Source organism: Haemaphysalis longicornis, unplaced genomic scaffold (genome assembly GCF_048455015.1).
Source record: "Haemaphysalis longicornis isolate Haplotype H1 unplaced genomic scaffold, Haemaphysalis longicornis Haplotype H1 scaffold_47, whole genome shotgun sequence".
NCBI lineage: Eukaryota > Metazoa > Arthropoda > Arachnida > Ixodida > Ixodidae > Haemaphysalis > Haemaphysalis longicornis.
The window spans coordinates 1549064-1685640 of NW_027526379.1; the positions used below are offsets into that span (position 1 = coordinate 1549064).

Genomic DNA, 136577 nt, shown 5'->3' on the forward strand with positions numbered 1-136577 from the left:
TGACACCGTCTTTTTCGACAGGTAGCGTGTTATTATGACTTTGGCAGTTCTAAACTCTCTTTTTTAAGTGTATCGCCGCCTACTGCAATTGTGATTGTTTTATCTGCCGCTTTGTACAATGTCGGACGACGACGTTTGTATTGCGTGCCATTTGCAGCTGCCCACTGATGGCGTGTTCATGACTTGTGCATGCTGCAACCACGGTTATCACCTCGGTCAAGCGTGCTCCGGTATCGCCCAAACTACGTTCACCGCAATGGGTCTTGCTAAGCGAGAAGCTTGGATCTGCAAAACGTGTAGATCCGCTAAAGGGCGTACCGGTACTGCTTCGCAATCTGTTTTGCATCCCGAGGCCTCAGAAACAGCGGAGGCTGTGGTTGCAAACACCTCATTAGCAGCCGACCTCAAGGAAATCAAAGATAGTCTTCGTTGCTTGCCTGTGTTGACGCAAAAAGTAGACACACTACTTAGCCTTAGAGATGAATTCTCTAATCTTACCGAGTCTGTCGACCAGCTTGAGAGGTCAGTGAAATTTATGTCTGATCAATACGACTCGGTTGCTGCACAACTAAAGGAGTGTAAAAGTGAAAACGCTAAGCTGAAGTCTGAAGTCGACGTGCTGACAACCACAGTCCAGAGACAGGCACAGCAGGGGCCAAATTCTCTAAAACGACGGGGCGTCGCTTTGAAGCGACGGGTTAGCGCCATTGAAATGCATGTGTTGTGGGGTTGGGGCCGTCGCTTCGCGGTGCTCCTCGTGAGGAGTGACCCTGAGAAAAGCAGTGTGGCAAGGGCGCGAAGCGACACCCACTGCCCCCCGCCGTTTCGTTTGTCACTTCGCACCCTTGCTACAGTGCTTTTCTCAGGGTCACTCCTCACGAGGAGCACCGCGAAGCGACGGCCCCAACACCACAACACATGCATTTCAATGGCGCTAACCCGTCGCTTCAAAGCGACGCCCCGTCGTTTTAGAGAATTTGGCCCCAGCTGGAAGTTTTGCGTAATGCTCAGAATGACAGTGAGCAGTACAGCCGCAATGCAAATTTAGAAATACATGGCCTCCCCCTTGACAAAAAAGAGGATTTGAAGCAAACGCTGTGTCGGCTGGCTGTGAAACTGGAAATAGCAGACTTTTCTTTGGAAGAGGTAGTTGCGGTGCATCGCTTGCAAGGTAAAGGTGGCTCAACCCCGACAGTCTTGGTGCGCTTCGTGTCTGTTGCCTGCAAGGAAAAATGGTTCGACGCCCGTGATAAGCTCCGGGAGCTTCATCACGCGGATAGGCTCCCGAAGTTGTTCTTCAACGAAAATCTAACTAAGCAAAACCGAGACTTGTTCTGGCAAGCGCGTACAGCAGCCAGGGCTAAGGGGTACGAGTTTACCTGGGCTAAAACAGGAAAGATCTTCGTGAATAAAAACGAATCCTCGTCCCGAATTCGAATCGGCACACTAGCGGACCTTGACAAGATTATCTAACTCAATGTCGAGCACCTGCCAAGAGCTACCTGATTTTCACTCTTTCAAAAATAGCTGTCGTCACAATTCCAAGGATGACTTTACGATACTCAGTCTGAACATCAGAAGCCTGCGAAAATACTGGGAGGAATTTAAAATGCTTGCGATCTCATCTATGAGTTTTGTGGACGTGTTCGTCCTTACGGAAATTAACGTCCCACAATCTGGCGTCGACACGTTTTTCTTGCCTGGCTATCAGTCGCACTTCGCGACTCGCCCATTTCGACGCGGGGGAGGGATCGTTATTTTCGTCAAAGATGAGTATGACGTATCACGCATTGATACGTCATTCACTTTTGCTGAGTGCCTTGCTATTAAAGTGGCTCAGGGGCAGTGCCGCTTATCAGTATTTGCTTTTTACCGCCCTCCAGCAAACAGCAGTACTCGTTTTCTGATAGAATTAGAGGCCCTGTTGCAGCACTGTAACCCTGTCGATGACTTATGTCTAGTAGGGGACTTCAACCTCAACACATTATGCCTGACAAAGGGTGTTGTAGCGGATTACTTATCTCTTCTAGCTTCGCATGGGATAGAAAATACAATAACTACTCCAACCAGAGAAGAGCCCGTTAATGGCCAATTAGTTAGATCATGCTTAGATCACATCTCGATTCGTGCATCAAATTACTCTTTAGCAGCTTATGTGATCGCACAGCGATTAGCCGATCATTATTTTGTAGCCTGTCACATGATCGCGACCTTGCCCCCATCTGCCCAAGTTTCGTGTAGTAACTTGTCAGAAAGTGGGCTTAGAATTCTAGTCACAGACCAGCGGAAGCTAGATGATCTCATTAGGGCGTTCGAGTGGTCTACATTAATCGAGTCAAAGACTGCATTAGAAGCTTACGATTGCTTCTGTGCGCAAATAAAAACGTTTGAGAACATGTCCAAAAAATTACTGATAAAGAAGCGCAGAAAAAATTACGTCTGGATAAATGCCACAGTAATGCACGCAATTGCAGAAAGAGATATATTATGGAAACGCTCCAAGCGTTCCCCTCGAAATCAAATCTTGCGCGCAGAATATAGGACGGCAAGAAACAAGGTAGTTGCCCTTATCAGAGCAGCGAAGCGACAGTATTTTTTGAAGCAGTTTAACCAATCGGCGGGAAACCCGGCGAAAACATGGTCGCTAATAAATGACCTCAGAGGAAAAAGGGATCTCAGTTCTGTTACCGATTGTTTTTCGATAAGCCCAACATCACTTGCTGAAAACTTCAAATGTCATTTCGCACGCTCCTCTGATAAAGCTTCCCAGGAATTCGAGCCCCCGTGCACGCTAAAAAAAACTGTCTCGGCATCGGCCTTCTTGCCGAGGCTATCGGAACACGACTTGCGTAGGATTGTATTCAGTTTCCGACGAAACAAACCACCCGGCCTTGACGGACTGTCGGCTCACATGCTACAACGCAACTTTGATGTGCTTGCAGGCATTCTTGTTTTTATGCTGAATGGGTTTTTGGATAGTAGTTCCATTCCTGAACAATTAAAAATTGCGATTGTTAAGCCGTTTCATAAAGGAGGCCGAAGAGATGTCATTGAAAATTACAGGCCTATATCGATTTTGCCAATACTGTCACAAGTATTAGAGAAATTTCTTCTTGAAGTCATGGTTTCATTCATTGACAAGTTGTCGATTTTGTCCCCCAACCAATTTGGTTTTGTCGCGGGCAAAGGTACTACATTACTTTTGGAATCTTTTCCGGATGAAATATTTTCGACTTTCGAGCAGAATTCATTTAGTATTGCTTTATTCCTGGATATCAGCAAAGCCTTCGATACGGTTAATCACGGCATTTTGTTGGGCAAATTACATTTGCTTGGTTTTCGGGGTCCCTTTCATGACATTCTTAAAAGTTATCTCTGTAATCGTTTCCAAATAGTAGCAGTAGACAGTCACGTTAGCTCTAAGTCGCCTATTAGAGCTGGAGTTCCCCAGGGTTCAATTTTGTCTCCCTTACTTTTTAACATCTTTATCAATGACTTTTCCTCTGCGATCTCAAGGTGCACAGTCTACCAATATGCCGATGATACCGTATTGTTGGCTAAACATGTATGCTATCAATCGGCGATCAAAATGCTCCAAAATGATGTCCATAACGCAGTTGACTGGTTTTCTAAAAATCTTCTTGCTGTCAACGTCTCAAAAACCAAGCTTGTTTGCTTTAGAAATCCGTTGAAGATGACAGTAATAGACCAACAAATTTATCTGCATTCTAAATCCTGTGCACCATGCATTTGTGTTCCAGTAGAGTATGTGCAATCGATAAAGTACATGGGAATATTTTTCGATTCTAACATGTCGTGGGATACTCATTTGGCACACCTATGCGGCAAGCTTAGGAGTGTTGCATGGCTATTGTATCATATCAAAAGCATTGTCCCATTTCCGGTCAAAAAAACTATTGTACATGCTCTCGCTTACGGGGTATTGAGGTATGGCATAACGGTTTTTGCTTTCTGTTCCGCACGCTGGGAGGCCCGTATTGATGCTTTGTTAAAAAATATACTTAAAAGCGTGGGCTACAACTTCCTTCGACTTTCGTCTGAAAATGTGTTCGCCGCACTAGGCTTTCCTTCTTTCCGCTCGTTGTTTGCTCGAACAGTGGTGTTGAAGTACTTTTGGAGCACCGAATTTAAACTTGAAAATAAACCTTCACGCATGCTCCGTTCTCGCGCGCGCTTCGTTGTGCCTCGTTCCTCAACGAGATACGGCGAAGCACGGCGCTCAGTGTACATTCCGAGATTGTTTAACAAATTACCTGAAGATGTGCTGTTATCTTCATCGAAGAAAATGCTGAAGAATAGGCTTACTGCAATTGAGTGCGATCAGTGGAGTTATTAGTTCAATGTCTCCCTTTTCACAGCTTCTGATGTGACGTTAGTATGCATTGGTTTCTGTTTGCAGTTTCTTTTCTTTATTTCTCCTCTTCTATTGTGTTTGTTCTATTTGCGGATGGTATTACGTTTTGCCGTTAAGTGTAACGTGCGTGTGCTTTCTTTAAACAGCAATGCTGAAATTCTTTTATCGTTACCTCAACTTGTTGTATTGCCGTACCAATTGCCGGGCCATGTCCCACAAGCCTCGTAGGCTTTGACAGCCCTGTTAATCATTGTATTTCTCCTTTTGTGGCAATAAAGATTATTATTATTATTATTATTATTATTATTATTATTAATAATAATATTATTATTATTTTTTTTCAAGATGGCGCCTAGCAAGGATTGTTGTGTTCTTTGCTCTTGCGTTTTTTATGGCAAACAAAAGTTTTTCCGCTGCATTGCCTGTAAAAAACGCGTGCACGCGAAGTGTGTTGTGTGGCCGGACGCTGAGCTTCAACTCCTGAGATCTGGCGCTCGGCCGTTCAAATGCAACATCTGTCAAACGGTTGAGGTGGCGGCTAGGCCTAGTGGAGCCAGCGACGACTTCGGCGCGCCCGCAAGCAGGGCTTCTTCCCCCTGCTCCCTTCGTCAAGGCTCACCGACAGTCGTCAAGAAGGCCCCGGCGCCCCCGCTCCAGCCGGGTGACCTTGGTGCCGAACCTGCCGGTCTTCGCGCGCTCCTCGTTGACGCGCTGAAGGGAATTTCCTTTCTCAGCGACCAAGTGGCCGGACTGCGCGAGGACAACGACCTTCTGCGCCGGGAAAACGCGCGGGCTTTTGCCTGCCTCCGTCAGGAGAGGGAGGGAGACCGCGCCCATTATGCGAAGTTGGTCAGTTCCCTGCGTGAAGAGGTTTGCTCCTTGCGCGCTGAATTGCTTCGCCGTCCCGCTGCTTTGCAGAATGGAATGCGCGGCAGCCCGGGGAAGCCTTCCTTCATCCAAGCTGTTAACAATGAAGTGCCATCCTCGTCGGCTACGTCGGCTCCGCTGCAGGCGGTGTCTCCGGCGTCTCCTACACTGCACCCAACTCCGTCCACCCCTTTCCCAGTGCTTTCCGTGTCTGTGCCTGACTGTCACCCGCCCAGTTTTGAGAAGAAGCGCCGAAGCCGGGCATGTGTGGGTGCGTCAAACACATCTGGACTGGTCGTCGTTTCGCAGCCGAAGCGCCCCAAAGCTTTGTTTGTTTCCAAGCTTTCTCCGACCACCACCCCTGCCAGTCTCAATGCTCATCTGTCCACTTTAGGTGTCTCGCCCTTGAGCTGCCGACGACTGAAGACTAAATTCGACACCTATGCATCCTTTTATATTTCCTTGAATGAAGAGTGTTTCGAGCGCCTAAATGACCCCGCTGTTTGGCCGAAAGACTGCCTCTTTAAGGAGTTTCGAGGCATGTTTCGCGAAGGCATGCTTCACAGCTCTGAGCGCATCACGTAAGAAAAACAACCATGACTAGTTTAGATGTTTTTTATCAGAATGTGCGAGGTCTTCGAACTAAGGCGACTGAATTTTTTGGTAACGTTCTGGCTTCTTGCTTTCCTTTAATAGCTATATCTGAAACTTGGTTGTGCCCTGATATCTTATCCAGTGATTATTTTCCTCAAAATTACCATGTATATCGTAATGATCGTGCTTTAACGGGATGCAAACAAAAAGGGGGCGGGGTCCTTCTCGCCGTTGACAAATCTCTCCCGTGTGTGCTACGTAGCGATATTGATAACGCCGATGAGTCTTTATGGGTCGAAATTCATTTCTCTAAAACTGAAAAACTTCTAGTTGGTGTTTTTTACATTCCTCCTGATGTAGCTCCTGAGGCGTTCAATAAGTTAATCTCCTCCATTGAGCAGGTGCTTATCACTCATGGCAACCGCAAAGTCCTCCTGCTTGGAGATTTTAATGCTCCTGGCGTGGAGTGGAGCCAGCTAACTTGTTTCCACTACAGACCACCACATTGAACAGAAGGGTAATAGGCTGCTAGATTTTTTGGCTTTCACTTCTATGGCACAGTGTAATCGCATAAAAAATTGCAGTGGAAATATTCTGGACCTGTGCTTTTCGAACTTTGATGGCGTTAGTGTGTTGCACTCTGATTGTTCTTTAGTAATACCGGACAGATTTCATCCTCCTCTTTCTATTTCCTGTTGCCTCCCTTCATTGCTCCACCGTTCCGTAAATTCCAACAACACGCAACCTCATTACGCTTTCGCCAGGGGAGATTATGCTGGGCTGTATGGCTACTTTTCCGCTGCCCCTTGGTCGACCGTCATTGACCACACTGATGTCAATGAACAAGTCGACCGTTTCACAGAGATTGTGCTTTCGGGTATGAAGGAATACATCCCGCAATATTTACCGAGGAGGTTCAGGTTTCCACACTGGTTTTCTTCTGAATTGCGGGATGCCCTGAAACTCAAGGAACGTGCGCACAGAAAGATGAAGCGCTCTGGTGCCAACCAGTTTGCTCAGGAATTCCGGCGCGTACGTGCCCTATGTAAAATATTGCACAAACGTGATCATACTTCGTACCTGGCGTCGGTAGAAACTAAAGCAACTCACCAACCGGGAGCCTTCTGGAAATACATTAATTCTAGATCTAGTACAACTAAAGATTCTATTCGTCTTCTAGACTCCAACGGAGATGAGGTTGTCAAGGTGGCCGACTGCTTTGCTCGTCAATTTTCTTCTTTTTTTGGGATTAGCGGTGGTAGTGACAACAGCAGCGCCCCTTGTCCCCAGGGCAAGAACTCCGGTTGTTTACAACTGGACGAGAACATCATTCGGACCAGCATCAAGCGGCTCAAGCCCTCGCTTTCTTGTGGGCCAGATGGTATTCCTGCTGCAATCCTAAAAACATATGCAAATATATTCGTTCCTGTGTTCACTTCAATATTTAATAACTGTCTCCGGTCGGGAACGTTTCCTCGCTCATGGAAAATCTCTCGCGTATTCCCTGTTTTCAAGTCAGGCCTAAAAACTGATGCTATAAACTATAGGCCTGTCTCGCTGCTTTGTTCTGCCTCTAAAATTTTCGAGTTATCTCTTCATACGGTCTTGTCTTTCTCATTTAAACATGTCCTCATTCCTAATCAACATGGATTTATGCGTGGTCGTTCAACTTCCACGAACCTTGTATGCTTCATGGAGCAGGCTGTCCCAGCAATCGTTGGTAGAAGCCAACTGGATGTGGTCTACTGTGACATGAGCAAAGCCTTTGATGTTGTCAACCACTCGTTATTGCTTGCAAAGCTCACTCTGTTAGATGTACACGCTTCTTTGGTGGGTCTTATACGTTGTTATCTCAAGGAGCGATATTGCTATGCAAGTGTTAACGGTCAAACATCATTTAGGTACAAAGCAACCAGTGGTGTACCCCAAGGCTCTGTTCTGGGTCCCCTTCTTTTTTCCATTTTCATTAACGATGTTGCTTCTGCCATTCAAAATTCTTCTTTTTTGTTGTACGCTGATGATATAAAAATCTTTAGAGAAGTGCGTAGTGTTCAGGACTGTAATTCTCTTCAGGTTGATATAGCGTCATTGCATCGTTGGTGCACCAAAAACGACCTTATCTTGAACCCTTCAAAAACTAAAGTTGTCTCCTATAGTAGAAAAACTCAACAGCTGCAATACTCTTATAAAATTGCAAGCACTGCATTGCCGAGGGTGACTGAAATTCGAGACTTGGGAGTACTATTTGATACTTCTCTGACTTTCTCTTCCCACATTGCACAAATTACCCGTCGGTCTCTTCGTTGTCTGGGTGCTATTTGCAGGTATTCTAGAGAGTTTAAAGGTCCGCTACCTTTCTTAAAGTTGTATTCGGCTCTCTGCTTACCTCTTCTTGAATACGGGTCTGTTGTCTGGAATGGAACTTGCAAATCCAATAGTGACCGTATCGAAAGGGTTCAAAATAAGTTCCTTTCTATCTTTAAGCACTGCTTCCGTCATGTGCAAGACGACGCAAACGGCATCATGTCTCTTCTGAAAAGCATTCCTTCCCTTCGGTGTCGACGAATGCGAGCTGATATTATCTTTCTCTATAAACTTCTTCATGGTAATATTTTGTGTGACGATTTGGTTACACTTATCAATGTCAATTTGCCAAATAAACTTTTAAGAAAATTTCCAGCTTTCAGACCAGTTGCTTTAAATAGTGGACGCTCGTCCATCTACCGAATACAATGTGCATATAATGAATATTCCGTTCGGCTTGATATATTCCAGAGCTCCTTTACTTTGTTCTCTAATGAGTTGAAAACTGTTGTAGCTTAAGTCCTTTATGTCATTCCAAATTTATGTACCCTATGTATTATGTGCAAACTGTTCTTGCTTGCTTTTCACTTTTTATTGTTTTGTGTTGCTTGAATATTTGTACGTTTTAGTGTCAGTGTTGGTAATGCTGAAGCTTTCCCCCCTTTTTTTTTTTTTTTTTTGGAACTTCTTAATATGTTGTTAGAAAACCTTGGTTACATACGTATACTCTATGTCATGTTGATTCAATATTTGCTTGTATAGTTCCTATTTTTCACATCTACTGAACGTTTCGCTGGCCGAGTGGCATGGCTTGCAACACTAAGCCTGCCTTTTCTTTTTTGACTTTCTGTTCTTTTTTTTTTCCTTTTTTGCTTTCTAAGATTTCTGTAACTATTTTTACTTTATTGTTTATGTCATACATATAGTTTTTGTGTGTTGTTTTGTCTTAATTGTAGTGTTTTTTTTTTTTGTATGGTGTACCAGTACCAAGACCCTAGGGTTGTTCCTGGGCACCGAAAATAAAGGTTGATTGATTGATTGATTGATTGATTGATTGATTATTATTATTATTATTATTATTATTATTATTATTATTGCTATTGGTTTCCCCTTTGTAGAGGGGTGAGGACATGTTATCTTACCAAAAAGGACTAATATACCTGTGTTTTATACTCTTGGTTTAATACTAGCGCTGCTCAGGGCAGGCAAAAAAAAGCTTTTTAGGCACAAAATACTTTTTTTTCTTTCTCAGGTGGTAACTGTCCTAGGACATATTCCCATCTCTGCTTTTCGTCCACCAGCATTATAATCTTCTTTTCGTCGCCACGACAAAAAGAAGCTTCGACAGCCTTGAAGTTAACTTCCTCTGTGCTACACTTAAATCGTAGGGCTTCTGGAAGCCGAATATTTCCCTCATGTAGATTTGGTTGGATGCCCTCGCATTTTAACACTATGTGCCGCGTCGTTTCTGTTTCTTTCCCGCAGACCACGCATAACCCATCATTTTGTGAATACTTGCCGACAAAACTCTTAGTTCGCAAGAAACCTGCTCTAGCCTCAAAAAGCAAAGCACTGCCCTGGGAATTATCGTAGAAATTTTCCTTTCTGATGTTCATTTTCTCAGCCCTGTACATCTCTAACGACGTTTTAGCTTCCATTTTTTCCCTCCATTTATTCGTTTCAATCTGCCTTGCCTCTTTTTTGGTTACCTTGGCTGTTTTGGATTCTCCACTGTTCGCTCCATATTTCATCGTTAGCCTTCTAGTCTTCCTTAACCACTGCGTGTCCACGCTTTTCAAGTATAGGTACCTAAAGACCTTAGCTGCCCACCTTCGTTGATCCATTGCCCTCAACCTCATCTCAAAGCATATTTTACTCTGAGCTTCTCTAATTTCAAACGAATCCCAGCCCATATCTCCCTGTACTGCTTCGTTAGTTGTTTTTGCGTGCGCGCCTAAGGCCAAACGACCGTTCCCTGGTTCACTTCAAGGCCTGATTGAACGTCTGATTTTAAGCATAGTACAGCATTCGCAAATGTGAGACCCGGAACCATTGCTCTTTTCGACATTCCTCTCACTACTTCATATTCATCATATTTATGTCAAACCCCCCCCCCCTACTCCCCCCCCCCCCTACTCCGAAATTTTCTACTTTTCTACTTTATGTCTGGGAAGCTTTTATTTTCTTACCGGGGAGAACAACAGCCCCAAACCAATATTTCTGGCTACGCCACTGGTTAGGAGGTCCCAGTGCGCTTGTCGGTGAACGCCAACTCCTACGCACTACGGAAACAGCGTACGCAGAATGGCTATACTCAGGTACAACTTAAGAACGGCTACTGAAGTTACGGCTCTGCCTCGTCACAGCAGCCAGGTGTTACTCCGCGCAGCGCAAGCAGTGGGTTACAGGAACTATTTTGAACATGGCACGGGCAGTTTTCGTAATTTAGTGGACTTAATATGCTTATAAACTATTCAGCGACGACAAACAAACTACGTGAGAAACGGCAGACGACATCGCGCATTCATAGCAGTTTCCTTTCAAAACGCGCGCGCTCCCGTTGGCATCAGGGTCAGAGACCTAGGCGGAGCTATATCGTACATGAGCTATTGCCGTTCTTAACTTGTTCCCGAGTATGGAACGCAATCACGCGCTCGCCCGTAAACGTTTGAGTCGTTCCGGACGTTCACACTAAGAAAACAGCAGCGAACACTGGGCACAGATGGATCGAGACTTCTGCGGGACTGAAATGAAAAATGGGAAAGGAAAGTGACGTTGTGCGGTGCTCGTGTACCCTCGTCCGCGCTTTAATTTTCAGAAATAGGACAAAGCATCTCCGCTGTTTCCTGAGATTTCGCAAGTCTGGAAGCGGCTTTATTTTTTTAGCTCCCTTTAAAAATTTCTATTTCAATTACCCACTTTAGCCGTTTTTCGTCGCTTCAGCCACCGACCCTTTCTGCGCCGTTCGTGCGCCAGGGTCACGGTATATCTGATCTACCGAGTTAGTAATGCTTCGGCAATAAAGTGATATCAGTGTGTGCAGCAAACATGTACAGAGAAACACGAAGCTTTATCGCAAATAGCACTTAATGCCAACACACACCACTGGCATTTTTTCAGCTTCCTTTTTTTTTTATAGTGATGAGTATATTCGCAAAAGCTTTTTGCTCAGTTTTCCACAGAAACTGTAGTCCAAAATTACCCACATGATGGTTTTCCGACAAACTGTTGTCACAGATCTGCGTTGGATTGCGTCATTCCTGGCATCGGCGAAGCAGCAGGGATTGCCAAGGGCGGCCACATAAAACGAACGCCGCATAAAACCGAAACCAGGTAGAAAATGAGGAAAAGAACGAAAAAATTGATCGCCATCCCGCCATGAAAAAGTGGGTGTCCAAAAAAGCTGTTGTAAACCACTACAAATGCAGATAAAGGAGTGCATCTCGTCGTCTCGGCGGACTTGTCGCTTGCGCTCGGCTAGTGTCACTAGATAAGGGTACAGAGTATCGGAACTCCATTCTTGTATTGTTCGGTGCCGCCGCCATGATCATTGGTCATTTCGCCTTAGGCGACATTACTGCGACGGTTCATGGGCGCCGCCATTTTGTTGTTTATGCGCTTTAGTCGGTCAATTATGTTAGGCTTAGCTTGTCCATCCTGCTCTGCGGCTGCGCGCGACTGACGTTGTTCTGAATTCGAATTAACTATAACGCCTGCAACAGCACTTCAGCCGCAGATGTGTGTCCCAAGATGGGGCAAAATCTGGGTCCGGCCTAGGCTGACGCATGCGCTCAGCGTCCAGGGAAAGCACTCCTCTATTTATTGGCACTAGCCCTGCCTATCCTTCAAAAATAATCTGCAAACATGATCTTTACGAGAAACATATGGTGGGGTTGTCCCATTGTTCACAGGAGCCTTATCATCCGTAATGCGGTTTCGATTCGTGTTTTGTGGTTTCCTTAAACGCATTCTGAGCCTTATGCTGTATGCCTTTTTAGCCTGACAAATGCGCTCGGTGGCCTTGGCGCCTTGGCGTTTTTGCCCACGGAGATGAAACCATTGGGGATAGAGGTATACAGCTTTGCTGTAAAAACAAGCAAAGGAGTGAATGACCGTCATACAGTCTGTCATAAACTGTCAAATCTGTCATAAACGTCCAGCCAGGGCGCTCGATTTATTCGAGGGCGGGTCCGCCATTACCGGGCTTGGTGGCGGCCATTTTCGTCACTTCTTCCTTGTCTTGGACACATGGTTCACCCCGTCTTTTTTGTCTTTATTAGCTTTTCTTCGTCGTATGCAGGGCGAAGGGGTGTCTAGCAGGCTCCGCACCCCGCCGTCGCAGCGCACCACTGGCGTATTTAGGGGTATGACGTCAGCGAGTGAGGGGAGTAGGCCGAATTCACCTTGCTCCAGTACCATTCCGCCTAGCAGCCGTTTAGCCGAACTATCGTGTCAGGGCACGGCCGGGCTGGAGGAGCGGCGGGCGCGCACTTTCATGAAAGTGCGCGCTCGCCGCTTCTCTGGTCCGGCCGTGGTCAGGGCAATGCCAACGCTCTCCGCTGCCATGACGCCCGGGCGTTTGTTCGGAACCCGCGTCGTGTATTCATGTGATTTGTCCTATTTGGTTGTAGAAATTTTCATGTCTCGTCTGCATGAAAGCGCTGTAACGTATTCTGCCTACTGTGACGAGAATCGAAAGGAGGCCACGTTGCTTTCTTTCAAACGGCGGTTTCTGCCTCCGACGACAGCATACGTATCCGGCATTACGAAGCGGTTATCGCTGGCGATGGCAGCCTGCTTGGACGACATGCCGCTCCGCTAACGCTGCGTTTGATGACAGACAACGCGCAGCGATGCGAGAAAAGAAACACGTTGGTCCTCTGTAGCAGTGTATAAACCAAACTGCCCAAACCACCCGAGCGGCAGTCGCTGGTCGGTTTACTTTGCCCTGAGAGAATGGCGGGTTGGTAGAGTTGAGTGCTGTTGCGAACCGGGGTAGCGTGGTCGAAACGGACCGTGGCTGGTGTCGTGCCGGGGCAGTCATGATGACGAAGTTGGTGAAGAAAACTTTAGGCACAAGTATTTACATCTCGATCTCAGTGAATAGGCAGTGCGGCCCTGCGCGAGAGAGATTAAATAGGCACGTTGGGTTCGTTCCCTTTCACCGTTTTTCTCGGCTGACGTCAGGATGCACCAATCGCAAAATTCATGAAGCTGATAGTAGCGCCCCCAGGCACTCACACACAAACACACCGAGGGACACGCTCCTCTCCTGCGCAGGTGAGCGTTAGGTTTCCTCCGCCGTGGCAATCCGCCTGGGGTCGGAGCCCCGTTGTCCTTTCGGTGTTGGACCGCCGGGAAGACGTTTTGCGTTCCTATGTCGTAACATTCGTCGGGTGGCTCAATGAAGGCATCTCCAGCGTCGTCAGACACGCCACAAAAGGGCATGACAATCGAGAGTTTTAGCATAGCGGGCTCCGTCCGCTAACGCTACGGCGGCGGGTAGCGGGGCCCAACTGGGCAGGCGCAAATTCGTTCCGGTAGGGGGGATTAGTTCCGCGAGCCAGCCTTCGCCATGCCCGCGTATTCCTCCTGATCCTCCTCACCCTCCCCGCGCGCGCATGCGCAGTAGGGTCCCTCTTTCCCGCCGCTATAGCGTGAGCCTCCGCTAGCCGCTATGCTAAAACTCTCGAATGATGCGCAGGCACGCCACTGCAGTTGCCATGCAGGGCGCCAAGCGATGCCATTGTGAGCACCGCCGCTGGCCGGTTGGTGCTCGAGGAGCCACGAGGTCACTGAAAAGGGTACTGTCCAGAAGCAGCATAGTTCACCATTGTGGACACGATGGGTCATCGAGCGTCGACTAAGGAAGACCGACGGTAGGTTTTTGGTGGTTGACCCGAGCGCAGAAGACGGGTTGCGCAACAGCATCGCAACAATGAGCTGGGGGAGAGGGTGGAGCATGCGCGGATTGCTCCTGGAAAAATGTGTATTGAGGTCAGCTTAGCCGGTCCGCTACGCTCGCCGGGAATTTAAGCAAGCAGGCAGGGCAGAACAGAAGCAGCCTTTTGGTCTTCGCATGATGTGCAAGGCGCTGGGGCAAATAGGGGTGAATATCCTTTAGCGGAAGTCCGGTCGCTAGGTACTCGGGGGCACGACCACATTCATAGATCCGAGACCTTGTCGATCGTTGTCGCGAACCGTAAGGCCACCCTGGTTCCGCACCCCGGCTCCTAAATTTAGCGCAAGTGAGCTGCCCGGCGAAGCTGTCGCGTCTTCGTCGAGATTTGTTGTTGTTGGACTGCACTCTCAAGCCCATGCCTAAAGTTATACTGTAGTGTATAGGCCATTCCTAAGCCCCAGATACATGACCTCGACGAGAAAGGGTCGAGTCGACTGGCGGGTCCAGCTACCTCGACCGCTCTCGCGTTTATATGAACTCCGTTCGAAGAATCGAGGTGAGGGGGGCGGAGGGGTTCCCGGAAAAAGAGTTACCGTATTTTCACGATTCTAATGCGCACCTTCTTTTGCTAGAAGGGTAGCCTAAATATTTGTGTGCGTGTTATAATCGGGCTCAAAACCGGAATAGGCTTCAAAGTAGCCAGCAATATTGCCATGCGGCGGGCAAGAAGTCCCCCCAAAATTCAACTCAATCCTAAAAACAATCCGTCAACACCACGTGAGTCAATTTCCGCGCACTAATTCCTCAATGGCATGCCGCGTGCCTTGGTCAGCTGTTGCAAATTTTTTGTGCTTCTGAAATTGCCCGTACCACCTATAATTATGAAGATCAAAACTTAAAATCACAAACACCTTCAATGCTCCCCGGTATAACTTTATTTCCGCTAGGAGCTCGATGAGCAATCTTATGAAGCCCATTAATCATTTTTGGCTTCCACAGATGCATACGCCAAATAAAAGCTCTCTTCCAAGTACGTCCTGAGATGTATTTTACATCTGCCCAGTACCGTCAGTGTCAAATTATTTTTTTTTCGAATTTTCCTTCGCGAACTTACCGGGGAGTTACGATGGGGGGCGCGTTAGAACCTCGCAAATACGGCATTCTGCTTCCCGTGGCTCGTCGACTAAGCCTGACGAAGGAGCCAACCCGCCCCCTGCCTTCGGTTCGACTGGACTTGCCGCTAAGGCTCTCCGACCCAACCCGTCCGCCTATACATGGGGTTGTGGAGTTCAAAAAACCTGTTTATTTCGACTCAATGCGCCCTCGTCTGGTCAATGTAGGAAGGGCTTATGTTTGACGTGTTGAGTTAAGGCCTCGGTAGGTCTGGCGTTCCAAGCGTTTGCTGTGAATGCGGTCCATGCCCGGGAGGCGATAAGCCTTATTGTTTGGTTGTATTTCATCGTAAAGCGTTTTGTTGTCCCTTTGTGTGTTTGTGGTTGGGTTTTTTTTGCGTGTGCGTGCGACAGTGCGGCAGTCGCCTCGCGCTCCGGTGTGAAAACACCAGAGTGAGTGACTGCTGAAAGAACTCCAATGAGCGAGGAAGCCCCATCCGGGGCCGACGTCTAATTGCAGCTGTTTATTCAACATTTCTTCAACATTACTTTGTATACGCCTTCCTAGTTGGCGGAGAAAATAAAGGCAATTTCTTTCAAATTGTACAAACTTAAGTAACGGCACTTTTGAATTTTACATCGTAAGCAAGTGTTTTAAATTTAAAGTGTTTAAACTAAAGTGTTTTCCTAAGGGGCATACTATTTCTAGACCCACGGGCTTAACAACCGTCGTGCACGAATACAAACAGTTTTACAAATACACACAAATCTTCACAATGGCCTAGTTTGCTTATTTTAGAAATACGTTACTGCTGTACCGCAATAAATACACAAAACTCTTGCTCGCTAAACAGGGAGCGTCATCTAGTGACAACGAGATAAACCAAGACGTATTTCTTGTTTATGTTTTTATTTCATTAAAGAAATGATATATTTCTACAAAAAGCGAACTAAGCCAAAAGGAACATTTCTACGGATTTGTAAACGTTTTTGCATTGGTACAGGATGCGTTTTAAGCCTGCGGGTCGTGAAATAATATGTCCCATCCGAATGTCTTCAGGTGAGCCCCTTAAGCTCCTATAATTTCCAACCAGGAGCACAAACTGGCAAAGAAAACAAAGTTTGTTGACTCTCAACAATTTTGTTTCTGAACGCGTTAATGCTTCACGCCATTTACGTAGATGCGCCTCCGTAAGCCACAACCTGTCTTGACAAACTGCCGCCGTGCTTATACCTGCATTTTAGTCCCTCAGTTTTTTTTCTTACGCAGCTCTTTTAAAGCTGCACCCAAGACGAGATAATAGCGCCAGCCATCTTTTGAGGCGACCCGCGAAGTCCCCAAGGCGAGGAATAAATCAATGCATCGAATTCCAGCCGTCGCCTCATTATTTTCTTAAAACAATGTCTTTCGTGGCTCTAGGCAGCGGCGGCCTGGAAAGACGTACGCTTCAACCGGCACGAAGCACAAAATTGATGGCTTCCTCCGAGGTGCGAACGATCGCCCAAGGCGACGGAGAAGGAGGTCTCATGGCGTTACGTCTGTTTGCGGCAGCGCAGCTAACGATCCAGCCGGTCTTAATAAATGACCTCGGGAACTAAGCGGTTCTCGCACGCCTTTGAAGCCAGCGGGAAACGGAAACGCACGTCTCCAGGGGCGCTATAGTGTGAGTTCTGACAGAAAAAAAAAAATTGCGCGCATGAAATGAGAGTCTTCGTAGGCACACACAAAAAAAAAGATTTTTTTTAGCTTTCTAACTTTTGCTTTACGGAGTCGTTTTTGCGATGAGAACGAACTTTTTGAGCATAGAAGCAGAAGTGACAAGTAACTTCTGCTCTGTCGTTATTCACCGGCGGCCTTTTTAATTTCCCCATTCTTCCACGAAGTCTTTCCTGTTATCTTTGATGTACATACTTTTCTTCCGCCTGACTTGTTTGCATCATGTGGTTTGGGCGGTGGTGCAGTTTTTACTTTAATTTTTTATTTTGCGCAGAGTTCAGCTGGGGTGGCTCGATTTGCCCTTTTTTTTCTTTGTTCTAAATATTCCTTTCGCTGTTAAGTAAATATGTTCGCCGCTGCTCTTTCTGCAAAGCGCCAGCTTCTATTCTACTGATGAATGGGTCTAAAATGACGGCCATCAGAGCGATGAATTTTTAAGAGGAAACCGGGTGGGTGGGTGTGCGCAGCTTAACCAGACAAAGCTTTTCCCCAACTGCACAGAGCAATTACGTCAGGCCTCGAAGTCGGTGCGGGGGTGAATGGAAAGTCGATATCAAAACACTCAACGCGCCGGATGGTGTCAATAGGGGCTGCCATGGTGTCCAGACCAGCCGTGCGTCGCCCCTTTTGGCCAGAATTCTGCTCGTTGGAACATTTTCTTGTATATAATTTTTGATATTCTTCACTTAAAGCGAGGTGAAGTTAAAATTCAGCCACTTCATTCACCTTAAATCGACGCATTTAATACTTACCAGGACACAAATGCGTGTTAGTTGGTTCATGATCTTGAAACAAATTTGGACGGCTCTTAAAAACAAGAAACACTGGAATTCGAAGACAGACAAATGTCCACTGACTTAGAAATGTTTATTTTCTGGCGGCCGAAAAAAAATGTTCACGTGGTCGTCCATAAATAGTCTTCACTGAGTTGAATTGCGTTGAACTGAATTTATTTCGCCTTTTTATACAGCATATTTTGTTCGCCTTCCCAAAGAAGCACTCCAGCGAACTTGTACGTCTACAGGGCAGCCGAGTAATCACACAAACATCAAATACCCAATCAGCTTACAACAATAGACAAAAAAAATCGACAGTGCAATTAGCTAACAAAACTATGCTGAGACAAAGCACGCGCAAATAAGAACAGTAAAAATACTTAAGTCAAAATCACGAAACATATGGGAGAAGTGGATAACATTAGTAACATCACTTTCTTGATTGTCACCCGAGGAGGGAGGGCACACAAAAGAATAGACAATTATAGCACAACAGTCGAAATACCATTACAGGGGGACTATATATGCTACACTATGTTTGATAGCACCCAATCCTTTGCAAGTTTCTTTACTTTATTTAATGAAGCTAATAGTGGATCTGTCAAAAATTTATTAGTATAGAAAGGTACAGGCTCGGCCCCTGTTACAGATAGCACGGCAGCGCGTGGAGTGCTCCGCAGTTCGCCACCACCGGCTAAGCAGTCGACAGTCGACAGTCGACAGGCAACTAACTCCACCTCTGGCGACGATTGCACACTGCCGCAGCATTTCCGCGGCGCTACTTTTGGCCCTGCTCGGGGCACAAGTCGTGGCACTACTCGGCACTGTTTCCTCTATACCGTGGCCGTGCCTGTACATAATGATTTCGTGCTCTCTCAGTCCCGTGTAAGCTCCAGCCGGGATAAAAGGTTCTAGAAGAGGGAGGTCTCGGTTTTCATGTCTTTATTCTGAATTAATTTGAAAAGAGTGTTTTTTGAGCACTGCGGCCACCAGGAGACTCTGCAGCGTCATTTTAGAGGGACTACTCGGTATATCTCCCATGGCCGCTGTTCTGCATGTGGAGCCATCACGCTTCGTGCTTTTTTTATAAATTATGTTATAAACTCGGCATGAAATAAGACATGGGAAACACAAATAACCCCCTCTGCGATTGTGAGCTGTCACGCAGGTTAAAAAGAACGATCCAAAAATTTGCTCTTCATCAAACAATGAGAATAAGATTGAGCTGATGAGTTTTATTCTTATTTTAATAAGGTAGTAGGCTTCTATGATCTCTCCCTCTGCTTTATGGAAGCTGGCCGCGAGAACTGTGTTTTTAAAGCGAAGATTTCGTTGCCTCACTGATGGCGACCCCGCAGGAAAGTCACCATTCTCTGACGACGATGCTGACCGCTGGTAAAGTGAAAGATGGTTTAAGCGCGAAGCTTTCTCTGTTCCAAAGCCAATGGCTTCAAAGTCGAAATTCAAGGTCCATAATCCCCATCGTTAAGCCTAAAACGTACTGTTGGAAAGCCGAATTACCCAATGGGTTTCCTCAAAGGCTGAGCATGAGCACTCGCCAATCCCCCCTGAATGGGTACGTTCCAAACAACTCCAAGGGCATCATCACCATCATGTTTAAACTCACACTACAACGTATCCATCAATTTATTTGACTTTGATTCAACCCGATTTTCGGCGAAAGAAGGCTTCGCGTTTCAAACATATTTGTCGTTAGAGGAGGAAGCTTTTGAATGTATTGCCGTTGTGGAGTACACCCGCCTCTTTTAAAATTATCCTCGGTGTGCCAGCTTAAATTTCTGCGGTGCATGCATGCGCGTTTGTTAAAGCACCAGTCCGCCACACACTGCCATCTCGCAAACAACGTTGTGTGCCCAGCGGGTAAAATGGGTCACACGCTTCTTTGAGCAAACCACCAATGTTTATTTTTCTTTTTCAGCATACACAGCATAGATTCGCCGCACTGTGCGGAGCTTGAAACAGCAACCTTGGTAAATGCGGTGGAAGTACGAAGCAACGTTTGTTTTTATATTGTGAAACTGAGTTTGCGCCGGTTTTTAATTCCCTTTTAGCTTTACCTTTTATTGTTTTTTTTTTTAACTTTCCATCTTATCCCTCACGTTTACTGTGGCAGATGTTGAAGAAACACCAACAATACTTAGATGCGTGGGCTGGTTTTTAGCTGACTTCTTTTTAATGGTGACGCGACATACGAGTTCAGCTTGAAGACACGTTGTAGTAACTCCCGTTGAAATATCTTGTAATGGGCACTTTCAAGAGGAAGAAGACGTTTTCTCGTTTTCGGATGGTCCATGTAACCTACTTGCTAGGCTGTGGGGTCAAGCTCCAAGTCTAAAAATTCAATGAAGGTTGCCAGTGGCATTTGGAAAGTGACTGTTAACCTCTTCGAGGGAAGAGTGAACTTTCTGTCTGGTGTTGCTGACTACTTCTGGTGTGACTGACCTAAACGAACACGTTTCCGACGTCATTGGTAAGTTGGGCTCTTTAGAGGTGATGGCTGAGTTCATCGCTCACTTAGTTCACTCTACGGCCCTTGAGCCGTTACTTCTTTCAAGAACTGCAATTTCAAATATGGTTTGTTCTCAGAGTGTATTAACTTCGTGCTGAGATCGGTATTGGGTGGTAGAAGGGTTCTGTGTATCGAGAATGTTTACGTACTTGTCATAGGACATGATGCATATTGGGAGCTGTGGATCGCCTGCAGTGTGTAAATGTAGGGTTTGCTCCAGATTGAAGATATTGTCGGAAAGCTTACCAGGCATAACATCATTGGTGGTGATTTGTTAAGCGGCCACTTCGTGTGACAAATCCTCATCAGGTATCAGTTTGACTTTTCATGAGGCTTTATAAAGCTGTTGAAGTCTACGATTTCTAACCAAACTATGAAGTTCGACTGTGTTAACTTCTTACTCAACTATGAAGTTCGACTGTGTTAACTTCTTACTCCGCTGATTTCTAATTGTGTCCAAACGTACTTAATTTTTTATGCGGTAGTTACAAAATACAGACCACGAATTCGAAGATTTCCGTCCCTAAAATTTACTTCGATATTTTAGGTGGCCATGCGGCCTCGCTGTATTCTGCAGGATACGGATCATCGTTATGATCAGCGCTATGAGATGTTGCGCTGCCGTTTACCCCCCCCCCCTCTTTCCACCGCGTTCCATGTGGTTAGTGCTTCGCACTCAGCAGCCAGTAGTTGCGGACGCCGTTCAAAGGCAAAGCCAAAGGGAACGGATTATCGTGTAGTTTCCCAGCAGCTGCGCCATCAGGTAGTTGTTTGCTGGATGTCATGTGTTGGCATCAAGTTTCGGCATCATGCGTTGAGAAACAAAACGATTCCTATTTGTCTGCTGTGAAAACCCTTTAAAGGGTTTTTCCGCGGTTAAAGCCTTTTCCAGAGCGGAATCTCGGTTTTCGCGCCCAGAGCGCGCATTGAGCAAGCACGCAATTGCAACGCCAGGCAAAGTTTAGACGTAGCCCGGTGCAGTCGCCGCTGCAGGCGTGAACCCTCAGTAAACTTGGATGCAACCGCGCCTCCTTGTATCATTTTCTGATGGCGCGCCCGTACTATTTCCCCTATTCTGTTCTCCACACGCCTCCTTTAAGAAGAACGAGCCACTAGGCGCTTTCACTCTGCAGAAACGCACGAGGCACTGGCTTGACCTTGGCTGAACCGAAAGGTCAGATTGGCGGAATGAGCCATTTTTTTGTACTTCGATCTTTAATACTTTGATCTTTGATCTTTAATTGTACTTTGATCTTTGATCCTTAGGTAACTGATCTCTGGCTAAAGAAACATATTAATGTTACAAACAATACATGGTGATGGCTCGGCGCCACCGGACGGTTTCTATTCATTAAAGTCTTTTCTTTCTCTCTCTCTCTGTCAATCTGCTCGTCTTGGCCTTTCCCGTAGTCGCGCAACCGTTTACATAAAGCCTTCCTGTTTATTTGCCGTGACGAAGACCGCACTGTCCCAGACAACGCATTTTCAAAGTACGGCAGATTTTTTTCTTCTTCCACGGCAGAGCGAAGTTGTAATCTAGTCCTTTCATGCACGTTTCATGACTCTAGACTATTTCCTTGCGTCTATAAGAAAGACACAAATTGTGAGGCATCTATCACCTTGATCCACGGGTTTCGGTCAAACTCGTTAGGATGCCTTTTCTTGTGCCCACACTAGGAAAAGTGAAGCTTTCAAAGGGCTATCTGCACTATCGTACAGTGACACGACTCAAAAAGCTAAGCAGCTACTCAAGGTGCTTCATAATCGCACTTTGGCGCCAATCTAGGGCTTATATCAGTCTCTCCTAACAGGTGCGCTGTAATCTAGCTAGAATGTAAGGGATCCGCTTGGGCGGTCAGCTCCTCCTTCGAAGGGGTGCCAAGCAGGATGTCCTTTGTGCCAAGCACTGCCAACAGGACATTTCTGACAAGATCTGTAAAGAAATAACGTATAAGTATAGATTTAAACTGTGTCCATTAAAAATCTGGGTAAATTTTCATTCCGTTCAGGATGGAGTACACCATGAGCTGTAACACCATCGTACTGCGTACGAACGAGACTTCTTGTGGTAAACGATGAAGAAAATGGTAGTCATGAGTATCGCTTGCGGGAGTGTAAAATATCACTTCTTGCTATGTCAATTTCATAGACGTGTATGACGGAGATATTGCAAGAGCATGACTAGTTGCACAAGATCTCTAATAGCATTCTTTCAGATGAGAACGCGAACGTTTTCTTTGGCTGGCTTCGTCTATAAGCCTTCTCCCGAGGTTGACGCAAAGCCTACAACTGCCGCATTGGACTTAAAGCAGCTGCTTGATGCAAAATCGCATTCATAATGCTGCGGCACAGCTTCATAGAAGCTAACAAAAAAATAAGACCGCCGAGAACGGCGCGTTACGTCGGTGGCTGGGTGTTGGGTTTTATTTATTTATTTGCTTCTGGAGCATGGGCAAGGAGTTTTGAACCAACAGACTTTGAGCGAGGACCGATTTTGCTGCCTCAAATATTGATGCAAATCTCCCTTATGGTGGGAGTGGTCAAGGGCTTTCCACACGCGGCATTTCAGGGCACCTGTTGTGGGAAACAGCTGAGTGTGGGCTCTCGCCAATGCTCCCAGCAAAAGCTTTCGCCTTAAACTACCTATGGGCAACTCGCCTACCCGAAGAACCAACATCAGCACATGAACATCAGGCACACCCAAATAACTGTCGTAACAGTTCGGGTTTGTAAGTAGAAGGAAAGTGTTGCTTAGAGCTTGGCGCAGATGACATTTCATAATAAAATCTTAAAGGACGATGTTACAGCCTTAACCTCGATCTCGTTGCCTCTGGTTTGGGTCTAAAACCTCTTTTCAGTCGGTCTCTCCGTTAGAGCCTTCACCTTAACTTCACCTCACGTGGTGAAGTTGAAGTCTATTTGATGTTGACGTCGACATCATGAGGCTTCGGCCTGATGAGGTTTCCAATGTTCCTAGAAGTGTCCTCGCTCCCTAATAGTGAGTAACATGTTGATATTGTACGTAATCATCTCCTGTTTATTCCTAACATCAAGAAGGGTGAAGGGTAATTTTTTTTTATTTTGTCTTCAACAACAACAAATTGTGACCCTATCGTTACGTTTCTTCCGTTGCTGTGATCATATTCCAGAATATTTTCATTTTAACGATGTATCACTTGGCTCAGCTATATTTTTTTTCGTTGCAAAGATACCACGGGAGACTCCTGCAGAACCTGTAAAATTTTTCACTTACTTTTTGATATTGTGTCGCTTTTTCACTAAGGAATTTTTTGCTGTTTGTATAACACATATCACACTTTTCCCATGGTTAGACCTATGATTTGTGTTTAAATTAGGAGTTACGTGTATGCAATAGAGAACTGAATTTTCTATGTTGGGAACGTTGCTGTACAATGTCCCAAAGCTTTCTCCTGTTCATGTGACTCTACAAGTGCAACGACGTAGGCGTATTCATCTGAAATTAGTAACGGGATCCCAAACCGGCCCTGCATTGCTTGTCACACTAATGGTTTACACAAAAACACACGGCTGCTCCCTGCGAGGCACTAAACCGTGATCACGAAATAAGCACAAAATAGCTGCAACAGGCGCTCGCTGGTTATTTTTCATCCGCAATTCACGTCATCAAGAATGAAAGACAGAGGGAAGGAAGATTAGGATCTCGCTCCTTATGATTGTCACAGTACTACAGAGGGGGACAAAGCTCAAAGCTTTAATGTCACTCAAAAGGTGGCCATGGTACTGGCCAGCGAAATTAAGTTATACCTATTTTCATGAGCAGCGCAATCGTAGTTGTTCCTCGTTCCACTTCCCGCTTTAGTGGTAGGTTGGATTGAATACAACAGCCACGGTCACCAAAAGGACGTAATTCATTACTACAACCCTTGTGAAGCTTTCAGGCTTCAGCAGTCGTAATGCCGAGGGTTCCAAGACCTGCCAGTATTGTTATTATTACGCCCTTTTAACAGAATTCTAGCGTAGATTAGTTCTTTTCCGTAGACGCAGAAATATAAAATGTCGGTTTGGGCCAAGTGGGAGACATGAGAGAAAGAGCGAGAGAGAGAGAACTCTTTAATATGGGCTGGAGAGTCCGACACATACTTCTAGGGACGGGAGTCCTTGAGCCATACCGGCCTCAATCGCCACAGGAGGGCAGCTGCGTCGCATGCAAATCACTGGATTCGCATGCCGTTTTAGCTGGTTATCGCACGGCGCGGCCGGGGTCAAGCCTTTCGCGAGGTGAGATTAGGAAGAGGAGCATTCGAACCGGTTGCAACCCATTACGTTATCGGGTCGTATTTTTGTCCACCGCTAACTTAGTGCGCACGCAGTCGAATGCTCAACGCAGTTCTACGTGCTTCGTCAGCAGCGCATGCCATGCAATGCACATAGCCACTTTTCTGAGTTCTTGTCGGGATAAGTGGGGGAAGCTTTGCTGCAGGGTCCGAATGTGTGTAAGCGCTGTGCATGTAGAGGGTACAAAGAATTTAAACTTTGCTAAGGTGGAGTTATTGTATGAACCAGGCATCTGCTCCCAGTCTTTAAGTTGCCCAAACTTTCGCGTTATTTTTCTAAACTTTTTATTCATTCTTGGCGAACTACTATTATGCTTGTGCTGAGCCCTTATATGTGTCCTAAGTCGCTATTGAAATTGGCACCAAATGTGCTGTTTTAAATCGAACACAATACAGAATTACGGCCTTGATCCTCACAGCTTCTCTCCTTGCCGCCAGTCTTACGTAAAAGGCGAAGCAGAAAGGTGTTCTGGCGCACAGCGTAGCATATATTGAAGAGTACATAGCCTGGACTTCGCTATTTTCCCACACTATAGTTTAAGTGTACGCTTTCTATGAGCATTGTGCAAACGGCACCTGTACAACAGGTTCATTTGCGTTCACAGCAAAGATATTTAAAATGAGTGTAGCCATGGTTATGCATAAGCCGGTAAAGGCCCTGCGAAGTTGGGTATGGACGTGGCTTTGACAGCCGCACATACAAGCTACTCTTCTGTCGCCGCTGGGAAGCTCTGCTTAGCTAATATCCGAAATCCTGAACCATAGCTGAGAAGCCCGACTTACCCAAACCGACGCTGACGCCAGTGAAGAGGGAGCCAAGCAGACTCAGGAGGCCGCCATCGCCTTCGCCGACCACTTCTTTTCCCAGGCGGCCAACCGACTGCAGAAGGCCTACGCCAGCCTCTTTACGGGGGAAACAATAGCACAAAAAGGTACCGTAAGTATCAAACATTTAGTGTGCCCTCTTCAATTTCCTGCCAAAAAACGACGTTTTCTTAGCATCTCCCGGCCATAACTACCATTTTAATGAGCTTGTAACGGGGCAGCATGGCTTAAAACTGACGCGCAGGAGGAAGCTGGACAAACAGAGTTTGCAGCTGCATTATCTTTAGAACAGAACGAATTCAGTGCTGCATTCTTTTATCTACTTCTGACTGTTCAAATCAATGTTCCAATCAAAGAACTCCCTGCTTTTGGGAAAGCCTACATTTTAATTGTAACAACGGCTAATGGTGACCTGTAAGCAAGTACTCCCTGCCTCTCGTAGGGCAGCTTAATCCATTGTCCGTGGTTTGAATGCTTATTCGTAGATGTTTACTGTTTCTCGGTTGGGTACCATGCAGTTTACGGCGAGGAATCCGTGGAATGCGGAGTAGCTTTCGAACTTCGGTAAACGGTCTTGTATACTCCTGCTTGCTTTCACCCTAAGCTAATGTGACATTATTGAGGACCTCTAGAGCGTAGTCCCCGAGGACGGTCAGGGATGTGGAAGATTTAGCAGCTTCGGTAAGAGGCTTCGCTGGTGCTGTGGCCTGCAGGTAAAGCTCAAACATTTGTTTGAATAGCCCTTAGTTCTGCTCAACATTTCCTTTTAGGCGAAAGGGGTGCGGGGGCTTGAGCGGTTGCGTAGCTGCGTCCTTGATGAGGCGGTACAAACGACGACGCGGCTGCGTGACGGCACCACTTCTGACCCCGTGCAGCCGCCGCAACTGGCAATAAGAATTTCAGGCCGACTTGCACGTCAACTCCAGGAATGGGAACGACGTGTCATTTATTCGCGACCACAATGCTCATACCGCCCTGCGTACTCAAGAATGTTTGAATCGCGCTGTTTAACTGTATATCCTACAGTTCTCGTTGTCTTTATGGCAACCCTACTCAGTAGTATTCAGCGGCCTGGTTGAAAACAACTTGTCTCCTCTATTTGTTCGAAAATGATGATCCCCTGACACTGACGGGCGGATGATCAATGAGGTCCAGCATTCTAGGCCAAACCTTTACCGCAAGCTCCCCCACTAACGGTCGACGGTTTGTGATACTACGCGAATAAAGCGTTTGTTAAGCTCTCCGCTGCGGTCGAGCGACAAGAATCAGGAACAAGACGATTGCTACAGCACTCGGCGCTGGGCCAGTGGGGTCAACCAGTAGTTGCAACCAAGTGTGCCGGAATGCAAAATGCTTCCTCCCGCTTCGGCCCTGAAATTCGTGAGCGCCATGGGGTGGCTTAAACTCAAGCAATGTTCCTTAGCGCCGTGTGCAGTGCCAAATGGCGCGGCTGAAGCCTGTCAGTGTCATCGCGGTGCTTCCACTGGAAAGTGCACAGGCGCGAGCTTACACTGCAAGAGCAGCCCAATGTAGAATCGAGTACTGGCTCGAGACTGGCTCGAGCGCTGCCAGTTTTGCGAGACCAGTGTAAAAGTTTATCGTAAATACGCATTATTCGCGACATTTGGCTATACTTGTCACTTATAGCAGTCTCTCAGTTATACACATCTGGGCAGGCCTACATAGATAACTGTATAATGTTATTACCACCCTGCAGAATTTCTAGCTCTATTGCGGTATGGTTACTGAACCTGCAATTAGAAACACCCTGGCCCAATTTTCTTATTTGATGCCATTTGTAGCGAAACAGTGTTTTATACATCAGGTTTTGAAACGAAAAAGTAAAGTTATGCATGTGGTTAGTAAATAACATTTGTTCGTTGTCCACTAACCCGAACAGTCTTGCGAGGAAACTTACTGGTAGCTCCATCGACGCTGTTGTCAAATCACAACTTCGTACCTTCATTAATTTTGGGAAGAACAAGGAGCCGAAAAGAAGTGGCATCTGCCGGCCTGCACTTAAAAATATCACTAGTAACAATCTCCGGACCATACCATCGGTTCGATTAAATATAGTATTACTTCCATAATACTTGGTTATTTAGAGAAGATGAACCAACAACCCAGTCAAAGCTTGCATAATTTTTAAGTACAGGAGTTTTGATCAATCAATTTCACAACCGCATTATGACTGCAAAGTTGTGTGAACTAGTAGAATTACTTCGTTACGTTAGGGTCAATGTCAATGTTCCGTAAAATATGCAGGCTATACCACGCATTCATCTTGCTTGAGAGTAAGGACTAGCTGTAGTTTGATACCTTACCTTCGCTTGGTGTAACGGTAACTGCCACGAGATCCGACACCCGTGATGTTTTGGCAAAAAATAGGTTTTCGGCAAAAAATAGGTTTTCTCGTACAATATGGTATTTCTTCTTGGCGGAAACGAGCATGCACTCCCTCTTCTCGGGCAGCAACTTATAAGTAAACTATCGATACATCTCTTACCGGGTTCCCGCTGCTATTTATTTTATTTTATTTTATTTTTCTCAAATTTATTTATCTAAAATTTATTTTTTTCTATCAATTGTGTGAATATTTGCATTGTCTGCTGTCATAAACAAAGGCTCCTGGCCACTGTCAAGATGCTTAATGCAGCTTGTAACCCAGGAAACCATCCACAGCTACACTTCTGTCTAGCGGGTAAATAAAGTTGACTTGACTTGACTTGACTTGATTTAACAAAACTTCTTGCTGAGCTAGTTGGTACATAGTTAAAGAAAGAAGGAAACGTGGTGCCAACTAGACGCGGGCGAACTAGGGAAGATACGTATCTGTCGTATCTTCTCTCGTTCGTCCACGTCTATTTTTCGCCACGTTTTCTTCTTTCTTGACTTGATACCCAACACAAAAGCACTTCAACGTGGTTAGGCTCCTGTAAAGCGCTATCAACACAGGCGCAGCTGCTGAGTTGAGCAAGAGCCCAATGTGATGCTCTGCCATCCTAATTGAATATCTATAGCACGAGTACCACTTTCATGTGACATCAAAGAAAGGTTTATTTCAGCCTTGGCAAGCATTCTCCTCAACATGAAAGCTTGATGACTTCGGTATTTCAGTGCATAAATGCAGGTGCACGAAGACCGCTACTGCAGGTCGCTGCTGACCTTTTTACACGAGACCGGACTCCATGCCTACGTTTAGACTTGTACATGGTCATGAACTTCCTGATTACCTGTGCTTTTGTACCCCTTCTCGTTCTTCTACCTAATGTATTATCTTTTCTTCATATGCCTGCATGGCCAAAATTCGAATTAAAAAAATGCCGGGCTGGTGGTGAAGTTTCACGTAAACTTATGTCAGCTTGCTAAATGAAGTCACTGCTACTGTATATCACTATGTTAGACCATGGAGTTATGTATGATAGAGAACGAGCTCCGGAAACGGTCAAAGGCCGCTAACAGCGAAATCATTTGCGTAACGATGTAGTCCCAAGTTTGCGGGTGCTTTACAATCTCACACAAAGGGTTTGCATTATAAAACGAGCAGCTCGCTCTGAACGCAGTCCTTGAATGCGGAAAAACAGGTATTTCTGGAGTTTTAATGCGCACTGGAGTATGAAAGGCTTCGAAAATTATCTTGACGTGAAGTTGAACGCTGGCAAAAAAGGTTTCGTTCAAAATTCTTGTTAATAATAACGATTCGCCGGCATTTCGTATAAACAAAGCATTTTTGAAACAACGTTTGGATTACTTTGCGTACTGGAACACGTGTACTTCAGAATAACAGACATTAGGCGAAACTGTATACTGACGGCAATGGACATCAAAGGACGCCGCTCTTATGTCGGCGAGCTACTAGATCGCCTACGGCAATCGTAATGCGCTCGGTGTATCAGATTACAACCCTCCGCTTTCGAGGGTAGGCTGCCAGCGCCAAGTTCAGAAAGGTTTTCAAATGCAAGAACTCCAATTTCACCGAAGGGTAAAAAGCAAGAGAACAAGATAGGATGCATTACCAAAATTGTGAAGAAAATAAAGAATGTCGTGATTGTATATTGGGAACCCAACAGGAGTGCGGAGCAGCGCACAAGGCTCACATAGACGCCCGCACTAATGACTGGCGCCAATGCTACAGCACTGGGCCACTGAACAGCACGGTCTTGCTGGGTGGGCCAGATTGTTACGAGAAAAATGCAGAAAATGCTTGAAATTTTAAGATATTTTTCTCGGCCACAGTCGCCGACGAAGGGGAGAAATTATCTAGAAACATTTTTTTTCTCTGCAACACAGCAAAAAACTGATGGAACTTTCTATCTTGAAGCGGAGTCTTTGTACCAAGTTTAGTGCACCTTCGACTGTCAGAAGACTTCTTTGGGTCGCACATCGACCGTCTCTCATCGAATCGACACTGGCTCCCATCGTCCTTTGCGCCAGCAACCGTATCGTGTCTCGACCAAAGAACGTTCTGTCATCGAAAGCCATGTTGATGAGATGCTTCAGCGTGGCGCCATTATGCCATACATTAGCCCCTGGGCTTCTTCAGTCGTACTTGTTACGAAGAAGGATGGATCTATCCGATTTTGTGTGGATTACAGGCGACTTAACAAGATCACTCGGAAAGACGTTTACCCTCTGCCCAGGATCGATGATGCCTTAGACTATCTGCGAGAAGCTGAGTTCTCATCGCGGGACCTGCGCTCCGGTTAATGGCAGGTGCCGATGGCAGACGATGACCGTGCAAAAAGCGCGTTTGAAACTCCCGCCGGATTATACGAATTTAACGTACTGCCGTTCTGGTTATGTAATGCGCCCGCCACTTTTGAGTGCATGATGGACGACATTCCACGTGGCCTAAAGTGGTAAACTTGTCTATGTTGCTTTGACAATATCGCTATATTTTCCCGGATTTTGACACCCATCTGACTCGTCTAGAGCAAGTTTTGCAGTGGCTAACAGATGCTGGTCTACATATCAACTTAAAGAAGTGCCATTTTGCGGCCCGAAAGCTGACGATTCTAGGTCATGTGGTTTCATAGGACGATGTTCTCCCTGACCCTGCCAAGCTACAAGCTGTGGCCGACTTCCCGAAACCGACCAATCTTTAATGTCCTGCGCAGTTTCATTGGCCTTTGTTCATATTTCCGGCGATTCGTTTCAAATTTTGCATCTGTTATTGCACCTCTGACCAAGCTCCTCGGCGGAAGCCACGACTTGTCCACCTGGTCTCCTGCATGCGATGAAGCCTTTTTGACTTTACGTCGGTTGCCTACCTCACCCCCTATACTGCGCCACTTCAATCCTCGTGCGCCCACCGTGATCCATACTGACGCCAGTGGCGTCGGGTTGGGAGCTGTACTTGCCCAAAGGAAGCCAGGATTTGACGAGTACGTTGTTGCCTATGCGAGCCGTACGCTTAGAAAAGCCGAATTCAATTACTCCGTCACGAAGAAAGTGTTTGGCCATCGTGTGGGCTATTGCCAAATTCCGACACAACCTTTACGGCCGTGCCTTCGATGTCGTGACAGACCATCACGCCCTTTGCTGGCTGACATCACTGAAGGATCCCTCTGGTCGCCTTCCCCGTTGGGATCTACGCCTCCGAGAATATGACATCCGCGTGATATATCGGTCTGGACGAAAGCACAATGTGTGGACGCACTGTCCCGTTCACCTCTGGGCACGGATACGGCAGAGCTCACGGGCATTGACTATACCCCGAAATTCGACCTATTTGAGGACATGGCGGGGCAACAGCGGAAGGATCCCTGGATATCCTAACTCTGCGACCTCCTTTCAAATCCTACGCTGTGTACTGCTCCTCGTGCGCTGCGACGTCAGGCTGCGCACTTCGCCATCGGTGATGGACTGCTCTATCGCCGCAATTATCGTCCAGAATGACGCAAGTGGTTGCTCGTATTTCCTCGTCACTTTCGGGCTGACATTTGTGCTAGCTTCCACGCGGATGTGCATTGTGCCCATGCAGGCGTGCTGAAGACGTACGAACGACTGCGACAGCGCTAGTTTTGGACAGGAATGTACACCTTCGTAATGAAGTTTATCTGGGATTGCGAAGACTGTCAGCGGCGGTAGTCCCCACCTCAGCAACAAACCGGCCCATTGCAACCTTTACCCTGCCCAGCGCGTCTTTCACCGCATACTTCAGCGCGCAACCGTTGGGCCGTTGTTGCTATCGACCATCTTACGCGCTATGCTGAGACAGCTGCGCTACCGGCTGCCACGGCGAACGAAGTTGCTTCTTTCCTTCTACATCGTTTAATTCTCCGTCACGGAGCACCACGTGATAAAGTGATAAAGTGATAAAGTGATAAAGGGCGCGTCTTTTTGTTGGAAGTGATAGAAGCTCTCTTGAAGAAATGCAAAGTCACGCACCGCACCACTACCGCTTATCACCCGCAGACGAATGGGTGGACGGAGAGGTTTAACCAAACTCTTGGCGATATGCTCGCCAAGTACATCGCTTCCGACCACTCCAACTGGGACACGATTCTTCCCTTTGTGACGTATGCCTATAACACCGCGATGCAGTCTACCGCGGGATTCTCTCCTTTTTTCCTTCTTTACGGTCGTGAACCATCCTGCACTCTCGACACAATTCTCCCCTATCGACATGATGTTTCTGAGCACACGACCGTTTCCCGACTCTGCAGCCACGCCTAAGAATGCCGCCAGATTGTCCGCGCTTTAACTCTGAAGACCAGTCTCACCAAAGAGATCGTCGTGATGGTGACCTCCCACAAGCGACTTTTTCTCCCGGCTCCATAGTATGGCTTTGGATACCGACTACTACTCCCGGTCTCTCCAGCAAGCAGCTATCCAAGTACCACGGCCCCTACCGCGTCGTCGAACGCGCGTCACCTGTCAATTACGTTGTGGAGCCGCTCACCCCGTCCTCAGACCTCCGTTGCCAAGGCCGCGAGACAGTCCACGTGCAACGCCTCAAGTATTATTATGACCCTCTTATCGTGGCGTGCCCCTAAGAGATACAAGTATCTCCCACCCTTTCAAGGAGATTGGTCATCGTAAAATAACGGCAAGGAAGATGAAGAAGCAGTGAACCGGACAAGGAACATCATCAGCGTGGACCGCGAGTTTAGCGCAAGAGAGCCAGCCGTGTGCCCCGCTTGCTTCGGACTGCCTTCGCTGAGCATCCTGCTGCATTTACTTCGGAAATAAATCCATCTTACACAAACAAACGATTTGTTACACCGTGAACCCTGAAAATAGACCTGTTTCTTAACGGGGGGGGCTTTCTGCCGTAGCCTTATTTAATACGGACCTGGGACGCGAGGCAATTTTCACAGGGAAATGTAGGCGACCAGTTCCGAACAATCCCCGGAGCAGCCACGCTCGGCCTGTAGACTGGAGCCCTGCACTAGGTTCTGCCACCACGTCGTAACACTCAACGAATATAATAAAGTTATTGCTCTCTCTCGCTCTTTCTCTCCCTCTCTCCCCACTCTCTAGAAAATTTGACGGCGAAAATTTGCCTTTAAACCTTTAGTAACGTTCAGTTTTTGCGTCCTTATTTTTTCTTCCAAACATCTTGCCCTTCCCTTTGCAGCAAAGGGCTACAATGCGAATGTATTGCCGCAAGTATTGAACAACAACAAAAAACAGTGTGCTCAGCGACGTGCGCACCAAATATCTAGCAGCTGCTTAAAAGATGTTGCAAGCATTTTTATTTGCCACTCGCCGTGGTGGGTGGACGGCTGAGGTGTTTTGCTGCTGGTCCGAAGGACGCACGTTGGATCCCGGCTGTTCTGGCCTCTTTCCAGGTGGAGGCGCAAAGCGGAAACGCCCGCGGATCGAGATTTCGGCGCATGTTAAAAATCCTCAGGTGGCTAAACCTTACCTGGGCCAACCTTACAGCGCAGCTGTAGCTTCGGTGCGTTAAACACCCAAACAGAAAAGCATCAGTCACCCAATGCCCATAAAATTTGGCTATAGTGTTGCATTCTTATTTTGTTATATCGAGAGCGAGAAAGTGCATGCTTAAACAAAGACATTTATTTTTAAACTGTTACTTGAACAGAGTTTAAATACTAACCTTATTAGAAAACGTGCAGGTGGGGAAACAAGCAAGCGAACAGGGTGGCATTCTCAGCACGGCACAAGCAACTTTTATTTATTCTTCATCGATATCCCGTCTGCCAAGAACGCAGTGCCGTTAGGAAGGGCTAGGGACTCTTTACGTCTTGACACTGCATTTCCCCCAATGTCTGCCTTTAATACAAACATTACCCTGCAACCTTCCCGGTTTACTATTTAACGTTTCAATGAGTTGATCTTAAAAATGCCCCCGTAGTTTTTTTTTACCGAAGAGAAATATGAGCCCTGAACCAATATACTAGAATTCCACAGCCGAAAGAGGAGAATTGCGTACACACCAATTTCGAAATCGTTCGTTCGTAAGATACAACTGAGAAGCAAAAAGCAAAAGAGTAAACAATGAAACAAACTTTTTTCGCGTAATAAAAACAGAAAATGAGCACGGCTGTGCGCAATGTTTCTGAAACGGCGAAACAGAAGTGCTGGACCACCTCAGTATAGCATTGTGTACATTTAGCGAGGTTGTTTTGCCTGTAAAGACATTTGTGGGGACAGTTCTTACTCTGAAGGAAAAAAGGGGGTTTTTACAGCCCCCTGTAAAGATGTTCGCTACTAACCACAGTGTCATTCGGTTTCAGGAAAGCAATTTTTACTTAGCACTGAAGATTTGCTCGTCCATTCTGACGGTAATGTGTTTTCCTTTCGCAAAAAAATGGGGCAAAGCGAAGACTTGAAACGGGAACATGGGCTCACGCCGGGGGCTGATTCCCTAAGGCTGTTTATCCTTCAGGTCTTTTTCCCACCAATAAATGTGGACGAGGACCAAGTGGCACAAGTTTACGCAGACGCTTGTTACAGCGAAAGCAAAGGAAGACAGAACCCGTTGGAGCGTAGCACCCGTTGGAGCGTAGCACCTCCACCGTGCTTCGTATGCATGCATGCCTTTTCATTCTCATAAAGAACGTTGCATAACATGATCGTTTGAACTGTTTTTTTAAAAAGCACATCTCCGTTATTGATCTCTCTTGGTAATAGCACTTCACAGCTCTTTTGCTCACACTGAAGCTTTTCATGCTTTGTAAGCCTTTTCTTGTCAATATTCCATACATTTTGTAAGCAACCGATTCTTCTTCAAATCTTTGTCTTTGACGCGTCGTGGATACCATTTTTTTCCGCAAAATATGGCTTCCTGACTGAAGCCAGACAAGAGAAGCCCGAAAACAGCTTTTCCGCTTTTCTGAAACAATTAAATCGCGATTATAGCTGTTCTGGTCGCATCACTCTCCCCAACCTGCGAATGCACGGTTTAATCTTGGTTAATTCAACATCGTTCAGATGTCGAATAAATCGAATTGAAAAAAACATTCAACTGAAATAACAGGGAATGACACTTTCTCGTCTGCTTAAACACATGGCAGTCGAAAATCAAGCAATATGCAAGACCTCTGCAGAAATACCAACGCACCAATTAAAAGCCTTGCTCCGGAACTGATGGTGGATATCACTTCGGAGAGCTGCCTCTTCTCACGATGGTTGCCGTCTCGGCATGCGGGCCCGTCGGTGGGCTTTCCAGCACCTACAAAGACACATTTGTTGACAAGCTTAGGTTCGTTGATACCATATTAGAACTATTCCATAGAAGATAGAGTCAGGCTCCAGTACCCATGGATAGCGCTGCTTGGTCGATACCAGCTGTAATGTTTTGGTTTGCATGGTACTGTGTGTTATGCAGATTTAAAGACTTCTAAGGGTACTATCTTCTACAAGTTCAACATTGTAGTTCTTTCGCCCAAACAGCCGAAAATAATTTCAGCCCTGGATGACAATGCTCACTGAGTGACCTAATTCGTTAGCCACCAAGAATGGTGATAGTCAGCCTTCGGGCTGACGAATTCTGCCATCCGTTGCCGATGAAACGGAAACTATTCTCAGCCCGCAGACACTGTTCATTACATTTTAAAATTAAGAGCCTCAGTTTAATGAAGTAAAACAAAAAGCAAGGTTGCGGTAAAATAGTGTGCTTCGTGTTCTGATTTGCCAATGATTATAAAAAGTGATGTTGAGGAAAGAAATAAATTGCATCTCTTGGTCGCAGAATCTTGTTCTTAACATGCATACTGGTGGTTCTAAGACAAACTTCTTACATCATTCGCATTACACTGCTTCAGCGATAACGTTAGGCTATGTTGGCAGTGATGAGTGGTTTTCGTCGTCTCAGGGCCCTCGGTTGCTCGCGCTTTACACTGCAACCCACCAAGTCTGCGAACCCGTGAGTACAATGACTGATGGCATGCGTGGGCTGTCCCATTGACGTCCAAACGCTCCTGTCCTGCGCTCATGATGTCCACTTTTTGCCCACGAATTTCTTTATTTTATCCCTCCATCGGGTTAATGGCCCTCTCCTCCTTCTAAACCCATCTCTTGATATCCACTCTGTTATCATAATTGAACACCGGTTGTCAGTTCGTCTCTTTACCCGAACAGCCCAGTCCAACGCCTTAGTAGCCCGATTCCAATTATATTTCTTTATTTGAACTCTTAAATCACCGACTCTAGTTTGTTCCCTGATCCAGAAACCTCGTTTATTGTCCGTAAGCATTGCTCCAATCAGTAGTCGCTTCATGGCCTGTTGAGCGGACCCAAGTTTGCTTTCGAGTTTTTTAGTAAAGCGCCAAGTCTCAGTTCCGTATATCATCGCCGGCATTATGCACTGGTTGTATTTTTTTTTGGAGGGAAAGAAGCAGCTTACTTTTTATTATGGCCGTGTCTAGAGTGCCGTCCGACGGTATTATAAGCACTCCACCATATAGACGTCCACCGGCGTTTTGTAACAAAATTGCCGCGTTTGGCACTACATCGCTCTAGATAACGTAAAGGTAGGCAACCTAACCTAAAGATACCATAACATGACCTAGCGCGCAGAAATAAATTATTTAAAACACCAAAACTAACGTAAAACATAAAAATTATAGTTCCATTTAAAGATGACAAAAAGTACCCGAGGCAAGAGCCGGTCTCAAACCACCGCCCTTTGGATCAAGAAGCTAAGAAGGAACCTCCACACTAAAACGACTTTTTTTCTCTTTATCGCATAGAAAACTAGCCCGAATAGCCTAAAGTCCCTCCCTACCTACAATAACGGTACATTCAGTAACACATTTTAAAAGTCAGGCAGGCACACACACGCCTCAAGAAGATTCAACCAGTCCGGCGGCTGCGATTGGGCCGCATAGACACTGTACACAATCGCATATTGTTCGCGAAAATTGACTTAGTTCCACGAGGTTCCTCGGCATGGCGGTCAATCATGCGACATTTCCATAGGCTAAACAATCCTATAAGCACGAAAAGGTCATATGGCACGGAACAGTTCTTCATCACTGGCACGAATCGTATGCTGTAGGGGGTGGTGTCTATGTCCTTTTTAAGAGTCCACTGCAGAACATCCGAAAAAACACAGCATCCCGACATAAAACAAAGCTGTGATCAATTGTCTCCGGCTGGTTACACAAACGACAGTCAACAGACCAAGGCACATATACACCTTTACTATTGAGCCATGTTTTAACAGGCAACGTTGATGTGCGCAACTTAAAAAAGAAATTTTTGCAGCCGCTTGGATGCACATTGTTTTGACGCGCTTCAACACACTGCCATCTAAAATTACCAGATATGGTTGACGGTAAATGGGCATTGGAAATGAACTTTCAATTAAAATGCCCATCAATTATTTCCTGGAGAGTCCGTACAAATACTCGAGAGAAAAACGCACAATAAGAAACTTGAAAGTGTCAGCAACCTCTTTCAGAAAGCCCCAAAGCGGCTTAGGATTCGTGGGGTTGGTTGGAGCAAATAAAAAAATGCAAATGAGCACTCAATTTATGCTGATTAAAAACCTTTAAAAACAGATGATCAGCTGTTTTGAAAAACAAGAACCACGAAACGACCTGGTGTACAAACAAATTCACCAATCCAACACCCCCAGACCTTAATGGGAGGGAGAGGTTATCGCGGCGCATGGGCACCCCCTTGGACCGCCATACGAACGTAGCCAACACTATGAAATGCTTGAACCTTATTTCGTGAACAACTAAGGGCCTGCACAACATAAACAAGTTTGGAAACAAGAAATACCTTACACAGTTCTGCACGCGCAAATATAGACAGCTCCTGCCCCATCCATGCCTGCGTTTTACGTTTCACTACAGTAAGCGCAGAGATCAATGAGGTCCACTGTTCCGTATCTGATGTAGAGGAACCCCAAGGTACTGTATTGTTTCAGAGTCCCATGCTATGTCTCCATATTGTCGCGGCTGCGTACCCCACCAGCCCTTCCAAAATCCTCTTGATTTTTCAAGGTTCACCTTAGCACCACTTACATCACAAAACCGCTGTGTCAGCATCATTCCCTCCAAAACACTTTTCTTGTCCGTACAAAAAAGACAAAGTCATCTGCATGGGCTAAAACTTTGACTTCATAGTTCTCCAGTGAGAAACCATGAATGACACTGCTTTGGAGAATACTAATGCACAGGGGCTCAAGGTACAAACCGAATAAAAGGGGTGACAACGGGCAACCTTGCCGTACGGAAGATCTAATGGGAATAGGTCTAGAGATATAACTTAACAACGTGAGGGTTCGAGCTAGTTGGTCTGGAGAGTTCGCGATTTATATACAACTGGGTCGTACAGCTTTTGTAACAGAGAGATATGCTTTTATAAAAGGCTTCCCCAAGCCCAGCTGACACCAGAACCGCAAAAAGGAAAGGATACCTAACCCTGTCAAATGCTTTAGCAAGATTAATCTGAAGCAGCGCAACCTGCCCAACAGCATCGGATACGCACTCCAGTAATGAACGAGCAACATGGATGTTGGTCTGAATACCGCAAGTCTGGTGCGAACCTATCTCACTTGTGATTACAATCTTTAACCTGCGTGCCAGCACCTTCGCGAATATCTTGTAATCCACGTTACACAGAGATAGGCCTGTAGCCATCCACGCTTTTCAACTTTTCTTCGTTGTTACTTTTCGGGATTAGTACAGTATAACCTTGGTAAAATGCAGGAGGCAAATTCATGGGCCTTTGTAAAAACCTCATGTCAGGCAGGTGACAGAACAGTCGAGAATTTTCTGTAGAACTCAGCAGTGAGGCCATCAGGTCCAGGTGACTTAGGGGTTTGAAGGTTTGAAATCGCAATTTTCACTTCTTCAAGCGTAGTTGGTCTTTCTACAAGAGCCCGCTCATCGTCCCTGAGCATAGGAAAAGGATGGAGGAATACATTAACATCAGGCGTACTACAGGTACCCGTGTTGTCAATAAACAGTTTTTCATAATAGGCACAAAATGCCGCAAATATACTGCGGCTATTAGAGTAGCTTTGGCCCCCATACTCAATTTCGACTGTAACGTTTTCTAGTGCTGACTGCTTTTAATCTCCAAATGCGCGTCGTGTTGGCGGCTCCAGCAAAAACCTACGCGTTCTTGATCGAATAGGGGCTCCCCGATATTTTTATGTCATATGCTGCTGAGTTTGAGCTTTAACATTGCATATTTCATCAAAAAATGTCCCGGCCTGAACTCTTTCAGCCTCATGTAATTGCATCAAGGAACTGCGGAGTTCACGCATGTGAAGCCGCTTCAAAAAGGATGACCGAGCCAACGCCTCTATAGCTACATTTATGATTTCTTGTTCAAAAAGGTCCCATTTTTGGAAAATGCCAAGGCTTGAAAGTTCGAATGTATCGTTCAGGCAAGCTGCTACTGCATGTTGAAAAAGTCCGTCCCAGAGTATGCTATTGGTCAGTCTCCACAGTTCCCAAGGGATGGGAGGAGCGCGCCAGCCCCGTGGACCGATCCGTGCAGATACCATGCACTTATCACTGAAAAATATTGGCCTAACAACATAATCACGCACAATTGAGCACTTTCCGGTGGAAACAAAAATTCGGTCCACACGGGCACTAGAAAAACGATGAAAATGCGTAAAGTGTACAGTGCTCCCTATAACGCTTCCTATGTCAACTAGGCCGTATTCACTAACCAGGTCACTGAGAACCACGGCACTGGAAGCATAGCTCCAGTTACCTGCCGAATGATCCTCCTGAGTACAAACAAAATTAAAATCCCCTAGGAGTAGCACACTTCTCTCGGTGCACAAAAACTCTGCCGCCAAACCCGATTTAACGAAGCATTCTGGGAACAAAGATGCATAAAACAGGTTTTTCCAAATTTATGGCGTCTAGAGTGTCTGACAGTGTGCTTCCAGGGTTGGAGCTGTAGCACACTGCCTCCACACTTTCAAAGGAGCTTCCACACTTCTGCTTCCGAGCCTGCGTCGGGCTCCACAATAAGCCCGCAACACGAGCAGGAAGAGGCATCGTCCACTTGTTGGGAACAGCTTCGCCGGCGTGACGAGGTGGCCGCAGTTCAGAACTTCGACGACTTCGTGAACGCTGACGCAGACGCGTACACCGACACGACAGTAGTCTCGACTACGAGGAGATAGTGCAGCTTGTTTCCGGCGCACACAAGGATTCTGAAGATGCGAACGATCCGGATACTGTCGAAGCTCCAAGTCCTGCATCAAGCCAGGTGATGGACGTCGTCGACCTTCTGAGGCGGTTTGCTGGGGCGCACGAGGGTGCCGAGGACGCTTCGACTTCACTGGGAAGCTAGGAGAAGTGTGTGCTCTGTTTGCGAAGCGCGGCAGCCGAAAATCACTAGGCAATGAATTTTTCGTTCTCTAGAACGAAATTTGTCGTTCTCTCGATTTGAAGAAGTTGCGTATTGAACGAAATAATTTGCGGGTCCTGGTGACTTCGTTAAATCGAGGTTCAACTCTATATTTATTTGTATTATTAGGATGCTCCTGTATTTATTTTTATATTTATTTATATATTATAGGATGAGGTGCATATTATAGGAAGGTGGATATATTATATGCACCTTTCATGCTACGCCTCTAGAGCGTTTTACCAGGTCCGAAATGCTGCCTCGTCCGGTATATAACGTCGCGAGATACCACGGGAGGCTGTACTAGATAGGCTCCACCATGCTGGGTGAGGCTCCCTTGGACACGCACAGCATTTCCTCACCAGACAAGGATTCAGGAGCCGTGGCTGAGTGCATTTGCTAAAAACCTCCCAATGATTATACAATCACACGATCGGCCTTCAAGCACTCCGTAGGCGTGGCTGCAGATCTTTGGGAGAGGCCTTCGTCCTGCAGTCGACATAACCGGGCTTTAGATGACGATGCAGGTGGAGGAGGGAAAATGAGGCTGGTGATTACGATACTCTTTAATGAAAATCTGTGCGCAGCCAAACTGATTCTTAGGAAGCAAACGCACATCATCGCTGAGCCAGCACTCGCTCGTGTGTTCTCCCGACAGCAGCGATGGTGGGCCTCTGCGTAGCGGCGCGGAGGGACTCTACGCAGTCTACGCAGTTCACTCTACTCTACTGTATTCTACTGTACTCTACTCTACTCTACTCTACTCTACTCTAAGGGACTGCGAAGGACAGCGAACTGCATTTCAGGAAGTGAACGCACATCATCGTCACGCGCACCCCTCCCCCTCAGCCTTTCTCCAATTGTCGCACAGACAAGCGTCTCGTGCGGGCGCAGCCTACTGCCCTCTCCCGAACCCTTTCGCTACACTTTCCTCCGCACTTTTCTTTCTGGCGTCGCTCGCTCGGTTACAATTCCGTTCCGTGCCCGTGGCCGCCGCCGCCGCCAAACTGCAGTAGCGGCGGCCCAAGTGCTGCGCACTATAAAAAAGGTGTGGTTGCTTTTCCGTGAATGGAACGGCGCTTCCCAATGCGAAGGAACGTCCTCGACCGACGAGACGCTCGAGCCCGACTGAAAACACTGCCGTCCGCTTTGTGATGATTGCCCACTACGCCACTTCTTGCGTCGAAGCTGATAACCACCGAGCATAGACATCGTCATATGGAAGGTATACGGATGATTAGGCATGTATTTTAGCGAAGCTGGCAGACGCTGGACGTCGGGCGATGCTGAGAGCATAGAAAGTGGCTCATCGGGATCATAGTCACACGGCTTGAAAGGGCACACAATCGCTCTAAGCGGGCACTAGGGTATGCCCTTGATACTACTGGCAGTTTCCTTTTATGCTTTCGTTAAGAAAAAATTACGAGCTAAAGCATTATTTAGGCTCATTTAAACAATACAATGACATTTACAAAATATTTCAAGCTTAGCCAATCGTAGGGTGCGTAGGGTCGCCGTGTTGCGCCGTCATATGTGGAGGATCCGGGCATGACGTAGGCAGTGCCGCATTTGCGTGTATTTGTCGACGTAAATATCGAATATCTTTCTTATTTGCGCACCGATCCTGATGATTCATTTTGCGTCTGTATCTGAACGACACGAAGAACCGACGCAGGGCCGGAAAAATACCTGTAAAAAAAGCATTGGATGGGTCTTTCAAGGTATTTATGTCAAGAATTGGTAGGACATGATCTCTTTATTTACGACCCATTTGATGCATTTTTATGTGAATAAAACCTCCAAACTGCTATTTCTTTTCAACCATGCTTTTCGATTTGCGCACGTTGGCAGTGGCATGACAATTATCAATTCACAGATTCAAATTAATGTATTGCAAGCATGCTTACACAGTGCAGCATGAAGGGCATGAATAATTGATTTCCTTGTGAACAAAGGCCTTTAAAACACAATATGGAGGGGCATTTCACAGAGAAGAAAAGCGAAAATTTGATTGGGCGTTTTAAAAGCTCACTAATGACGAGATCAAGCTGCGCTAACGGTACAACTATTGAGTGAGCCACGGACCTTGGAGCAACGAACTGAACGAAACAAGAATATGACATTGGGCCACCACGCGGCATGCTTATCTATTAATGTATCAGAATAACAGGCACCTTTCGCTGAAACCTGCACTTCCAGACACAATACGCTGGTCTGGAAGCAACGTATTGTAAAAGACGGTTGAATCAGCGTGGCGTTATTTTTTACGCTGCCAAAAGTGAACCGCAGACAAGCGCAATGCAAGTATTGCGCCACGACCTCGCTACGCCGCAAGCTGAAGCTTTATGAAATCATCTCTGTCATTCACCTAAGTATAACCGATAGTTCTGTAGTAACAAAGGTGCACTGAATATAAGATGCAGTTACCAACATCGACCAACGTGTCTGGGCCTCTCATGGCCCAGAAATCTTTTTTCTTTACGAACACCGCTTGCTTACAACTAAATTTATTCAACCGACGTCGGTTTCCCGTGCGTGGTTAGTACGACCAGTTAACATGTCCGGTATCATTGTCAGGTTCAAATACACATAGCCGATGCAACACTTTTTGGCACTTCACACGTTACAGCTCGTGGTGCTAAAAATTTCTGAAACATTCCGAGCACCTCAATGAATACTCCCTGAAGTGCTACTTTGTCAGTATCAGGCTTCACAGCTAACCCAGGTTACGCTGGTTGCTCTATTTGTCAGAAAGCTCCAGTCCTGTTCGTTCTGCTTTTCTTCATGCCGGTGTCTGTGTTTGCAACAGTGTTTTAATATGTAAGAAAACTTGCGGGTCATGCTACCGATTTGGGCCTTATCGTTGACTGATAAACCGCACAGCTGAAGTATACGCATGAAAGAGCTCGTGCAAGCCAGATATAATCCCCCCTCCGCACTGCGCTCACTACGCTGGCGAGGAGTGAGATAAAATAAAATTGGTATCAATCATGAGCGCGATGGTAATATCACCCTTTATTATGTTGCTCACATTTGTGAAAGACAAACTGAACCGCGAATGACTCCAACACCAATACACGTCGTTTGCCCTGTTCTTGTAAACTTTCCTTGTATTTCCTCCGGCGTTGCGTTGCGATGTTGCTGATATCCACGCAAAGAAATGTTGTTTCAACAGCGCATATAATTCGCTTCCGTTACTGTTGGCGTTACTTCCCATGTTACTTCCCACGTTACTTCCGTTACTTCCCACGGAGCAGTAGAATTCGGGAGGGGGGGGGTAGTAAATCGTAATTTTCCGGTTGGCATATAACGTCATATGCGCCAGCATCTGGAAAATGACGACCATATCTGTTATATTGAAAGAAATCCCGACGTCTAGGTTGCCAGAGAAGCCAGATGCGCGCTGGCGACCTTTTCTTACTCGGTGCTGACGGTTTTCGGCTGCGCCCCGCAGCGGTTCACCTGCGCCCTGTATGCACTGGTTGAACGTAGTGCGAAAATGCCGAGATTTGAGCCGCGAGAGCCGTTTCTCGTGGTAGGCTCAGGCAAGAAAAATACACCCGCTTGAGACGAGCCTACTATGATTCTGAGTGCCAGCACTCAGCTGTCGTATTATCCCCCGGAACAGAGGTGTTCGGAAAAAGGTGACTGCATCAAGAAGATCTCGCAGCTCATCGCTTGAAGATGAAAATATTTCACATTGTCGGCAGTCAAAAGGTATGCCATCGATTTGAGAAAAGGCGTCGTTTTGTCTGCTAAACCGTGCGAAGCAAGCGACTGAAGCCAGCACACGTGTCGTCTTAGGAATTTGCAGACGAAGCCAGAGCTCGGGGGAAATTTTCTTGTCTGGTCTTCTGTAAGGCGCATTTGAATCGTTCGCCTTACGCGCCGGCACCCGCCGCCACTTCGTCCGCTGCCATCCGTGTACGTCTTTTAAAGACGATAGTCTTTCTTGGGCTACTTTAACCCAGAAATTTTAAATGCAGAGCATTTCAGTAACTCACGATGTCACCCGCGTTGACGTCCGTAGTCCGCATCGCTCCCCCTACACTGTATAAAAAAATAATACATACCGGCGCCAGGTTTCGATCCCACGACTCTGCGGGCGGAACGCAAGGTGCATGGTGCTCTACCCACTGCGCCACAAAGCCGACACAGAAATGAAGGTTACGAACGCGCCTTATATCCTTGACTCATTCAACCGTTGGCCACAGGTGCGCCCTCTCCCCCGCGTCCTCCTCCCCTTCTCTCCGCTCGCAACACCCTCTCTCGCCGCGTTCGGTTCGGGTGCACAACAGGTGGGGACGTGCGCAACACCTCTCTCGCCGCGTTTTCGCGCTGAGCAACAGCCGGTGCGCGCGCAAGAACAGGGGGCGCTCGCATCGCGCTCTCTCGCCGCGGTCGGTTCGCGCTTAAACCACATATGTTGTTCGCGCGCGCTCCGGTCGCTAACATCTGTGGCGTGATCGTGACGTGAACATCACGCGTTCGTGTGGTGGCGCGATTTCGGCGCTATAACACTCTCTCGCGAGGGGCATTGAACTGGATTCGATTGGATTGGCTTGGATTGGCTTGGCTTCGATTGGTTTGGATTAGGATTGGATTGGATTAAAGTGGATTGTGTTGGATTGTGTTGCGTCATAGCCGCGCCACGTTGCGTCATAGCCGCTCCACGTAGCGTCATAGCCGTGGCAGGGGGTTCACGGCACGTTTCACGTTTCACCATCGACTTCATCGACAATGTCTACGCTGGAAGACAACAATTACAACAACAACAACCAATACGTAATTCATACGACTTGCAGAAATGCTCTGCATTTGATCATGCCCCTCGCGAGGGGGATGTTTACTTTTTTTTGCCGTCCCAGCTGCTGAATACCATAGCATCAGAAGACGTAGCAAAAGTAGTCAAGCAGATTGCCCAGCGGTATGGATCGCTCGTAAGGCACGGCCCAATAAGTGCTAGTGTTATTTTTTTAGCCATTGCCGATTTAACATCTTCATACAAGCGTTCACCTTGCTGGTCATCATGGCTCGATGTATGCACGTAGCCCTGTACCACCTTGATTTTGGTCTGTCTGTCTGTCTGTCTGTCCGTGACTCGATTCAGCCACCCGGCCAAAGTAAAACAATGCCTGCGCAATAGTCTTATTTATTCACAGCTAAATCTATCCGTCAAAGTCCGGTGTAATGTTCATACTTGTCAACATTGTTGAAGAAGAACAACACATTACTCAAATATAAGACAAAAAATTAATACAGAAGTGATATTTGCAGTGTTCCTTTATAAAAAAAATCAAACATGCTTGACTTTTGCGTAATTAAATACTTCATTAACTGCAGAAAAAAAATTCACTCCACCGTCACCCGCGGTGGCCCGAGCCACTATAGCTTCTGGCGCCATTTAAAGGAATCAACCGGCAACAGTTGCGAAAGGTTCCACTAGATAGCTTCCCCGTTCTGCTTGCAACTCATGTGGAGTAGGGAAACGCGGTTCTATAAAAGCTGAAGTAGGGTGCCCCGATTCACGCGCGTCTTCGCCGTACGGCAGCGTTGGCATTGAGACACCCGGCCTGGAGCAGTGGAACGCGGTAAATTTAAAATGATTTAAGCAACCCTTTGGCGTCTTTACCTTGGGAGGAGTGTGACGCAAGAGGAACAACATGAGAAGTGAGCGAGAAAGCGAAGGGAGATATTTACTTTGCAAAAGTCGATAAAGACTATCGTCTTTTGTCGACATTTGCAACGAAAGGAGCAGATACGCGGCCAATTTTTTGGGGTCGTTGCCTAAACGCCCGCTTGTGCATGCCTCAGCGTAAGCATCGCCTAAAAAAACTGTTTGAAGGGAAGGGCAACTCAGATGGGAATTTTTTTAACTCCGTCTGCCCGTCCGTCCATCCGTCCATCTGTCTGTCTGTGTCACTCTAATCAAACTTCCAGACAAAACTTGAACAAACTCGTCAAAAAGATGTATGTATACGCGGAACCGTTTTAAACTACTAAAACTGCTAGCGTAAGTCCTACATGTCGGCATTATTTTTTAAAATATCATACCTTTTCTAAAGACTATAGTCTTTCTTGATACCTGAACGCGAAAAGTTTCGTCTGTATGTATCTGTGCAAGTATGTATGACGGCTGGATGTATGTATGCATTTTTTTAGTTCAAGTTCAAGTTTATTCAAAATAATAAATACAGCATTGCTGAATAGAATAAACATGCTACAGAAGGAGGTCCCAAAGTTTAAAAAAACTTTCACATGTATGTATGTATGTATGTATGTATGTATGTATGTATGTATGTATGTATGTATGTATGTATGTATGTATGTATGTATGTATGTATGTATGCATTGTGGGAACGCGACCATGCGCGTTCCCTTTCGTTTGGCTTCGCCGCACTGCTTGCTCCTCGCAGGAACTTGCTTAGCGAGACGTCGGCGAGGGGGTCTACCTCCTCGCCGAAGGAGTGTTCTGTGGCCGTCGAGAGCGCGCGGGATGCAAGCAGTGGGAGGTTGGAGCTCGGGAAGCGAGACGACAGGACGCGCCTGGTGACCTCCTTCCTTCGAGGATCGGGCAAAAAAGGAGGGCAACAATGGCTGCCAACGGCGTCCCAGCTAGACAAACGCGAGCGCGCTGAGTCGCCCCGTAGAGGACTGTTGCCGCGGTGAGTCGAATCTCTCGATTCCCTTAAACTGCCCGGGCGGGGAACCAAATCCTTGCCGTCAACCAGCTAGCCTGCATGCTCTTTGTATGGTTATTATACAATAATAAATGTCAATGAGAGAAAACACTGGTCACTTCCTTTGTTCCGTTGAGCCACGGCCCGCCGCGGCTGGCGTGGTACATCGCGCAGTCGCGGGGTGGGAGATAGCTTGCTAGCTGGGCGAAACGAGAAGACAAAGGCTGATTAGTCTCTGTCGTCACTGGCCTTGGTAATACATGGGGAAAGTAACCAACCTACTTTACCCCTGCTATCCCCACAGCATGTATGTATGTATGTATGTATGTATGTATGTATGTATGTATATATGTATGCATGTATTATGTTTCTATGTATGTATTTATGTAAGTATGTATGTATGTAGCGAATCAGAATGGGAGGTCATGGGTTCGGGTTCCCCGGCGGGCATTTTTTGTCCCCTTTCTTTCTTCCAAAAACTCTTTATCTGTTTCAATGGCCTACCGCATCCTCCCCATTGCTTTCCTTGCCATTCTTGACTGCCAATCCTTATTTATGTGTGTCGCATGTGTCTATGTATGATGTATGTATGTATTACGCACGCATGTATGTATGTATGTATGTATGTATGTATGTATGTATGTATGTATGTATGTATGTATGTATGTATGTATGTATGTATGTATGTATGTATGTATGTGTGCGTATATGTATGCCTTCCTGTCCCTTAATCAAGCCGCCCGGCTAAAAGTTGAAGGAATTAGGGAACAAGGCATTTATACAGGAAAACCTTTACGAACAACTAAATTATGTAGTACACCTCATATTTGTCACAGCAGGAAGGAAACTGCCATATTTCAGGAAAAAATATAAATACGGAACTGATACGAGCGGTGCTCATTAAATAATAATAGACGCGAGCTTAGTTTTTAGAAAACAAATGAAAACACAAAAAAACAATGTTTTGACTAAAAAAACAAAAAGGGCTTACGCTCGAGCGTAGACTTTACGGCGGAACTCGTACCAACGGATGGCGCGCGAGCCGTGCGACGCGGGAAATTTGATTTATATTTACCATATCTCCATGGTGTTTATCATGTCAGGACGAGACGGGAGGTAGACAGTGGAGACGGGAGCCAGTTACAAGGCAGCGGCTGCAGAAGACTATCGTATTTCGACGATGCTTGCAGTGAAGCGATTATATACGCGAGCATTTTTTTTTTCAGTGAATCTTCACCTCACAAATAGCCCTAAACAAGACAAACAAAATGTGTGGGCTTGCCAAATCGGGGTAAAACATTCATAAATTTATGATCCATTCCACTCAGCGATTGTAGATGACCGGTGAAGTTGCGGTGACAATGTATTCTAAGCGTCGTGCTGCGACCAGCCGTTTCTCGAGTTCATTCAATCTCAGTAGGTAGTCTGGAATAGGGGAGTGGACGTTTTCCTTCGTGGTGGAGAGTTGGGGCATGGCATCTGTAAGCAGGGAGGTTTTGCACGCTTCGCACACTCAGAAATTTTGGGCTTTCCCGGCATCTGCAAATGAGACGGTCAATCCATGCAGTGCTAGAGTATGCTTTGCAGCACACCACAGAATACCGTTCTTGGCTCAATCGTTGTCAAGCCACAACCGATTACACACCGCCCAACTACACCTAAATTGTCTATACAGAAAATTGTTTTTGAGTTTAGCGTATCCGCCAGTAAAAATTTCGAATTTTGCAGCATGGTGCATGCGAATTTGTGATGCGTTCTCCACCCCGCGACGGTTCCCGCCCGTCCCCACTTGCATGATGCGTTTGCATTCTCTATACGATTTTCATTGGCCTTCGCTGCCCGCCAGGGACGATTCCATTCTCGCATTTGTTCCTGCCGCCGCGTTTGGTTGCTGAGTTGCTCCTCGGGAGTCTGGCAATGCGTGGCCTCCCCATTGCAACGACAGAACAGAAGTTAAGCTAAGCTCAACATTAAGAACGGCAGCTGTGGCAAGTGCGGAGTCAAATAAAAACAAGCACACAAACAAACAGACTGCGCTAGCACGAACGCATCTCCCTTTACGAAAGGTGGAGCCTCGGGAGTTTTGGTTCAAGAACATAAAAGAATCAACGGATGGCTATAGCCGTAAGCAGCTCTGCTGTGCTACCGTGGAAAGCCGGGCTATAGTTGAAAAAAGGTTTATTCAAACATATTTCAAAGTTCTTCGTTTTGTGTGTTGCCTCTGTTGTCCGGATGGAATAAAAACCAGCGGTAGACACAGGACACAGAAGAAAACGGCGGGACAAGCTGTGTGCTGTGTCTACCGCTTGTTTTTATTCCATTCAAACATGTACCAACTATCCCAGTCCAACACCTTGGTCTCTCTTGTCCGGTTTTGTGAGCAGTTCAAGTCTATAAAACCCAACCTTACAAGCTAACTTTTTCTTGTGACTGTACGCCCTGGCGTCCCCGTCCAAATCGTCATATACGTGGTCCGCTCTCCACAAACCTTAAGCTGCCCGCTCCTCAAGGTGATTTAAAATACATCAAGCTTTTCAAAATAGGGAGCGAAATTCTGTTGCCGCTTCATATCAAGCACTGTTCCCTTTGAGTGGACAGTATATTACAACGAAGTTGATACTAAGGAGCCCCAACGCAGTCATGGACAAATGTAATGCGAACATGGAAATAAGAACCATAAAGGCCGACCTCCATGCAGCGAAATGTCGACGAAAAGGAAAAAAAACACCCACCTCCCCTCGCGGGAACCCCTGTGTAGATGCGACGCATAGGCGGAGCGGCGAAGGGACCGCGTTTTATAGCCCGCATAACGTTGAGGGGACTGCGTAAGCCGGTCCCAGTCGATGACGACGTTGGCGTACTTGTAAAGCGGCGTGGACTCTAGGTGTTTGAGCCAAGCGTGGATGCTGCTTCGCCGGAGAACGGCACACCGGTTTTATGCGCAGCGCGCCCGAAGGAGAAGAAACCGCGGAAGAGAGAGTACTGCACATGCGCCGGCCCCAGCGCGTCTGCCGCGGCTATGACGCAACGTGCCGCGGCTATGACGCAACACAATACACCACAATCCACTTTAATCCAATCCAATCCAATCCAATCCAAATCAAATCCAATCCAATCCAATCCAATCCAAGCCAAGCCAAGCCAAGCCAAGCCAAGGCAATCCAATCCAATCCAATCCAATGCCCCTCGCGAGAGAGTGTTCGCTATCGGAGAGGAGAGGGGGTGAACGGAGGAGAGCGCAGCTGGCGCAGCGAGGAGAATGGGGGAGGGGCGGACAACGCCGACGACGACGACGACGCCGGAGGGATAAGGCGAGTGAATCAGATGCTCTGCATCTAAAAAGCGGCGAACGACGCCCGGCGGAGGCCGCCCCGCCGCCGGCGTCGCAAGTACGGCTGTTCGCCGGCGACCAACGCGACCTAGACGACGAACGCGCGGCGGCGAACGCGAGCGGAAGCGGCGAACTGCGTTTTGAAGCCGCATCCAATCACAGCTTTGTACTTCCTATCTGCGCAGAGCGCCTGCGCACACGGCAGCGAAAGAGCAGACGCTGGTTTTGCCAGAGTTACTTATGGTTTTTGCGCCTTTTCTGGGTACAGTTGTATCTCTTGGATAGTAACCATGGAGAGGAGGCTCCAATAGAAGACGGCGGCGGCGGGTAGTTGCCATTTTGAGTTTACCACGGTGTGCAAAAGTGTAGTCGAAATGGAGAAGTTCAGCGCGTGGAACTGAAAGTATCTGCAAAGCAAAACAAGAGGAAAGCAAAACCCCGAAGCAGCTTCACCCATTGTTGCCATGTGGAAATGTTTGTGCGCTAACTATGAAGTTAGTCTCCAAAAAATGTTGTAGAACAAACAAATAAGTAAAGGCTATTTCAGGTGTTTGCATCAAGTATTATTACTGCCTAGTTAGGTTTTGTTGAAGACAAATTGTGAGCGAGGTTATAATTACGTACATGTTGTTTTGGATTGTACACTTGTCAACCTGGATGCAAGCAGCTCGCTCGGCGGCGGCGTTCGCCGCATCACGTTGCATGGAGGTTGGGGTGGGCGAAAACTGAGCGGCACGTCACACCGCGGCGGCCACCGCGCGAAGTTCGCCGAGAAATTTCGCTGCATGGAGGTCGGCCTTAACACGCAAAATTGAAAAACACTGTTAGTCGAGGCCAAATAATGTGGCGCCACTGATAAATTTGGCAAAGATCAATTTCCTTACTTTCTAGCTGTGATTAAGCCACGCATACGTTTGGCTTTCATAGAAAAAACTCGCGTTATTTGTGTGCTTGGTGCATCTTTTTGTCATTGCGTTTTATTTGTCCATGACTGTACGTCAATACCACGAACAATCAAACATCACCTCCCGCAGTGTTCCACACGAAGATCAGAATAACATCGCGACTTTGCTCTTGGTTCAAATGATAGCCTTATTTTTACCCCGTTTCCTGTCTAAGGGGTGTGCTTTTGTTTTGCGCAGGCGTAACTTTCTTCTTCTTGCATGCCCGTGCAAGCCGAATATTTACAGAAACAAGAGCCTTATACGTCGCTCTCTTAGCATGTTTTGCTCTGTATTATCCCGAATTAAGTATCAATGTGGCGTACATATTTATTATTCAGCGGCAGCAGTAATTACTTGTAAGTCAATGCAAGCCGGGTCATAGACAAAAGCCTGTACTCCCAACAATCTAACCGCCGTATCATTCAAGCAAAGGACACCAATACAACCAAGCCTTGCTCCGCCAAATTGCGATGGATCCGCTGAGACTGTAAAAAGCGGGAACTGACCAATGCACTACTACACCGCACAGTCCATGTCATCTGAACCAGGGACATTCTGACAGTTTCCTGCAGAACAGAATCGGCCATGAGGGAGAGCCCATCCCCTAAAAGCCGCACGAATAGCACCAGTGAACAATCAAGAGCGTCTTCTCTGGTGACTTGTAACTAAATCAAAGACCACTGTGGTGCTTTATGCCGGAAATTCCTAACGGAGATACTCGGATATCTTTCAGACCACATGTAAACATGAGAAACGCATACTTTCTTCGTGAACTACCTGAAGACAATGCACAAAAGCAAAGGCATGAAGTGTGCCTTCACAGCTTCTTGTCTGCTGATTTAGGCTGCTCAACTTTTCCTGCGTTCAGCAAGTACGTGGTGCTGTAGCTTTCCTCTCTGTTCTCGAAATAGTTTCCACAGAAGACGTTGCAGCCACTAAAGCACTACACGAATATTTTCGGCCACCATCGAATTATTAAATAATGCCTCCGCTTTAAATTTAACTTGTGTTCGAGTAGGGTCGAATGTCAACATAGTTCCACACTTCACTCGTGATAGTTTCACGCTTGTGGGTTAACTACAAGAGTAACTAGTATACTCTTCGGGACAATTGAATGAATGTGCGTGTTCGCCTTACTTGCAGAGTGTTACACAAAGCACGTAAAATATTCACCTACTCTCCGTAAAGAACTAAATTTCACTGACAGTTTACGTTTGCAAATAAAACGGAACGCGTTTGGCTGATGTGCAGGCCGAGTTTAAAAGACATTGGTTAAATATGCAGAAAACCAAAGTGATGATCAATAACCTCGGGACAGCACAGCGGTTTGAGATGGGTGACGAGGCAGTGCATGTGGTGAGCGAATATATCTACTTAGGCCAAGTTGTGAGCCCGGATCCCAACCATGAGGCAGAGATAACTAGATGGATAAGAATGGGGTGGAGTGCATACAGTAGACATTCTGAGATAATGAATGGCAGCCTACCATCGTCCCTGAAGAAGAAAGTGTATGACAGCTGCATCTTACCGGTACTCACCTACGGGGCAGAAACTTGGAGGCCGACTAAGAGGGTTCAACTTAAATTGAGAACGACTCAGCAGGCAATGAAGCGGAAGATGATAGGCGTAAAATTAAGGAACAAGAAGAGAGCGGAGTAGGTCAGGGAACAAACGCTTGTTAAGAACATATTAGTAGAAATTAAGAAGAAGAAACGGACGCGGGCAGGGAATGTAATGCGAAGGCAAGATAACCGTTTGTCATTAAGGGTAACAGAGTGGATCCCTAGAGAAGGCAAGCGCTCCAGGCGGCGGCAGAAAGTTACATGGGCAGATGAGATCAAGAAGTTTGCGGGGATAAATTGGTCGCAGTTAGCACAGGACCGGGGTAATTCGAGATTAATGGGAGAGGCCTTTGCCCTTCAGAGGGCGTAGGTAGGCTGGTGATGATGATGGTAACTAAGAGCTCCGGAAAATTAAACTCATAGATACACAGCAAATCATAGTATCACGTTTTCTGGTGTTCTGAAAAATGTCAATTTGGCGAACGGCATAAAATTGCTGGAATTGTGACGCATGCCCTGATTGATGTCTAGGCAAAACTTTTAAGTTAGGGGTTATTTTTCGCAGTTCAGAGGGAAATTACTAAATACGCGTTTTTGCCACGTAAAGAAGGTACGAGAATCCCTTAAAAGGTTCTCTCACCATCACTGAATAAATATGTGGGGCAGGTAGTTGAAAGGCATAATAAATCTAGGCACTGTTGTATGCGGGGAGGCGTACCCGAGCCGAGCTCCGTCGCCTCCGACATGCGCTGCGTAGCCTTGTGAAGCGAGCGGCCTGCAAATGCTGCTGCCGTGAAGATGATTACAAGAATCCGAAGGCAAACTTAACTGGTTTACTGCATAGCGAGAGATGAGCCGCAGCAAGACAATAATACTCCTACCGGCGAGGTTACAGTACAGGACTCGAGCGGAGTGGCAGCATTGATTCTCTGCTCCAGCAGGAATGAACTTAAGCGCTTGGGGGGGTCTTAATTTGCCCAAAGCGCTAACGGTCAATCAAGCTTTCCCTCTGGTTTTTACACAGGGCGCGACATGGTATACACACACACAACGCTCTTTCCAGAGTTCGTGAGGGGTCGGTTGTAGTGGCTGACGCGGAGTCCGAGAGAGAGGAGAGAGTAGGTCTCCGCAACGTTATCCGCGTCCTTCGGGCATGTAGCCCCACGTCGCGTTGCCGACGCCGAAGTTTTAATCATCCAGACAGCGAGGCGCCAGTGATCCGGCTTTTCCCATGTATGTATCGGCTTGTTGGGATCCGTTGGCTGCCGCTGCAAGCCTGAGTTAGCGACACAGAGGCGCCCTCTGGAAAGGCGCACGTTGTGGAGGCTCCGCCACAAAGCCGAAGAGTGTATGCCTTGCGCATGCCTTGCGGTGGCCTCAATGAACAAAATTCTGCAACCTGGGGCATATCTTTGATGCAGGGGCAAAATTGTAAAGTTGTAGGCTAATTCAACGTTTTAGAAGAAATTACTACATACGTCCTTTAGCCCCATTCAAAGGCTTCTTAGGAACCACGTACAGCGTTTGCCGTCTGTATTGAAAGAACCAAGTTCGGCCCCGTATTTCGTGATCTCAGGATATCTAGGTTGCAATAATAAGGACGTGTGGGCAACGTTTAAAATACGGGAAAGTTATTGATTGATTGATTGATTGATTGATTGATTGATTGATTGATTGATTGATTGATTGATTGATTGATTGATTGATTGGTTAATTGATTAATTAATTAATTGATTGATTGATTGATTGATTGATTGATTGATTGATTGATTGATTGATTGATTGATTGATTGATTGATTGATTGATTGATTGATTGATTGATTGATTGATTGATTGATTGATTGATTGATTGATTGATTGATTGATTGATTGATTGATTGATTGATTGATTGAATTCTCTGTACTCAAACGAATCCACTGCCGAGCATTAAGCTCGGCAAAAGTGATTCGTTTGACCGAAACGGAAGCGACACTAGACTTACACTGGGTGCGAGACGGAGTCAAGACGGCACCCGACGACAGGAGTACCGAAAGGACTGCGCAGGTTGCTCGTAGCAGCCGCGCCATTTACCCCGTCTGGAATGCGAAGAAGAAGAGTGGCTTTTCAGGGCAAGATATCTTCACTTAGAAGACACTTTCAACCGCTGCCATTCCACGCACGCAATAGAAATCAACTACTCTTGCGGCGTTTCATGTGGCGCAAATACCCACAGAATAGGGCCCGAAGGCTTCTGGGCCCCATTAAATAGCGTGGCCAAACCACGACGGCCAATTTCGGCGTTGGGGTTTTTCCGCGACACAGACTGTAGGACTATGCCTGTTTTGTAAACCATTTTAAATTCAAGTTCTTAAACGGAAGTTTTCAGTGGTAAAAAATCGGCCGATGATTTCGCCTCCCTATATCGCCCCAATTTGACGGAGGTGCTGAGAGATTTCTTTTTTCCGTTAGAGTATCTTTAATTGTGCTGACAAATGGCTTCAAATCAACCCGAAACCAAAAAAGAAAAATCACGCCTGAAATTAAAAACTGTTCTTGAGAAACGGCTTCCGTTACGCCCTACTGAGCCGACGAATTCTTACGTCGCCTGAACAACTATTATTACGGCCACGGCTACAGGAAGAAAGACAGGCACCGCCCGGCGCTTCCGAAATATGGCACCCGAGTTTACAGTTCCGGGCGCTTTTTCCAGTGGCGACGTAGCAATAGGCAAATCCTCCCGCTTCGATGCTCATACGAGTCTGCGGCGGTCATCCTTCATGACAACGACTTTTTCCCGTCTTCTAACACACGTATCTGGAAACTAATGATGCCACGTTTGTCCACAACAATACAAAGATGAACCTACAACCTCATGTAAGGTTTTAATCTGGATGATTGCATTGTCTTGATTTTTTTTTTCTGTTGAAACAGCTGCCACTTTTCATATTTTTCTTCCTTAAATCGACTTTCCCCTCTAATGTACAAATGAGTGTACAAAAAATGAGTGTACAAAATGTAATGAGTGTACAAAAAAATTAATCAGTAAATAAAATAATAAATAAGAACTTCTTAAATAAACATCAAATAGTAGTGATTCCAGCTTAAAAAATCCCAAAGCCGGCTCGACGTTAGACAAACCGAATGTAATTTGAAACTTCAGACAATTTGATTTGAAACTTCAGACAATTTGATGTTCAGACAAGTTTCTTTCCAATAAAAAATTACAAAACTGACACATTTTCAAAAACTGCCAAAATGTTGGCAATGTTTCTCTGCTTCTATTTTATTGCTCTTATTCCTCCATCCTTTTTTATTTCTTCATGCTTATTTCAGTTTATGTATAAAAATCGTTCACTGTGGAGAATCCGCTGCATTGTAGGTCATTCCCGCATTCCGCTCAAATTTGAATACCAATATGAAAAAAGGTTATCTACAATTTCTTTTTCAAACTTTTACAAATCGAAGCCAAAGTTGTTCTCGGCCACAAGCTGAACAAACATGTCGCACCATTTTCGTAGTTTCGTAGTGAAGCTACGTATGACGTGGTAGCTGTAGTGCGGTGACACACTAGAGTGGTTTGTGGCAAACGTCTGACCTCAACTCAAGACGAGAAATGGTTGGCACAACTAAAAAATCATGAAAGTGAAATTGAGGTGGCCATGCATTACCCGAAATTAGCCGTTAATAAAGTACCAACATTTTCACACATGGCAGAAATGCTTTCCAAGTGGATTGTTCAAGCTGGCGCACTCACATTTTCTAGATGAATCTTTTAAGGCACTGCTTGCTGCTTTTGTGTGCATCCCATTTTGGTCCACTCCCATCGACAGAAATGTTAAGATAAGCTTTAAACCTCTGGGAAGCGGCCACTCTATTTAGGATACGCGCCAGCGAAGCCCAGTCTTATAAAAATCCATGGTTGGACTAGTTGCTAGTGGTTGTCGAGCACCTTGAAGTAGCGCAAACTCAACGTGGGCACGAAAAGAATAAAATAGACGACAGCACGGTCATACGTCGGTTTTTTTCTTATTGAGTCCGTGTCGAGCCTCTGTTACTTAAGGTGTTCGAGTGCAGCTTGCTGCGTCTGGGGGGAGTGGGAGTGCGCATTTGTCCCTGCGGAAAGCGACAAATACTGAAGGACGACGACAGTTCTGTCCGCTATGTTTCTGCCTGGTACGACCTTCGCGTTTTACGGCAAAACGAAGAGTAGTCAATCCGCCTCTTTCACAACCCCACTGCGCATGCGCAATCCCCTAGCGGCCAAGTCCCTAAGCAGTCCAGTAGGGGCAGCAGACGACATTCCCCACAGCTCCCGCACAAGCGGGAAGGGGTCGTGGTTGTATTTACATCGTTTGATTTTTTGTGTGTGCTCGTTGTGCGCGGAACAATGCTCACAACTTGTGCTGCGTTCCGCTGTAACTCGGAGTGCCGAAAAGGGAACGGTGTCGGCTTCTATCGCTTCCCGTCGGCCGCACGCGATCGGCTACGGCGGCTTGCGTCGCTCGCGTCGGCTCGGGTGATGGGAGCTTTAAGCTTAGCATCCTGGCGGATATTTGATCGCTGCTATCTGTGCAACTGCGAATGACAATCCGCAACACAACTTTTCACTACACTATCGTCCCCTTTCTCGCATGTGGAACTCAAATTAAATTATAACTGCCGTTTGAGCGATCGGTGATCAATACATCTGCGTAGCCTGTTTCAATGCTTCCGCGCAGGTATCGCCATCTCTCGGCCGCTCGGCGCACCGCGCGCCGCGGCGACCGGTCAGCGTAGGCTTGCATCGCGGCAGATATATCTGGTCGCCGCTTTTAAAATAAGCCCTGACAACAATCCCTAGCACAATTTTTCACCACACTAACACCTACTTTCTCGCATGTGGAACTTTTTAGCGATCAGATTGATTCAGAAGAGCAGCGACAAGCGCGGTTGCTACCGTGGTCTGCGCCGGTTCGAGCCGCTGAGTGTGCCGAGCTGGCAGGCGCGGCCGGCGTGTGCGCGTGTTTCCGAAGGCAGAAAACGCTTCACGATTGCTTGCTTTATCAATTTCTTGCGAACAAACGCGCAGAATCTACAAACTCAGCTCAGCGATCATCGTAGTTGACCATGGGGCAAAAACAGTGGGCGGAGCAACGCCGACGACGCATCTCATGCGCGCATCGGGCCGTCTCAAATTCACGCGTACGACTAGTCGTGGCGACAGTCATAACGATCAGTCGCATGCGAATCGCGTGTACCAGTCGTACATGTGTCCAGCGCTTAAAGACATTTTGCGAACTGCCGGCCTTTATTGAGCTGGCGATCGCACTTCATGCCAGACGACTCCAAGTACTGCTCGCTCTGCTGCTCGGACGGCACACGGATCTGTCCGAGATTTCTCTGCCAGCCCTCATTCAGTGATAAGAAGCCGCCTGGTATTATGTGTTGACCAGGGGCTGTCATCTTAAGGCGTTATAACACCAACACAGAAGAAAAACTTCGGCTGCTCCTCGCCGTAATGTGGGATTGCCGTGCATACAACGAGAACGCAGCCGGAGGAAACGCCGGCAAACCCTACAGCTTCAACTTCCGCTAGGCACGCTAGGTGGCAGCACACCGCAATGAAAGAGGCGGATTAAAAAAAGAAGGAAAACTGTGATCCTATGTGCACTCAGAGGTAACAGGAGGGACCTGCAAAAAGATTTCCCAGATGGGAACACTTTCTGCGTTATCATTGTTTGCAGGTGTTCAGGCAAATCTACGGCTCGTCCGTAGGTTTATGGCCCAAAAAAACTATAGTGAAAAGAACGTGTTTGGCCCTGATTGCTCGAAAGGGCAAAAGGAAAATATATCTCGAAGGACCAGCTGCACACTGTGTTGTTGTAGGGCGTCTCTCACTGAAAGAATGCACCACATCCAATACAAATTTAGGGCGTGAGAAGCTGTTAGACAAGTTGTCATTCTAAGAAACGTTTGTTCCTGAACACGTAGCTGTTGAGAAGCTGAACAGGTGTGTTGAGAGTTCAGAAATATCAGCTCTAAAACCACCATCTAAGTTTGTGGGGATCTTAATTGGGGCTACTCCCAATTACGCGAGCACGCTAGCCCGCGATCCCCTCTCCCAGAGGGGCGAGGATAGCCCCTCGCGCCCTCTCCCTGCAAGGGGGTACGGGCTGACCAATGCGCGCCGGTCCGTGGGCCACGTGGGGCGTGACGTAGTGGCCCCGCCGAAGGGCTCGCGGCGGCGAGCGCGCGCTTCGGTCGGACCCAGGAGAGATTGGCTGGGTGCCGACTCCGACAGGTACTTCGTGCTTGCACGCTGCTCGCCTCGCTTCGGCCTGAGCGACCGCCGTTTCCTCACTTCCGTGAGGTCGGCGAACGTACCGGGAGTTGGATTTCTCAGTCAGTCTGGTGGTCGGTTCCGGTCATAGCCGGGCCCATCACCCGCAGCGTTTCGGTGGCTTACGCCACTGGAACAACAGCTGCCGATTACCCCCCCTGCGCGTCGGGCTCTGTGGCTTGAAGCGTACGGTGGGCGGGTACCCCCCCTCTCTGCCCCAGGGCTAGGAGTGTAATACCAGGGCTGGTTGCTGTACCGTGGATTACCCGGAATAAAACCACGTTCTGAGGAGCTACTTCGTCTTCGCGGAGTGACTGTGCCCGCGTGGCGAGGGCCGCCGCGGCCGTTTACGGCTTGGCTCGCTCGAACCCATGGCGGGCACCTTGGCAGGCTGCACTGCATTACAGAGGTGAGGCCCACAAGTTAAAATAACATTTTTGGAGTTCCTACGTCACGCAGGAACAACAACACATTGAAGAAGTATACACAAAAAAAATCAGGTCTAATCTGACTGAAACGAATGAGGAAGGGCTCAAAGCCTCAACGTCGACACAGTTCACATCGGTCGACGAACTTGAAGCCTGCATCACGACGCTTCAGAATCGCCTAAAAAGGGCTGCCCACTGTACGGCATCGTCGCTACCAAGTGTCCTTGCAGTAGCGTATGGTGCAACAAAGATCATGAAGTTCCCGTCACCTCAACATTGCGGGGAAAACACGGTTGTATACCCGTTACGAGAACCAAAGTTCGGAGGTAGCGCAAGTACTCGATCAGGTGAATGAAATGCCTAAGTGCAAAAAGAATAAACATTTGCCGTATTACAGATTTGAACGAATTTCTTATCCCGCCTCACGTCTCGTAAAATGTAATTATTTATCTAATTCTGGTTTTACACGACCAGTAGAATAAGCCACCAATCATTCATTTGAGAGCCGGAGCTTTTACATCAGATTCAGGGGCTGTGTACTTTATTCAAGGCAAATTTCAGAAAAACACGGTCAATCAATTTCACTTTTAGGATTTTTTAGTCACACCGGCGGTTTGTCGTCTTGCATTGCCGTCAGAGGTTTGCTACAAACCACTCTAGGGTGTCACCGCAGTGCAGCTACAAGGTCATAATTTGTACTTTCTGGCTACTAAATTACAAAAATACTGCAACATGTTTTTAAGCACGTGATGAGAACAACTCTGGCTTCGATTTCCTCAACTTTAAAAAAAATCGAGGATGGCCTTTCTTTTAGAATGGTAGTCGAACCAGATCAAAATGCGAGACCGAGCTACAATTCAGCGCATTTTTCATAGTGAACCATTTTTTATACATAAACTAAATTGGCATGAAGAAATAAAAAGTATGGAGGAATAACGACAATATGGCTGACGATTACTAGACTCCCGAATGCGATATTTTTGCTCAGCGCGTACTGCAGTCTTCTCGGTCACCGCGCAGGGCGTCTGCGTCTCAGAAAGTGATCGCGTGATCAGCGAACGCACGTCTGAGCGCGATAGTATGCCGTTATCTCGCAGGGCGCCGCCACCGCCGAGCATGATGTTGTAAATCGTGTCTGAACCTCCCCCCAAGTGTCACGTGGTTGGGATGAGCCACGAAACGAGGAGGAGAGAGAGAGTTGCTTTAATGAAAGAAAATGGAGAAACGAGGACAACGCCGAAGGACCTACGTACGTGCATCAGGTAGAGCGGCTGGGCTTCTGTGGCGCCATCTCTGCATACAACCTCCCCCTCACACTTTAGCCTCACTTTCCACCTGCGATTTTCTTGTGTCTTCGGCGCTTTCGCTGTTACACGGCCGACGAAGCCGCCAAACGCAGCAGCAGGCGCTTACGTTCTGCGCACTAAAAAGTTGCAGTGACATCTACGTTTAGGTCTCACGATGTACGACGCGATAGCGTTACGTTGACGCTGAATGAGCATTTGGAATGGAGTTGCTGCGAACAAAAGTTTTGCTTACCAAACGCTGTCAGCCAAGAAAGCAAGATTAGTTTCAACGGTTGTAAATTGCCGTGGCACAGCAAAGGCACACGGCCCAAGTCAAGCTGTCACGCAAGAGTGACAAGAGTGACAAAAGTCAAGAGTGACATGTGACATGTCACATGTCACTTTGCACATGTCAAGCTGAGTTTTGCACCCGCAAGACTTACGATGAACGGCTAGGAAACCATCATTCCCCTTCTGGACGTTATTTTCGTGCTCTGTCAATCGGTAATTAAAGCGCCCGCCAGTCCGACCAACGTAAGCCGATCAACAAGCAAGCGGAACTAGTGTCACTAGATAAGGTTACTGACTAAATAGTGACACTAAGCGGAACGGGATAAACGACGTGCTAAGCGCTTGCGCCATACGGCCCACAGTGCTTTGGGAGGTAACCTCGGTCATTCACTCTTGCCTTCGCGGTCGCCCTGGCGAATTTTACCAGCTTTCGGGGAGCAATCAAGCAATGTTTACACTGTTTTTAATATTTTTCAAGCCGGTCGTGAAATCTTGAAGGTGAAATACCACGGCAAACTTTTTTTCTTGGCTCCCTTCCGGGGGTTCGTCATGCCCTTCTCTGCGACACTTCGATTGTCCGTTCCTCAGAATTCCTTGTGTCGCTGATACAATCAGGCGGTGTGGGTAAGTCAGCTGCGCCTAACCGACCAACTTGCTTGTTGAAGGCTGTGTCCACCGAATGGGGGCCCGATTTGCTCAGGTCCCCCTGAAAGGTACAGTAGGTGAAGACACTGTTATCCTCTTTACCACCTTGTAGTATCCGGAGTCTTACAGCAGAAACGAGTTGTTGGCTTGTTGGCGCGCGCTGGTACTTCCAACAGACAGGATTCACCCTTAAATGAGAGGAGCATGTCCAGAAATCTACATTATCTATTCTCTGGAATCATGGAGCAATGTCAAAAGCAAAACCAAAGTAAAAACTAGGAATGACAACCAAGACAGCTATCGTGTTTTGCCCTCTTGATTGTTAGCCCTTGTTTTCTGTGCTGTTTTGCAGTAATCTATTATGACCCACCTGCCCTCACTTCTGACGTTAACGTCAAGGGACTAAACATACTCTTAACAACAGTAGTGTATCAGAAACGCTCTTGTCGAATCTATCGTCGCAACATCACAGAACAACAACAATATCGTCAAGGTAACGAGACACTTTTGCCACTCCACACGATTCGAGTCAAACCGACAATGCATCACACCGTGCCCGCACCGTGTTACCGAACATAAGGGCGATGCATGCTCCAGTGCAAATGCCTTGGTTTTGTGGACGTGCGCTGTTATTCCAGTTAGCAAATCTGGACTGTAGGTACAATGCTAATGCTTGCAATAAAGCCATAACACTTGCCACGCGCCCGTTCGGAAAAGCAACGGCACTAAACCGTATATTCGCTTGTTAGCACAAGGTAAAAATAACCCGTGAGGTACAGAATAGTGACTTTCTTTTATGTGTACCGCGAATGACTCCTATAGTCTATCAGTAGTGTTGAGTAAGGAGAGAATTTGATTAGGGCTTTTTGTGTAGTACGAATGATCAAAGCCTAGTTCATTTAAATGGCTCTGTGGGAACCCGCCTACCGATTTTTTCCACGTGCCTTGCTCGTTGAAAATGACGGGCAGAACAATCTTTCGTATGTGCTTTAGCCGAAAAAAGAAAGTATAGGCATGCTGGTACCTTTGCTTTTGTCTACTGTACGAGAAAGCTCTTTTTAACGTACCTTTTTCACGGCTTTCTGGTTTCGGAATTCATGTTTGACCTCTTTCTGGTAGTTGAAGCAGGCCAGAACTGCATCATCCGCCTTTTTCATCGAGAGCTAGGACAGCGAAATACTTTTCTTCCAAATACCAGGATACAAACGCTAGGTGTACCCTACTTCGAGATGGCTTGTAGCGTTTAAGAGTGCCCACACCTTCAGACACGCGACGTTCGTTTTACCACCCAGGAGCCAATCGTGACACTTTCCTGACATGAGTTAGCAGCTCTGGAGCCGACCTTCTTCGAGGCAGAGCCCATTTTTGCCGACGTCCAGCATTTTACGTACGCCTTGAGGTAAAGGGACGTCTCCGTGGCATCGAGCACCGGCCGTTGCTGCCGGAGGATTAACCGACTCTGTTGGACGCAGCCTAGCAAGGATGGGATGCCAAAGAACCTCGTCTGCCGAACGTGACCGTTCCTGGAATCTTCTCCTCTTTGACCCAGAAAAATAAAAAGTTTGCTATTGTACCCCGCCTTCACAAGCTGTCACACGGCTTGAAAATGATTGTCGACGTGTAAACGTGAGGGTAGTCTTTAGTCATCCACATAAGCTGAAGTTTGCCAAGGAGACCACCAAGGCAGGAGTTATTGAGCGAGGGTGCCACAGAAGGCATCGTGTTCTGTACGTCGCAGGCGTTGAGCACGTCGTATATGACGTTCCCCTTACTTGAAGGTCCGCCTACGTCACTCAGACAGGCAGGTGCTTAATTCAGCGGATGAGGGCGCGCATGTGCCGAGTAATAGGAAGGAGTGGTAACCAAACCACGCGCGAGATTTATTTATTTATTTGCAATACCCTCAGGGCCAAAAGGCATTACAGAGGGGAGTGGTTGCAAAAGAAAGATTGTAGAAGAGCACAAAATTCCCCAGTTAGGCAACGAGCGCGTCAGCAAGGCAGTTATTATATCGTCCCCTTAAAACGATATCAAATTCATATCCAACACTTTCCGTGCCCGGAGGCGACTTGAAATAATATGGAACTTTGTATTTGTGCATATTTAGGGTTGTTCTTAATTTTCGGGTTTTATATTTTTTTAATCGGGGGGTGGGGTAAAAATCGGGTGTTATTTTCTAAATTGATAATCGGGGACAAATCGTTTTTTTGTGAAGCCATCCCGAAATTCGTGTTTTGTGGTTAAATCTAGAGGTGCTCTAAGCAGTACACTCAGATTATTTTATCACAAGGTATCACGAGCTTCTTAACTTTAACAAGTTAAAATTGGTTTTTGATTCAAGCTGGTAATTGGAGGGACATCCGGCTTTTCTAGCCGATGATATCCCAAATTTGGCGTTTGTTAGAAATGATTCAGTAATGATTACAGTAAAGAGCGTTGCTAACCCTCAAGAAATAAAACATTTTGCTCAATCAATGCTGGTCATCGATTTTTTACACGTCCTTGTTTACATACATTATCATCTGAATGCGCAACATGTCGGTCTTCATTAGAGATCTGTCTCCATTAGACATCTGTCCAAGCGTTGAACGTAACTCGGCCGGGAGAAAGTTCTCTCGACATCACAGCTCCCGTTGACTAGGCACAACAATTTCAGTGCCGCATTTACCAGCCTGCAGTGTATCGATCTGTACAGTCATGACAATACTCAAGGAGTTCTAAAACTGTGTTTGTGGGGATTTCTGCCATCAAGTACTGGTTAAGAGACTGTCAGCGCATGGCTCTGCAGCTCGTTACTTTGAAAAGATCCATTCGGAGATACATAGGGTTTAACCCGACTGTCCTGAAACAGGTTCGGGGTGTAAAAGACGGGTACAATTGAGTTTTACCTAAAGACGAACAACCCTATATATTTGTACGAAAAGTGCCAATTGAAGCCCCAGCAGCAATTTGCAGCACTGCGAAGGGAGTGCACGGCACACACAAAGGGTCCTTATATATTATCTGCACAAAATTTAACGGCACGATTACCTTCGGCGCGTAGCAACAGTGAGATTTTCCAAAGCACGAAAGGTGCCCTAAAAGAAGGCAAATTATTTCCATAAATATGTACACCCACGCAAAGGGGGCGTTAGGATTAAAGAGATATCAATGTCCGGGATATGACTGCATCGTTAGTATTTCAACCACTTTGTATTTGTGACTGGCGTCATGTTGCAAACATGACATCAGTCAGCAAACATGCCAAGAATACGGGTATGATCGAACCACAATGTAAAGTGATTTTTACAGCTTGCACCCGAGTGGCCCAACCTTTCCGTCTCTAAAATAAAATACTATACATGGGGCTGATAACTTCAAGCACCTTGAACAGGTTGGCGGCGCTCATTCAAACCACGAGAAATAAATCTGATTGATAGGGCGACATACGTTCTGGCAGCATTCCAAAATAAGCGACACTAGGTTAGCACTGCGTCACCAAAAAGAAACGTGTGAAACTAATGTGCGTTGTAATGATAACTTACGGAATAGATATGTGGGGTCCTTCTAATTACTTCGAAAAGGGGAATGATAAGCGTGACGCCTAATTCTACCCATAGAGCATCATGGTTTAGAGGACAACTTCGTGTACAGGAAATCCTAGCCAAGGTTTTAAAAAAATCAATTGGAATTTGGCTGCCTATGCGATCCGAAGGGCCGCCTACAAGTGGTCTGCCCGTGTAAGAAAATTGCTACCCTGGCACGGTAGTATAAGGGGCGTGGACAGAAAAGTCAGTGGAGGGTATGAGATTCGAACTTCTGATTACTGGGGATTGAAGTGTCTGGAAGTGAATTAGATGGCCCTTAGCAGCGTTGGAGGTCTTCAGGCTGATAGAGATAATTCAGCGATACGAAATTTCATCTAGCCATTTCTTCCTTCAGCCATTTTGCGACATGTCGTACAAATGTTTTAAAAACTACGGCACTGTGCAGCCCGAAAAGGTACGTACAGAATTAGGGGAAAAGGCGCAGAATGTTACCATTATTGATCGCGGCTGGCCTCTGAACAAGCTCAGAGAGGCTAATAAAGCGTTGAGTTTCCTCCCATTACGTTACTCGGCTTTTGTTCGAAATATAAAGGAGGGTTGCGCCAGAGGTGAGAGCTATCTGTGAAAAGAAACAGGGGGGACCCGAAAATCATTGCGTACAAGTTTGAAATGCCTGGACGGTGGTAGCGAATTTCCGAAGCTCGTCACAGTGTCGCTGGAGGACTAACCTCCACGGGTGTCAAAAATGTCCGAAGGACGAAGATATACGTGATTCGATTGCGAACCACCCGGGCCCGCATAAAAACATCCACCCCGCTTAACGAGCTATCGTGCGTGCCACAAATCGCACTCTACCCGACCTAACTGTTTAGCTTTTGCGCAAATGCTGTTTCCAGTTTGTTAGCTGAACGCCGTGCTATCACGAATACACATAGCATTTCACTTTATTGCCGCAAATGTTTTAGGCGCCTTTCGCATACGATATTATGGTTCGTAAAAGGTAACACGTATTAAACTACCTGCCCAGCGTGCACACACAAGAACGTGTTTACTCATGAAGAATAAATCACCACCATGGAAAGGCCCAATGATACACTCGCTTGCATGGGTTAACAGCCCGATCGAGCAAAAAAAGTAATGTATAAAAGCGGTCGATCTAAGCGTTCTTTGATGATAGCCCTCCCACGTGGCTGTGCCGTAGTTTGGGGGCTAAAATTTGCTTTGTTAGCTTTTTCGCGCGGTAATGGTGCGCTGACATTAAACTGCAACTCCCGGCTTCTACTCTTCATGTCACTTGCATCGTTAGCAGAACACGAAAAGTATTTTACGTTCCCCATGCAAAAAAGCACAAAAAGCAAGGTTGTGACGCGAAATAACACCAAAATGACAACGTGGTGCACTACCTTCAAATTATTGCGGTTAACTTTTTTGTTTTCTTTTCACCGCGACAGAAATCCCGCATCTCTGATTGTTTCCACAGATGGGCGTCTCCTCGGCTGTCGTCTGGGTCGTCACCTAAACTGCGCGCCCGCCGCCATTAGGAAGCAACGTGATGTGCTTTCAAAAATAGTCATTTTTTTCTTGTGGAACGATTCTGCACATTTCTGAGAAGTCGTTACAGACTGGGAAGTACAACAAAGCTTGAAGTCAGGCACATGAGGGTAATATGTGATTATCAAAATCTTCTGCAGAACTGAATAACATTTTATGAAAACATACTAAAATTCAAAAGAAAGGAGTACGAGACATGGGTTTCTACCGAGATATTTATTGCAGAGAATAAGACAAAATATGTGCAGGGATTTCCCCAAATACTCGCATACATCGGCGCACGAATGTCTCCTTCAAAACGTTTAGCATCGACAGGTTACATTTTCAGAATGCAGAACTACTGTGAATTGAGAAAAATGTTTACAGGTTATAATCGAAAACATATTTTCTACTTCAATGTTAAAAACACGTGAAGACTTTGGTGAACACTTTTCACATACGCTGCTTCGTCATCATCATCATTATCATCATCAGCCTATCTGCGCCCACTGCAGGGGAAGGCCTCTACCATTATTCTCCAATTACCCCGGTCCTGTGCTAACTGCGACCAATTTATCCCCGCAAACTTCTTGATCTCATCTGCCCATCTAACTTTCTGCCGCCCCCTGCAACGATGGCCTTCTCTAGGGATCCACTCTGTTACCCTTAATGACCAACGGTTACCTTGCCTTCGCATTACATGCCCTGCCCACGCCCGTTTTTTCTTCTTAATTTCTATTGATATGTCCTTAACACGCGTTTGTTCCCTGACCCACTCCGCTCTCTTCTTGTCCATTAAAGGGACCCCGCAACACTCTTCGTGCAGTGCAAGTAAACCTGCGCGACGGTTAGAATAGACTTCCAGGAACACCCGAGCCAAATATTACACGTGCACGTGAAGCGGTAAGCGCGTAAATCGCCGTGAAAGACGTGGAAAAACCAACCGCTCTCTCTTCAATTCTTCTCATTATGCACCCCTGTGGCATGGCCTCTGCGACGTCAATCGGGCCATGGCTGTCCTGGCTGTCCTATTGGCTGTCGCTGGTCAACTTCGCAGGCTAAATTCTGGCATTTCCTGTGACGACCAGCCGTCGTCGGCGCTGTGTATGAACCTCTTCTATGTCGGAACCTGTCCGCATGCTTTGGGTGTTCCTTTGTTTTGAGTGCGCGCGGAGTTTGAGTGACGAACTAAATATTCCACTTTCAACGAGCCCACTCGAGAACAAACGTTTATTGCTCCAAAAACGCCCTACCAGCCTAAGCGCTTGCTTGCGAGAAGGCAGCCATGCCTGGTCTTTTGTGGCACCAGACCGGAAATAGACCCGTCCACGTTGCGGGGAAAAGGAAGAAACTCCCCGGCCTGCGACATATCGAAGGCCGCCGAACCGAACGCCGCGTGCCGCCGCCCTCTCTGGGAGAGAGCGCGCAGCTTTCGTCGTGTTGTCCGCGGTTGAGTTGAGAGGGAACATTTATGCGCGATTTTTCATCGCGCGTAGTTTCGGTGATCTTGAACGGATTTTCATAATTCTTGCGGGAAGAGATTGCTGGGACAATAGACTTTACCCGAAAATACATACCGAGTAGACGATGGTAAGTGTTGCAGGGTCCCTTTAATGTTACGCTTATCATCTTCCGTTCCATTGCGCGCTGAGTCGTCCTGAATTTAAGGTGAACCCTCTTAGTGAGCCTTCAAGTTTCTGCCCCGTTGGTCAGTACCGGTAAGATGCAGCTGTCATACACTTTCTTCTTCAGGGACTGTCATTCATTATCTGTCATTCATTATCTGAAAAACAATGGTAGGCTGCCATTCATTATCTGAGAATGCCTGCCGAATGCACCCCACCCAATACTTATTCTTTTAATTATCTCTGCGTCATGGTTGGGATCCGGGGTCACAACTTGTCTTAAGTAGATATATTCGCTTACCACTTCCACTGCCTAGCCACCTATCTCAAACCGCTGCTTCGTGCGCCTGGACAAAACAATAAATTTCTCAGTACTAACCGGGGTAGTTTTGTTTGGTGATATTTCATCCCTTTTGCAAGAATTTAAATATAAATTCTGAGGGGGTGGCTGGTGCGGTGCGAAATGTACATCGGGGGGATAACGTATGGTGGATGGTTGAGGGGCGAATGAAACATCTTGTGAAACAGGGAGTGAGGCTTTGTGGCGTCGAAGGGAAAGCGGCTGTAATCCAGATTGGGTTTTTAAAGATGAATAACTAATGTCATAGGGATATAACGAATGTATGAATCGGGCTGAACGATTTTGAATTGATTCGAAGTCATTGATTAGGTAAGTTTGAGGCGGACTCCATATAGCTGAGGCGTATTCCAGTTTAGGCCTGAGGAGGGGTGTGCATGCGAGCAGTTTTACGTGTTGTGGGGCGCAACGCTGATGACGCTGCATGAATCCCAATATTTTGTTTGCAGATGAGATAACGTTTGTGACATGCGCATTCTAAGTTAGATCAGCGGATAGTGTCACACTTAGATATTTGAAACACTGTACTAATTCTAGACGGGCGTTAGTGATTTTGTATGGGAACAGGAAAGGGTTTTTGCGGCGAGTGCATGAGACAACTTTACACTCGTAGGGGTTAAGTTTGAAAAGCCGATTGTCACACCATTCTTGAATGTTATTCCGATCTTGTTGTAGAGTTATGTTGATCGGAAGCATTAGTTATGGTATGGTAAATCACGCAATCATCGGCGAACATGCGGATTTTGCAAGAGACAGGGGTGGGTTGTTTATGTAGATGAGAAATAGCAGGGGGCCAAACGCACCCTTGAGGTACTCTTGATGTTACTTCGAGAGGTTCAGAGGATTCGTTATTTACGTGCACGAATTGAGAACACTTTGCTAAAAAAGATTTATTCCATCTTAACACGTTAGGTTCGAGATTTAGCCCGGATAACTTCTGTATTAGTTTGTTGTGTGAAGCTTTATCAAATGCTTTTGCGTAGTTAAGAAAAATGGCGTCAGTCTGAAAGTTTGTGTCAACATCTCTATGTATGCCGTGAAGAAAGAGTGCTGATTGTGTTTCGCAGGAAAAGCCCTTCCGGAAGCCATGCTGACAGGGGTGAAACAAACTATTGGAACCGAGGAAGTTGATAACATGATAATGTATGACGTGTTCTATGATTTTGCATGGGATGCTTGTTAATGAAATGGGACAATAATTAAGTGGAAACAGAAACAGAATCATGAAACAGAATACTTAATACGAAATACCCGAAGGGAGCATATCAGCCCTCCCGAGGGTGGAGAAAGTACAAGATGTAGATGATTCACTGGACAATGCAGGGCACATTTTTTTATATAATACTCCATGATAACTTTTTGCTAACTGGCAGCAGCAATGTCACGCTTCCAGTATCACGTACAGCTGCCGTCAGAAGTAGTTTGAGCACGAGAGCTTTGGCCGAGCCGCATAGGGGCGCTGTAGAGCTGCGCCGGCGGCAAACGAATGGACGAGAACACGCGTGCGCACCTGGCGACGGCGATAGCCCACCTATACCTCCCAAACCACTTCTTTTATCCTGGCTTCGAGCATTCTTCGCAGCATACTGGTCTCGGCGATTGCGCTGATAGCATGCACACCTAAAAATATTTGGAGATATAAAAACCGTCTCTGCAGGTCTCTGTGAGAGCGCCGCTTCTCCGGCAGCTCGCGCGTGTTAAAAGCCTTCCAAAGACTGTCAGATGCGTCTATGCTATCAGTGCCATCACCGAGACTAGTATGCTGCGAAGAATTTGCTCGAAGCCGTATTAAAAGAAGTGTTTTGAGATGTATAGGTGGGCTATTGCCGTCGCCAGGTGCGCATGCATGTTCTCGTCCTTTCGTTCGTCGCCGGCGCAGCTACACGGCGCCCCTATGCTGCTCGGCCGCAGCTCCCGTGCTCCAATTACTTCTGACGGCACCTGTACGTGATACTGGAAGCGTAACCTTGCTGCTGCTAGTTAGCGAAAAGTTATCAAGGAGTATTATATGAAAAAATGTGCCCTGCATTGTCCAGCGTATCTTCTACGTCCTATACCCTCTCCACGCCCGGAAGGGCTCCTATGCTCCCTTCGGGTATTTCGTATTACGTATTCTGTTTCATTTCTGGTGCAAACGTTTCATCCACAATATATGGGTTATAGCTGCCACGTAGGCACGGAAAGTATCTTGCCCATCATTATCTGTCGCGAAAAAGTAGGTCGCAGTGCTCACGTTTAGATCACTGCGAAACGGCCGCCTGGGTACACAAGTGTGCACGCGTTGATGTTTGCCGCCATAAACGAGAGGGCGCGGCCACTATCTCTAAAGGCACAGCTAGTCTTGGCGGTTGGGAGTAACGCCACTCAGATACTGATGCCCCGTACAATTGGCCCAAACCTCAGCACCGCAAAGCTGATTTAAGCAATTTACTAGTCAGAAAGTCGTGTTACAGACATTCGTTTTTCTGTCATTGCTGTCTGAAAGCAAGAAATGTCATCAAGCGTACATTGGTTTAGTATCGTGGCTTTCTGCTCTGCAATCTTTGTTAAGGCGCGTAGCCAACACAACACGTCCCACTTCACTTCGCAAACTGGCACCGAGCTCACCTCTTCAAATTAGCGAGGTTTGCGGCTCCCAGCGCGACGTGCCGGTCCGATCGAACTAAGCTGCGTCGGCCGCCCGTCCACACTCGTCGCATACACCACGGCGAGCTTGCGTGCTCGGGCGTCCGCTCGTCATTGTTTGCCTCCACTCGTACCGGCGGTAAAATCAGCTTAACTTTAAATACCCCGCGCGAGAATCGCCCTGTGACAACTGCTACAGGGCTCACCTCTCATTCGCGTCGTGTTTGCACTGAAACAGCTGCGCACTGGCTCGGCCTGCCAGATCTTGTTTGTACACCCTCCGAAATGAGCGTCGAGGAAGAACAAGCGCGGGGTTTCGCGCAGCACTTTTGTTTTACGGGTGCTTTTTTGTTGTTTAGTGTAAACCCTGAGTTTAATGCGATAATGCAATGGTGTTCTGAGAATTCTGTGTCATGGGCAGTCCTCCGATTAGGGCCAAGCGTGTAGGAGAGATTGGTTGCGTATTTATTTAGGTTTATAGCTCGCCGAAGGTCAGCCTAAACTCTGGTTCTTTCCATGTAACACACCAAAAACTCATGTTCACGGTAGAACACTTTCAGAGGCGGTTCCGCCAACTACATGCCACTAATTTTAAATGTTCATGTGCGAAAACTGTTCGAGACAAGGAGGCCTTTGTAAAACAGCGAGCAGAAAGTTTTTAAAATGAGTGATTAGGCGGAATACTTAGTTTTGTTGGCGTTTGGTTTTCATGTTGGACATTACAATGAGCGCATTAACGTACTAGAAAATGGCAACAAAAAGAACGAAAAATGCAACCCTGGAAAAAAACAGCACGCCGTTGTCTAGGGCGTCCTCTCTTCTATCCTGTTTATGTTGACCGTCACTCTTGAAGATATGATGTCAACGTCTCAGCTACTTACTCTAAACACTTAGCGGGCTCAAAGCACTGAGTGCTTATTACCAGTTACCAGTCCAGCCAGTTCTCCGCTTACTCTACCCACATGATAGAACCAGGCTTGGCCTACCTTTAAAAAAAACTGTGGTTGATTCCTCTGTCATCATAGCAAACGGTAAATTACGAAAGTAAAATGTGTATACGCAGCGAAATCTGCAGCTGATCATGCTTTGCGGCTCTGCGGCTGTCTCGTGGGTGTGCTAGGCGAGCGACGTCCTTCTGGCGGGCCGCTTTAGCAAAAAAGCACTGGCGTCATTTCCCTGACGGATATTGATTGATTGATTGTGGGGGTTTAACGCGCCGACGCAACGGAGGCGATGAGGCGCGCCGTAGTGGAGGGCTCCGGATTAATTTTGACCACCTGGGGATCTTTAACGTGCGCCGAAATCTCGTACACACGGGCGTTTTTGCTTTTCGCCTCCATCAGAAAAGCGGCCGCCGTGCTGACGGATATGATGTCAGTGAACTCTTGTTGTATCCCGGCATAAAACCCTTTCGTGTTAAAATATAAAACCCGAAAAGGAACAGCCCCAAGTATAACGTACCATTTAGTACTAAAGGATGCTTCTCTGCAAGAAGATCCTGTGTGCAGGGGTGCACCCTTTACATGCCGCTTGCTTCGTTGTACTGGCGTCACTTCCATGACGGATATGACGTCACCCAAATCTTGCCTATATCCCGGAATAAAACACTTTCGTGTTAAAATTGCAACGCAGTGAACGAATTGCTGACATTGTGCCACATTCCTTACTCGTTACTCCGTCGTTACTATGGCTCCCCATCAAAACATATATGTAACAAATCTCTCCCGCCTTCACGATAATAAATTACTCGTTTTTTCGCAGAAGCCTGCAGTTAAATAGAACAACTTCGGCTTCGCCTGTACATCCCCAATTGCCCGACCGGCATTCACTAGAAACTGTCAACTGATGCTGCATGTAATTCTTCGAGGACACAAAGCAAACAGTCTGCCCTGTCCGTAAACTACACATATAAAGCTTTTGCCTACTCGTGGTAGTTGCGATTACTCCACTACTCGCAATAGTCATTAATCCCCTTCACTTAAATTACTCCGGCTCATAATTCGCAAATTGCGCCATACTCTTTGCAAACTTTAAGTCTGACCCTATTAGTTCTTTCATAATAGAGCGCAATTTTTTTCTACGCTCTTCCCCTGGCGACTGAAAAAGGGGAGAACACAGGCTTTATTATATTTCCCCTAAAACGTCAATACGATCCAGAACTATCATGCTTTCTGTTGGCTGCAAATTCAAACTCTGCGCGTCTAGTTATTCAAGGGCTCCAGAAGGCATGTCGTTTTGAAGCCCATGAATAGTCATTTTTAAGTACCGGATTTCTGCGCTCGCTTTACACCATCCCTCCTAATGTACTCTCTATAGACAGTCGGATTGAAAAGTTTCAACCCTTTCAGGAAGCAGGGACTCTAAAAGCAGATAAGCAGTTAATGATGTTCTTTGCTAAATAACGTGATCTGAGATCATGCTTTTATAGTACATTTGCCAGGAACTACTGAGTAAATGTTAGATGAGGCAAAACTTTCTACTATACACACTTGCGCCAAGCTATTTAGCCGGTAATCATACCAGTCATCCGTATTACTGAGGCACAAATTAAATATTCCTGAGCATTATTCAGTGTTCCTTTTATGAACGAATTTTAATCACTTGTTAAAGAATGAATTGTACGTGTTGCAAGACAGCAAATGTCACTACTGTGTATCTGGAGTACGAGCAGTCCAGGTGCTACCCCTTAGGGATCAGTGAGTGCGCGTTCCTGAGAAATGCCTTGCGGCAAGGTGGGACGCATTGTTAAGGGCCCACAACAAAGCACTCAGGGAATTTTAGAAGGTTATCCAGGTTTAGCAACCATCCTATTACGAACTTTTTTTCTAGAACTTCTATGCATATGCATTGCTAAAACATAACAAAATACCTTCAGCATTGGCAGAACATTTAGGGATACGCTACATACAGTTAGCAACTGTTATAAGTTGCCTCCGATGGGTGTGGTTTGGGAAGTTCTGTTGTGACGACGTGAAAAATCAGATTGGTTCGAGGAAATCATCCGCATTTGCAAAGATTGCGCGTGTTATTGAGTGAAATCATGCCGTATTTGGAAAAGACTCGAAATTACTTTATTTTCACATTTGCCCTAAGTAGCCAGTTACCGTCTTTTCCGTTCAGCATGCGAAGCAAATATATCCATGTTTCTGAAAACATCGCACGGACGGTATGACGGGGAGATAAGAGGACCAATCTTTAACCACTAGGCGCATTTTTTCCCTGAACGACTCGGGAGGACATGCTCAACGGGTAGACACAAAAACCAAAGGCATACCCGGGCAAGTAATGTGGCAGATATGTTGTTTTTTCGAAAGCTTTGGCAAAGGTGGGGCGATGAATGCGTCGCTACGTTTGTAAATGTTTCAATAGTAACACATTTTACGGTTGCGTCGTCCTATAGGTTTTCGGTGTTTTGCATTCCTATAAAAGTGGTGTGCACCCGCAATTTTTACCAGTGGTGTCAAGATGACTGATACAACTTTTATCGTGTTTGCATCTTCGCGCAAGCAATCAAAATACATCTTTCTGTCCGGTCAATATACGATCGCTTTCCGGGACAAGGAGTCAAAACGTCAAAACGTATAACGCATGGGATATTCACAATAATGCAGATATCGCGAAAGTTCAACCTGTAATAGTTTTAATAGTGTAAATAGAGATAATTGGTTCAAATAAATCTTGAAAAAATGAAAAAATTACAAAAATATCAAATGATTCCGGAAAATGGCGAACCATGCAACGCCCTGTATTCCCGCAATAATGCCGATTCGGGAAAGTTCCACCTGTGGTCGTTATAATAGCGTAAATGGCCAAACGAAGTTTTGAAAAAATAATAACTAAAAAAATATGAAAAAATGCGGAAAGTGTGAAACCGTATAACCACCGGCATTTCAACAACAATGCAGATTTCGCAGTAGTTCCACCTATAATATTTATATTAGCGTAAATTATATAATTCGCACAAAGAAATTTTGAAACACTAAAAAATAGGAAAAATATATAAAAGATTACGGAAAATGGCTAACCGTGCAAAGCCCTGCATTTCCACAATAATAGCAATTTCCCTAAAGTTCTAAATGTGGTCGTTATAACAGCGTAAACGGAGAATTGGTGGAATGAAATCTTGAAAAACTAAAAAATAGGAAAAATATTAATTACGGGAAATGGCAATATAGCGCCCTGCATTTGCCCAATAATGCAGATATCACGAATGTTCCACTTCGGATCGTTATAATAGCTTAAGTGGAGATAATTGGCCGACAGGATTTATAAAAAAGCAAAAACTTGGACTGTAAGAACTTACATAAAGACAAGCGACATAAGAACGCTACGCATTAGTAGATAATTCTGTGAATTTCTGCCGAAATTTTATATTTTTCTTACCTTTTGGTGTTTAAAATCTCATTCATGAACCATCTTATTTACGCTAATATAACGATTATAGGTGGAACGTCCGCGAAATCATGATCAGTGTGGAAATGCGGGTCGTTATACAATTTGCCATTTCTTGTAGTTTTTTCATAATTTTGTTGTTTATTATTTTGTCAAAATTTTGTTCCACTAATTATCTTCATTTACGCTGCTATATTGACTACACGTGGAACTTCCCTGAAATCTGCATTATTGTGGAAATGTAGGGCGTGACACGGTTCGCCCTTTTCCGTAATTGTTTTCTTCTTTTTTCTTTTTTTAGTTTCTCAAAATTTTGCTCCATAAATTATCTTCATTTACGCTATTATAACGATTACAGGTGGAACGTTCGCGCAATTGGTATTATTGTGGAAATGACATGCATTATAAGTTCCGCCAGTATCCGTGTTTTTTTTTATATTTTGGTAATTTTTTAGTCATTCAAGATTTCGTCCGACTAATTAACTCTATTTACGCTATTATAGCGATTACATTTGCAACTTTTCCGAAATCTGCATTATTGCGGAAATGCAGGGCGTTACACGGTTCGCCAGTTTCAATAATTATTTAATATTTTTGTCATTATTTTTTGTTTTTCAAAATTTCGTCCGACCAATTACCTCCATTTACGCTATTATAACGATTACAGGTAAAACTTTCACGAAATATTCAATACCATGGAAATGACATGCGTTACACGTTTTGCTATTTTCCGTAATCTTTTAATATGTTTCTTATTTTTTAGTTTTTTCTAAATTTAGTCCGATCAATTATCTCCATTTACGTTATTATAACGATTACAGGTGGAAAGTTCGTGAATTTGCATTATTGTTAAAATGCAGGGCGTTAGAAGTTCCGCCATTTTCTGTATTTTGTTCTAGTTTTCTGATTTTTTTAGTTTTTCAATATTTCGTGCGACCACTTATCTCCATTTACGCTATTACTCGCCCCGAGCGCGAACACAGTCGGCCCCTGGCGGCGGCGGGACGAACCGCTCTTAGTGTGGATGGCGCTCTCGCGTCGTCTGCTTTTTCACGTTGCGTGCGGCGCAAGACGCGTGCTGCACACGACAAAACAACCAATATGTGTGCTCGTTTGGCAGTAAGCAATGACATAGTTACCTCTGCTTGCGCATTTCCTCTAGAAACGCAATAATCAGCGGCCGTTGCGGGTTAATGCGCTGGTTTAATTCCACGAAACATCTTCGCCGTGGTCACCGCTTGAGTGTGAAACGTGTTATAAACATTGCTTCCACACATTGCACTTTTCTTATTGTTGAGTGCAGTCGCCTGCCGTTTCGGGAACGTCGAAGGGTGCTTTTTGAAGGTGGCGTGGTCATTATTTAAAGGATAAAAGTTTAGTACGCGAAACGGGTAAGAAGCGACAAGACCTGTGCATACGCGTGCAAATTCCACACCCTTGTAAAATTGCGCTCTGTCCTTATAGAAAGAAGAAACAAACAAAAACATTTACAATGCACACGACCCGTGCGCTATCGCCCATACATTACCGGACACGTATTTTACACCATCAAGCGCCTGTGTGATCGTGTCCTTCCCGTGCCTTTTCTAAAATAAATACCATTTTTGGACAGTCATTGTTTATACTAAGGAGGAGGAATAAACATTTATTCAACTGTATCGAGTTGCTAATTTTACTATTCTTTAAAATACGTTTCTATGGATGCGCAGAAGCATTTGAGGGGATTTTTTCGGTAAAATTAAGCAGTTGTGAGTTTGCGTCTTTCATGTGGCATTCCGTGTGTCATTTTCATATACCGACTTGAATCACCTTGTCCAGAAACGTGTCTAACTCAGCATAACCAAATGCCTAATATGGGCACATCTTAACCTTTTAAGGTGGACCTAGGTTTTAAGAAAGAGGAGAAAACGCGTAACATAATGCACGTTGTTGCCCACATGTGTGAGGGGTGTGTGCCATGACTCACTGTTTTTTTTTATTATTTTTCCCCACAATGCTTGCTTTCAATACAATTTTGAAAAAGGCGAGCCACAATTCCTGGACAATCTCGGACCAAAGGGGGTTAATCAGTCTTGAAAATACGTACTGCTTTTTCACCGCTACAGAACGCGACGCCTAGTGTAGCTTAGATTGTAAGTAATACTGATAACCATAGTTTGGCTTTCCCCGTTACATGCGTTCTCTTCTCGCTGCTCTTGCAACGTTGGTAGGACCCCCCCCCCCCCTTCCCGAAAAAAAAAACTAAATGCACAGAATTTCCTTTTTTAACCAATCCTCAAGGATTAAATGCCAAGACAAAGGCGATATTCAGTCTACAAAACAAAGTAGTTATCGGGAACCCGTTGCGCTGATTCCCAACGAAAAATAAAAAGGAAATGTTTTACTACATCTGCAACAGCGCAACTTCATTTATGGCCATCTTTAGGGTTCGTAAGCGACCTTATACGCAAGAATGCAAACACATCTCGCTGTTGCAGGCACCTGTTAGATTTTAAAAGGAACGCAAGTGGTCAACAGAGCAGCCATAACAGAAAATTTGTGTTCACTGTGAGGTCCCAGAAGCTTGGTTTGCACACTGTAAACCTACTTGTCACTTTGCGAAAGCCTAGCTAAACATGAGATGTTGATTGTTCTGCGTGCGTTGACAATTCAATTCGCAAGTTCACTTGCGACGAAAGCCGTAAATAAGTGATCCGAAACCGTTATTCATCAAACCTTCCTTCAGAGTCGTTAGAATTTCATTTAAAAGACCCGTTAGAGAGATTACATTTATATCTCTGCGCTGATCAAAATTCAGTAATTTTATGTTGCCTTTTGAACACAGAAAAAATATCGTAAGCTCTTAGAAAGAATTTCGGGTAGTGTTAGTGCCCTGGTAGTGCCCTGAGTAGTGTTACCATTTCAGGGCATCCCACAAATGCAAGAATGCGTCATGCTACCAGTGAAAGCGATTGAGATTGCCGTTGTAAACTGAATTTCAGAGATCGAGGCTTCCTGATTTTTTTCTATTGATGCTCTTATTGAAGGCTCAAAGCCGTAGTCTGGAAAGATCGAGCTTGCTACGAGCCACAGCGTACAAGTTCATTGTCACAATTACGGCCATTCTGAGATTCCCGATGAGTCGTCGCTTTTTTTGACGTAGTAATGAAAACTGACTGCCGCTTCCAAGCTATACATTGAACGTTGAGGAACCGAACTACAGCATACCACTCTTGTTTGCACCTTTCGTGCGCACATACAGCAGGAAAAAGGCACGAAGCGCGCCCACAGTGTGCATTCTTACGGGCCGCTCAGCGGAGCATCCACACTAGCAGCGCGACGCTGTCGCCACCTACATGTCGAGCTCGCGGCTAATAGTGATTGCAGGTGGAACTATCTGCATTTTTGTACACGGCCCTGGCTGTAGGGGTACTAGGCAAAGAATGCCACGCGTTAAAAACTGGCCGGTGATTACCATACTCCCTAATGCGAAATTGTGCGCAGCGCGAACTGCAGCCTTTTCAGTCCCGGTTCATAGCTGCTGCGTCTCGGGAAGTGATAACGAGATGAGCGAACGCACGGCGCTCGCGCTGCTCTGCCGTTATCTCGCAGTCCGTCGCCGCCGCCGAGCACATTGTTGTAGATCGTGTTTGAACCTCCCGCTCCAATGTCAACTGTGGGCAGCCTCTGCGTCGGCACCGCGAACTTCGTCTCAGGAAGTGATCGCAATCTGTGCCTAGGGGAGGGACCGCAAACGGCGTCTCAGGAAGTGAACACGTCATCATCGAACGCACGACGGCACGCGCTGCTCTGGCGTCATCTTGCAGCTTGTCGCATCCACTCAGCATGTGTCACTGCATCCCCCTCACCCTCTCGCAACACTTTCTTCTTCCATTTTCTTTCTGTCTTCCGTTCTTCTTTTGTACGGTCGATAACGAGGACAACGCCGCCGTCAAACTTGTGGACGTACTTCTCTACGCCATGCCAAGGAATGAGGCCCACTGTGGTTGCGTGAAAGAACTGTACTCACATCAGGGCTAAACCAAGGCACACCATCCGAGCGCACACACACCAGACCCTCCGGAGTCCAAGATCGCAGCCCCACGCTCCTGCCACCGCACTGCACAGCGCCACCTCCCCACCGACCTGCGTCTCCTCACGCCATCTTTCGGTCGACCAGGTCCCCATGTCCCACGGCCGGTGGTCACCCGGCGGGCGAAGAGGGCGAGCGAGAGCTCGTGGCGAGGGCTCCGAAACGATTTCCACAAACTACAGTAGCGGGCGCCAAAGTGCTGTGCACTAAAAGTTGATGATTGTAGGGTTTTAACGCGCCGACGCAACGCAGGCGATGAGGCGCGCCGTAGTGGAGGGCTCCGGATTAATTTTGACCACCTGGGGATCTTTAACGTGCGCCGAAATCTCGTACACACGGGCGTTTTTGCTTTTCGCCTCCATCAGAAAAGCGGCCGCCGCGGCCGGGAATCGAACCCGCGACCTCGTGCTCAGCAGCGCAACGCCTTAGCCACTGAGCCACCGCGGCGGGTTGTGCACTAAAAGTCACGGAATGGCTGCGCTCATTCTTTCGGTGCTAAGGACCGAATTACAGACTATGGCTGAATCACCAAAGCCTTGCTCGTGAGACCTTCCCACATCCGGACCCGGGGTTGAGCAGGGCGGAGGCAGTGCTACTATGGCAGTTTCAAACCGGGTCCCTACCCACCCCGGCTTTGATGCACCGAATGTATCCGGAGGCGTACCCGACCGACAAGTACCAGCTCTGCTGCAGGGAGACTGCAGACCAGAAGCACATCTTATGGGACTGTGTCACTAACCCAATAAAAGCGACGTCAAGAACCATCCCGCCGCGGCTTGCAGATTCCGCAAGGAGCTAGACATACGAACATCAACACTGGGCCGTCCAGCAGGTCCTGCGGGCGCTCGCGAGGCATGAGACTCGCGAGTCGGCTACGGCGAGCTCACTCCCGCCTGTGTAGCCACCAGGACGACGACGAGGCCCACGTCGCGGCGCGTAAAAATGTCGTTCTGTCGGCTTAAATAAAGTTTGTTCCATCCAATCAATCTTTCCTTAACAGCTGGACATCACCGGGCCCTTTGGAAAATTTGAATCGTTATAATTGCATTTCCTGGTGCGCTCTCGGCGGCCGAATTTGCAGCCAAATATAATGCGAGTAACTGGTCAATACAACGCTTGGTGGCAAAGAAAGCTAAAAAAAGTTGTAATTGTCACAACGCCTCATCGGGTAAGTACTCAATCAAACACCACACTGTAATATAATCGTCTCTTCCATAGAATGTTTCCATGGTAGGATGAATTCATTGGCAGCATCATCGCTGTGTTGCAGAGCTTGGCTCGACACCCTTCACTTATTCTGGGGCAACTCGCATGCCTATATCTGAGGCGTTACTTTTTTTTAGAAAGTTCAGTGGTTCGATTGAAATTCACCAATCAATATGCCTAACTTGAGTGCCAGAAAATCGCCTCCTGCAGATCGCACATTAAAACGGGAGGTCCTTTTCGGGTGGACAAATAAATGTTTAAAATTCTGACATCACAAATTAAAAAAAAACTGTGTTTATAACACGCAAGCATTGCAATACCACCCGAATAATAAAAAAATACAAGCCCGCACACTTTCTACGGATAACATGCCAAAACCTACCTAAACCGAGAAACCTCCCTAAAAAATGTGCACGTCATCCAAAGACAAAGCTGAACTCACGGCATCTGTAACAGTTCATTAGTGGACGATCATCATTAGTAAACGAAGTTTTATTTAAAATTGGCCGCGTTGCTAATGTCACAGAATTTCGGAAAAAAACGCAATCCCATTGTCCAAAGCACGCCCTTTCCGCTCAAACAGAACGCGTAGTTACTGCACGTTGTGCAAAGGCAGAAAACAGAGCTGCTTAGGTGTCAGAGAGCCCACTCGCCAGATCAGTGTAGAAGACAAAAAACATTAAAATGTGTCCGTTCGAAGTCTCTCGAAAACAGCGCTGTTGGGTGTACTCCATAGGCACTCGTTCCATAGAGTTTCATGCAATAATAACTAGAGGGGAAACTGGCGCTGGTGTCAATGCGAACACGGACACGGCGCTCACGCTTCGATGGGAATGATGGATAGTTGTTGAACCGGATTGCGTAGGATCGAAACGGGCCTAAGGCTGCGCAAATTGTTTTTTTAACGAAACTCTTGTTGCCCGGTTCGCTGTTTACAAATTACCTGACCAACAAAAAGTTAGTAACCAAAAACAGGTTTAGTGCGAAATAAAACGGCGTGTTTACATAGAAAGCAAACGCGGAGTCAAAGAGGTTTGCGGAGTGCGTTTGTCATTTGCCGGCAATTACAACGGGACGCGGACTTCTCCAACAACTGTTCGTAAAAGTTTCGACATTTGTAGTTTTTATTGTTAATAAACGGGTTCTGCTCCTAAAAAAAGAAAGCGTTTACTTTTTGGAGAAGTTACTCTATTCTGAATGAGTGACATTTATGAAGCAGCGTTCCTATCAGCCGCCGCAACCGCTCGTCTACACCGTACGAGCCGGCGTTCGCACGAGAGGTGTGGCTGTTCCAGGCAATTCGCAACCGTCATCAGCTTCGAAAATACATTTCTCTGCCGAATAAGTGGCGCCACAACTCCTAATTCGCAGAAAACTTCGCCGCACGCAGAGCCGTCATTTGTTTTTTCGTGCTGGCTGTGCCGGCAACGAACTGATAACCCACCCAATTCGCCAGTCTCGTTGTAAAACATTAAACTCAGGGCGGTGCCAGTGCGCGCGCAGCATGCAGTTCAAGCAGAAACGTATTTTTCAACGCTACTTCCAACACCCCGCGTAGGCAACCAAATGCGTTCATGTAAGTTCAAAACGAAAACGCCACTTTCTGCACGATTCAATCCATAGCAACTTCGACAACCCATCGAGCGCCAATCCGAATCCAGAACTATCCGTCAGGCCTATTGCGGCGGACGATTGCAGCGCCAGATTTCTCTCTAGTAGTTATTGTATGAAACTCTATGACTCGTCCAAAGCATGAAATGACGCTCTTGTACACCCTGAGCCCTCGCATTATTTCTGCACTTCCTTCATCGCTTCCCTTCATGCGGTAGCTGAACCCAAGATCTTCACTAAGTCGCAGAGACACTGGACCGCCGGGTTTAAACATCCAAGACAATTCGTTCCTTGTTCATAATTCCTTCCCTTTGCCAAGGGGTGGCACCTCCTGAGAGCCGAACTAGGATGCCAAGGCACCATCGCCAGTGGTGTTATTGCAGCGCGTGAAAGGTGAGGAGTTTTGTACATAGTACAAAGAACAGTGATGAGTCAATCGGCAACTAACGAACGCTCACCAGGAGTCTGCAGGAGTGACAACCGAAAACTTGCAGAGGTTTCGGGTGATTTGTCCCGAACGTGAACTGGAGTTTAAGCACATTCAGGCCAATTGCAAAAAAAAGCGCAACACCGCCACCGTCTAGAGCCCGACTAGAAACCTGGGTGGTGCAACCCGGGCCTGCACGAACTATACCCAGTGAAAAATTATGTGAAAAATTTCGGTAGTTCGTCGTATTTTTGCGTGTCCTGCTGTCGTCTTCTTGTATTCGTGTTGCGTCGGGATACTGGTGTTCTGTAGTGCGTGGTATTCGTAGCTGTCCTCATTTTGATGTTCCGTTATGCCGAATTCCTGTCTTGTCGTGATCGTGATGTTCCATCAGTAGTTGCACATAATTTGAATGTTGTTGTCCATTGTGAAGAGTAGCGTAAATTGCAGTTCTGTTGTGGCTACAGGAATGTTTGTCGTTGAGAAAATGGACTTTGTCGTTAAGACAGAAATTTGTGTCGTAACAATGAATGGCTTTGTCGTAACAGGACTTTTGTTGTCCCAACAAAGTTTTTTGTCCTACGGCAGAATTTCTTGTTACGTTTTCGCGGTATATCTTGTAATTATATGAGCAGGGACACCCGAATAACTGTACCCGATTGTTCTCAATAACCCAGAATGGCTTTACGCTGGCGACGAAGCTCATCCGTTCCAGCAATAGGCCACTGACCAGCGCGGGCTTGATCCAGGCGATCCTTTCCTCGCGTTACCGGACAGTATCAGGACCAGTCCTGTGCGATGTTTTTCTTTTCCCCGAACTGACACGGCAAGTGTACAATGCAGGAGCTAAAAGGGCAGACGCATCGATTCTGTTCTGCTTGACGTCGGATTTGGACTTCTAGGACTCGACCACGTTCACAACAAGGTTGGTGACCATATATTTCGCCACCTCGTCTAGGCTCACATATTCTATTCTATGGTTGCCATCCTTTACTTGGTCTAGACTATGGTTTGAGAAATTGTCGCAGTGGCTGGCACGAATGTGCTTTGAAGCGCCTGTCAGCCTCAATCACCCATTCTTTGAAGCTGAGACACTAGATAGTGTCGTTCAATAACCTGGTGAGTGAAACCGCGATTCGATTGGGCGGCTGCCGGGGATTTCTAAAAAAATATCCACATTCCGGTCGACGCAGAAAATTTTCCAAGCTGGCACGCTGAGTGTATCGCAGACGACCTTTTCTTGCCGCTATCTGCCTATTTTGTTGCCAAGTTGGCTTAAACTGGGCTGTCGTTTTGGACACATATAGGCTCTGAACCTTTTTGAGGACACGCCCATAGAGACAAGACGGTATGGAAGTCGAATTCTAGTTACGAGCGGAATACTGATTGAAGTGCACGTTTCGACTTTCGCCGAGATCACAGGGTACAAAACGCGGGGACGTCATCCGTCACTTATATAATCCCGTCGACGTTGCTCTCTGATCTGGGGTCGTCGCGACTCGTGACAGCATGCGTATATTGCACCAGCTTGACTTACGTGCGAACGAAATAAAAGGATTTCTTTAACCTAGATGAACGGGGAACAAAAAGATAGGCTCAGGGCTCTTGTCTTGCCATTTTGCGAACTTGTGCAGGAAGCACTTTTAACATCCATCATGGCACATAGGGAAAGAATGCGGGCCAACTCAATATTTTTCTCTTTACATTGTTATATTTAACCAGAACGGGTGTGTTTTCAAATCGTGCGATTGTTCGCAAAGAGTGAAAGGACTTACCGATCAGGATCAAACAGAAAAGTTTGTAAACGTCGCCTTCACGTTCGTTTTGACAGCAAACATACTTCCACACATTTCCAAATGTATTTGCCGTTATTAGAAATATACTCACCGTATGCTTGTGAAAGATGAACTACAAAGATTCAGGGCAAAGGGTGGGCTCAGCCAGCACTCGATGGACGTGGCTGGACATGATTGGTAGGGGCTTTTGTCCTGCAGCGAACACCAGGCAGACGACGATGACGACAATGATTTCGATGATTATGGTGATGACGGTGATGACATTGCAGCCAAAATAGACACGCGTCAATACAGAGGTTTCTGGCAAGAGCTGAACACGTACTGTGGCATTGCTTGTTGTTGTTGTTGTTGTTGTTGACAAACTTGACGTCCTGTGTGCTTAAAGGAGCCATGAAGACAAAATAAAAGTTTCTTTTATTCGGAATATTTGGTGTTTTATAGTGTCCCCAGCGCTTGTCCGGACGCAAACGATGTTTTATTCACTGAGGGATCAATCAGTTTATGTTAAAATTCTGATTTTCCCTCTAAATCGTGTGTTTTCGTGGTCTGCAATGATATCACAGGAACCGGCCGCTCTGCAGCCGATTGGAAAACCTTGTTTGCCGTTAGTGAATCTAGATGGCGCCACCATATCATGGCTAGCCGTTTTCTGCCTCTGGTTTGTTTTTGACCGTATTTGAACCTGGCTTGTTTTTGTTCAGGAAGAAAATAATAGTTTCGTGAAACAGAGTGCTCCCTGGAGAAATATGATCACGTAGGACACCGTCGCTTGCGTCAATCGGCCAGTGTATTCTAAAACTACCTCAAAGCCCGCAGTCCTGTGCAGCTAAACCAAGCATAGTTTGCGCAGTACCAACAGCAGTACGCATAGGTACTTCTATGCTTACGTGTGCTTTCGTAACTCCCACTGTCGGTCCTACCAATCGTACGGCTTTAAAAGCAATGTGGCCTAAATTTAAGCAAAAAATAGCCCGTTCGGCAAGCTTATAAGCTCTGCCTAATTTGCGTTTGCGTTTGCCGGCCTCCGCCAATCGCAGAGCTGGCTGGTTTGACATCATAGGTTCTGTTGCGGGAAATGAGCGAGTGGGTCGCATGGCCTTTCCCTTTTTTCCCAATTATATAGCTTATTTGAGCGAAGTTTACGTTAAAAGTGGTGTCAGTATGATTCTAACGAGACAATCTTTTCAATGAACCCAACTTGTGTTTCGTCTTCGTGGCTCCTTTAAGACTTCACTTACACCTTCTGAAAAGTTAGGAGGTGAATAAATGGTATTATCGGACAAACCCAGTGACTGTTTTCTGGGGAAAATGAGCGTTATGGGACAACTATTCTAACGTGCTGGCAGGCATAGGACCGACGTGCTGACTGACCTAACGTGCTCACAGGATAGATGAAGTAGGACCAATTAAGTTCTTATAGCGGGGAAATGTGCGAAGACGATGTTGAATAAATATGATTTGATTTGATTTGAATTTCTCAGCCAGTCAGTTGTAGCGTGCCCAGAACACTACTAAAATGAGTTGTGACAATTGTGACAAGCTCGGCTTAATTCCCCTGTCACACGCCTGAGAGTAAAAGTAGTTTTAGATAAAATGGCTTAACCTCGAGTTTGACTCTAAACTCCTGAAAACGTAACGTTATTTTCTTCATTTTCTTGAACCAAACAGTTCGAAAGGTGTTGAGAACGACTGTGGTTCAATCGTTGAAGCAGTTGCAATTCAGCCGGAACTCTTTGGCAATTTTCTTTCAGTTCCTCACGTGTGACGTGGTATCGAAGTGCAAACTAGCATGCGCACGCGTTACGCACTGTTCTACGTAAGTAATGGTTATCTTACTGTTCTACTATTCTTGTATAAATGCTGTGGAAGGTTTATTAACCTAGTGACGTGATTACATCCATTTACACTTTTATCACTTAGCGCTAGTCTAATAAAACTTTTGAGTGACTACCAGTATGTTTCAATAAATCAAACACATTTCATTACTTGTACTTGTCGCTTCATAACATACATAATTTAGGTATGGAGTAATCCCAATTCCTTGTCAATGCACAGCTTTGCACACGCAATCTGCACGGTTTAGCTCTTGCACAGCGACAAAATTTTTGTTCGTAATGCAAGCAAGGTCTCTTGCAATATTACGCTTTCTGCGCGGCGAATAACTACTGAAGTGAACGGAAAATTAAATTTGCATATTCCACCCTTGTACTAATATCTTCTCACTGTTCCCGGAATACGGAGCTACGTTCAAAGTGTCTGCAATAAATATGTTTTGAAATACAACTGGCGCTGTACTCACAGCCTGCAGGGTATATAGCGGTGTAGCCAGTGCATTGAACGGTTTCTGCATCCGCTTAGAACAGAAGGCAGCAAATTACACCACCATTATCGACGCAACCTCAACCTAAAATCAGCTTTATCGATTATCGACCTTATCTTAACCTTATGCACAACATTGATGGTATACTATCCCGTAAGGCAACCTCACCTCGGAATCGGGGAGTAATTTCAGACATTAATTATATCTCACCTAACCCCCTACTCCCAATTAACTTGACCAGCCCTAATGATGGTTAATAAAACACATTAGCTTACATTTAATTGGAAGATCTCAGTACATCTGGACTGATGCATGTAGAAATGGCATCGTAATTACTTCACTTTAAAAATGAGCCGTTGATACTTAATTCCCATTTTATTTTAAGCTTTCATGCAATTTATGCGGACACCTATCAGTCCATACGCACTGTTCTTTAAAAAAATGCCCTGATGACAACTGAGCACCCCTCGAAGCAGGCGCCGCCTTGAACCACAAGCGACCACTGCGCCGGAAGTGAGTGCGGCGGCTGCCGCACAGGCACATCTGGCTGACTGGTGACTGCTGCGCCACCGGATGAGGCCATCGAAAGTCGCGTTTCCCTCTCCGCTGCACTGCAAGCAGTTCGGCTGGCTCCTTAGCTTTGGTGACCACATCCCACCCACCGGGATGCGGTGGGATGTTCCAGAAGACACCACCGCGGTAATTGGTAGCAACTACCTAATCGCGGCGGTGTCGCCGGGTACAGGGGAGTCGCTGATTTCTTGTCCGGATTATTCGGTCTGCAGACCACTTTTTTAGGTAATTTGCATCAAATCCACAAAGAGGGGGAAGATGGTGGCCAAAACAAAAAACCAAAAGAACATGCGGTCGCATACGCACAGGAAATGTGCTGTAGCAGACGACAACACAACCCGGCGTCCTACAATTGACGGCACTCGTAGGTGGCGCCATGGTATGTCCTCCAGGCCATATTCAAAGCTAAGCGTTATGGTTTTCTTAAAATTAGGCGCTGGGAGGCCCGCGAAGACAAATAAATGCAAATAAGTTATGTGGCCAGGGGGACACAAAGTGAGATCATAATTATCGCTGTCCGCAGCCCAATTAACTAAAATTTATTCATTAACTTTTCGTTCACGGCACTAAGCGGGTATGTTTGTATTGGATAGTTAGTGGCAGTAGTGTTTCTACACAACATTAGCTGGGAAACTTCTAGCGTGTTTGGGCTCCGAGATACCCGACTACAAATTTCGATTCTCGTTCGCGTGATTACGCATGCAAGAGAGTTAAGATCGGCGCAAAGCTCCTCCCTTATGTGACGCGGCTGTTGCGGGTGCCATTTAGTCTGACAACGGACCGGAGGCATTGCCAAGGATGATAACTGTCCCGCTTGCCCTGTCGGTTGGCCAACAAGATATGACAGCGGAATAGCCGCAACAGCCCCGTCACATGGGGGAGGAGCTTTCCGACGATCTTAACTCTCTTACATGCGTAATCATGCAAACGACAGTCGAAATTTGGAGTCGGATATCTCGGGGTACAGACACGCTAAAAGAATTTTCCCGAGTGATACTGTGTAAAAACATTACTGCCACTAACTATTCAATACATACCCACTTATTGCAATCAAAAAGTTAACAATGTAATTTTAGTTAACTTGGCTCCTGACAGCGATTATTATCATCTCACTTTGTGCCCCCCTGCTCAAATAACTTATTTGCGCAGGTAGTCTTCGTGTGCCTCCCAGTGCTAGATTTTAAGAAAACCATAACGCTAAATTTTGAACAACCGGTATATCCTTGCTCCGTATCACTGAATTTTGAACAAGCATAATTTGGCACAGAATTTTGAACAAACATACGAACGCACTTATTCTCTTGATAAGTGGCCATTATGCATGACGAAATGTACGCCCACATTTCCTTCTCTTAGACGTTTTATGTACATCAGCGTCGACGACCACCTCCGACCTGAGGAGCGGGTGAAACTAGACAAGCGTGACGCTTCGATGTGCCCGCATTACAGCATGCCGGACAGGAAGCAAACTACGCACGTAAGCCCTCGGAACGGCCGCAAAGAGAGAGGAGTGGGAACACAGACAGGGCCGACGCCGGTCGGATACAACGATAGATCTTTGAGAAACCGTTCGAGTTGAAGCAAGAGCAGACCCGCGTAAACTCAAGCCAGCACGAAAACAAACGTACAAAAAATTGTGATTGATCCCACTTTCATAAGGATCGGTAAAACACAAAAGTGAAAGGTACCTTCACAGGAGCAGTTAGATGTTAAAGGAACCTCCTTCATGTGCGAAGGGTTCCAGAGCCTGACCCCGCCAGACGAAGTGACGCCGACGCGCAAAACACAAAAAAAAATAACCAGTTTATTCCGGCACAACAAAACCAAAAATGACATGCACATAAACAGCGCATGCGGCTAAAACGAGGAAATTATTCCACGTTTTGATTGGCTCCTGAAACCACTGTCAGCTGGGGACAAAAGTTGGGGACATTTAGGCAATTTGTTGTTGCAGCGAGCAGGCTTGATATGGCTTCGCGCGTTGCCTCCTAGAGAATTCCCTGTAAGAAGCTGAGTGCCAGCGCATCGCCTCCTCTAAAAAGGGGAGGCGATGGCCAGTGTCTAGCAGCAGACTACGCAAGAAACGGCTGGAACTGACGCTTCCTTTTGTAATTACTTCAATTTTTACGGTTGTCTTGCTGAATGATTTTTTTAATGCGGAGCGTGCCTGCCTGACCATGTCCATGTTGTCGCCCCGAGTTTGTCCTGCGCTGGTTCCTTTATTCTTATAAACTTAAAAATTTCTTTCTCCTCTGTGTGGCCCTAATATTACTGCTGCCCTGCACCAACCAATCATCAGACTTGGAGGACGTCTTCTTCATTATTTCTCCGACATTTAATTACCTCTGCGTTTAACTTTCTGCTTCTTTCAAGAAAGATGAGAAAATCAAAGGGAAATTCCGTTCACGGCTGCGAGATTTCCTACAAGCGCGCGTGTACCCGGGAGAACAGTTATCGCAACAGCAGTTTTACTTGTGCAGTGTGCCACTTTTAAACTAAAAAGAAACGTAGTATGAGATATTGCCCCTTCAAGTCAGTTTCCCGATGTGGTCATTCCAAAATGCACATTTATTGGCGATAGATGGTAGCGTAGCCTATTTAGTGGCTCTAAGTCTAAACAAATTTGTGTTATTGCAGGATGCCTGATTGCTATGACACTAGCCCTTTGTAGTAACCGATGTAAAGCAAGCATTACATTGCTTCCAACTTACAGGCTTCAAGAGCAGATGTGAAGGCCAGTATTAAAATATGCAAAATCTTTAGAACCTGCTGTTGCAAGTGAACCTGCAGTGTAGCATCTCAATCTTTATTAGTGTCTTCTTGTGAAGACCTTTAACATGTTCCTCGGACAAATGACTCATAACGTTTCAGCTTGAGAGGTACAACTTGAAATGGTTGTGAATGTTTGCTACCTGGCAGTTCGTTTAAACTGCAGCGTAAATACCAGATAAGTGACCAGCGGACGATGACGTGCAAGTGCTTGTGTATTGTCCTCCATGTTAATTCCACGTTCCTGCACAATGTAAAAGGAATATACCAAATGAAGGCGACAGTTTTTAGTTTTATTTATTCCCAATTTCACAGCCATAGAAGACGACAGATATCAGAGGTGCTCCACACAAACGTTGTAACTGCATTCAGATGCTTGTTGAGACTTCTGTCACTGAAAAATAAAAAAGAAATAGCATTTTGAAAATTGGTCAAGCACTACATATATTTCCTTAGGAGCCTCCCATTCACAATTCAAATGAACAAACAGCTTAAACACAGTACACTATTATTGTGTTCCTTGCGTGTATGTTTTTAGTATGCGTGTGGACACTGACGTTTCTGCTGTATCTTTTTTCCTATTTTTTTTTCTTGTATGCACGTGGCAGAATTCTCCTATGTTATTATTCTTCGTTTAATCTGCGCAGGTACCACACCCCTCATTAATGCCCGTAGGGCCATAAGGGTATCTTGAATAAATAAACATAGAACAACAAATACATGGTGCTACATCTACAAATTAACGTTCCTGTAGCAGTTAAAATTTATAAAATAAATAATAAAATGGCACATTTCCACACATTTCCTAATACAAATAAAAACACGGCCAACTCCAGCTTTCCTCAAAATTTTGTATTCCAGTCTCTTTGAACGAGGCAATAAAACTGTAACAATTGAAAACAATTTTATTTGCACGTAAATTGCAGGCAGCTTAATTTAGGTGTCGCAGAAGCCGTCGTGCAACGATGACTTGCTCGTCTTTATTTTTCTGATTTTGCCCTTCTACGAGCAAGTCTCATCCTACAGTCGCAATGAGGTCGGTCGACCTGTTAACATGTTACAAAAAAGAAAGCTATTGTATTGTGCTTATTTCCAACACTATTTTAAAGTTCTTACTCTCACTCTTGTGACACCTCAGGCTGATTCAGCTGGAGAGCACCCCTATGTGGGCAGCAAATTCTATAGTGGTCCGAAGTGGCGAAGATTCGGCAAAACAAAACCTTTTTCTGATGTAAGAATGATGCTCTGCCAGGTGAGTGCAAGGGTGGAGATTGCTTCACCTTTGCACGATAATGCATTAATCACGACTAAGTTCAGTTAGGTGTCCTCGACTGTTTTGAAGAACAACTCAGAAATACTAATGGCCAGAAATGGGCAGCTGGGCGGCCAGAATGTTACGGTCTCTCTTAACTCCAAACTAAAAACAAGTCAGCTTAAAACAAGTAAAAAATACCTTAAAGGAGTAGCACCACTATTAAACGTTCATAGCATTATTAGGCTCTACGTAAAGGAGTACTTGAAATATCAAAGCTGAGATAACTATGCAAAAAGTTTCCTTTGTAGCTGCAGATTTTTGTAGCAACCATTCAGTATAACATATTTTAAATCAATTTTAATATTTGCATGCACGAGAAAGCTCCGAATGAATACCCTTTCGACACTGGCATAAGCAAGATACGTGGAGTGCTTCGCCTTGAAGTTCGCCCCAAACTGCCGACATTAGGGCTCCAGTGACTTACCCAACACACTGGCTGCTGATGGTGCACGCTGCACTGCCTTGTGAATCATGTCACAGTTTTGGGACTGATATCATGCGGCCCAGACACATGCGGCCATTGCCAGCTTGGGCCACTCTAGGGCACGCATCTAGTCTGACCATGATGCAATGAGAACAGCGACATCAAGAGTGCCATTCTCTCATGGCGGCCGCCTTGGTGTTCGTTCTGTCCAAGCCGAAACTGACACGAATAAACAAAGCTCAAAATAATTATATACCCTGAGGTCGACTATCTAATGTTCCATTCTATGATTCCTTGGCTGGTAGGCACCCATAGTAATGGGAAAAATGCAACACGAAAATTTCACACCAGTACTTTTTTAGAATATTTGCATAGACACATGAACTGCGTGCGAATGGCCCTTTCTGCCAGTTGTTGCCCCCATCTGTCCACCATTGCTCAGCTGACCATGAAAGACTGGTACAATAAAGTGTCAAGTTTAGATTTCACAAGTTTGCAAGCTCAGTGATTCACATTGAACTTTTTGTGATCTTTCTTTAGAAGGATTTAACCTATAACCACTCCTCCCTGGCTTGGCTCATGTACAATGCTTAAGCTTCATGCGCATACTGTACTTGGTACAGTTTCATTTACTAAAGTGAAGCTTCCAGCCTCTCCCTGATGTGTCTGTAGTCCACCCAAAATGCACAGCAGGAAAGCCAACTTTTTCTGATGATGACGATCGTGGTTAAATTGAAAAAAACATTAAAACGCTTCTCGTGATCTGAACTGAACCTGGGTCCTTCATGTTATGAAGCTGACGTCTATCCCATTACGCCATTCCAGCACAGTCGAAGCAATTGGGATTTGCATGGACGTGGAGAATTACACAGAAAATGCACCCCTCCATCTAACGACAATGGTTGTACGCTATGGAAGGTCATGGATTGCCTGCATCAGTAAAGCTCTGGAGAGCACAACTGCAGTGCAGCAGACCTTCCCGGTAAGGAACACGTGCTCAGTACCGGGCTGGTTAATTTGGTGTTGGACTTGATTTTGCAAAGCTTCACGTCCCCCGTTTTTGTCGTTTCAGCAGATGGGCAATTGATTTTTTTATTATTATTAAGTATTCCCCTCAGTAACTAGGCCACAGCTACATATTTGGTTGTCATACTACCAGGGTGGTCTGCGAGCACACGCAGTCTGCCTGCTGCTAACTTCGAGTGTACCACAAAAACAGCCACTTATGGAGGCATTCACCTGCTTTCCATGGGTACCCAGAAAGGATACATAGACCAAGGCTTGCCCTCCAGGCCCTGCACCAACATCGTAGGGACCAGGTCCAAGCACTTTTTTTAGATGCGACGCTGAGAGCATCTCTTGTCGGTGGCCCTGTCCTTCCTGCGTGCGTCCGTCGTCGGCGGCGTCCGCACTCTCCTCCGCTCACCCCCTCTCCTCTCCGATAGCGAACACTCTCTCGCGAGGGGCATTGGATTCGATTGGCTTGGCTTGGCTCGGCTTGGCTTGGATTGGATTGGATTTGGATTGGATTGGATTGGATTAAAGTGGATTGTGTTGGATTGTGTTGCGTCATAGCCGCGGCAGACGCACTGGCGCCGGCGCGTGCCCAGGTGAGAGCGAACACTCTCTCTCAACATCTGCGGGTGTGCGGCCCAGCGCGCTCTCACTCCGCCGGTGGGCGGCGCTGCGCGCGGTGCTGCGCATGTGTTGTACTCTCTCTCTCTCCGCGGTCTCCTGTCCTTCGGGCGCGCTGCGCATATAGGCTCCGTGCGCTGGTGTTTCGAGCGCGACCGCAGCGCCGCCGAGCAGCGGCGCCGTCAGAAATCGGATGTTGGTCAGCCCGAAGGAACGGCAGTACCGGGCGGAGATTCCGCAGTCATGAAAAAGTCGAGCTAGTAGTGCGTATTTCTGTATGTATTGCTGGGTCTACGAATCCCGCAACATTTTAAAAAAGGTCGCGCGGAGGCTGACGAAAAAATAGTTTATCTCGGTTCCCTTGAAACGAAGCGGAAAGGCGACAGCGATGAACCCGTGCAGTGCGACGGGCAATGTAAACAACGCCGATCGACTTCTGGCCATAAGCGTTTGTTTTGCTGTTTTGTGTGAATGTGGTTTATGCTCTAGGATCTTGTTTCTGTGCACACTCGCTATTCGCAATCGACCTGCGGCAGCCGGTGCCCGGCGAAACTTGCATAGGCAAAGCGAACTTCATCGGGAACAATTCAGCGCGCCAGCATACACCCCAGCAATCTTACCTGAGTGCTACGGAATATGACGCAGCGTAACGGTTGACATGAAACTGCAGTGATCCTACAGGCAACCACCGCAGCTAAACGAATGGGCCATTAATATGCGCGTCAACCATCTTGAAGCAGTGACGCTGTCGGTCGTTTTTTTTTTTTTTGTAGCTGTGCTTATGCCTTTCCGGCATTTTAGCATTACGTGTTGCTTATGCTTTAGCAGTCTGTATCGTTTATTCCTCTTCTGTATTATGGCGCTCATCGCTGCTTACCCCTTCCTAGGTGTACGCGCGGAGCATCTGCCCGTGCGTCCTTGGCTGCTGCTTTGACGCAGATATCGCGGCCAACTCCATACGACTAACATTTCGCTGATTCGGACAGAGCTGGAACACCGGCGTTGATACCGGCGCTAAAATTTGGGAATAGCTGCTCGGTGCTCACCGTTATGAGTTAACGAACATAGCAACTGCATCAGCATGTTTACGCGAGCCGTGGCACCCGGCCTTGCGTGCAGCTTCCCCCGCTTACCTCGCTTAGACTGTACTCATAATAAAGTGCAGAGATGCGTGAGACGCGTGTTTACAACAGAACTCATAAGCATTCATTGTACTCCCCTTTAACTAAAAGCCGCAGCCCAGAGTCACGCTTGTTATGTGCCCAACGCCATTGCTGGAAACATCGGACGGGTCCGTTGCGTTCGCTAGCTCCTCCCGGACGCAATAAACATCGTTTGCGGCGTGTAGCTGGCGACCGCGTTTTGAGGTTTTCTTAAATAAAAAAGAAAACGAGCCAATATCTCCCACCTCTCTAAAACCGTTAAAACGAGCGTGCTGGTTTGAGCGATCAGTCATCGGAGCGTAGCACTGGCAGTACGGGAAAGAGCGCAAGCGACGACCACAACATCCGATAAATGCCTCCAGTGGCCGTAGATGGCGCTGGTTGTTCAGGCGCTTGTGTCGCCACCATACCAGTGCACGGAGCCTATAACCGGTGTGCCGCTCTCCGGCGGCCTTCCGGTCGACGGTTGCTCTCCGTTTGCGCTTGAACCCCCCTCAGCGTCGCATCACACCAGGGGGTTCCCGCTAGGGGAGGTGGGCGTAATTTTTTCACTGGAAGCCCTCTTATGCAGATGCTGCAGGAACAGGATTAAATGCTGTGTCAAAACAACTGAAAGTTCGGTATGCTAATAATACATGTTTGAAAAACAAAATGCGTAAAATATGGCGACGTGGAATCAGACCACATAGGAAAACCCACTACAAGAAAAAGAACATACAGCACATGGTACTGTGGTTGTTTTCTGCAAAAGCAAAAGTGAGAAATCTCTGCTGCATTGTTAATAACAAGGATCATCCGAGGAAAGGGAGAAATGAGTACGGTGTTAACCATGCGCAGCCTTTAGTTCGTTGTGCGATTGGCATGGTTTACAGTATTCCGTTGTCATGTAAGTCCGTGTATGTGGGCCAGACAGAATGCTAAGTGTCCATCTCAGAGAGCATTTGTTTACGCTCACAAATTCAACGGGTGCAAATCTTCCTGCGCATTATAAAAAGTGTGGGTGTCATTCTTTATTTGATGAGACTGTGATGTTGCACAGGCATAATGATCAGATTGTTAGGGAACGGGTTGAGTCCTTCTTTATCGATTAACATAGTAACAAGTGTGTCAGCAAATCGTCTATACCTCTACACGGGCAGGAGCACGCGCTAATCGGCACCATATTTCTTCAATCTATTATTTCTTTCGTATATGAATTTCGCGTTTTTCCACAAAACGGCAGTTGCCAGTAAGTGCTTGTGTGTATCCCTCCTGCCTGTACATGTCATTTGTGCACTTTCAAAGTTTCAATGGCTTTATGCCCTGTCACATACCATTTGTCCCATACGCAGCTTCTTCCATTCACCTTCAATGTACACTTTACTGACAGTTGCTCCTGGTGCCTCCTCATAAAGAGCCCAAAATGCCGCGTAACCTTCCCAGCCCTTCGGATGATCTGATTCTGCCGCCGTCATATGGTCCATCCTTTCTCTCTCCCTCTCCCGTCTTTTTTGGCTCACGGTTTCACGCTTTTTTTCCCCTTTGGCCGCGATATCCTTACGTTGTCTGTACAGAAGCGACGTTTCCAATTCCTCTCCCGCAACGCAACTTAACTGCCCGAAGAGCTAGAACTCTGATGCGTGCACACGGCATCCTAGCGAGATTAACGCTATCAAACACATGCATACTTACGATCGAGGCACTGCACTTCAAACATCCAGGACAGCGCTTCGGAAGTACACGCCACCGGTTCGATCAAACTTGAGAAATGTTATGGGCTCCTACACAAAAGGAACAATGAAACGCTTGAAACTGCAGCCGGAGTGTGTAAGGACATAGCATCGTAATTTGAATTAGGCGTGTGCTGCATACTTGGGCGAGAAACAGGGAGTGGGAAAAGAAACCACACGTACGTTGGATACACGAAGCAGGTGTTGGTTTGCGCGCCAACATCTGGTTTGTCGTTTTCCACTGTGTTTGTTCCTCGCCCAAGTATGCAGCGCACGCTAAATTTGATTCAAGATAAAACAAAAATCGTTAACATCACAATACGATCGGGAATGAGAATGACACCTAGGAGGCCGAGCTATGTGGCCACGTAAGCAAGAAGAATTCACGCAGCTTTAGGGTACACAGTACAGTGGTATAAACACAAAAACTACAACAAACATAAAATAAGCATGTTACTGACCTTGCTGGGAAAATGAGCGCATAGATGCCCTGTTTTCCGCCTTTCCGTGTCTGTGACAGCAAACGCCGGAGACCGGCATGGCTTTCCTACGCTGAGCTCAGGCTGCAAGTCTCTCTTGAAATGTCGCAGTAAGTATGTCGGATAGGGAGATCGCACCAATACCTGCCAATACTAGCATTCACGGTATATTAACGCATCTGCAGCTTAATTTGGTAGCAATCAACACAAACACACGACCGGCTACGCACAAACACACGCTGGGTATACTGACAGCGCAAATCGTTCATACGGGGGACACAGGGAAATGCTGCGCCTACTTCGGCGTTGTCCCTAGGCGCCCAAAAACAAGTCAAGTGACGTCACGATTTTATCACGTGACCCAAGGATTTCTTTCTTCCTTTTAGCAGCTCCGAGAAAGAGCAGCTCGAAACGCAACGGTCATGGGAACAAGGCCAGCATGGAGGGTGCCTCAATTCACGCGCGTTCCCCCTACATGAAGGCGCTGGCATCGTAACGCCAAGTGGCGGGGCTCGTTAGCGACATGATGCGCTACTTCGCTCCGCCTCTCCTGGACGGCAGCACCATCTGAATGAGTCATAGGAAAGGACATAAGGCGCGTTCGTAGCACTGCTCACGTGTGTGCTCACATGGCGCGGTCGGTAGAGCACCACGTACCTCCCGTTGCGGCGAGAGGGCTCGAATGGGCTCGAATCCGCAAGCCGCAGCGTAAATGGCACTTTTTCTGGCGAGGTCACTTCCGTGACGGATATGACGTGAATGAGATCTCGGTGTACCCGGGCATAAAACACTTTCGGGTTAAAAAAACGCGTCCACACGAGCACTTCGTGCCATCAAACACCATGCGCTACAAACGCCCGTGAAGTCTCTGGCAATTTGGCTTACGCGCACGAAAAATTCACGGAAACCCAGTCATAAACGTCTTCGCTGTAACAAGCAACGTCGTTTGTTTGTAGACCCAAAGCATAATCTGTAACTTTCAGTAGCCACTGGCTCGATCGAACAGTCTCGCCAAATGTCTCAATGCTAACGACGCATTCCTGCTGAAATCCGCGATAAAATAACAGTGGTTCCCGACTCCACAACACGGCACAACCGGCAAAAACGTTCCCTAAGCTATCGTTGACACGTCGCGAAAAGGACAAGGGGAGAAGGGTGCAATGCGTGCAAGGGCTCTTATGCGGCGTGCTGCACGTAGAGATCCCTTATGATGGAACGTGTCAACCGGGGACAGCGCGAAGAGGCAAGCGTCGCAGCGAGACAAGAAGAAACAACTGGCAGACGCCATCTCAGGCGACTGAAACGGCTTCGTCGCGAAGGCAAAATGAAAAGGGCACCTCCTTTGAAGCAGTCGAGCCGGCCGGTGCGGGCAAAGGCAGAAAAAAAATCAGGCGACACACCGAAACATGGGGTAAATAAAAAAAGAAACATTATAACCTGTCTAGACTTTGGTATTGTCGGCGTCACTTGGCTCGCCTGTCTACACTGTTACCTTTCATTCTTTAGATTGGCAGCATTTCTTTCAGCCAGAGAGCGGGAGTTTGCGCGTTTCTCGCTGCCGGGCAGTGCCGGCGATTGGTCCTCCTTTTCAGCGGACCCTTCCCCAGCTCGACAGTGCCGAGACGAAAGAAGGGACCACTAATGATAGCGAAAAGCGTGAGCTAGTGTGGGTGCGCAAGTGCGCAAGAGTGGGAACTAATTTGAATAGAAGTCCTGTTAATGAAATGGATCCATTAAAGGTTCCGTAAGTTTCTTTAAAGGCACCGCGAAGTCAAAATACATGTTTGTTACAACTGGAAAGAACTTGTTAGAACAGGTAGCTACCTGTTCTAACATTCAGGTCCCCCGTAGCCACGACAGACGTTTTTTAACTGAGAAAACGCAAGAAATCTAAAAAAAAAAATTTCAAATTTTGCGCTTAAGTGACGTGCTATGGGGTAGTAAGGGCATGATGTTGGACAACACTAAAACATAGTTATCAGCGTGTTAACGGCACGTTACCATTCTACTGGTACAATCGAACGAAACAATCGCCCAGTAATGTTTCTTGGTGGTGGCTCGGGTAGCCTTGGTGTTCACTGCGAGCTCGCTGGAGCCATAACAAGAAAAAAAAAAGATTGGCGCAGCTTGCAGCCTTGCACTAGTGTGTGGAAGGCTGGAGAAACAGCGGAGCTTTGGGGTCGACCTACCTTCTTCCTGTTTTGCTAAGGTCAGAACTCCGGGCCGCATTCCAGCGACTTGGTGCCCCAAGCCACAAGCTAGAAGACTTCCTGTTCCCCACGGGACCGGACTCCATTCGACGGGAGGTCTTCCAGCACCTACTCAACTTTCTGGTTAACACAGGACTAGCGCTGCGTTTGTAGCCGTCGAGTCATGGACGAAACGAACGCGATATAGACTATCCCCCACTCTCCTACCGCTCTTCTCTTCCCCCTTCTCTCTTCATATCCTTTGAAGCCCCAATCCCCTTCCTTGGACTGGGTTGTATGAGGGTGAACTCCCCGTTGAGTTCAACAATATCGCCAGGCCTTTTCTCTTCCCTCCTTTGTTAATAAATCGCCACCACCCCACCACCCACCCCTGTTTTGCTAAGTTTTGCTAGGTTTTGCAAGGCTTTCCTAAGTTTTGTTAGGTATTACGATGTCCTTACTATGCTATAGGCTGAGTGTTGAGGGGTGACGAGAAGTTATGCGGATTTTCACAAGGCCGTTCAGGTCGGTCCCCCATACTGACATCGTATCCTATGGCGGAAGAAGGTAGGTCGACTCCCAGCTCCGTTGTTGCTCCATCCTTGCATCACTAGTGCAAGCTGCGTCATTTTTTTTTTCGTTTTCGTAGTGCAAGAAAGGCTATCACCTTTGTATAGTAGGGGGTGCGCATACGCATGTGCCCCTTCTGCTCACACTCGAGCAGGCGCGAAAGCCGGCTTCACTGTTACAATACCAATGTTACCACATGAACTTACACATGATTTATCTAAACAGAAACAACAACAAAAAAACAACCAAGGTATAATCATGCTAACAAGTGTAGTAGGTGGCAACAATGGCTAAAATTAATAAGTAAAACACTGCTGAAAGTATGACAACATATCTACTCCAGACTCAAGAGCCATCAAAATTGTCCTAATGCGCGCGCGTGCACTCCAGGCACGGACGAAACCTAAAAGAGGGAAGGACAACTGCGCGTGCTAAACTACACGCTGTAATTTAAAAATGACATTTCTTTGTCACTTAAGGCTAGGGACGGCGTTCTGACGCACTTGTCGCCTGCTCTTTTGATAAAAACCGCCTCGATCACCTCTTTCCGCTTTTTCTCTTGCTCTCCTCAGAAAGGCCGTCTTATCCAGGAGTGGCTCACACCCACAGCGCTTGAAGTGGTCTGCAAGGTGCCCACCCTTTTTTCTGCTGACGGCCAACCGGTGTTCTCTCGCACGTTCATTGATGCAACGTCGACTCTGACCAATATACACACCCTTTCGCACTTTAAGGTGATACTGTAAATGACGTTTTTAACAGACTCAGGGTAGAGCGTAGTGTGCTTCTTTGAAAATGACTCCGGTAGTTTATTGGTCATCACAGGGCAACCTTTAGCCAGCTTGCTCGGGCGGAATTGACTTGAGCAGACTTGCGCGGCGTTCATTGTGGGTTGACGGATACGGGAGGGGAAGAGGTCGAGAGGTGGGCGGGAGAGATAAGGGAGGCATTTACGTGGCAGGGGCGCCAGAAGACTATCGTCTTTCGTCGACGCTTGCATCGAAGCGAGCAGATACGCGGACTTTTTTTTCTTGTCCTTTTTACTTTTAAAATAGGCGGGCTTAACCGACGTCCGGCAGTTACTCTAAGAGCAGCTCTCATACGACCGCTGCATGCCGACCTCTTTTTTTGCGTTTCTGCAGCTGTATGACTTATATCCAGACATTTTATCACCATATGCAATGATTTCCCTTTTATTCTGAAAACCCAAATTAATATTAATTCGTAATTCAAAGAGCACAGCTAGCCCTTTTGTATGTGTACGGTCATTGACAAATGAAATGGGAGGCCGGAAATGCGAACCAAAACGCTCAAATTACGCGATCGATTTGCGTCTGAATCAAGGCACGACTTGGCATGTTATAAATAGTGAAGTGTGCAACTAGCGCTTTCTGAATATACCGGAACTGCATCATTGTTTGACCGCCGGACACCGTAATGCCGAGGCAACCTGTTCTGGTTTGCATTTTCATGCCACTATTTCATCTCTGCCTGACTGCACTCTGGTTTCCCCTCAATGTGCCCAAGGTTTCCTTTGAGCTAAACAATGCATGAACCGTGAACAGTGGTTGCATCTGGGAAACCTGCTCCCCTACGTGTACTACGTCTTCATACAAACTATTGCGGCAAGGCCTTCTTGTTTTTGCTTTCTAGTGGTTCGGTCGATCTCCCACGCCGTTGCCCTGTAATTGGCACAACCCACTTCTTTTTGTAGCGTGAGCTACACTGGCCGACGTTGAGCAGTTTCGCGTGGCTCCCGGAGAGCCGTGCTGCGCATGCGCGAGGAGCAGTGACGTCTCACGGCGCACAGCTGGCGCGCCGGAGCCGCCGCCGTCGCGACTGGATTGGATTCCATTGAATTAGGTTGGGTTGAATTGGATTGGATTGGATGAAACTGGATTGAATTGGATTGGAAATCGTTTTAGCAGCAGTAAGTATGATAATCAGGTAATCCTAGACAAAACAGGAAACCTAAGAATAACCAGCTGAACCTTAGCTCATGCTACGTATACCCTGGCATAGCCGAGCTAAGCCACTGCTATTTTTTTTTTCAAATCATATCAAATCAAATTTTATTTCCACAAACACTGGACGGTTCCGCGTTGAGTTCGCGAAAGCGCTTGAAGGTACGCTGATAGGGCATCAAAACGGTGCGTTGTGTTTCTCACTTCGTTGACGCAAACGCCCATCGGATGCTGTGCGTGATCATCTCGTCATGTCCTGAATAAAAAATACAAATCTATTGACACCTGCAAAAGCTCTGTAAGCGAGTGTACACGAACACACAGAGCCAATGCGTCACTGCACGACCTACAACGCAGTGACGTGTAGATGCAGTCGCGGGGCCTTCGGTTACCAGGCACGAGCACTGCTTCTGGCTAGGGTTTTTCGCGTCCACGCTGAAATTTCTAGCACACAATGTAACGTCGCAGCAGTATCAAATAGACAAGCGTGAAGACGAAATGCCACTTTGTTCGATTTGAAAGGGCTTGTCTTTGGTAACCCAATAAGCTCCATTCTAGCAGCGAAAGACTTTTTTTTACCCTGCAAAAGGCACGAAATATTTAAAAACCTACATATTTCGCGCTACACTGACGTGAAATCGGCAGGAGAAACGTGATATTGGCAATTACTAAGCCCATAGTTATCAGTGCACGTCAGCATTCAAGTTACACGAGCAAAGGGAAGCAGAGGCCCCACTACAATAGCCCAGTCATTTTTCTTGGCAGTGGCTTAGGTCGCCGGCCGCCAATCTCACAGGGGAGATTCTGTGACGTCACAGAAAAATCTCCGGAAAGTGGCTAGAGAGTGACCCCTCCTTCATGTTTACGTTACAATCTCCATTATTTTTTTTAAGTTTGCGATTAAATTGGTGCCATTGTTACCGAGGCAAAGCAGTCTTTTTAATCAACAAAAACGTGTGTTTTCTCTTCATGGCCCTTGGTGGACCTCTGGGTCCTCCAGCTGCGGCGTGATGTTCAGAAAGTGGAGCGATACTGGTGAGGCTTTTTAATGGAATCGCCTAGAAAACCGGCGCGAGCCGGGGCAGCCACGACAGCTCGTGAGGAGCATGATGAAAATGATGATGATCAGCGTCCCCTGCTACAAGGATGGAAGACAAGTAAGCCCCAACAAACCCTATAAAAAACTAAACTTTCTAACACCTGATGGGCAAACGCGCCCTTACGCATCGTTGCAAGCCCAGCTTGCGAATTTACACGCTTAGGCACAGTCCTCAAACATGCAAAAAAGCTTTCTTACAGACGAAGCAGAAATTACGCGAAGTCTGTAAAAGTGAATAGTGACATCACTAAACTGGTGACGTAAAAGGGGTGCCGAGAGATGAACACTGCCTCAAACACCTTTAAAGACTTGGGCAGTGACCATTTCATCTTGGAGACTACGCTTACAGCAGGACCATCTAAACCCACCGGCCGGAAGCACAAGGTAGCAAACTGAGACACGTTACATAAACTAAGGCGGGTGCACGACACAGAAGAAGAGTACCCCACCATCGAGGACTTGGACCAATGGGTGCAAAGTTTACAAAATTACGTTGACCTGTCCACGCACGTAGTACCGGAAGAGGCTAGTCTTGAAAAAATAGACTCGCGACTTCTGCACATGTGGGAAGCCAAAGACAGTATACACAAGATGCTCTGCACGCAGCGTTATAACCGCTCCTTGCGCAGAAGGCTCGCTAGACTCAACAAGGAAATCGAAAACCACGACGAGTACCTCCCCAACCAACAATGGAACACTCCGTGTGATCGGATGGAGATGCAGATGAATGCCCTCAAAACATGGAACACCATCCGCTGCCTACCAAACCCAGACGAAGTCGCGTTACTCAGCGTACAAACCTACTGAGTATTCTACACGCACATCAAGGAGATGGAACCGCATTACTGCAAAAGCTGCAGGACCTCTACATTCAGACTGCCCCCTCAGAACCAGCTAGGCCATATGCCAGTAAACCCAACCTCGAGCTGGACAGACCAATCACCAAAGCAGAAGTGTATGAGGCCATTTCTCACCTCAACACGCGATCTGCACCAGGCCCTGACGGTATTAACAATCGTGTAATCACCAACCTTGGTGACTTGTTCATACAGGCTCTTACCGCCTACATGAACAAGGTGTGGGACAAGGGAAACCTTCCACCCACATGGAAAAGCGCCCTAATTAAGCTCATTCCCAAACCTGGAAAGGCTCTAAAGTTAGAGAACTTGAGGCCTCTTTCACTGACCTCTTGCCTCGGGAAGCTGATGGAGCACGTGGTTTTGACCCGTCTCAACCGCCACATGGACACATCAGCTTTTCCCGCGCACCGTGGTGAGTTTCCGGTCTTCCCTATCAATTCGAGATGAGATGTTACAACTTCAACATCAAATAATCGGCAACCCGGGCGTGTCCCCACTTTATTCTCGAGTCATAATTGGTCTTGACTGATTATGTGGCACACAGTGCCATCCTTCACAATCTATGTGACTTAAATGTGGGCATCAATGAGTATAACTACATCGCCGACTTTCTGCCCCGAAGGACCATCCGAATAACAGTACAAGGCCTCAAATCTGACCTTATAAGTCTGGGTAGCCATGGCACCCCAAAGGGCTGCGTTTTATCACCATTTATATTTAATGTGGCCATGATTAAATTACCTCCCTTACTACAACAAATCCCTGACGTGCATTACAGCCTCTACGCTGACGATATCACAATCTGGACCGCTGGAGGCAGGGACGGAGACATTGAAGAAAGACTACAATAGGCTGCCACGATTGTTGGAAACTACGTCTCCTCACGCGGACTCGCGTGTTTGCCTCAGAAGTCACAGGTCCTCTTCTTCGGACCCACCACAGCCGGTCGGAGGCCGAGAAATGATCCGGATATACTGGTTCAGCTACAGGGAAGAGGCATACCTCGAACAGAGTGTATACGTATTCTCAGCCTGCGCGTACAGGAAAGGGGGACCAATACGGTCACAATACAGGTCCTGCAAAACACGGCTACTCAAATTAGCAGCCTAATAGCAAGAATAGCCAACAGACACCATGGGCTCAAAGTGGGCAACATTTCACATCTCGTGCATGATTTCATTATAAGCAGAATTACCTACATCCATTTCTCAAGCTCACTCGCACAGAGAAAGAAAAAGTTGAGCGTATTATACGCAAAGCCATCAAGTTGGCAGTGGGCATCCCAATCTCGGCCTCTACCGAACGACTGATAGAGATGGGCATCAACAACACATTAGACGAACTCGTCGAAGCCCAGTGCACAACACAGGACAATAGACTAGCCGGAAGCTCTACCGGAAGAGCCATCTTAGGTCTCCGAATCTCCTACGCAGACCAACACGAAACAAAAATTTTGCTTGGGGACGAGTTACGCGCTCACCTCAGTGTGGCCCATTTACCAAAAAATAGGCATCCGGAGCATCATCAAGAGAGACGGCTGGCCCGAGCCCCAGCACCTCACAAGCAGCACCCCTCCAACTCAGAGGTCTGCTACGTTGACGCGGCGGAATACCCCATACAAAGAGCGGCAGTAGCTGTTGCAGTAACCAAGCAGGGCCATTAACGGACCCAGGATTTTTGTCTCTGGGAAGGGGGGCGGGAGGTAAAATTTTGACAAAAATATAAAATATAATAATATACAAATATGAAAGTATAAAAGAACAAATATAAAGACAAATGTAAACAATACAAATAAATCTAAATAAATAAACATAAAGAATAAAACCTGTAAAACTATAAAAGTGTATTTGTCGAGTTTTTCTTATTTTTCGCACGAAAAAATTAACCGTCAAATCAGCCTCCATATCCTATACGATTGGCCTCCAGGAGTAACACCAAAAAGACACGCGAAGCCTTTTGTTTTTGCGCGAAGTCTCGGACCCGAGTTTGGAAGTGCAATTGGAACGAAGGGAAGATGGGAGATCCGGGAGAGAAGGAAATATGTACAGTTAAAGCATTCCTGAACGCCTTCTTCGCTGATGAAGCTAAGCCAAGCGTAAAGCGCGTCCAGTCTCCTCGTGATCTTTATTTTGCAAAAATGCAGAGAGAAAAAATTTTGCATTACAGTTGACTATTATGTAATGACGAAAACTGTCCCTCCTATGCCGCTACGGTAGCATGGTCATAGCAGTGAAGCAGTCGAGAAATTTCAGTATTTTTAAGGTTAACAAGTCTAGTTTACTAATAACATTGGCAGACCTTTGACACATGCAAATTTCAAACAATACACTTCTTAAATGAAAGGAGAAATTAGTCAAGAGAGCAAGAGTACTAAACGTAACAGCTGATGGTGAAGCTTTCCCGGAGTAATCAAGGGACAGCCGACGGACGGGCGGCAGCGTTTCTGAAGTCATACCTCGGCGCCGGCAGCTTCTCCCCATGAACCCGCCGGACAGGGCTTTGACTTGCTTCGACCGGTCCATTGAAAAAAAAAATTCCCCCGCACCTCCCCGAAGGGAATCGTGCAGAAATGCGAATGCATTGGGTGCACCGATGAGTGTGTTGCGAGTAATGGCGTAATTAATGACGAGAGTGTGAACGTAATCATTTATTCATCAGCACCTGTTTGTGTTATCGTTGTACCTGACGGCCACAATCACTGCCTTGTGATCGCTAAAGTGCACGGTCAAAGGGTCTTTGAGAAGCATACGCGCGTCACAGTTTCGCGTGAAGACCAGATCAATGCAACTCCCGTGAATGGTAGTGGGGCACGTGTCGAAGCCGGCAGAGAGACAATGCATAGAGTGCCTGGTCTGCATGTACTCGACCAGCCACTCGCCACTCTTCTTGCGCACGTCAACGTTGAAGTCACCAACCAAGACTATGGGGTCAGAGGGTTTGGAGCGCACGCGCACACTTTCCATAGCCGCGTCCAGACCAGAAATGCATTCGCATTTACGACGACGACGACGACGAAGGCAGAACTATGAGGCACGAGCGCACGCGCGCGCGCTCACGTGCGCTCGCGCTGGAGGAATGCAGGCGCACGCCGGCCAACGGAGCAAGACAACCCCCGGCTAATAAATGCATTCGCATTTAAAAAAAAGCGCATTCTGGACACATTTTTCGTAACCAATCGGGGAGACGCTTCTAAACACCAAGCAGCCATGTTCCCGCCACAAAGAAAGGGACTAAACGCTAACGGACACAGAGTTTGAACCCGAAAACGCGCGCTTCGGCAAAAGAATTATTGACGTAGACGAAATAGTTGACACAAAACAGCGAAGTAAAGAGTGGGAAAAACAGGAACAGCCGTTGGTACAGGGGCCCGGAAGCTGTGGAATCTTCCACCCCCTGTGGTGGAAGATTCCGCACCACAGGGGGTGCGGAATCTTCCACAACGCGGAAACCCGAGCCCCTGTGACCCTTGGCCAAGACGGTGTCCTCACCCCGTAATAGCCGCGTCTTCCGGTCAGTCGGTGTGAAAACACAGGCTACATGCGTTTCTTAGTAAGACGGTCGCCTCGACGGCAGAAGCAGTTCTCAACAATACGGAAATACAGCAAACGTTCGCTGCTATACCGGATACAAAAAAAAAAAAAAAGACTGTTCACCTGTCTAACAAATGTAAAATTGGTTTGCACGGCGTAGCCAGTTTTGAGGAACAAAGATAGAGCCCAAACTTTAATACGCCTGAATGCGAAAGTTTACTAAAATTCGATCTATCCGCAAGTGAACGAAATCAGTTCGTATGCGTTGGCACAATTTGTGTTGAGCAGTCAAATTAACCCATATTCCTGAAAGAGTACTCAACACGGCATCATTGGTATGCGTGTTTATTGGTTTTCCTAACTGCGCACGAAACATTGCCCCTTTCCTCACGGTAATGTTAGAAATCGAGGCTATGTTATATCAAGGAAAGCCTAACCGTTTTTTATTCAACGGGAGATGGGGGGTGGGCTATGTAACCTCGTGCAGTGCTTAACATTGAATAAAAACAGTTGTTTAAGCTTTCAAATAAAAAAAATCGATCTGATATTATTATATTTGAGTTGAGGTCAGAAGGAAAACTCCGCAACACTGAGTCCCCACCTATGGGAAATCTCAGCGTCCTTTTTTTTTTTTTTCTTGAAGATGACGAATGATTCAAATCTCGTGACAGACGTTGCGCACAAAAGTTTAGAAAGGGGTATAATTTGGCCCAACAAAAATTGGGCTACTAATTGCGGTTTAGTGTGGGTATGAGGCGGGCCGGGGTGGGGAATAATTTAACCCCCCCCCTCCCCCCCCACACACACAGGGATTCTGAAGTGTTCAGAAATTTCCAACCCACTGACACTTTTTGCCAATCAAAATTTTCTCTTTGTTTTTCTTAAGCTACTTCAAGTTGGTTCTGCATATTTTGATGAAAAACGGCGATTCAACAAGGACGAAACAAGGAATTCATAGACACGATCGCAGCGCCGCGTCTCGGCCAATGATACAACCCAGAAAAAGCGTTTTCTTCTGTTTCCTCACGCAACGGCGCCACATGGCGGATCTAGATAAGAGGCCCCTAGGTCTAGCTAAAACCCCTCGGCCATGCCCTCGGAGAACGGAGTCAATCGAACAACTTTATTCGCCGCCCGACTGGCAGTGGGAATATCTGTGAAGAATGGTATCAAACGTCTGAGCCAGTTTATTAAAGCTTTCCTCGCGATGCCCGGGCGCGCAGAAAGTTTCGATCACGGAGTAAGATGCTTCGATCGATCGTGTTGCCCGCCTTGATGCGCGCGCGGCTCCGGGCAGAGCGGTGAGGTAGCGCCATCTGCTCCGGGAGCGCTCTTTTACCGGCGTGTCCTTCTGCCTAGAGAAACAAGGCGGCGCTATGGGCAAAGGCGTGCGCTTTCTCAAGTCACGGGCGTGCGTGCGCGCATGACAAGTTGCGTAACATTGAAATTGCTCGCGTGCGTGCTCGCGTGTTATAGGCGACTTGCATAGCTGTGTTGCTACTACAGAAACTGCGAGCGGGTCAATGCTGGCAGGCGGAGCATCAGGTCAGAAACCTGGTGATGCTACGAATGATAGCGACCGATTGCTATAGGATCACCGCTGCCTCCAGCCAAGTATTTTTATTGCGCCGAAGGGAAATTAATACCCGAATGCACAATTTATGGACCCAATAAAATTGTTCGATTTCCCACGAAAACACTCCAAGAACCAGTGCTAACGACAGTTTATACAGGTAGAGTTATTTCAAGCAATAATTCGGAAACTTTCAATCCCACGTGACTAACACTCGACATGCAGCAAAGCAATGCACAAAGTATCAAAGTACATCACCAGCAGGGAACTCTCACATATTTACAAAAAAAATGGCTGAAAGTGATTGTTTATTTAATATTAACAATGTGAAATCATTATCTGGCCCAATCCGCCAAAATACGGGCGCTGCGAGTACCAAAATACCACGTGCCTTCAAATGAAAAATAACCGTTGCAGGAACGGCAACTGAACCCAAGGATGCGCGGTGTCACGCAAGTTACTTAACAGACAGTTTTAGTTCTACGTGCGTGCAGAGTACGCGCACGCAAGCGTGAAAAGTATACGCTGCCCACGCGCATGTAGTTTGAAACCCAGTTACACCAGAGTCGTTCAATGCTTTTCTACACATACACGACGCAATCCGCGCGTAGGGCGTTTGGATGCACAAGCTCTCCGCTAATATTATTGTTGTTGTTATTATTATTATTATTATTATTATTATTATTATTATTATTATTATTATTATTATTATTATTATTTTTAACGCTCCTGGCGTTCAGTGGAACCACCTCACCTGTTCCCACTACAACCACCACTTTCAACAGAAGGGTAATAGGTTACTAGATTTTTCGTCTTTAACTTCCATGGCACAGCGTAATCACATAAAAAACTGCAGTGGAAACATTCTGGACCTGTGCTTTTCAAACTTCGATGGCGTTAATGTGTCGCGCTCTGATTGTGCTTTAGTAATACCCGACAAATATCATCCTCCTCTTTCTATTTCCTGTTGCCTTCCTACAATGCTTCACCGTTCTGTAATTTCAAGCAATGCGCAACCTCGCTACGCTTTCGCCCGGGGAGATTACGTTGGGCTGTATGGCTACTTTTCTGCTGCCCCTTGGTCAACAGTCATTGACCACTCTGATGTCAATGAACAAGTTGACCGTTTTACTGAGATTGTGCTTTTGGGTATGAAGAAATACATCCCGCAATATTTACCAAAGAAGTTCAAGTTCCCACACTGGTTTTCTTCTGAATTGCGGGATGCCCTGAAACTCAAAGAACGCGCGCACAGAAAGATGAAGCGCTCTGGTGCGAATCAGTTCGCTCAGGAGTTCCGGCGCCTACGTGCCCTATGCAAAATATTGCACAAGCGTGATCATGCTTTGTACCTGGCGTCAGTTGAAGCTAAAGCAACTCATCAGCCGGGAGCCTTCTGGAAGTACATTCATTCTAGATCTAGTACAACGATAGAATCTATTCGTCTACTGGATTCCAACGGCGATGAGGTTGCAGATGCGGCCGACTGCTTTGCTCGTCAGTTTTCTTCTTTGTTTGGGCTTAGCGGTGGTAGTGATGACGGCAGCGTCTCTTGTCACCAGGACGGTTACTCCGCTTGTTTCCAATTGGATGAGAACATCGTGCGGGCCAGCATCAAGCGGCTAAAGCCCTCGTTTTCTTCTGGGCCAGATGGCATTCCTGCTGCAATTCTAAAAACTTATGCAAATATATTTGTTCCTGTGTTCACCACAATATTTAATAACTGTCTCCGGTCTGGCACGTACCCTCGATCATGGAAAATCTGTCGTGTATTCCCTGTTTTCAAGTCAGGCCCAAAAACCGACCCCATGAACTATAGGCCAGTGTCGCTTCTTTGTTCTGCCTCTAAAATATTCGAGTTATCTCTTCATAAGGTCTTGTCTTTCTCACTTAAACACGTCCTCATTCCTAATCAACATGGCTTCATGCGTGGTCGCTCAACTTCCACAAACCTCGCATGCTTCATGGAGCAGGCTCTCCCAGCAGTCATTGGTAGAAGCCAGCTTGATGCGGTCTACTGTGACATGAGCAAGGCCTTTGATGTAGTCAACCACTCGTTATTGCTTGCCAAGCTCATTCTGTTAGATGTTCACGCTTCCTTAGTGGGTCTTATACGTTGCTATCTCCAGGAGCGGTATTGCTATGTAAGTGTTAATGGTCAAACATCATTTAGGTACAAAGCAACCAGTGGTGTACCCCAGGGCTCCGTTCTGGGCCCCCTTCTTTTTTCCATTTTCATTAACGATGTTGCTTCTGCCATTAAAAATTCTTCTTTTTTGTTGTATGCTGATGATATGAAAATCTTCAGAGAAGTGCGTAATGTTCAGGACTGTAATTCTCTTCAGGCTGATATCGTGTCATTCCATCGTTGGTGCACCAAAAACGACTTAATTTTGAACCCCTCAAAAACGAAAGTTGTTTCCTATAGTAGGAAAACTCAACAGCTGCAATACTCCTATAAAATAGCAAGCACTGCACTGCCGAGGGTGACCGAAATTCGGGACTTGGGAGTACTATTTGATTCTTCTCTGACTTTCTCTTCCCACGTTACACAAATTACCGGACGCTCTCTTCGATGTCTGGGTGCTGTCTGCAGGTATTCTAGAGAGTTTAAAAGTCCTCTTCCTTTCTTAAAGTTGTATTCGGCTCTGTGCTTACCTCTTCTCGAATACGGTTCTGTTGTTTGGAATGGAACTTGCAAGTCCAATAGTGACCGCATCGAAAGGGTTCAAAATAAGTTCCTTTCTATCTTTAGGCACCGTTTCCGTCATGTACAAGAAGACGCAAACGGCAGCATGTCTTGTCTCAAAAGTATTCCTTCCCTTTGGTGTCGACGAGTGAGAGCTGACATTATCTTTCTTTATAAACTTCTTCATGGTGATATTTTGTGTGATGACTTGGTTGCACTTATCAATGTCAACTTGCCGAACAAACTTTTCCGAAGATTTCGAACTTTCAGAACAGATGCTTTAAGTAAACGATGTTCGTCCATCTGCAGAATACAATGTGCATATAATGAATATTCCGATCGTCTTGATATATTCCAGAGCTCTTTGTCTTTGTTCTCTAATGAATTGAAAACTGTTGTAGCTTAAGTGCCTTTATGTCATTTATGTGCCGTATTTCTTTTCTGTATTTATTTTATGCAAATCATCATCTTGCTTGTTTGTTTTTCACTTTTCCTGATTTTGTGTTGCTTGAATTTCTGTCGGTTTAAGTGTCAGTGCTTGTAACGCTGAACTTCGTTTTTCCATTTTGAAACTTCCTAACATTTTGTTACAAAACCTTTGTTTTATGTGTATAATCTATCTCCGTCATGTGCATTGAGTATTTGCTTGTGTATTTTCAATTTTTCACGTGCCTTCAACGTTTTGCTGGCCGGGTGTCATGGCTTCTAACACTAGGCTTCCTTTTTTTTTGCTGTTTTGCTGTTTTGCTTTCTGGGATCTCTGTAACTATTTTTACCTTATTGTTTATTTCATATATATGGTTTTCTGTGTTGTGTTGTCTTTACTTTAGTTTGTTTTTATGAATGCTTGTATATGGTGTACCAGTACCAAGACCCTAGGGTTGTTCCTGGGCACCAAAAATAAAGGTTGATTGATTGATTGATTGATTGATTGATTATTATTAGATTGTGCTTTTGGGTATACATCCCGCAATATTTACCAAAGAAGTTCAAGTTCCCACACTGGTTTTCTTCTGAATTGCGGGATGCCCTGAAACTCAAAGAACGCGCGCACAGAAAGATGAAGCGCTCTGGTGCGAATCAGTTCGTTCAGGAGTTCCGGCGCCTACGTGCCCTATGCAAAATATTGCACAAACGTGATCATGCTTTCTACCTGGCGTCAGTTGAAGCTAAAGCAACTCATCAGCCGGGAGCCTTCTGGAAGTACATTCATTCTAGATCTAGTACAACGAAAGAATCTATTCGTCTACTGGATTCCAACGGCGATGAGGTTGCAGATGCGGCCGACTGCTTTGCTCGACAGTTTTCTTCTTTGTTTGGGCTTAGCGGTGGTAGTGATGACGGCAGCGTCTCTTGTCACCAGGACGGTTACTCCGCTTGTTTCCAATTGGATGAGAACATCGTGCGGGCCAGCATCAAGCGGCTAAAGCCCTCGTTTTCTTCTGGGCCAGATGGTATTCCTGCTGCAATTCTAAAAACGTATGCAAATATATTTGTTCCTGTGTTCACGTCAATATTTAATAACTGTCTCCGGTCTGGCACGTACCCTCGATCATGGAAAATCTGTCGTGTATTCCCTGTTTTCAAGTCAGGCCCAAAAACTGACCCCATGAACTATAGGCCAGTGTCGCTTCTTTGTTCTGCCTCTAAAATATTCGAGTTATCTCTTCATAAGGTCTTGTCTTTCTCACTTAAACACGTCCTCATTCCTAATCAACATGGCTTCATGCGTGGTCGCTCAACTTCCACAAATCTCGCATGCTTCATGGAGCAGGCTGTCCCAGCAGTCATTGGTAGAAGCCAGCTTGATGCGGTCTACTGTGAAAATTCTTCTTTTTTGTTGTATGCTGATGATGTGAAAATCTTCAGAGAAGTGCGTAATGTTCAGGACTGTAATTCTCTTCAGGCTGATATCGTGTCATTCCATCGTTGGTGCACCAAAAACGACTTAATTTTGAACCCTTCAAAAACGAAAGTTGTTTCCTATAGTAGGAATACTCAACAGCTGCAATACTCCTATAAAATAGCAAGCACTGCACTGCCGAGGGTGACCGAAATTCGGGACTTGGGAGTACTATTTGATTCTTCTCTGACTTTCTCTTCCCACGTTACACAAATTACCGGACGCTCTCTTCGATGTCTGGGTGCTGTCTGCAGGTATTCTAGAGAGTTTAAAAGTCCTCTTCCTTTCTTAAAGTTGTATTCGGCTCTGTGCTTACCTCTTCTCGAATACGGTTCTGTTGTTTGGAATGGAACTTGCAAGTCCAATAGTGACCGCATCGAAAGGGTTCAAAATAAGTTCCTTTCTATCTTTAGGCACCGTTTCCGTCATTACAAGAAGACGCAAACGGCAGCATGTCTTGTCTCAAAAGTATTCCTTCCCTTTGGTGTCGACGAATGAGAGCTGACATTATCTTTCTTTATAAACTTCTTCATGGTGATATTTTGTGTGATGACTTGGTTGCACTTATCAATGTCAACTTGCCGAACAAACTTTTCCGAAGATTTCGAACTTTCAGAACAGATGCTTTAAGTAAACGATGCTCGTCCATCTGCAGAATACAATGTGCATATAATGAATATTCCGATCGTCTTGATATATTCCAGAGCTCTTTGTCTTTGTTCTCTAATGAATTGAAAACTGTTGTAGCTTAAGTGCCTTTATGTCATTTATGTGCCGTATTTCTTTTCTGTATTTATTTTATGCAAATCATCATCTTGCTTGTTTGTTTTTCACTTTTCCTGATTTTGTGTTGCTTGAATTTCTGTCGGTTTAAGTGTCAGTGCTTGTAACGCTGAACTTCGTTTTTCCATTTTGAAACTTCCTAACATTTTGTTACAAAACTTTTGTTTTATGTGTATAATCTATCTCCGTCATGTTCATTGAGTATTTGCTTGTGTATTTTCAATTTTTCACGTGCCTTCAACGTTTTGCTGGCCGGGTGTCATGGCTTCTAACACTAGGCTTCCCTTTTTTTTTGCTGTTTTGCTTTCTGGGATCTCTGTAACTATTTTTACCTTATTGTTTCTTTCATATATATGGTTTTCTGTGTTGTGTTGTCTTGATTTTAGTTTGTTTTTATGAATGCCTGTATATGGTGTACCAGTACCAAGACCCAAGGGTTGTTCCTGGGCACCAAAAATAAAGGTTGATTGATTGATTGATTGATTGATTGATTGATTGATTGATTGATTGGTGATATTTTGATTGATTGATATTTTAATTGATTGATTGATTGATTGATTGATTGATTGATTGATTGATTGATTGATTGATTGATTGATTGATTGATTGATTGATTGATTGATTGATTGATTGATTGATTGATTATGACGATGACGATGATAATGATGATGTGGCTATCCCTTTTGTACCGGGTGGGCACAAGTTTGGCACCCTTGCCGTCGCTTCAAATTACAACCGCTTCTTACTCCTAGCGCCATCTACTATTAGACAGCAATACTGCTCGTGATCTCCCGAGCCCGTTGCTATGACGACGACAAACGCTACTTTGTCAGGCTTAGTAGCTAAAAAATAGCTCTTCTATCACAAAAATAAAAGCTGTTTGACGATTTAAACTTTGGTGATGGTAAGAATGGGCAAATGGAAGGCGAAATCAACAGCTTAGAACAAGATATCGCACCGATAGATTAGCGACGAAGCTGTTTTTGTTGCGAAGTGTGAGGGCAGGGCGCCACCATGTTGGTCAACTCTACGTACGGAACAGTGTGAACACCGCAACGTAAAAATTCGAATCTCAAGTACATCCGTGAGTCACACGTAGGCCATTTGCGTTCTCAGCATACGCACTGGTCACACGTGAAAGTTCTACGAGCGTGAAACTAAAACTGTCTAATCCATACGCTACACCCACCTCACACGAAATTCGGCTGTCGAGGTAAGTCTGCTGATGCGCTTTAAAAGCAAAAGCAGTATGGCTAGCGATACTTTGCTGCTACGTCACATGTGTGTGTCCTGGTGGTTTTATAAGCTACCATTAGCAAGTAATTTTCAGCACGAAAGTGTTTTATTCCCGGATACACAAGGATTTCGCTGACGGCATATCCGACATGGAAGTGACGCCAGTACACAGATGCAAGCGGCCTGTAAAGGATGCACCCCTGCACACAAGGTCTTTTTGCGTGGAAGCAACCTTTAGTACTAAAGAGTACCTTATAAACTGAGGGTTGCTCGTTTTCGGGTTTTATATTTTAACACGAAAGTGTTTCATGTCGCGGTACCCCAAGATTTCACTGACGTCATATCCGTAACGAAAATGACGCCAGTATACCTTTCCCGAAGCGACCCGCCAGCAGGACGTCGCTGGCCACGCACACCCACAAGACAGCCGCCGGCCCGCAAATCATGCTCAGCTGCAGATTTTACTGCACATTTCACTTTCGTGTTTAGCCGATTCCTATGACAGAGGAATCAACCACAGTTTTTTTACGTGCATGTGTGTTTGTCACGAAACAGGAAATAACCGTATTTCAGTAATCAGAGGGCCGTACTTTTCTAGCATGCACCGTATTCACAGCAGCAGCTCATGCAGCAGCTCACCGGAAATCGCTGTGGCGCAGTAATTCTCCCAACTCTTATAAATTTCTCTTTGTGAGGCAAAAATCGAAAAACCACTAATGCTTCCAGCGTTTGTACATTTCCTTATTTCGCTCCCTTCCTCGTTACCCTCGGTTCGAATAACTGTTTAAGTTCGAGTTAGAGTTCCGCAAAGGCAAAAAAAAAATTAGCAGTGGCTTAGCTCGGCTATGCCAGGATATACGTAGCGTGAGCTAAGGTTCAGCAATCCAGTCCAGTCCAGTCCAGTCGAGTGCAGTCCAGTTTGGCCCAGTCCAGTCGCTGCTCCTCGGGCATGCGCAGCACGGCTCTCCAGGGGCCACGCGAAACGGCTATCAAGCGGCTCCGGCGCAGCGTCAGACTTGGCTATTGCGCAACGGAGGCGCACAGCTGCGCACGCGCCGGCGCCAGTGCGTCTGCCGCGGCTATGACGTCACTCCTCTGGAATGCGCAGACCGGCGAATGTGCAGACCCAATTCTCTACACACCCGCACTCCAATTGGATTATTTTTCCAATCCAATACAACCAAATCCAATCCAATCCAATGCAAAACCAATCCAATCCAATCCAATCCAATTCAATGCTCCTTGCGCTTGCGAAGCACGATCCTTCGGGGTCCACGAGAAACTGCTCGACCTCGGCCAGTGTAGCTTACGCTACAAAAGTCAATGCAATTGCAACTCACCCACAGCCTCCAAGACTATTACGACGGGTCCCCTTCCAGTGGTCATTGTTGAAGGCACGTCCATAGCTCCCACGCCAGTTATTTTCGTATTGAAGGCAATATGCCGCTTTCTCCGTCCCAAAAACGGCACTTTTGGGATGGCTCTGCTGCTAGGAGGATTCGTTTGGCACTGGTGAACGGTAGACAATGACTGCGTCGCACGAAAATCTTACACGGGAAGTTGCTACGGGAGAGCAGGCTCTCTCGTCCACACTGTAGTCGTCGGGCAATATCAATGTAACACCTTTTCGAATGTAAAAACCGGCGCCAGCAATGTGAAATTCAACACCACGCTCGTGAAGGCGGCTTCGGACTTCGCAGAATTCACGGTGGTCAATGGCGAGTGCAGGAACTTTCCTCACTGAGTTTTACCATGCTTTGGAGGATAGCTGGTACGACGTGTGTTTTTGCCGCGTGGGTAATTGTGCAAAATCATTTTGGTGCAGTGGGAAAGTAGTACTTTGACCAGACACGAGTTCTAAAGCGTTGAAAAAACCACTGGCGTTGGAGCTTGCAAGAGTTGCGCTTGGACGTTTCGGGCGCGCTGAGAAAGCCAAACCTGATACAGGTTGTACTCGCAGTTTCGGCTGACGATTACGAGCTGGCGGAATACATTGAGACCGCTTGAGAACGACAGGGAGACCGCTAAACATCAGGCTGCAGAGGCTGAGCACCAGCGAAAAAAAATTCCCGCATCTCCACGACGAGTGGGCCAAGCACTGGGGATCGTTCTATCCGTAAATCACCCGTGAGAGTGCTTACTGCTGCTAAAACAATTTCCAATCCAACCCAATACAATACAATTCAATTTAATCCAATCCAATCCAATCCAACCAATTTCAGTCCAATCCAGTCCAATCCAAATCGAATCCAATCCAATCCAATGTTGCTCGCGCATGCGCAGCACGGCTATCCAGGAGCTCTCTCTCTCTCTCCCTCCCCCTCCTCTCTCTCTCTCTCTCTCTCTCTCTCTCTCTCTCTCTCTCTCTCTCTCTCTCTCTCTCTCTCTCTCTCTCTCTCCCTCTGTCTACCCTTTTGTGATTCTTTTATTTTGTTCTTGTTAACCTTTTGTGAGCCTTTTGTTCACAGATGTTTCGATTTACACGGTGCTGTGCCGTGAGCACGGACGCTGGACAAGCCTCGGCCTTGTGGTGCTTCGCCCCTAAAAGCGAGAGAGTAGCTCGAGATAGGGAAGCGAGAACAGGAAAAACTTCTGCTCCGGGAGGAGAAAGAAAAGCGACAGCAAGAGCAGGAGATGAGGCGTCTGGAGGTCGAGGCGTCCCGAATTAGTCGTCAGAGTGACAGCAGCGTGCAGTCTGCGGTGACTGAGCGACCTGCGTTGCGAATGAGTGACATAATATGACGCCACAAGGAAGAAAAAGAAATCGGCCTTTTAGTGGTAAATTTCGAGAGTACCTGCGAGAAGGCCCAGTTTACCCAAGACACATGGCAGCAAAAGCTGCTTACGCTTTTGCCGGATGAGGCATCCGATATGATGGCCCGCTTGCCAAAAGAGAAAACGGAGGACTATGAGAAATTTAAGTCGAGCCTCCTACGTAAGTACAGGCGGTCTGCAGAGGCATTTCTCCAGAAATTCCGTGAAGCCGAGGGAGCTAAGGGCGAGTTATACTCCGAGTTCGCCTATAAGCTAAGGGCTGTTGGGAATGACCTTCCCAGCGCTGGTACCAATGTTGGGACTGGGCTTCCCACCGCAGTCACCAAGGTTGTGACTCGCATCCCAGCTTGTCACCGATGCTGGGAATCAGCCATCCCGACGCTGTCACCGCTGTTGCGACTGGCCTTCTGAGCGCAGCCACCGGTGTAGCGGCGTTGCCTCGCTCCGTCCGGTATCGACGCGGCGCGAGCAGAGCGATGAAGTTCTCGAGCCAACGAAAAGTCGAACATTTATATAAAGTATGTACAAGGGTAAGCAAACGTTACATGGCTCGCACAAAGGCGACAGCACCTCTCCACTCGGTGCCTACGAAAAGTGCCGCCGAAGAATGCCGCTCAAGAATGCCGACGATAAGTGTCCCCGGGCAGGTTTTTATACCCCCGGAAGTTCGTTGGAGTCCCGAGAAGTTTGAAGCGCTCCAATCAGGGCTTTCGCTGGCTGAAGTTTGAAATCCGACGAATGGTAGCGAAGCGGTTGCGTCAGCCGTTCACCCGATGCAGGATTCGGCCGAGCAGCCACGACGCAGAAGGATGAGGCGACTCTGCGGCGGTGCAGGTGTGAGCCTGTCCGCCGCGGTCGTTTTGGTCTGGTTTGAACGAGGCGTGAATCGGCCCCGCTGTCGGCGCGTCGCCCCGGGCAACGAATTTGTGCCGGGCGCTCTGGCACGACAGGGCTAACATGGAAGAATGGCTGAAAGAAGCAAAGGCTTTTAGAGAGCACCACAAGGTGGTTGAGTGCTTTGGTCTAGAACATTTTTACGGCCAACTACCGGGAAACGTGAAGCACTATGGGTGCAGGACCGACCTGGGGTAAATACTGTGGATCGTGCAGCTCAGCTGGCGGACAAGTTCGTCGGATGTCGAGGTGCGCATGAGTTGAAAGATGGCCAAAACGAGTCCAGACAGAGGCCTGACAAGTCAGGGCCGAAATGCAGAGCTTCCCGAGAAGACGGAGGGAATAACAAGGTCGTGGACTTGGATAGAGACATTGATCCGGAAAACGTGGAGGGCGCAGACGCTGATGAGCAGCGCCAGATGAAAGGTTTTGAAGTGCGCAAACAGTATGCGTGTTATAACTGTGGTGTGACGGGGCATTTCGTTGCGAGTTGCAAGAAAGACAAGCTCGTCTTTCACGTAGTAGACCACAGTGAGGATAGCAGGCAGTTTCTGGAGCCGTACGTACGTGAGCTAGTGGTCGACGCTAAACTGTGTCGAGTTCTTCACGACTCCGCGGAGACGGTAGACATGATCTGCCCTTCGTACGTTGAACCGGGTCAGCTTACGAGACAGAACGTATGGGTGAAACACGCCGTAGAAGCGCGGAACGTGCGCCTGCCGATTGTTAGAGTTCGGAGGTCCTTTTGGTGAACTGGTCACCCAGGCGGCGGTATCCCCACAACTTCTAGCCTCGGACCAGCTCTCGGACCAGCTCACGGACCTGGCCCGGGACATTCTCGACGCTTAATGTCGCGTTTGAATAAAGTTTTTTCCTCCTCATCCTCCTTCCTGAAAGCAAATACCTATTTTATAATAGGTCCTATCAGCGGCTGCGCGAGAACTATTGCATTTTCGAAATGCTGCCGAGGAAGCAATCCACTGAGCCCGCTGCGAAAGGAGGTATTAAGTACAGTGTCGCCACCTGTGAGAGGAGCGGTGCGACTGAGAGAGATAGCGAAGATAGCGCATTAACGGAGGCTGACGACAGGAAGCAGCACAAGTCCGTTGAAACGAAAGGTGCTTCTCCGGACGCGAGCTAAGACTCGACGTTCTGGCAAAGTCGGCGGTCGAGACCCCAAACGATTTTCACGGTGCACCAAAGAGTAACGACGATGCCGTGACTGAGTGAGTCGTTAGTGAGCCTGACGTTCAGCGATCTCCCTCTCGTTCTCAAGCGGTCTCAATGTGTACCGCCAGCTCGTAATCGTCAGCCGCAACTGCGAGTACAGCCTGTATCAGGTCTGGCTTTCTCAGCGCGCCCGAAACATTCAAGCGCAACTCTTGCGAGCTCCAACACCTGCGGTTTTTTACACGCTTTAGAACTCGTGACTGGTCAAAGTACTACATTCCCACTGCACCAAAATGATTTTGCGCAATTATACCACATGACAAAAACAGTCGTCTTACCAGCTATACTCAAAATCCTGGTAAAACTCAGTGAGGAAAGTTCCTGCACTCACCATTGACCCCCGTGAATTCTGTGAAGTCCGAAGCCGCCTTGACGTCCGTGGTGTTGAATTTTGCACTGCTGGCGCCGATTGTTGCATCCGCGAACCGGGATCCGTCGGCTCCGTCGTGTGAGGTAGCGTGGTGGTCGAGTGGCGAGCAAAGGTTGCTGACCCAATTGGCGCAGACGACAACAAGCCGAAGGCAAATTTATCTGGTTTACTGCATGGTGAAAGGTGAGCCGAAGAAATACAGGAACAATACCCTTGCGGGCGAGATTACAGCAAACTCGACAGGGCGACAGCATGGATTGGCTACTGCAAAATGAATTCGAACTATCGACCGAGAGGGCAGGTTATATTCACAATAGCCGCAGCGGCTGCGTGGCTTGCCCGAAATAGTACAGACAAACACAACACTCTTTCCAGGTTCGTGAGGGTCGGCAGTACCGGCGCTAGTTGAGTCACAAAGAGAAGGAAGAGGAGATGTCGGCTTTGGCATCCGCTTCGCCGCTACAAGTCTCATCACGAAGAACCGTTGGCTTCGCGTCTGGCAGCCGCCGAGGTTGAGTCACCGACAACGAGGCACCCACTCGACCGCAGGCTGCTGATGATGATGATGATTGCTATCAGTTTCCTCTTTGTAGCGGGGTGGTGACGTGTCATCTTACCAAAAAGGACTAATATACCTATGTTTTTCACTCTTGGTTCAATACTAGCGCTGCTTAGGGCAGGCACAAAAAACTTATTAGGCACGAAACACTTTTTTTCTTGTTACAGGTGGTAACTGTCCTAGGCAATATGCCCCTCTCTGCTTTTCGTCCACCAGCATTCTAATCATCTGGTGGACGCACAAGAGGAGGGTAGGCTCTGCCACAAAACACAGGAGCATGGCACGACGCTTGCAGTACGCGCGAACAGAATAGCGGTGCGCTGAATCTTAACAGTGCCCTCAGGCGATAAACAAAAAACCAGGACAGCAAAAATGGCAAATAAAAGAACTCCTAATGAACTAAGGAAATCGAAGAGCTTTTGTCTCCTTCGGCGGCGTAATGTTATCAACTATAACAAGGAAGAAAGCAGTTCCTGCGTTCCTTCAGTGCCACAAACGAAACGTAGAGTTGGTTGATTGATTGATTGATTGATTGATTGTAGGGTTTAACGCGCCAACGCAACGCAAACAATGATGCGCGCCGTAGTGGAGGTCTCCGGATTAATTTTGACCAACTGGAGATCTTTAACGTGCAGCGAAATCTCGTATACACACGCGTTTTTGCTCTTCGCCTCCATCAGAAAAGCGGCCGCCACGGCCGGGAATCGAACCCGCCACCTCGTGCTCAACAGCACAACGCCTTAGCCACCGACACACCGCGGCGGGTGTACTTCCATACATATAAACACTCCTAGGAGAAAATGAGACGTTGCAATTTGAACGCTTCGAAATAAATCATGTTAGAACGATGGCGACGCTATTAAAAAAAAAACAGAGAGGTTGAGGCCGGAACACTTCCCACCAAAAGGCATATGACTGCTTTTACAACGCGTTGAGCGTTTGTCGCACTTGGAAAAGATCACTCCCTCCCCCCCTCCGCCCCCCAGTGAGGGCGATATGCGCTGGAGCCTCTGCACGTCAAACTGAAAGCATCATAAGCTACTATTTAATCTTTTTTTAAAGTTTTGTTGTACCTAATTGATGATGATGATGAATAAACTTTATTGGAGACCAGGTGCTGATGTTAGGGCACCCGCCCGGTGGGAGGCTTCCTTAGTCCGGGATGCCTTGGGCTATGCTGGCCATCCGTGCCCTCTCCACCAATCGTCGCTGGTGTGGAAGGTCGGAGCTGGTCAGCAGCTCCACCCACTGCTCATAAGTAGGGTTGGGGTTAGGGGTGAGGGAAGGGGATTGCTGGCACTCCCATACAATGTGGTACAGGGTGCCTGGGTTGGGGCAGGAGTTGCATGTGGCAGGGTATTGGGTGGGATACATGGCATGTAGCAGCGTGTTATGTGGGTAGGAGTTTGTCTGTAGGCGCCGGAAAGTAGTAGCTTCATCGCGAGAGAGGTTCGGGTGGGGGAATGGGTATTTGCGACGCTCGTTCCTGTAGTGGGCGAGTATTTCGGCGTATGTTTGCAGCGGGGTTGGCTTAACTGCTGCTTCCGATGGGGGTTCGTGGCCCTCGTGGGAAACGGCCCGGTGTGAGTGAGCGCGGGCAGCGGCGTGTGCCGCTTCGTTACCCCCGAGGGATTCGTGACCTGGAGTCCAAATTATTTGCAGTTTTGAGTCCAAATTATTTGCAGTCCAAATTATTTACCTAATTGAACTATAAAAAAAAACTGGTGTGGGGTACAGGTATCTAAATCGGGGCTCCTCAAGCTATAATGCGCCATTCGATGGTGTTTTTTCGCTTCAAGTTTTGACGCCCATGGTAGAGCAGAAATGTATAGAAATACTGACATCTGTTTCGTAACGCTTCCACAACTGTTTACTAATGTTTTCCACACCATAGTTCCCCATTTCACTAATTTTACGTACCCGCCGGGGTGGCTCAGTGGCTAACAGCGCAACGCCTTAGCCACTGAGCCACCCCGAATAAGGAATAAGGAATAAGAATTGGAACGGCGCAGCGGTCACGAACGCAACACCAACGCAGACGACAACCTCGTAAGGACATGTTGAGAAATGCAAGCCGCAGGTTTGCATTTCTAGGGCTATTGCTTTCTAGGGCTGCACTTTTTTTCTTGCTTCGTGTTGTAGCCACGCGGCATATAAGAGAAGGTTTACAGGTGGGAAGAGAGGAGAAAGTGGGAAGGCAAGAGAGAGGGGGCTGCAAGAAGCACAGACTATCAAAATCACAAAACAGATAACTGGGCGAGTTGGTCTAGACGCATCTGCACTAGGCGCGAAAAGACACGGGCGAAGGACTCAGATAAACGCAAACAGGGCGCCTTATCCCCGGTTTTCCCTGATTATCCCCGATTTTCCCTGATTATCCCCGAACAGCTTGCGGTCAGTTCGTATCCGCGTACACACAGACACACACGCAAAGCTATCAAAGGAAAGGGCTTAACACGTTTGAGGCTGGCTGTGCTGCCAACACAAGGCTACCATTGAGGAAGTAACGAACGAAATGAAGATAAAGGCACTTCGCCCACTGTAGGTGCGAAATGTGCACTGCCTCCGTGGCCTCCATGTGGAATTAAGAGTGACCAGTGTGTGCATGGAGCTCTAGGGAGACGAGGACATTTTGTGCACGAGTTTCCAGACTGCAAGATTTTTGGGGGCCGTGCCTGTCCACCACCTTTAGATCGCCATGGCTGCCGCTAGGGGCGACCAGTACTGAAAAGAAGGTCCATAAAAGTCATGCTGGTTACACATATTTTAATCTCAACCCTCTAGGTAGTTAATAGTTGAATTCAACCTGTCACGCACCCGTTGGAGCATGCATTCTTTTTGTCTCTCGCACTGGTGCTAACCGAAAGTTTAAAACCGGTAGTTAGGAGCTAAAGCTGATAACTGCAGGCTGAATTATATTTTTTGTGCAGCGTATAATTTTTCATCCATTTCTCCCCATGACTTTTTCCCTTCTTGCGTTAAAAATAAACTGCTTTCCGAACAGCATGACATTCGTTCAGCCATTCTCCAGCTGTTAATTGCGTTCCTTTCAAGCATCAAGCGTCAAAAGCTGTTCATTGTCAAGGGCCAGTTCGTAAGTTCTTCGATCCGAACGAGGCTTTTGATGTCGGCCGCCGGCATTTGCTAATTACGAAACCGTCCCTGCTTAACATACACAATTCTTTTCTTCGGCTTTTAATAAGGAAGCTGTAGGGCGGACCTGCTACTTTCAGTGTTAACGGCCAGCAGTCGTATAAATATTGTGCGTCAAGTGGCGTGCCGCAGGCCTCTGTTCTCAGCCCTCCCTTGCCCTTTTTTAGTAATTATGTTTCAGCCCCGATGACATTTTCTTTGAGATATTTTTTTCTTAGTGACTGAAGCCATTTACCAAGTAATCTCGGCGCATTTAGTCACCAGTGTACAGGGAAAACCTTTAGTAATTGTCGACAAAACCAAAGTGTTCTTGCAGGCGTAACACCCATGCCTTGCTTTTTCATTACTCGGTTGGAGATCATCCTTTGCCTCGAGTTATTCAAACCACTAGCCTTGGTCTCTTGTTTTCAGAGTAACTTTCCTTCACCTCGTATGTTAGAGGTAATCATTCTGCAGTTAAGCACTTCGGTGCAGTTTGCGGCATGTCGAGAGAAAGGCGTAGCGCTGGGTCCTTCCTGGTACTCTTATGAACTGTCTACGTTCCCATTCAGAAATATGCTTTCTTATCACGCGTCTAAACACGACAGCGCGGCTGTTCATTATGTACGATATAAATCGTTTTCGTTCACATCGCGAGACTAACCAGCCAGTGCCAGGACGGCTTGACTCGGGAATGCTGCCATGTCTAAGCAAATAGGCGCGATAAAGCTGGCCTAATATTTCTTTTTTTGCTAATAGGTCTGACAGTTACTTGTTCTGTACGTCTTCACCGGTTACAGCTAAAAGTAAATTTTCAGACGAGAACAATACTCCATTCTTTCCGTACTTTCAGCTCTTGTAACAGGCATGCCCTTTGTTCAGGCTACAGAGCGTTTACAACTTCTTTTCTATAGACGTCGATACAGCTTACTCCGTCTGTCCACTTCAAACATTTGTAAAGTGGATTATCGTTCTCATCCCCTGCCGAACAATTATGCTGCATATTTCTTTCATTGTTTCGTCAGACAGATTTATTTTTTAATATTAGTGTTGGCCCGTTTTTCTTGTGATTTGTACCGTATGTCATCTTGCTTTTCGCATCGGGCCCACGTTGCGAATTCGTCGCTGTCACTTTCGTTGTATTGTCCATGTGAACAATTCCTGCCGTCATTTTACATGCCCTTTTGTAGTGGACATACGTTTCCATTGAACCCTATGACGAAATTGTTTTTTTTTCTATCATATCTTTGCACCTTGGTTCATGTTTCAATGCATGGTGTGTGAACATATACCATGTTAAAATCTTGTTTGTTGTATTAATCGTTGGTTTCATCTGCGTGCCAGCGCAAATACATATGGGCTCTCCCTGATCATTTTAATAATGACTGAGTGCTTGATTGGTATATTCTATTATTTAGTGAAGGATAAAACCACAAGAACAGGCCAGTTTTTTTTTTCATACTTTCACCTAATCTAACAGCGACTGTACTTTGTACAGGCTGAAGAGCACTTCCATCCTGGAGATGTCAAAATTTTCAGCAGCTCACTCAATCCGTTTATCTCAGACATTTGTAGACTGCAATTTAGTTCTTAATCCCTCCCGTGGAATCATATTGCATATTTATTTCATTGTTCTGCCGGTTGAATTTGTTTTTCTATAGTGGTATTGGCCAATTTTTTTTGCATGCTTGTACCATATATGTTGTTTTGTTTTTATCGTATGTTGGCCATGTTAAGAATTTGTCATTAGCACTTTTGTTATGTTGTTCAATACGAATTGTTAAGGGCATTTTACACGTTCATTACTTGTCACTATATGGTTCTTTTAATCCTGAATTAAAAATACGTTTTCTTATTGCATCATTGCGGCTTTGTTCAGGTTTTAAGGCATGCAACGTGCCCTTTAAAGGTTATTTTAACGTCTCTGAGTGCTTTGATAATATGCCAGTGCTAAGTACTGTTGCCTCTCGCTGGGCGCGTTAATAAACTATTGTGTGTGGTGCGTGTGCGTGTGCGCGCGCGTGTGCGTGCGTGTGGGAGACGACATGTCGATGCGCGGCTCGCCAGCTGCCTCTGCCTCGACGGGTCCCAACGCGTTGCAGTATCGAGTCTGTAGCCACAGCGGCGGCAAAAAAAAAAGAGAAAGGACTGTCAATGACGGCGACAAAATGCCGCTACCTGAGAGCAGTACATGGAGTGGCCGGCAGCTTATACCGCTGCTAAATCAAGCAAACGTGATCCCTGTAACAGTCACAGCGTTAAGCACGGTTGGAACGCTGTACGAAGGGCGCTTTGCGGACTTCGGAGGTCGGAGCAAAGTGGGCGCATTAGGCCGAGCCTCAGCTTCGAAACAGTGAGGGACGAGGTGTTTACGGATTTTTGAAGATACAACAATCAATCGTTAATTGTTTTAAATGCTTAGCCTTTTTTAGGACGTACCCCTAATTTTGTTTATGCTATGGATTTATTGCGGCCTCGATGAACCATTTCACAACAAATAAAACAACGATACGATGTGGGATATCAATGCGTGGACCTCTCAACCATGAAGAGGGTGCACTACCGACTGACTCGAGGTCGCAGGTTTAGGCGTCAATAAAAAACTGTTAGTGCACGTTTCGTATCTGACTATAGTTACAAGACGGTGAGCGTAGCACTGTAGTGCACTTCACTGAAGCAGCAAGACTTTTTTTTATATCGGTGGCATTATAATACGAAAACTCCTAAGATTTCCGACCCTGAGCAAAACCTTACCGCAAACTAACTTGTAATAAGCTAACGTTCCTTAGCGAAGTCCAAACACACTGTTTACTCTCACCTGTCGAAATTTACATCTTCTGCCACACAAGATCATCCGCTCCCGTTGAGCGCCCTATAGCCCACCCAGTCAAACCCACTTTTACGGAACTATGTTCCGTAAAAGTTTGAATAATGCCGACAGCGAGGCGCCCCTGCGCCGGCCGTTCTGCGACACGTTGTGGTATCTTGGCTGTCGCTGCAAGCTTGAGTCACCGACAGAGAGGCGCCCGCGCGGAAGGCGCTCTGCCACAAAGCACAAGAGCGCTGCTTGCAGCACAGCGGCGCGCTGAATCGTAACACCACCAATCGCACAAACAAGATTCCGTGACGTCATAGAGGAATCGCCGAAAAGTGGTGGGGGAGTTGACACTGCTCCATATCTTTTCTTTACAATCTCCGTAATTTCTGTGAAGATCGCCATAAAATTGGGATCATTCCTTAGGGACAAAGTAATTTTTTTTACTGAACCAAACTGATATTTTGTCTTCACTCCTTCTTTAGATGTAATGCGCCCTGTGCATATATCGTTGCCCTGAAATTTCGGTTAATGTGTATTCACCGCCTTTCTCACGCCTTTGGCTATCCAGATAAACAGTTTTAGTTTTGTTTTTCATTTATTTTTACAAATGCCGACTTTTCAATTTAGACGTTGTTCTTTTCTTTTCGTCAGATTTGAAGAAATGCTCGAACGGAAAAACTGCAGTACAGTGTAAATTTGACCAAGTTGGCACATATTAAATAACACGGCAACAGCGCAACAGCGCCGCGTGTGGCTCCCCTTTTTCGCGTCCTTGTCTTCACGCTGTTGCCCTGTTAGTGAAAATTACAAAACAGAAATTTCATAAAACTCAAGTGAAACGAGATTTTGAAATGTTCATCCTGAATAGCCTTTCGACTAATCTGAACTCATGCTTTTCAACGTAGAACCCGCTTACGTATTTTCCAAAATATTCCAATATTTTTTCTACCATTGTGCAATATCTCCGCAGCACCTGTCTTATTGATGTACGTGATTTGGACCTGCACCCGAAACCCATACTTAGCCCTCACCGTTTTCCCAGTTCGACAGCACATTGGCCAGCCCCCAACCTGAACCACAGCTTGCACTGTTACGTCGGGCCAGATACGGTACTCATCCTCCTTCTTTCATGCTTTTCTGACTTCGTTTGAAATCTTTTAAAAATCCCATGTTCAAATACCCGCACTACTTTTATTTGGGACTGGAATTTTGCGCTGGTGTTTTTATTAATAAACTGCGTGCTTATGACGCGACATGCGCGATCAGGGGCTATCTGCCGTTCTTTTGCTGCGTTTTCTTTTGGTGATACTGACCCTATTTATTGGTGCTTACCCGCTGGCGTACCCTAAATGCTTTGGGTTTGTGAACGTATTCCGTTGAACAAGTGTTGCGTAACTTAATTGCATATTATTCTGCTGAACGTTTCGGGCCCCTAAACACCCCTCAAGCTCGAAGGCTTTTCAACTGGGGTACCCGCAACGTTGAGCTGGAACGAACGGACGAACGAAAGACAGAAAGAGAGAGAGAGAGAGAGAAGGGACAGAGAGAGAGATAAAAGAGAGAAAAAGAGAGAGAAAGATAAAGAAAAAGAGAAAGATGGAGAGAGAGAAAGAGAGAAAGAAAGGGAGAGAGAGAGAGAGGGAGGTATAAAGAAAGGGAGGCATAAAGAAAGGGAGAAAGACAGAGAAAGAGAGAAAGGGAGAGAGAGAGGAAAAGGGAGAGAGAAAAAGAATAATAGAAAGAGAGAAAGAAAGAAAGAAAGAGAACGAAAGGAAGAAAGAAAGAAAGAAAGAAAGAAAGAAAGAAAGAAAAAAATACAGGAAAAAAGGAAGAAAGAAAGAAAGAAAGAAAGAAAGAAAGAAAGAAAGAAAGAAAGAAATAAAGAAAGGAAGAAAGGAAAACACCCTCACGAACAGAGGAGTTGCGTCACCCACATCGACAGGGCCACCGGTAACTGCCAGGACCGAGGCTGCTTACAACATTCACAGCAGTGAGATATCCGTTCCCTGGTGGGTAAAAGCCGCCATTTCCGGCGAGCACCCAGCGCCATCTAATACTTAGCTTGGAACACTCCTGCTATTCTTTTATGCAACTGGTAAACGTAATCCGGTGTTCTGCCTCAGTGAGTCGAGATCGCGAACTCTCCGCGAACTCTCCGCCAAAAAAATCGTGAACTCTCCGGGTTCCAGCCCGTGAACAAGAGAGTTTGCTATTTTTTGTTATTTTCTCTTGTCTCAATTCTACGCATTCTTTTCTAAATAAAGGTGGTTTTGGTATCTTTCAGGTCACTTTGGAGGTGGGGCGCGGCGTATCAACACGTTTAATTAACGTTTTGGATCGCACCGGAAGTTACTGGCTTGTACCTATTTTGCAACGAAATATCGGTTCACAGCAACCTTTGCTCCGTTAGGGGCTAATAAAGTATTGTAACTACAGTTAAACCTGGATTTAACAAACCTATATTCCTGGATTCAACAAAGCTTTTTTAATTCCCCGCTGCCAGCTCCATTGAAGCTCAAGCGTTTGCGACCTTGCAACGGTTAACCTTGATGACGAATTGGCTACGCTGATGAGTAATGGTACTTCGCCCTTTTTCTGAAAAAGGTACCACCTCCCCTCGCGGGAACCCCTGTGTAGATGCGACGCATAGGCGGAGCGGCGAAGGGACCGCGTTTTGTAGCGCGCATAACGTTGAGGGGACTGCGTAAGCCGGTCCCAGTCGATGACGACGTTGGCGTACTTGTAAAGCGGCGTGGACTCTAGGTGTTTGAGCCAAGCGTGGATGTTGCTTCGCCGGAGAACGGCACACCGGTTATATGCGCAGCGCGCCCGAAGGAGAGGAAACCGCGGAAGAGAGAGTACTGCACATGCGCCGGCCCCAGCGCGTCTGCCGTGGCTATGACGCAACACAATCCAACACAATCCACTTTAATCCCATCCAATCCAAATCCAATCCAATCCAAGCCCAGCCAAGCCAATCCAATCCAAGCTAATCCAATCCAATCCAATCCAATGCCCCTCGCGAGAGAGTGTTCGCTATCGGAGAGGAGAGGGGGTGAGCGGCGGAGAGCGCAGCTGACGCGGCGAGGAGAATGGGGGAGGGGCGGACAACGCCGACGACGACGACGATAACGACGACGACGCCGGAGGGACAAGGCGAGTGAATCAGATGCTCTGCATCTAAAAATCGGTTGGAGAAATGCATTAATTTAGCTAATTTCGCCAGCACCGCAAACTACCGTGCGTCTTTACGTGTGAGGGCTGTGCCGGTTAGGCGCTATATAGTCCCACCATTTGGTGTGTATTCGCACGTCTCCACTGCTTTCTGAGGTATAGGTTGGTCGGAGATGAGTTCTGCTGCCAGAAAACGAAAAGTTTTGTCTTTTCAAGACAAGCTCGCAATTTCAAATGCTATCTCCGCCGGCTAGAAAGATGAACGTTGTCGTCTGGTGCCGTATACCAGCTAGCACCCTTTCAAAAAAATTATTACACCATCTTCCCATGGGGAACCATGAGGAGCATGTGAAGCATCATGGGGGTTAGGTGTAGGGTCCATTGTGTTGCCGTTATGTTGTTTCATTTATCGGAGCACGAATGGGAACGTAGTGTGAACCCCCATGTAGAGACAGAGAAATGTAGAGACAGCGAAGAGACCGTCACCCGCGTTACCTGATCGAACACCTTCTGGTTCTCGTCTTTATTGCGTGCTCACGCTCCTACTCCGCTGCCCGCCCTCTTCGTCCTCTTCTCTGGTTGAGCAGCAATGCACGTGGGGCTTCCCGCCACAGCTTTCCCACGGGAAATTCATCCTCATCCTCTAAAGTTTTCAGTTCATCGTTTCCGTTGACGTTCAGCTTCGCGTGCCTTAGTTGTATCAGTAGCTTCTTGACGTAGTTTGAATGAGTGAAGGACATAAGGCGCGTTCGGTTTGTAGTGGAGTGGGAAGAGCGCCAGGTACCTCCCGTTGTAGCCAGAGATTTGTGAGATCGAAACCGGGCACCGCCCAACTATTTCTTTTTATAGTGTACTACGCTGACGTCACAACAAACGCTGACGGGGCTGAAGAGACGCGCATGCGCAGTAGACTGCGGGTGGCGGACAAGAGAAGGAGGGACACAGCCCCGAGCATGAGATGCTTCGCATCTAAAAGTGTGAGTGCTGCAAAGAGAATTAAGTTCGCTAAAAGGCGCCCTTTCAGCACACGTTTGGTCCTTGAAACTCGTTAAGGCACCGAAGAGTGTCTAAAGGCAAAATTTATATAAAGTTACGTTTTCGAATACAGGGGTAAGTGACCTTGATTCTTCATAGTTCCGTCTACTGACTAACTTTATGGCAAAGCAAAAGTCGCAAAGCACCCTTTTTTTTTTTGCTGTGAAATAAATTCTTCAATATAGAGTTCACTATTCAAGATGTCTAGCATTTTGATTTATTTTCTGACTCATTTACGGGAGCTATAAGTCTAAACCTGCATGTAAAAAAAAATTGCGAATTTTTATCAACTTCATTACATCCAGGTTTAACAGTATTTGCCTATTTGTCCGAAAGCCCTGGGCACTGATGGGACGTGCTGTTGTGGGAGATTTGCCAGTACGGTTAACGGGCGAAGCGTGGCAACCATCTCGTGCAAAGAACTCGCATGCCAAGTCCCGCGTTGCGTGACAGTCGCTGACGTCATCGCCGTGCAATAAGGTTAAGCAACACGAGCGGTTTTATTGCGGAAACTCTGCGAGGTTCCTGCGCAGGCACACAATGCACTGCGATGGCGAATATGGGAGTAGCCTTAGCAACGGATCGGCAAATAGTACGTCGGCGGCTTCATCAGGCTCCGCAGACTAGAAGGGACCATGATTAAAAGGGCTCATTACCGGGTGTGACATTTTAAAAAAAGATGATGATTGGCTGGTTTTACTGGCGCTAGGCCAACTAAGATAAGCGCGAAGAAAAGACTTCAAAACTTTAATAAAAAACAATATTAAATAGGAACTCCAAAATACGTAGTTTTGGAGCATTTAACTATAAATAGAAATATTCCGACTGCTGGGACCTAAATAACGACACCAGTACTAAAACCGAACGTCTGGACTCACGGAAGCAGACGGCGAGGAGGTTCTTTTTTTTACGTTTTGCCACTAAAAAGACTAACACTAGAGCGTTAAGGCTGCCTCGCTGACAAGAGTGCTAAAATTTGAATAGTGCAACCGGAGTAGCATCCGGGGATGAAACTCTCGTATGCGTCCTGCCAGAGTAAACTTAGACGCCTTTAGAGCTCACTGGTAAAAAATGGCGGTATTCGATTTCCGAAAAATTCCTCGGAGCAGTTATATCTGCTTACGTGCTTTGAATACAAGAAATTGGTGATACTTATCAAATACTTCGTTACTGCTGCATTGTAGTTGCGCTTCCTCCCTCGTTTTTGTTTCTTTGTGTTTTGGCACGCACTGCTTCGGCCGGCTTCTTTTCTATAGTATACGACACAGTGTTTGCGTCGCTTGTGCTGCTGAGCACGAGGTCGCGGGTTCGATTCCCGGTCACGGCGGCCGCTTTTCTGATGGAGGCGAAAAGCAAAAACGCCCGTGTGCACGAGATCTTGGCGCACGTCAAAGATCCCCAGGTGGTCTTTAACGTGCGCCATCGTTAACCTCATCACTTGCGGTGCGTCGGCGCGTTAAATCCGGCAATCAATCAATCAATCAGTGTTTGAGCCTCTTTCTTCGCTTTTGTGTCTTCGTCTTACGGCCCGATTTACGTCAGTAAGCAGACTGGCAACGCCCACAGCTTCCTTGGAATCCCAGTTCTGAACGGCTGGTGTGAACCGATTCTACTCGCGTGCTTTAACGTTCAGGAGTCACGTGCCACGCACTATTCTACACTCTTTACATTCGCACTTCACAGTGTTAATCAAAATAGACCACAAGTGCCATTCTTGTGTAAAGAATGAGCAAAACGGAGGAGAAAAGCTTTTTAAAGGGACCGCCAACCGATATTTTTCGAGCATACGTATGCTAGTACCCATAAAAGCCTCTATTTTATATGCTCAAGAACGTTTTTTCTCATCTGGTTTGAAGGCTTTAAGTTGTATTACACTCTGATGCCATATTGCCGACTGGTCGATGCTCATTTTAGGGTGTTGAACTTGACTGCTGTTTATAATTCAATAACCACATATTTTTTAAAAGAAGATATGGCTTGCGGAATGAATGTATCAAGGCAAGAAATTACTTCCCTTTGCTTACGTTTATAACTCTTTACTATGCTTTTATTTACAGCCGTATAAACTACCGCATCTAAACCTGGGGCTTAACCTACAATTTCGTTTCCTTCCTTCGAAGCGCAGTCAAAACAAAGCCGTCCGAGTTATGACATTCAGCTCTTTCGATTCCCATGTTACTTCACTATCAACACCTGCATCTTCTCACGTTAGATAAGCTTGTTGTATATCATCTTGGAATGACCGCCTATCGACTTAAAGTTGTTATCAAGAAAAACGTTTTTTTATAACCGGTAGAACTTCCCCGGAAGACTAAATTCCGTGGTCTGTTTAAATTTGAACTTCTACCAGCTCCTATATTTGCCTTGTTATCTATTATTTAAATCAAAGCTGCTTTCTATCTCTGCTAGATGGGCCTCATTTTCTGCGCGGTCTGGTAGAACCCTCTACCGGAGTAAAATTGAAGCGCGTTACGCGGGCGGCCTTGAAGGAACCATGAGAACAAAATACAACTTTACTCAGATTGAATGCACTAGCCTCTGCTAACTCACTACGCTCCATTTCAGCCGTGAAATACGGTTTTATAACCGAAAAGACGCAAGAAAGATTGAAAACCAAAATTTCGCGCAGCAGTGACGTAATATGGCCACGGGGACGTAATATATGGGCCAGGTGATAGAAAACAACCAGCGCAAGACAGACGAGGACAGGGAAGGTAACAGACACAGCGAGGCACTCACAACTGAAGTTTTATTGGAAAAGAAAAACATATAGACACAAAAAATACCGCGCATGTCAAACATCGCGCATGGGCCAAAACTGAAGAATAAATATCGATGTGTTAGCGGCATGTTTATCACACGGCCAAACGCAACGAGAGATCCACCACACTCCCCCAGTTATGTTTCTCTTGGCGGAGGCTCCGCTAATCGCACAAACAAAATTACCTGACGCCATAAAGGAATCGCCGGAAAGTGGCTGGGGCGTCCCATTGCTTCCATTTGAACACGAAAGTGTTTTATTCCGGGATACACAAAAATTTCGCTGACGTCATATCCGTCACGGAAGTGACGCCAGTACAACAGAGTAAGCGGCCTGGCAAGGAGTGCACCCCTGCACACAGGGTCTTCTTGCGGGAAAGCAATCTTCAGTAGCAAAGAGTACGTTATACTTTAGGGTTTAGGGTCTGGTTTTACGGTTTTATATTTTAACACGAAAGTGTTTTATGCCGGTATGCACCAAGATTTCTGTGATGTCATATCCGTCACGGAAATTACGCAGTACACCTTTGCCGAAGCGACCCGCCTGCACGACGTCGCTCGCCAAGCACACCCACAAGACAGCCGCCTACCCGCAAATCATGCTCAGCTGCAGATTTCGGTACACATTTCACTTTCGTGTTTTACCGATTCCTATGACAGAGGAATCAACCACAGTTTTTTTTTTCTAAATAACGAATATTAGGTTGAAGTCTGCGATAAAATTGATATCCTTGCTATCTGGAGAAAGTAGTCTTTTTAATGAATTAAACTCTTATTTTGTCGCCGTGACAAAAGAGGAACACGTTCTTGAAACTTTACGTACAGAATGTCGTTCAATAGGTCACTTGTTGCTGTTTTAGTGTGAATCATATTTCAAACTTCAGTTCTATATTATTGCGAGCAAATAAACGCAAGTCGCGTTGTGGTTTGAGTCATGGTTGTCAGGCGCCTTTTACGCAGTATACTTAACTCCAGCGAGAGTGGTAGGCCTAATAAAATTTCCACTTTTAAACGCCATAATTCCTTATCAGCAACGTCGTTCTAGTCTACTGTGTTTTCAGTGATGCCTTTTCATTCAAAATAGAGAACACATACTCAACAACAGTTGTTTGGCGGTTCCTGTAAAGACGCCTATTTATTCTTGCAATACAGTAGGCTCTAAAATGCTGATAAGGATAACTAAGTATTCCAGGTATTCACGAAGCTGAGGCAGATAAAGAAGTCATTCATCCATAGAAATCCTGATCACACATTGATTGTGTCAAAAATATACCAAGACAGTACTATTCTTCGCAAAGTTGAGGGCAAGAATGGACAGGGACGGTGGAGAAATGATTAGGCACGCACAAGGGCGCATGTATTCACGTCCATTTTCGCGCACAACTCTACGAAGTATGGAATTCCAACCTGGTCAAGCGATAACGTCGCTAATTCATAGGATCACAGCTCTCGTTCTTGGTCCACGTTTCACGAATGAGAAAATAAAAACTGCAAGATGACGCTCTGCATGAATGGCGTACCCAATCTAACCAAGAGCGTTGCTCCTATGTTTTGGCAGAGTTTCGCCTCCCTTCACGCTTATTGCGCTTTATTTCAGTGTTGTTTGTCTGCCGAACACGTTCCGCCCCGCTGCCGGGAATCGCCGACGCCGTGTGGCCAGTCATGCCTGACGCTATTTCCCGCCGACGCCGGTGGTGCTTTCGGCGGGCGGAATTATTGATTCAGCTACTCTAGTAGTCCAAGCTCGCTCTCGACTGCGCGGGAAAACTCGGGTGTTCTGCGGCTGGAGCCGGTGCTCGTGTAGCGATCGCCGGCGCCCACATAATCTGCGGGTGCTCTTTTCGTTGAGTAAGTTACCTTGCGGCGTCAACATTTTTTGTTTGTGTCCTCCGAGCACTAACTTCTGTTCGAGAACGAAACATCAAGCGGAGGATAAGTCGGACATCAACGGCGTGTAACAAAGTAGTAATAATAATAGAATAACAACTACTCAGGGCGGAAAATACACGCGGGGTAGCGGGGCGTGGTAGCTGCATGCAACGTCATCAGCGTAAGCATACACTAACCAGAGTCCTCCTCCACCCCTTTTTCTCACCCCTGCCGCATGCTCCCAGTTCCAGTCACGAGTGACGTATACTCGTCGCAGCCAATCAGAAAAGCGAATATAAATGATTATGCCGACGCGGTTCACGGGTCTTGTGATATGCGGGTAGTTGGGGATGGCGCTTTGGGGCAGTAGTGCCAGGGCCGGAAGGGAGAGGGAGCTGAAGAGCAAACAGGTACGGAACTTC

General features: G+C 46.5%; 1 protein-coding gene across 1 annotated transcript; it reads right to left on the bottom strand.

The window, feature by feature from the left end:
- Positions 1-17804: 17804 nt before the first annotated feature.
- LOC144137697 (uncharacterized) lies at positions 17805-71398 on the bottom strand. The gene is made up of 5 exons (XM_077669640.1): positions 71238-71398; positions 54624-54717; positions 34854-34964; positions 25277-25396; positions 17805-22110 (listed from the first exon to the last, which is right to left on the bottom strand). The coding sequence occupies exons 2-5, from the start codon at positions 54706-54708 to the stop codon at positions 22001-22003; spliced, it is 426 nt and encodes a 141-aa protein (XP_077525766.1). The 5' UTR covers positions 54709-54717; positions 71238-71398; the 3' UTR covers positions 17805-22000.
- Positions 71399-136577: the final 65179 nt, after the last annotated feature.

Coding starts and splice junctions, on each gene's coding strand:
- LOC144137697 (XM_077669640.1), bottom strand. CDS start 54,708: ATGGCGCGGCTGCTACGAGCAACCTGCGCAGTCCTTTCGGTACTCCTG. Junction 34,965..54,623: donor GACTCCGTCTCGCACCCAGT/GTAAGTCTAGTG, acceptor GTGTCTTTGTAG/GTGCTGGAAAGCCCACCGAC. Junction 25,397..34,853: donor CGGAGCAAGGCTTTTAATTG/GTGCGTTGGTAT, acceptor TCCCCCGTAAAG/AGGCTGGCGTAGGCCTTCTG.